Source organism: Amphibalanus amphitrite, unplaced genomic scaffold (genome assembly GCF_019059575.1).
Source record: "Amphibalanus amphitrite isolate SeventyFive unplaced genomic scaffold, NRLGWU_Aamphi_draft 000623F_arrow, whole genome shotgun sequence".
Lineage (NCBI taxonomy): Eukaryota > Metazoa > Arthropoda > Thecostraca > Balanomorpha > Balanidae > Amphibalanus > Amphibalanus amphitrite.
The window spans coordinates 269,767-405,880 of record NW_024882117.1 but is presented as its reverse complement, the minus strand read 5'-3'; the positions used below and the strand labels follow the sequence as shown (position 1 = coordinate 405,880).

At 50.6% G+C, this 136,114-nt stretch overlaps 4 protein-coding genes and 1 long non-coding RNA gene across 6 annotated transcripts; 4 read left to right on the top strand and 1 right to left on the bottom strand.

Annotated features, from left to right (window-relative positions):
- Positions 1–322: 322 nt before the first annotated feature.
- LOC122363491 lies at positions 323–6,531 on the top strand (the record flags this gene model as incomplete). Its single annotated transcript, XM_043332798.1, has 4 exons — positions 323–572; positions 3,520–3,679; positions 3,943–4,153; positions 6,487–6,531. Coding segments are annotated over 4 exons (666 nt in total), but the record flags the coding sequence as incomplete, so codon positions are not given.
- A 443-nt stretch (positions 6,532–6,974) lies between these two features.
- Positions 6,975–10,661, top strand: LOC122363485. The gene is made up of 4 exons (XM_043332792.1): positions 6,975–7,165; positions 8,890–9,155; positions 9,471–9,910; positions 10,424–10,661. Exons 2-4 carry the CDS (start codon positions 9,076–9,078, stop codon positions 10,450–10,452), a joined length of 549 nt encoding a protein of 182 aa, XP_043188727.1. The 5' UTR covers positions 6,975–7,165; positions 8,890–9,075; the 3' UTR covers positions 10,453–10,661.
- Positions 10,662–11,534: 873 nt separating this feature from the next.
- Positions 11,535–18,575, top strand: LOC122363478 (polyadenylate-binding protein 1-like). Its single transcript, XM_043332771.1, has 4 exons — positions 11,535–11,893; positions 15,351–15,854; positions 16,113–17,176; positions 17,445–18,575. The coding sequence occupies exons 1-4, from the start codon at positions 11,701–11,703 to the stop codon at positions 17,658–17,660; spliced, it is 1,977 nt and encodes a 658-aa protein (XP_043188706.1). The 5' UTR covers positions 11,535–11,700; the 3' UTR covers positions 17,661–18,575.
- A 52,004-nt stretch (positions 18,576–70,579) lies between these two features.
- On the bottom strand, positions 70,580–72,027 carry LOC122363477. The gene is made up of 2 exons (XR_006253369.1): positions 71,975–72,027; positions 70,580–71,198 (listed from the first exon to the last, which is right to left on the bottom strand). It is a non-coding gene; the product is annotated as an uncharacterized LOC122363477 (long non-coding RNA).
- Positions 72,028–96,081: 24,054 nt separating this feature from the next.
- On the top strand, positions 96,082–134,927 carry LOC122363476 (nuclear hormone receptor FTZ-F1-like). Of its 2 annotated transcripts, none has more exons than XM_043332769.1 (7): positions 96,082–96,207; positions 106,468–107,247; positions 120,150–120,691; positions 131,090–131,348; positions 131,772–131,872; positions 132,190–132,325; positions 132,583–134,927. In XM_043332769.1, the coding sequence occupies exons 1-7, from the start codon at positions 96,132–96,134 to the stop codon at positions 132,606–132,608; spliced, it is 1,920 nt and encodes a 639-aa protein (XP_043188704.1). In that variant the 5' UTR covers positions 96,082–96,131; the 3' UTR covers positions 132,609–134,927. The 2 variants fall into 2 exon arrangements, with proteins under 2 accessions (XP_043188704.1, XP_043188703.1); XM_043332768.1 differs by having other exon boundaries at positions 132,580–134,927.
- The last annotated feature ends 1,187 nt before the right edge of the window (positions 134,928–136,114 follow it).

Here is a 136,114-nt window from a genome sequence, read left to right as displayed (position 1 = left end):
CGAGCGGACCATTTTTTAGTGTGCCATGCATTAGCCCATAACTCACAGCTGGGTTATTACTCACAGCGGCCCATAACTCACGGGTCATGCTAGGTTACACGGCAGCGGGCAGGAACCGCAGAGCTGTGATGGATGACATGGTACAGTTGTAGTTACCGCTGATAAGAAGGTGGTGGAAGTTGTGGGGTGATGTTTAATTACACTGGAGCTGGACAGAATATTCTAGTAATGTTTCCTGTTTTTAACATGCCGTTTTATTTGAATTGATCGTTGTTTTATTACCTTCTAGCGGACATGTCGCTGTGTTATATGTTCATATAAGAGTCTTAACCGACCTGACCGGGCCCCTCTGCTGACCTGTGACCGGCTGCGTCAGCGCGCCGTGCTGGTGCTGAGCTGCGGCGCTGAGGTGCCGACGCGCTGGCCGCTGTCCCGCTGCGCGCTGCTCGTGCCGCTGCTGCCTCCCGCTGCCGCTGGTCCACTGGTACAGCGGTGCCGTGCCTCCTCAGTGGCTGTCCGCTGTCTGCCCGTGAGGCCCGACTGGGAGGCGCTGAGACACCCGGAGAGACACGGTGAGACACTGAGGATACAGCAGGGAGGGGGAGGACTGAGACACCCGGCAGAGAAAATCGGCGAGGAGGCCGAGGGACACAGGCACCCGGTGAAACACTGGAACGAGACACGCGAATGAGACGCTCGGTGTCTCGGACAGGGACAGACGCACGGCGTAGGGCACGCGGCGAGAAGGAGCCGTTGTGCAGCTACAATGTTTTGTCCTTATCGCCTCAAGCGTGGTTAGCTATCGTCAATGTTAACATTATTCAAATTCCTCATACGAGATCGGCCTTCAAAGCAGAGCTTCACCTACTCGTATACGTGGTGCAGCAGCGTTGTGTTCAGCAGTGGTCCGATTGGTACGAATTTCGGTTTTTAATTGTGACTGATTGTGCGTTTGCATTGGTTAAGTTTTTTTTTCTCATCACGACGCCCTCTCATCATTTGATCGTTTGACTCTGACTCTTTAGTAGTCACCTTATTGCGGAAAGAGCCAAACCCGCCAAAACAAATTAATGCATGAAAATCGACGGTTTAAAAGCGGCATTCGGTATGCCACTGTACAGAAACGGCACCCGTTATGCTTTGACATTCCAGGAGGCAGGAAACCATAGGTGACAACGCTATTGCCGATTCCAAGACAAACTTGCAGGTTCTTTCGGTCGTGGAAACGTTCAGCAGGAGCTGGGGCGTAGCAATAGGCGCTTCTAGCCTGGTCGCTGATGCTGTGTAAAATGACGAAAAGGAGTGCAGTTAGCAACCATTATTTGCCTATCTGCGTGTCTTTGCCGCTTTTTTCGAAGCCTACGGGCTACGAGTGACGTATATCTGTCTGTTGTCCGAATGACCTAGTTAGATTCAAACAAGTTACGCTGTACTACTTGCTATGCTTTATAAAAAGTCCTGTCAAAGTGAGATGAACCCATTTTTTTGTGATTTGACCTGCGAATACATGCTTCCACTTCGTAACCATTGGTAATGGTATATCATTCGAGCAAGCACAGGCCATTGTGAATAGAAATTCTTTGACCCTATTCTGCCATCGTAGCTATAGTTTTCATGACGAATGAACCGATAAGGGACAAGGGACATTCCCATTTCCTTTCAAATCGTCAGTTTCCAATAGCTCGTCCTTTTTGTCGGCCCCCTCATCGTCGCCACATTATGACTGATACGCTGCCTGGTGATGTGCTATTCGTGACCAAGGTATGATATCAATGGATAGGTCTGGCGTTCCGGTACCATGTGACGCAACTAAAACAAGGTGATACAACGAATGCTATAGCTCTATATGAGCGGAATGTATGGGGAACCGGTGACAATCTATCCAGCAATTCACACCATTGGTCGGCTGAAGAAAGGAACAAAAGCCGCACTGGACTATTTTGGTCATTTTCCGACATAGCGGGTCGTATCACAAATAAGTCCGCGCTCGTTGTATCGCTTATACTTGGGCACACCCTCCCACGCAACGCGTTTGCGATCGACAAATGTATGGCGAGCTTTACCATTTATTTTGCTCGTGTCGCCATATAGGGCCTTGTCGTTGCCATGTTCCACAGGATCCGTGAGGACCCCGATTAATCAGCCACGGGTGCTGGTCGTCGACAGTCGCAGTCTATGCGCATTCTATTCATGTACAGCCCTCAGCAGACTGCGTGGTAGGTATTCTTTTTTTTTCGACAAAACCGGAAATAACTCAGACTGTGTTTTCAGTCGGTCGGAACTCACTGCAAATAAAGGCTCCACTCCTTCGATTGGGTATTTCACTAAACAAAGTATATGCCTTGTGTGCAGCAAAATGCAAAAGTTTTTTTCGGGGCGAATATGAACTTTAGGGTGTTGTTGCCAAACTGGATGGAATGAATACGATATGGTAATGCCAATCCAAGGTGCGGAGTCTCACGCGTCTTGCTGTTACGATTTCCGGGTGACCGATAGCATAGTTTCCGCGTTATTCTCGGTTTTGTCGAAAAAGAATACCCACCACACCACGCAGTTGGCAGAGGGCTTTACAATTCATTCTAAGGTGGCCTACCGGCGTCATTTCTAAACTAGCGTTAGTCACGTTTAGCTCTGTCCTGTCACTTCCACCTCGCTTTATAGCGTCCTACCATACCCTCTTTGCGTTGGCCACACGTGCGGCCGGCACCTACCGTGCCTGCGACGTTCACTGGGCGCCCCGTCACGGAAACGATTCCAGTCCACACGCATCTATTATGCATGACTGTGTCTATTATTTATGACTGTTTGGTAAAATGGTCGGTAAGCCGAACTTGAAGTTTTTGTAGCGCAGTTAACAAAATATTAGTAATTTTGTGATAGCAGTGCTGTTAAGCGCGATCTTATATGGTTTACTGTTGGTAATTCACCGTGAGAAATAACTATTTGTCTGGCCGATTGTGATGGCATCTATGCTAATTTCCTGATGCCGGTACTGACCATATTTTGTTTGTCCGTTGATAGTTGGATGTCTTTGCGTTATGTATGCATGGATCACTGCATAACGCCAACGCCACAAGTCATCAGTTAGCTGAAGTAGACTAGACTGTGTCGCTTATCATGCAGTTCAGCGCCTCAATTCAATATACCTTGGTTAAGCCGTGCTGTGGTGACCTTGGAGGCACAGAGACTAGAGTGTCTCATTTGACCTGCGTGATAAATTGCACACTGAACAGTGCGCACTGCACAACCTCTAAGGGCGGCACGTCCTTCTGTAGTCATCCACTTATACATACATTTTTTACGCATTAATGACGCGGCGGCAATAGTGCTCAAGGATCATGACTTACGAGTAGGCACACACCTATATAGGCTATAGCTGTACATACATATATACTTACATCGCGCAAAGAAACCTTAAACCACCGCTGTTGTATGAAATTCAACCATTGGCTTCTTTCCATACTCACTGTCCTGCGCTTCCTCTACTACCCCGTCTCACGACTGTCTCCCCTTCCTCAGTGCTCGTCTCCCCTCCCCCTGCACCGCCGCCGCCCGGACCCCCGCCGGCCGGCCAGCCGGTCTCGGTGGTGGCCTGTGCTTCTGCTGCCGAACGCTGGGGTCTGCGGCGTCTGGAGGAGCTCTCCGGTCACACTGTCACCGCCCACGTCAGAGATTACAGGTGGGTAGGGGAGGGATCTAGAGACTACAGGATATGGAAGGAATCCATGGATTACAGGTAGAAAGGAGAGGGATTCAGAGACTATAGTAGAGCAGGCAAGGGATCCAGGGATTCCAGGTGGAAAGGGAGGTACCCAGACACTACAGGTGGTGGAAGGGAAGGCCCCATATCCAGAGATGTAATCGGGTGGCGCAGCACTATGCCCCTCATCTGACCCGGTCCGAGTCGACATCAGCTCTGACCCGGGGGATGCTGCGTCCCAGCCGGCTGGTCGGGCTCTCTGCCGGCCCGTTCCCCGATCTGGTGCTGGCCGCCGACTCCTGTCTGCTGGTGCGCTCCCTGGCCGACCTGGCGTCCCCCTCGGACGGCCAGCGGCTGGCGGCGGAGGTGCGCGCTCTGCAGCAACAGGCGGCGCTCTGCTGGCTGGGGTGGTGGGCCGCCGCCGCGCCGCCGCCGCCGCCGATACCGACACCAGTCAGTGACATTGGCACTGACACTAGGTCAGTGATATATTTGTCATTGTCATCGGTTTGAGACGCCGACTCCGGGTTAGATGTCAGTGACAAGCACAGCACGGTTGTCAGACTTCACGCACTCAGCTGGCCCAGTTAATCCTCACTCTCCCTTTGGGGACGTTGCCTAGCGTATATTTTTCTTAGTTTTGACTGACTGACTCGTGCGATCCGCTAATATCGCCGTTTGGTCTCTGATGGCCCGCTAAAACTGAGTCTGACGTGAACTGACCTTAAATCGATCGTCTGACCTCGTGTTAACCCGCTACTATCGACCATCTATCTAACCCGCGTTGACCGCTAATATCGACCGGCTGACCCGCTGCTACCGCTCGTGCGACCTCTGTTGACCCGTGGTTGACCCGCTACTATTGACCGCCCTGACCCGTGTTGACCGCCCGCGAGACACGGGCCGGCCGGCCGACCGCGTGCCCCGGGGCATTTGTCGGCGGTGCACCCGCTGCGTGAATGTCGGTGATTAACCGGTGCCGGTAAGTCGTGTGTGCCCCACGACAGCCGCGGCGCCGTGGCTTTCAGTGCGGACCGCTGCCAGGCAGCGTTACCGGTGGGTTAATTACCGGTGGAATGGGCGCAGCCGTGCGGCCTGACCCGCCCTGCCCCGCCGCCACGGTCGTTACCGCGCATGGTATCAAATATTCAGTTAACCATCACTGCATGGCGACTCGATGCACTGCGTGCACTAAATATGAACTTCTGGAAATGAGGGCATGCTTCAATGCGGCGATTAAATGGTAATCGTAAGCATTTTTTTTCGGATGCAGTCACTTTTTACCGCGGAAAATGATAAAGGCATAGAAGCCGTGAGTACAGCCTTATGAGTTGAAATGTATTTTTTTTAGGGAGCCGGACTTGAGCCGTGGCAGTGGGCCGGATTTGAGCCGGACTTGGCAGTCCGAAACCATCCAACTCCGAAGCGCCAGGGCAAAGACTGGCAACCGAATGAAGCCATCATATCGACCCAAATCCCCTGTTCCGACGGCGCTCCGTTTACACCGGCGCAAATGGCATATTGGGTTGCGGGGCAAAAAAGACTTCAGGCAAACCAATTGGCTGGCTTCTTGACATTCTTCTACAAGTGAAACATGCTTGCACAAGGCAATCTTTTCGGAACGAGAATGGAATATCTACTTAAGGTGATCGTTGGGCCGTAAAAGCTCCCGATTTGTGCTAGTCTCAGCTCAAGCTACATAACTGCTATTCCAGTTCAAGCCCCATGTTAAAAGTGGCATATTTTCGTTAAGTGCGTGCAACGGTGCCTCGGCTTAACTTTTTAAGCGAAACGCTTTGTGCAAACTCTTTCATATGTGTCCTCGATTTGAGAGTCGCATGAGCCTAATAAACAGCTGCGAATGTTGATGGTGTTTATGGTGATCACCTACCAGCGTTCGTTGTAATTCACTCACGGCTTGCCTGATCATGGTGGCACGACAGCGCATTGTGGCCAGACTGTGGCCCGTGTTCACCGGCCCCGGCTCCTTATCAGCTGCATCGTGACGCAGTTCTGATATAGCCTTCAGTGAAGCGAAACGCGCTGGATAGTACATGTATACATATGGCACAGGCAGGGTTATTCTTGACCGAACATCGCCATTTTGCAGATTGGAACTACGTTGTCTGGTTAAAAGGGAGCTTCGACTAGCATAACTAGTTACATTTTGACGTTTTTCATTGCAGTAGACATGCCAATGCTCATGTCAAATAAATGAACTACATTGCAATATTCCGGGGTCCTCTAATCGCCTTTTTGCTCGCAATGCCAACTGCCCACCACTCAACTAACCTCCACAGCGCGCACCATACACTTAGGTACGAGATCCAGAAGATGGCTGAGAGTCCTGTTCTGACTTCGATTCCGGACTAAGCGCTGGTCATGCCGCCTCTGTCCGTCCTGTTTCTGTCTGCGTCTGACTCAGAGACTCGCCGGTTCTCTTCGTCTGTGCTCGTACCGCCTCTGTCCGTCCTGTTTCTGTCTGCGTCTGACTCAGAGACTCACCACTAACCGTCAGTGTCTCCCTGCCGTCTATGGTTTTCTCTGATGTCTCCGCAGGCTTCTCTATTTGTCTCTAGGTCTATGTCTCCATGTCGCGAAGTCTTTATGTCTCTAAGTCTCTGTGTCTCTAAGTCTCTGTGTCTCTAAGTATCTGTGTCTCTAAGTCTCTGTGTGTCTAAGTCTCTAAGTCTTTATGTCTCTAAGTCTCTGTGTCTCTAAGTCTCTGTGTCTCTAAGTCTTTATGTCTCTAAGTCTCTGTGTCTCTAAGTCTCTGTGTCTCTAAGTCTCTGGTCTCTAAGTCTCTTGTCTCTAAGTCTCTGTGTCTCTAAGTCTCTGTGTCTCTAAGTCTCTGTGTCTCTAAGTCTCTGTGTCTAAGTCTCTGAGTCTCTAAGTCTCTGTGTCTCTAAGTCTTTATGTCTCTAAGTCTCTGTGTCTCTAAGTCTTTATGTCTCTAAGTCTCTGTGTCTCTAAGTCTCTGTGTCTCTAAGTCTCTGTGTATCGAAGTCTCTGTGTCTCTAAGTCTCTGCTTTGTGTCTCTAAGTCTCTGTGTCTCTAAGTCTCTGTGTCTCTAAGTCTCTGTGTATCGAAGTCTCTGTGTCTCTAAGTCTCTGTGTCTCCAAGTCTCTGTGTCTCTAAGTCTCTGTGTCTCTAAGTCTCTGTGTCTCTAAGTCTCTGTGTCTCTAAGTCTCTGTCTCTAAGTCTCTGTGTCTCTAAGTCTCTGTGTCTCTAAGTCTCTGTGTCTCTAAGTGTCTGTGTCTCTAAGTCTCTGTGTCTCTAAGTCTCTGTGTCTCTAAGTCTCTATGCCTCTATCTCGGCAGGCGGGAGGAGGCGGTGGTGGGTCGGCTGCGGGCCCTGCTGGCCTCCGCCGCTCACCTTCCCGAGTATACGCTGCGCCTGGTGCGTGCCGATCAGGACAGCGTGGTGCACATCGTCCTGGATATCGTGCAGCAGACCAGCGAGACGGTGAGACGGGCGGGGAGGGAGAGAGGCAAGGATGGGAGGGAGAGAGGAGGGGAACACGAGAGGGTTTTCTGGGAGGCAGGAGGTTTAGGACTTTGAGCAGAGGCGTTTTACTTTTTCGAGGCAGTATGCTGAGGCTGAAGAGGGAGAATATGGTGAAGAAAGAGAGAGGGTACTGTGTGGTCTGCGAGTCGACATTGTGATAAGTGATTGTGCGTAGTTCCACTATTATTATGGCACACTCAGCCTGGACCTATGCACCCTATCAATTTCGTTGATGAATGGGACTATGCCACAAGCTTACTGTGTAGTTTAATCGTTTGTTCAGTTCTGTTTGTTGTCGATAAATGCAAACACGGGCCGCCACATTATGTACTGTTCATGTGTTTGTTTGTGACAGTTATCGGATGGGCGGCGACATTCTGGCGCGGGTTCTTTATTAGCGTGACAATAACTTTTAATAAAGCATAGTTGCTCTGAGTACGAGCTCTGAGTACTGAGTACATGGAATGTCACTACATGCTTAACCTTTTGTACTTTATTTCAGGCTCAAATGGCATGCTATTCATATTTCATATACGGCAATAAAAACTGAGCCATTTCAGTTCTGGTATGTCAATCACTGTGAGTGGGGCCCGCGATGACGAACATTTACCGTTGCTCACAACCCTGAATTGGCTGTTGAACCGTCGCAACCATTCGTAGCTATCCCATCCCCAACACAAAGATCCATGCATTTTCAAAAAAATTTCTTTGTATTCCATTAGCGCAACCTATCACGAAGAAGTCTTTTGATTAGCCACTTTTAATTGCGCTGTATCAATTCGCGAGTGCTAATACGCCGTTGTTGTTGCTGTCGGTCGATCGACCGTAGCTGGCATTCGTGTTTCTTTCGGATTCCTTATGAATGTTTATGATAAGGACAAAACCGATAAACGACCTTTTTGCCCAGCCAGATAGTCCCACTCGATCCCACCCGGGATTTCTGCACACAGTGCACACATCCCACCCGGGATTTCTGCACACAGTGCAACCCTCGATTGAGATTGGGGCGGTATCTGGAAATGTGACACTGTACGGGCGTAAGGCGTCCCGAATATCCCATCCTTCCCCGCGCTGCCGGTAGGGACATCCCGAGGGCAACCGGAGCGTCCTGACATTTCTCTTCTTAGATGGGATTTGTGTGGGATATCCCAACAAGTATCTCTGTGGGTCAAGGAGAGACTTCAGAAATGCGCCTCTTATAGTTAGGTAAAAATAGAATAGTTATATAAAATGACAGTTGGCTAGCCAGGAACGAAATCGTTTTAGATATGCCGAGTATACCTGCCCCGGTAAATCGGAATTTTTGGAGATTATCGTGACATTCCCCAACAATATATCGACCAAATTGCTGCCTATGTAGTATGCACATGTAAAATGTCGTGGATTGTGGAAAGGAAGGTTCCATTTCATGGCTGCAGACTGCAGTCTGCAGAGGAATGTATTTATTCTGCTTTTCATCGACAGTCATAGCTTTAACGAGCAAGTAGAAATCGCAAATGGAGAACGAATCCGTGTAATAATTTCCAAAGTAATATCAACTGTGAACTGACTTATGTACATCATGTGTTGTGCTGAAGCCCTTTTGTTGTAACCACCCGCGGGCTGAGTTATGAGCACGTCGTGTCCCCCTCCGTTATCAATATGAAAGTACCTACATCCAGCCGCCCTTATCTGTCCGCCAGGCGGGATCGGCGGGTGACGGACGGTCAGACGACTTCCAGCCCTCCGCCGACGCCCAGTGCACAGAGGACGAGTGGCTTCTGCTGCAGCTGCCGGCGTGTAACGCCGTCTCTGCGGGCCTCCTGCTCCGGCGGGCCGGAGGGCTGCAGCAGCTGCGCGCTGCTCCGCTCGGACGGCTCGTTCAGATCATGCCAGAGCTGCCGGTCAGGGTCCTGGCAGCCCTGCAGCGCCACCTACAACAGCCGAAACAGACGACAGCGACACCGGGGTGGGTAGCAGCCGGACGGCCTGCGTGGTGTCCGTCAGCACTGAGAACGGTGACAGACGGTCACGTTTCCTGATAAGTCTGTCAGTAGCTTTACATCAGATTATGAACTGAACTCACCGTATGTGGGCTGTTGTTTTTCTGTCTATTTGTTCTCTGGATTATCTGAATAAATATTCCTATGTTTGGGTTAACATTGGTTGTTTACGATTTTACATTGCCGCTAAATTGTGCGAATATTTATATTCATTCAGCAATCAGCATTTCTCAGTGACTTTAGCATCAAATCTTATCAATCCTGTACCCTTTCCTCGACAGTGACTTCTGCGTAGATGGTATGGCACCTATGAACAACCAAGACCTAACCGGCCCGGGCTTCCTGTCGTTGCCTCGGCCGCCTTCGCCGCCCACAGCGGCCTTCCCTTCCGACGTCCTCCGACGAGAGCCCACCGTTCCCTGTAGCCGTCATCGGCGGCCCGGGCTCCATCCCGACGTTCCCCCGTTTGGCACAGAGTGCCACACACGGCCACCGTACGATGACGAGTCAGACGGGGACTATGGATCGCGTCATCACCCGGTCTACGGCGGGCGGTTCGACCGACAGCACGGCTCGGAGCACGGCCTGGAGCACGGCGGCTCTGCGGCCGACGGGACAGACGACTGGCTGACCGCCCCGAACGCGGTGGACCTGCTGGCTGCCGAGGCCTGTTCCGACGAGTGCAACCCTCACTGGCTGGATGAAGACAATGTGTATGACGGTAGGTAAACGGAAGGGATGGCTGGGGAGGGGTGGGGATGGGAGAGGTGGCGGGTTTGTGTGTAGGTAGGTGGACGCCGGATGAAATGAAAAAAAAAATCGTAGCCTGTAGGCTGTAGGGACCATGGATGTTAGTGGCAGATGAAAGGTCGTCGTACGCCCCCCCCCCCCCTCCTTACCAGGGGTGGAGATCTGTCAAAATGTCAGGGGGGTCCAGGCCGGGCAGATTGAGGCGGGCTGGATGCAGTACCATTGACTTACTTAGCAGTAATTCGTTTTCAGGGGGAATCCTGACCCCCCCCCGATCCCCGACCCCCCCCCCCCCCGATATCTCCACCTCTGCTCCTTACCACCCCGCCCGGTCGCGGGATGGCCGGCCATCCCCTTGGCCACCCCAGCCCGGCAAGGCCCTTCTCCGGAGAGAAGCGGGCCTGCCGGGCTGGCCGGGTTCCGAAGGTTTTAAAGCGCCACCTGAACTGTGTGTGACCTTCACCTTTTCTCGCTGCCTTTTCAGACTCACCGCCAATGGAAACGAGTCAGTGACGTCATGGCTTTCCTGGTGACGTCATCTGGAGAGTCCGGCTGAGCCGAGTGCGGTGGCGGTGGATAAGGCTTGGATACTGCTTGCACAGCACGCAAAGAGCTAGCTTTCGTACCCATGACCGGACGATTGATCTCGTAATTTGGCGGCTAGTGATTGAAATGCCCATTTGTTCCGTGGAGTGAGGAAATAAACGTGTTCAGTTGTCGAATAACTGCGTAATTCTTTATTGTTCCGCCTGATCGGGAGAGACAGCAGTATGACGCAACCCGGGATCGCCGGTACGACCTGTGCGACCAGTGTCGCTTTTCGGATTGGATGGGAAGGGCGCCAGGAGTTCGTCGCCTCGCCTTGGGACCGTGGACTGAAATCCCCATGTCACACGAGTAGTGTGACTTGTGAGTCATCGGTTATAACTGTGTCCGAATGGGTCACGGGTGCTCATCCCTCCCCCAAATGCCCCTTGCCGGTCCTGCATTGCGCCCGACAGACTTCGCCGGGGACCCCCTTGAACTCGCCCTTTGACGTATGAGTCCGACCCGCGGGTCACAATCTACGCGCCACATACGGCCTTGCGCGCCACATGCCGCCGGAGCCCGGAGCACCACGTGTCGGAAGAGGGAGGAGGCCCTTCAGGGGGGCGATAGCGCACCACTGAAAAGGCCAAGGGTGCGCCAAGCCTGATGAACAGGAGACGGTGTCTGATTATAATCACTTTCATTAGCATAATTTTGTGCAATCAAGCTTCGTTGAAATATTTAAACATTGTCATTGCTCTAAGATACCATTACAATCAATTAAAACCTTGAAACTAGGCTAAAGTTAGACCTCGAAGTTTTATAGTGTCAAACCCGCTTTCCGTTGAAAAATACTAATTGACAAAAAGTGTTCTGCCATTTTATTCACAAAATAGATCCAAATCTAAGAAATTTCAAACAATGAGAAATAACAAATGCAAAATGTTGGGAACTTAATCAAAAGTTGCATTTCTAAAATATAAAAGCATGGTGAAAACCGCCAAGGTCTTAGGCCAAATGCTACCAGATTACACCGCTGCTGGATATGGAAGCCCTAAGTCCGAGCTCTCTCCTTCATTTTGTTCCTCTGTGTGTCGAAGGCGTCTGTGGCGCGGGACGTGTGTTCTCGCGCACTTCGCCTACCCATATTGTGCTAAAAAATACAAAAAAAATCAGAAAATATAAAACCCTTAAACATAATTGTGGTGTAGCTCCGAACCAAGTCATCAAACCATGAATTCGGCCGGCCCAAACTATCCCATGGCGTCCCTGTACGTCGGGGATCTCCATCCGGACGTAACTGAAGCCATGCTCTTTGAGAAGTTCTCGACTGCTGGCCCTGTCCTGTCCATCCGAGTTTGCAGGGACATGATCACCCGTCGTTCCCTCGGCTACGCCTACGTGAACTTCCAGCAGTCGGCTGACGGTAAGTCAAACTGTTCTTTTTATGGATTTGGAATAATGCTGCTTATTGTGGCTTATGCGGATACTGCTCTGCATTGCTATTATGTGGCTATATCAATAAGCACATTTGTCACAATGTGTCATAAAACTGTCACTTTACCATGCTGAATTTAGGCTGAAACAATGGCTGTCTGTTTGTTTCAGTGCTGTTTAAATTGTTGGCTTAATTTGTAGGGCTGCTTGTAATGATGTTTTGTGAGGAGGCAAGAGTGCAGGTGAAAAATTACCTACTATTTTCAATGGTTTTTCCAGGAGCAACCTAAAAATTGGGCTTTGGTGCTTAATTAAATAACAAGTTGAGGAGGCCCTAAGCAGCAATACAATTGATATAATTCAATGCCAAATGCTGCTGGCTTCCATTAGTTATTGCTTCATCCTTTGCCAAAAATTTCTTTTGTGAGTAATGTGCTGCCTTGTTATTTATCAACAACCTTATCTTCAAAAAAAAAATCCCTTCTTTGCTGTCATGGCAATAAAGAAGAATATGCCTATTTGTTTTTGCACTTAAAAGCTGAAGGAGCATCACAAATTCTGTATTTGCATGAAATAAAGCAAATAATTTTGCAGAAATCTAAGTGCTTTAGGCTCAAGTGGTATTCCAAATTCAAAATAGGCATTGCATTGTAAGGCATATTTGCAAAAGAATAGGTAGGCATGATGGGTAGGTATATTGATAATGATTGGGTCCAGAGCTGTGAAATGTTTCTATATGTGGCTATGGACTTGGCAATGTGGTAATCAATCAATTCAAGACTCACTTAACACTTCACAGCTCACTTAGTACCCAAATGTTTACATATAAACACGTGTGAATGCAATATTGCTATTTACTGCAGTAAGTCTGGTTGAGATTGTTAGGCAGATCCATTCCACTGAGGAGTTTGGTAACCTGGTAGAGGATAAGTCACAATTGTATGCTTCCTGGCTGGTTCTCAATGATGTTCCCTGCTCTTATTGTTCACTCCATTACTGCCCACTCAACAAAAGTATGCCTTCTTGGCCTAAGGCTCCCAATGGAGCCAAATACTTTCAAAGGAAAATGAAATGTATCTCTCCCTGAATTTTTCAGCTCCCCCTCATTATGTTCTTGCTGGTTCTTGCTTGAGTTGCTTTTTTATATCAGGTCATTACTCATGCACATTAATCCTAAAAACAGCTGCTGCAGTGGTGAGTGTTTCCAAAACATGTGATTGCTGGCAGAATATTATGGCACATTGGCATACTAGCTTGATGCTGGCCTGGCACATCACAATGCTGCAGAGGTAGCACTCAGCACTTACCTAGTTTATATGATTCTAAGCCTTGAAAAGTGAATGGATGAACATTTTCTAAAAAAAATCACTTCACCCTTCATTTGCTGCAAGCAGGTCACCAGAGGGACAGATTTGTGATCATTTAGCATTAATACATAGGAAGGTGTGCAATGTTCTGATTAATGATAGTTCCATATAGGGTTTCTCTTAGAGGCGTATGTGTGTTAAAAGATTATCAATGGGGCATACCTCTAGAATTAAATTTAAAAAAATGTTAAGAAGGAATTAAGAAATATATGGCTGACTAACACTGAGTTTTCCTAAAATCTATTAATTTCAGTGTAATGAACTTCCGGTATGTCAGGTTTTTATTTAGCTAAAGGTCTGCCAAGCTGTGGTTTGTGCACGCGGTCTATCTAACGTTTCGTCGCGCTCCAATTTCGTCACCGGTCGACCCGCTGGGAGAGAACGTGGCCCGCAGCTTGCACCACCTTCGTGGCACTGCCTGGTAACGTCTTGCATAATCCTACCATGGATGGAGTGTTCAGCATTTCACCACAATACCTGGGCCCCCGAGCGTCGGAGCCAGTGATAATGCTCGGGTGTTTTGCTTAGTGTGACGAAGTTCAGTTCATATGGCTGCTGGCATGTGCAGCTTTTTGATTCAAGAGTCGAATATTGGCCTTTTGGAAGGGATAGAATATCAAGTTAGCGCAAAAAGTTGCGTTCATAGTTTACGCACAAATTTATTATCGTTCTTGTCCAGGTGCATAAACAGACGGACAGCTGTCCCGTTCAGCTCGATCGCCTGCCTCTGGCCACTGCCCTGCCGTCCCGGCCGTGACGGCTGCGGCGCAGTTGGCCGGCCGGCCGCCGGGCGATCTGGCCGGGCCCGCGGCCCGTGACGGCGGCCCGTTCACAGGCCACAGCGCTTTCTCCGACCGGGCCGGGCCGGTTCCACCGCGACTTTCTAACCGGGCTGACCGGTGCCACCGAGTTCCCGGCGCACGGCGCGGCGAGAGGCCCGGTGCGGCCACAGCTGGGGCCCCGCGTGGGGACAGCCGCCGGCACCTGTGATGGAGTGGGGTTGGGGTGGGGAGGGGTGATCGGCGTGACTTACGCTTAGAATGAGTCACGTTTGGGCCCTGGTCATTAGACGCGGTATATTAAGTTAGACGCCTTATAATGGGAAAGTCATGCACATACGTGAAGTACGGCGCCACAATATGAAAGGTTTCTACCATAGATCATAATGGGCCAAATGCAATCCGAAGGGATTGCATTTGGGAAGGGAATGCTATGACACCGGCGTCTGGTACGATTTATCGAAATTAACTGAATTTTCGAGTGGTGACTCTAACGTCTTGCGCGTTTGCTCTGAAAGTAATGTGAAGCGGATTTGGTACTAAATCTTCAGCACGCTGCAAGATTTACCACGCTGTTCGTCGCGTCTGATATGGAGCATGGACAATGCACATTGTGCCATGCACATGACTGACTTGAGTCAATAGTGAGCATCCGCTCGGCAAAATTTGCCTGAAAGGGTTTCGCTTCATTGATGAATGCAGCTTGTTATAAATCATTAATGACTCGTGTTCTTGGTGTTAGCACAAAATCTTTTCCAGGCCTAAAAACAAAACCGAAAGATGTGTTTTTTATGTACCAGTGCTAAGCACAGGACGTACCTATATAAATCTGGGACGTGCAACTAACATTTTACCGTGCAACTACACATGTGACTTCACTGTTGCGGACAAAACGAACTACGAACTAGTTCATGTTTATATCAGGCTTCATTTTTCATCATGCAATGGGCGGCTGTTTATGTGATGAGAATTTGGAGCCTGCTCTTCTGGCGTTGAGCTCAATTACTCAGGTCGGTCGGACCAGGTCGGACCCTTGGTCGTGCTAACAGAGCCTGATAGATCGGGATGGCTGGACGTTTTTTTTTTAGATTTGAACCGGCTTCTGGCGTGGTTTTATTGTTCCTACAGCTTACACTCGTACCTACCAATATCAGACTAGATTGGATATCAAACTCTTGGTGCAGATGGTTTCCTTGAATTGAGATTATTTTTTATCATCCATCGCGCTATGTTCTATACCGGCATCAATCGACTTTGTTGACTTTGTCTGACGAGCTTGCCTGTTTTCTTCTGTTCTCAGCTGAGCGCGCCCTGGACACGATGAATTTCGACGTGGTGAAGGGTCGTCCGATCCGCATCATGTGGTCCCAGCGCGACCCGTCGCTGCGCCGCTCCGGCGTCGGCAACATCTTCATCAAGTCGCTGGACAAGTCGATCGACAACAAGGCCATGTACGACACGTTCTCGGCCTTCGGCAACATCATGAGCTGCCGCGTGGCCACCGACGAGAACGGCGTCTCCAAGGGCTACGGCTTCGTCCATTTCGAGACCGAGAAGGCGGCCAACGACGCCATCGAGAAGGTGAACGGCATGCTGCTCAACGACAAGAAGGTGTTCGTCGGCAAGTTCGTGCCGCGCAAGGAGCGTGAGAAGGAGCTGGGCGAGAAGGCCAAGCGCTTCACCAACGTCTACGTCAAGAACTTCGGCGAGGACCTGGACGACACCAAGCTGCTGGAAATGTTCGAGCCGTTCGGCACCATCTCCAGCCACAAGGTGGCCTCTGGCGAGGACGGCAAGGCCAAGGGTGAGTAGAGCACGCTGACATTGTTAGTCGCTCTTGCGTTTGTATTTATTAGTGTAGCTTTCACAGATCTGTTGATACAGCTGTTGCACAAAGGCATAACTGTCGCGGAGGGCGCTATACGCTTGCTTCTGGACGTCTATGTGCAAAGACCTCGCAAATAATTGAGCGTATATGTTACCTCGCATTTCGCAATGCATGTTTACCTTACAATGAACTGAGATCAGGCAGTAACCAATGGCATGTTTTCTCGTTCCATAGGCTTCGGCTTCGTCAGCTTCGAGGACCCGGAGGCGGCCGAGAAGGCCGTCAACGAAATGAACGGCAAGGAGATCAACGGCAAGACCATCTACGTCGGCCGCGCCCAGAAGAAGGCCGAGCGCCAGCACGAGCTCAAGCGCAAGTTCGAGCAGATCAAGCTGGAGCGCATGAACCGCTACCAGGGCGTCAACCTGTACGTCAAGAACCTGGACGACGGCATTGACGACGAGCGTCTGCGCCGCGAGTTCGCCCAGTTTGGTACCATCACCAGCGCGCGCGTCATGATGGAGGACGGACGCAGCCGCGGCTTCGGCTTCGTGTGCTTCTCGTCGCCCGAGGAGGCCACCAAGGCCGTCACTGAGATGAACGGCCGCATCGTGTCCTCCAAGCCGCTGTACGTGGCGCTCGCCCAGCGCAAGGAGGACCGCAAGGCCCACCTAGCCAGCCAGTACATGCAGCGCATGACGTCGATGCGGATGCCGGGCGTGAACCCGATGTTCCAGGCGGGCGCCGGCGGCTACTTCGTGCCGACGATGCCGCAGGCGGCGCAGCGGTTCTACCCGCCGGCGCAGATGGCGCACCAGATGCGGCCCGGGCCGCGCTGGCAGCAGCCGGCCGGCGGACAGATGCGACTCGGCGGACAGGCGGCCGGAGGCATGCCGGCGCCGTTCCGCGGCCAGGCGCAGCGCGCCGCCGGCGGCCAGGCGCCGGCCGGCGGCATGCGCGGCATGCAGGCGGGCCAGACGCGGCCGATGGCGCAGCAGGCGCTGCTGCCAGCCGGCATGCAGCCGCGCCCGATGGCGCCGCAGCCGGGCGCCGCCGGCCAGCAGCCGCGGCCCGCCTACAAGTACACGGCCAACATGCGCAACCTGCAGCAGCTGTCTGCGGCCGGTGTGAGCGGCCAGGCGCCGCTGATGCCGGGCGCCGCGCAGGCGCTGGCCATGCAGCAGCAGCCGGCCGTGCGCGTCCAGGGCCAGGAGCCGCTGACGGCCAGTATGCTGGCCGCCGCCCCGGAGCAGGAGCAGAAACAGATGCTCGGAGAGCGTCTCTTCCCCATGATCCAGGTGCGTATAGGGCTGTCTGTATTGCGTAGCAAGGATCTCCTGACCAGTCTGGGCTGTAGCACTGCATAGGTTGTTTTTACTTTGCTCGAAATCACGACTGTTTGGTGTTAGGGAGCATCGATTAGCAGCAGTCATCAAGTTTTGAGCGTTTGGTTGACGGTTGCTGACATTACCAGCAGCAGCTAAGCTGGATTCGTTAGGTAGCGTGTTTCAGCCGTCAGTCGCGCTGCCCGTCCTCCCTGTGACACTGCTTTGTCCCTGTTCGCAGCACATGTACCCGGAGCTGGCCGGTAAGATCACCGGTATGCTGCTGGAGATCGACAACTCTGAGCTGGTGCACATGCTGGAGCACCACGAGTCGCTCAAGGGCAAGGTGGACGAGGCTGTGGCCGTGCTGCAGGCCCACCAGGCCAAGGCTACCCCGGCCGCGGCCGCCAGCGGCGCCGCCGCCGCGCCGGCCGCTGCCCCCGCCAAGAAGGAGTAGGCGGCGGCCGGCCGGCCGGCGGAGACGTGTTCGGAGCTACACTGCGATACCATGGGCGCGACGCCAGCGCTCCGACCTCCTCCGCCACAGAACTTCGACACACGGACACACACACAGAGGAACACACACACACACAACCACAGTAGTGGTAGACACATAAAAGTGACACAAAGAAAGCCAACAAAAAAAGCGTAAAACAGAAAGTTGTACCGGAGCGCGCGGCGGGACGCCGGCGGCGGCCGGTCGGTGGCCGCCGGTGCCGCCGCCGCGCCGCGGTGCGGTTTTATTTGTATACGATCGGGCGGGCTGCCGGGCACCCCCGGCGGTCCGCCCCGCCACGCCTCCATCTGTGGCCGGGTCCGGCGAGGGTCAGACGACTCCGCCGGACGGCGCGCGGGCCGCGATCGCACCGACCGGCCGCGCGCCAACCAGGTGAAAACAAAAAACTTTTATACAAAAATGTATACATCTCTCTACTGCAGAGACAAAAAGCCTACAATAAAAGTTGATCAAAAATGCCGACAATAAAAAAATAAACCCGAAACAAAAACGAAACGGGGAGAAAAAGATACGACTTGTTGGTAAACTACCAACAGGATTGAGTTATGTTTTGTTCCAGATCATATTCCAATGATGGCTATTCCCGATGTGTTGCGATTTATAAAGTTTGTTCTTTGGTTTATCGCTTGTACAGCCGTAGATATAGATGGTGGCTAGGCCGCTCGCGGCGGGGTCCGACGGGCTATCCAGGCCAAGTCTACCAGGCCGTCCCAATCCGCACGTGCGCAGATGCCAGTGCGGACGCCCCAGGACTCCGCGGGACTGGTGGTTGGGGGCTGGGTTCCCGAGGTATCTTCAACTTTTGTCTTATGTCATGTTTTATGCTTCCCGTTTCGAAAATAAACTACTCTATCAGCTGTGTGATTTGGTGATGAACGTGGAAAGGACCGTCGTGTGACGTGGCTTGCTGAAGGCTGAACGATGCAATGGGCAGTGCAATCTGAGACTATATAGTCGGGCACTGAGTCAGGCCATATTGTCTAATGAGCTTCAGCTCGAAACCTGATTGCTGGGAAAGCCCACGGGCACTGAGCCGACAGCTCATGGCTTCAATTAGTTGAGTACGTTTCAGTGTTCTGGTTGAAAATGAGCCCACGTCACCATCGGATTAGGGGAGAGCGGGGCCAGTTGAAACACGGGGTCAGATGAAACATGGCTTTATTTTCAACAATATGCAACATATGGCGTTGCCGACACCAGTGCGCATCCGCGCTCAACCACTTCCTTTGTCAACGGCGTTTGGGCGGCAAACGGACGGTAATTTTGATTTGACACTTGTTTTTGTGTTTTTGAGGGGCGTTTGGGAGCAATCGTTCTTATGAATATTTTGTGATATCTCATATACCTTTGTTTGCTGAAAGAAGAACTCTGGCTCCGGAATAACACCTTATTTGGCCCTTCATTCAGCATGATGCCGTCCCTCCAGCTCGTTTGACATGTGCTTTACGGCGCGTGCGAGATGGCGGGAGCGGATGGGGTCAATTGAAACGCTTCTCTGAGGGTCAGTTGAAACAGGGCCACAGGCCGTTTCAATGGACCCCGGTGACCTTTGCAATGGTTATTGTTCAGGAGCTGTAAACATTAAAGGAAATAGTCCACCTTTGAAATGAGCTTTTAACCCTATTCCTGGCGGGGGGGGGCCTCAGGAGCCCCCCCCTGAGGTTTTTTGGTTATATCTCCCAAACGCGTTGAGCTAGGAAGCTCAAATTTTCTGACTTTTCCTAAATGGCTTCTACGCAACATGTCTGAAAATTTTGAGTTGATCTGACCTCAGGTCAGGTCACCAGAGGCGGTTTGGTGACGCTACCTCAGAAAAGTTTGCAATCACGCCAGAGCTAGAGTTTTTGACCGATCAATTTCTTCTCTTCAGGGTTTAGTTAGGGTACCAGTATGTGCAATTTGTATATCTCGGAATTTTGATATCGGTGACCTAAGGTCAGGTCAATTTCGCGACCTCCCCATTATAAGTCAATGGGGGAAAAATCAACTCCCTGTTTTTACCACTAAAACGGGTCGGAATGGCCCCATATACCATACATGACTTCATATACGATCAACCTTCACTACCTTGAGGTCTGTTTTGCTGTTGGGCAGCTGTGAGGTCATGTGACGTCATCAAAGGTCACCAAAGGTTTTTGGCCAATAACTCCGTACAGGAACAAGATACAGACGCGTGGATGGTCTCATTGTGTTCAGCTCGTCAAGACGCATCGAATGATATACATGATGACCTCGAGGTCACGTGACCTGAGGTCAACCTTTGACCTTGACCTTTCGAGGTCAACATATATATCATTCGATGCGGATTGACGAGAGGATCACGATGATGCCCTTAGTTTGTTCCTATCTTGACTAATTCGAAAGTTATTCGAGAAAAACTCTCTCCATATCTAGTGCCGCCATTTTGACTTTTTCGACTCCTGTGACGTCATCTTTGACCTGACCTGAAAATGACCTTAGTAAAAATTGTAGATCTTGGCCGTGCGTATCCGATGCCGTTTACCGCTTGTCGCTATCTTGCTTCGTTCTCGAGATCTCAGGGGGGGGCCGAATCGGCCCCCCCCCGCCAGTTTCTTGTCCCGGCGGAGCCCGCCAGGAATAGGGTTAAACTGAAAAAGTAGTTTAATAGAGCTCAATTTTTGACCCCTTTTTCTCCAGCCTTTTGCTTGAAAGCACACTATAGCCTGAGATATTTCTCATTTTTCTCATCCGCCCATTTTACCATAGTCTATGTACTTTATGTCACCTATTATGAGGAACTTTACACTTTTAGCTTGCCAACGACCTATTGAATGTAGCATTTGGAAAAGTAAACCGGACAAAATATCTCCTTAAGAAAGTGGCCTTAAAGAGGAAAACATCCCATTGTTAAGGATAGGTGCAATTGACCCCATGGGCTGGTTCCAGGGATGCGGAGCCGTGGAAATTTCAAACGGCTCCGGCTCCGGCTCCGGCTCCGGAGAAAAAAATCGGCTCCGGCTCCGGCTCCGGCTCCGGGTGAAATGTTATGGCGGCTCCGGCTCCGGCTCCGGCTCCGAGTAAAATGGTCCGGCTCTGGCGGCTCCGGCTCCGGCGGCTCCGGCTCCGACTTAGTACATCCCCTATGCAATCAATTAAATACCTACGGGTGGAAGAAAAATTGGATTGGTTATACGCTTTACCTACTCTTGCCATGACCGGCTCACCGCGTCCCCGCGCAAACGCACCTCGGAGAGAACTGGCAGAACAAAGGACTAGGAAGCGATGGCATTGGAAACGCAGTCGCCGCGAATCGGAGTTCACTGAACCATCGTAAGCTGACACCCATCTCGGCTGCATTGGGGGGTGGGGGTGTGGGGGGGGGGGGGGAGAGACGGTGCTGGGAGTCGCAGTCCACTGCACTGGCTTCAAAACAATGGCCGTCACCTGATGACCGGTCCTCATGTTCTGGGGATGCAGTAGACGTGAGGGGGGGGGGGGGGGGGGGAGGAGCAGACAGGAAGTTGATTGCGTACTGTGGGATACTGGGGATATTCGGCTTTTTCATTCACTTGATGGCCCATGACGTACTATTGGTCTCAAGATAAGGGCCCAGGCGACCTGTAGTTTTGATGCGGTGAATACCCTTACCCTCGTCACAACTCGGGCCGAGTGCACCCCTCCTCCCAGCCAGCGCCACCCCCACTCGCATTGTGGCGAGGGTGAGGGTATTCACCGCATCAAAACTACAGGTCGCCTGGGCACTTATATTGAGACCAATAGTACGATATGTTTTACTGCCTTGTACTGTCAAACCGAACTATGTCAATTATTTTTTTCCTCTTCAAAAAATAAAAAGGAGCCGGAGTCGCCCCCTTTTTTGGCGGCTCCGGCTCCGGCTCCGGCTCCGGGCTATATTGTTTCACGGCTCCGGCTCCGGCTCCGGCTCCGGGCAAAATATGCCGGCTCCGGCGGCTCCGGCTCCGACTCCGGCTCCGGCTCCGCATCCCTGGAGCCTGGTTCAATTGACCCTCGCATCGGGGTCATTTGAAACGGGCGTAGAGCTGTTTTATAAGCATGCGTTTAGTGGCAAAATATGTTTGAAACATAATTTTACATATCTCAAAATAAAGTCAAAAGAGCATATTTTTTCATGGCATTGTGCATTTTTCGATATGACAACTAGATCTCGCTGTGCATGTCAATATATAAAAAGTGGTTCAACTGGCCCCGCTCTCCCCTATTGCGCTCCCACTCTCCCGATCCAACGAAGCTGCGGTGTTTGTGCAGGTGGATCATTGCCATGGCATGGTCCATGCGCCGCCACCTGGGCCGTGTTTCAGCGCATTACGCTATCAGGTATTAGCGCTCGTTTTTTATGGAAACCCTAAGAAAAATGGATGTTTCTGCTCCTCTGATTCTGCTTATATTTCAATAGAAACTGAGCGCTAATGCCTGTTTGCGTCAGGCAGCGGCGTGTCGTGAGACAGCCTTCAGCAGTCGGCCCTGATGCCAATCAGTTTGCGCTCAGGCCCTCGTCTATCCGCTAGGTGGCAGCAGTGGATGGGTTGCTGTCCGTCGTCATTTTACAGGTGGCGCCATCAGTTGTAATTTGAGTCGCTATGAAGTCGCAGAAGGGGAACGGTGATTTCCGCCGCAAGCGTATCGGGTGTAGGAAGGTAAGTGGAGTGTCGTTGCTTTTAGAATATATCGCTGTCAATCTTGTTTCGTTACATTCTAGTTGTTTCGTAGAAAAGTCAAACTCGCTTTTTCGTGTTCAACCATCGAACATTGACACTTTACCTCGTTCGTTCGTTTTTCGTCCGCTAAGCGTTGACCTTTGTCTCCTCTTCGCTCATTCGAATCTTCGTTTTTTTGGGGGGTTTGTAGCAATGCTTCAATCAGCTGGGGATGTAAAGTAACATTCATAGAAAAGATTGGGATTTGTCATTAGTAAGCAATCAAATTAACGCTATCTCAATCTGCAACGGATTCAACTTGTAACTGAGAGAGGCCATTTTACGTCCTTCGACGGCTCAAGGGGGGGGGGTTGGTACGACCCCCCCCTCGCGTTTGGCCCCTGATCGAGCTAGAGCTTCGCGGAAAAAACGAGCGTGTGGCCCGTCACGAGAGGAAGCCGATGATACCCAATTTTAAGGTCCTAGGTCATCGGGTGACCTTCCAGGTCAGGTCAATGACCCGAAAACCGGGAAAATCGGGACCTGTTAGAAAGTCGTAAAGTGTGGCTGTTGTGTGGTTTTCCGGGGTGCTGATCACGAATATCGTGTTAGTTTTGATCAGAGATGATGTCTTGAAGCATTTAGACCAGGTCGGGTCAGGTCAGGTCAGGTCAACCGGTAGAGGTTGTGACGGGTATTCGTAATACGTGTCAACCGCTTCTGACAGCTTCGTAACATGTTACGAAGGCACCAAAACTACTTAGTAAACGTTCAAATGGTTGCTAAATTCGAATTCAGCTCCAAAAACTAGCCTAGAAACATGTAAAACTCGAAAAAGTGAACCGAGGTCACCCGAGGTCACCAAAGGTCAATGACCTGACCTGACCTCTAGGTGACCTTGACACCCACCCTAATGTATGGAAGCAACATCAAATCACATGTTTGAACGTTTGAAACCACGAAAAGCTTGTAAACGCGCGGCTAATGCGAGCCGACATACGCCGAATCGCGATTCCGGCCAAACATGGTCTCGGAAAAGAGGTCACAGGTCAAAGGTCCTTTGGGTCAGGGTCATGAAATTTTCAGGGTAGGTGTAAAATTGATCAACTCGAGGGTACTGAAAGTTTCGTCGCGATCGGCCGCTTTTTACGCGAGTTATTCGCGAAAAACCTTAGGGGGGGATGCATCAACCCCCCCCCCCTGTGCCGGCGAGGGTTAAAGCTGTGAAGGTCAGGATACTGCGTAACGGTTAGTGATACAGTCAATCTTCCAGGGCCCAACGCAAGTTGTCATGTCATGTAGTTGTATATTCATCAAGTTAGGTCGCCGGTTGGGATAAGGGAACCGCACTCACGTTGTTTGACACTCGCTAGCGGCTGTAAGATCGCACTGTTTATTTATAATAATATATGCATGGACGGGAGGGTGCCTTGGCGGCCCTGTGGCGCTGCCTCACTGTGCGCTTTCCTCCACACCTGTACAGAGCCTGGCTACCCGACGCCACCTGGAGCGCCGAGGCGGCGGTGGGCGTCCTCTGTCGGAGTGGTCGTCTGCCACCAGTGAAGGGCTGGGGAGATCAGCTGCAGTCTCTGGGAGGAATTGACTGGCGACAGGACAACAGCAGGTAGGTTCACTTTGGTTTATTATCAGAGAAAAAAAAAACTGATAAAACCAGAGATGTTCAGTGCGTGGGACTTTCGGTTCATCTCTGATTCATTTACTTACCTAATAAACAGTGAACACAAACGCCACACAAAAAAATCGCCCTTACCTGACTTAGCAGAAACTCTTGTCTCGTTCTCAGTTTTCTTCGAGCTCTGTCAGATGTCACTCGTCCTGTCCGTGCTTCTATCCTCAGGATACTGAAATCCTTCTCCTCCACGCCACTACCCCCTTCCGGGCTGGGCAGGCAACTTTATCTCATGCGGGCTGCTCCCTTGGAGCGGCACCGCTGCTCCCGAGGGAGCGCACCCCGTAGCCGGGTGCAGTGAGTGCCTTGGGGCTGGGTGGCCTGTCCTCTGAACGGGCTCAGCCCCGGCGACTCACTAGGGTGCCTGCCCAGACCAATGTCTCCCCCTAATTCCTATCATCCTTCCGGCTCTGCAATGGTCCTGTCAGACCGAAAGGGCCTAACCCAACAAAACAAACAAAACAAACAAAGATGTCACTGCCCGTGCATCGGCTATCGGATAAAAAGTTTTAGCCCTCCAAATATCGGAGATCGTATACTCCAACTATCGGTTTCTCAGGCCATCTGTACAGTTGGGATAGACCGCCCTCGCTGGTTACCTCCAACGAAGGACGTTATCGAACCATCGCACCTCGACTGGCTGTTGTTTGAAGGCTGAACGGAAAATGGGACGCTGTTTTGGTAGGCATTCAGTCTTTTGGCATCCATCGTCAAAATAGTGTGCGCATCCGAAACTGGCGTTGTCATGCCGAAAGGCCCCACTTTGAGCTTGCTTGAAAAACACATACCTAGTCCTCCGTAACAGCGACCTTATTGTGGATTGTGGAATGATACGGTAACACCGCCCGCGCCGTCCTCAGCGGTTCGGCCTGAAATTGATTTAAACCAGTGGTCGGCAGGTCATTCGGGGTCTGCCCCCTTTTTGGGCGCCAGGCAGGGCCATTACCCCCACCTACCAGACCCCATTGCTGACACAACCAGGTTTATTAAAATTCCATACCGTCCTGGAACTCTTTGGGTATTTGTGCATGCATCAAGTTTAAAACATGACACTTCCTCCACAAAACATTTAATGCCTATATCCCAGTAGCGGCGGAACACCTTCAATTAAGGGGGGGGGGGGGCACTGCTGACTTTTGGTCCCATTCTTTCCATGCAACGCCCATAGGGCTAATGTTAAAATGCAAAAATCAAAGGGTGCACGGTGCCCCGGTGCCCTCCCCGTTCCGCCGCCTATGCTATATCCCATTTAACCCTTGTACAGGGTGTCTCATAAGTTCGTTCTCACATTATATTTGCATGTGAAACAGAGTACATTGCGTCTTGATATATTTGTGACCCCTCAATGTGCTCCCCATTTAATAGGCAAACACATGAACACATGCTGCGGCATGCCAACCGGCATGTTTGGCTGCATAGCAGGCTTAAAGTTAATCCAGACTGACATGACATGCGTCGTGAGCTCCTCGAGGCTGGAACAGCGCTACGCTTCGACGAGCCTAATTTTCAGCATAACCAACAAATTTTTATGAAATTTTGATCCGATGAGGTGCCTGGCATGTGGTCTTGCCACAAACGCCTGTCACAGTCTCCTTGCACCGCTTTTAAGCTTTGCTTGACCTGTGCACTGATGCACTGTCTTGCCTGAAGATGGGCCTACGACCTCTCGGATGCCATTTTCTCCTCTATAAATGTATTCATACTCGCGGTTCGAGTTCAGCTTGAGGGTTGAAACTCCTCCCAGATGTTTTTAGAAAAGCATTATGCTTCCCAAAGCTGTTTCTGGGACACCAATCGCAACCTGGTCAGCGTCTGGACGCCTATAACCGGCCCCCAATACCGTGACCTTGGCCTTTCGCATAGGAACATAAGGGGACGAAACGGAGGCCTCCTCCTTCGCCCTTATGGGGTTGTTTTCGGGTTTGGACGGGTGTTTCATCTCGAACGTGGACTAGTTAGTCCAGATGACCTGGTTGATGTCCTCAGCCCTTTAGTTTTTTTAGCCTCAGGAATAACGAAACTCATGTTTGGCCATTTTAAGACGTTTTTGACTGTTTTGAGCCCTCCGGTAAGCAAAGCTTAAGTCACCTTGAGTTATGTACCCCGAAAGAACACTCTTAGACAGCTGGTAATCCATCCTGAAAAGTCTGCTTACCAACTTTCTAACCCTTTGACCTTTTTGATGGCCACTTTGGCGCCACACAGTTTTGGCCACATGGCTCACTCCTGAGAGCAGACAAAAAAGAGGATAAACTTGCAATGATTAACTCCCGACAAATCATCGGTGTCACTTGCTGACTGTGCGTCCAGCTAGCGATGGACATTGTCTACAGACTGGTAGGCCTCAATCACCCTTAATCGTCGCGAATGGTCACGTGCTGACTAAATACCGAGACGTACCCGTATTGGAGACCTCTATGTTGAGGCATTAGCCGTCTGTGTAGGAAACGGGCTCTCTAGCAAAAACTATTTTGTCTACATAAATTAGTTACTGTGGAGCATATTTCTACCAGCCATGGCAACCACGTAAGCCCAGTAACGAACCAATTTCAGCGTGCTGTTAAGCAAGAGAGCCTAAAAACGTAAAATTTAGGTGAGAACGAACTTATGGGACACCCTGTACGTATAGGGGCGGCGGGTGGTTTTTCGTTAAAAGCTCACGTAAAAGGCATTGGATCACGACCAAATTGTACCCTCGAGCGCATCATATTTTTTTTTACCAGCCCGGAAAATATCATGACCTGAGACCAGTTTTACCAACAGAAAAATAACCGCCTGCCGGAATTTTTGCCTCAAGCCCGCTTCACATACGGAGCGTAAACGCGATGGGTTCGCAAGCGGATAGGGCTGTACCGTTTACGCTCCATATGTGAAACGATCTTTAGGCAAAAATTTCGGCAGGCGACTATTTTTCTGTTGGTAAAACTGGCCTCTGAACCCATAATGACCGTTGGCTTATGAGCTTTTTCTGGAGATCATCTTGAGCCATAAACTCTCACTTCAAGGAGTTATAGCGGGTCCCGATTTTCTCGACACTTGTCATTGCCCTCTTGAATGAGACGGAATGACCAAGGACCTTAAAAATGGGCAGCAGCGGCTTCCTATTGTCATGGGTAGCACGCTCGTCTTTTTTATGCACAGCTCCATATCAGAGTCCGAGAGGCCGCGGGGGTCCGATCGACTCCTCCCCCTTACGTTAGCGGCTGTTGAAACGCCAACAGACGGGCGACGGTCAAAAGTTGCAGCTGCTTTTGTACGACTGTACGGAGGGGTAAGATGGTGAGGCGAGCAGGTACGCGTGAAAATTGGTATCTAATCAATGTGTGCTGACTGCTGTGCCTTTGGCCTGGGCTAATCTTTGAACCCTGGGATGCAACAGTCACGATGGCTCCGTCACTGGAGCTACAAACTCTAAAAAGCTAGGCTTTCTCAGAATCCCTCATTACCCCCACCGAAAGGGCTCCATTACCCCCAAAGGGGGCATGCCCCACCATTTGCCGACCCCTGATTTAAACCTTTTGTGTAAAAGTGATGTTTGAAGTCAAATATGTGTCTTATTCGAAACAATAATCCCACACTGTTTTATCGAAACGCCTGTAGTTTGTGATTTGACTACGCTCCGCCGTCCTCCGATAGTCCTCTGTCGTCAAGTACCTATATCATCAAACAGTTGAGCGACCATCCGTCCTCCTCCCCCGCCCCATCTTTCCCGGTACGGTAGGGTTATGCCGTTTTAGGCTTAGCCAGCCGTTTTAGGCTTAGCCGGCCGTTGCATGCTTAGCCGGCCTCCGTAGGCCTAGGCACTTAGGCAGCCGCTGTAGACTGAAGCCGGGCCACTGTATACTTAGAAGACCGTTATTGGAAGGCTGAGGGGCCGCTATAGGCTGAGGCGGCCATTGCAGGCTGAGCCGAGGCCGTTTTATGTAGGTAGGCTGAGGACTTGAAGAGGCCGTATTAGGTAGGCCGAGGCGACCACTGTAGGCCGAGGAGGCCGTATTAGGTAGGCCGAGGCGGCCACTGTAGGCCGAGGCGACCACTCTGTAGGCTGAGGCGGCCGTATTAGGTAGGCCGAGGCGGCCACTGTAGGCCGAGGAGGCCGTATTAGGTAGGCCAAGGCGACCACTGTAGGCTGAGGACTACTGTGGACGTCAAACCGCGTGGGACGCGACTTTTTCGCAATAACTTTTGAATACGTTGCCTGTCAAGAACGAAACTTCGGCAATGGACGTTTCAGACCCCGGCCTAATTTTTATTACTGAGGTTTTTCAATGTCCGATCAATATTTAGGGCACTTCCCGTTCACTCGTAATGCTAAGTGAAATATCAGCCCGGATGGCGGCTATCGTCAGGCTGCTCGCGAAGCCCCGCCTACTAACTACGAATTCCCTGCCATCTACCGTTCAGACACGACTGCCATCTGTCGGTCGATCCTCACTCAGAACCGGTTCTGCATGCTGTGTGCGTCGGGTCTCAGATGGGCGGACATCTCGAAACCGAGATTGTTCAATGTTCAGTATGGCCTTTTACCAGGTTTTTTAATCCGAGAAAAAACCGAGATTGTTCAGTACGGCCCTTTACCAAATTAACTATACGAATTATTGACTTAGCAGCAGGGATGCAGAGCCTTGAACATTTGAGTCAGCTCCAGCTCCGGCTCCGGCTCCGAGTAAAGTGGCAATACGGCTCCGGCTCCGGCTCCCACTCAGGGCAAAATATGACGGCTCCGGCGGAGCCGGCTCCCCTCCGGCTATGCGTACCGGTGCATTACGGAAACATTTAAGTTGGGGCATATTGGGGCTCGGCAGGATAACACGAAGTGTACTAACGTTCCTGGCGGTTTGATATCTACAAGAACCTAAAATTAAAATTTTAATTAAAAAAGATTAACTTGACTGTGTAAATATATTATATTATTATGTATCTCATTTACGTAATGACGTTGACAAACTTATTAAATAATCATTTAATTATTTTCTGTTATTCTTAAATCATCGTAATATTTGGCGTACGCGTGTAGTCTTCCTATCTGGGTGACATTCTTAGCGAGTCGAAGAAAATATTTCATTGATAGAAGTGCGAACAGTCAACACTCGCCACCCAGCTCGCCATGCGGCTGGGTGTGTTGGCAGGAAGCACCGCGTACCAACCCCTGCGGACCGCGACTGACCGGTCTCGGGTCAGGTAGCGCCTCAGGCAACGGCCAGCCGAGGCGGAGCTTAGCTCCAACGTCACACTATGGCTCCGCCCCTTGTGGAGTAGCCTCTGCTCACCGAGAGAGTTTCAGGAGCAAAATTTAACATTACGAGTGAACGGGAAGTGCCCTAAATATTGATCGGACATTGAAAAACCTTAGTAATAAAAATTAGGCCGGGGTCTGAAACGTCCACTGCCAAAGTTTCGTTCTTGAGAGGCAACGCATTCAAAAGTTATTGCGAAAAAGTCGCGTCCCACGCGGTTTGACGTCCACAGTAGGAGGCCGTATTAGGTAGGCCGAGGCGGCCACTGTAGGCTGAGGAGTCTGCTGTAGGCTGATGCGTCTGCTGTAGGCTGAGGAAGGCCACTGTAGGTAGACCATGGACGGCCGCTCCAGCCGGGGCAGGGGCCGCGTGGGCCGCCACGCACTGCGGGGTGTTTCGTCAGAGCGGGCCGCTTGTCCGTGGGATCTCGGAGCGGCAGTTTCGACACAGCTCCCTCCCCAGTGGACGGGGCCGTGGTCGGGTGGACTGTCGTCCCGCGCCGACCAGTGTGACCACTCTGCTACATTCAATATAGTTGGGGCATTCCACGATAGATCGTACCAGGCCCGTCACCCTCATCTCTCAGATTTGAATGAAAATTGGTACAAGGGGTAATCATAGGCTCCAAAAACACCTGCCAAAATATCAGACTTCTCAGATGAAAACTTTTTGAGTTACATTGCATAATATTTTCTAAACTTCAGATTGTAAGGGTGAGTTTGATGAGCTATAACTCAAAAACGAGCTAAGCAAGCAACAAACGGTAAACAGCTTTGAACTAACGATGAATCAAAGATTAATACGGTATTTTTAAAATTGGAAAGAAAAGCTTTACATATTTAAAAAATGCGTAGTATTTTTTGAAATTGTCTATAATGGCCCTTGGGACCAAAATGTTTGCCATTTTTATTTCTTCAAAATAAACCTCAGGTCCTTTAAAATCGACATGCAAAAAATTAGAAAGGTGTTCTTTCTATAAGATCTTCATTTAAATGTATACAAAATGGGTTTCCGGGGGTTCGGTACGACCCCAGCTCGCCGTTTCGCCTCTAATGGAGCTGGAACCTTGCGGAAAAAACGAGCGTGTGCGCCGTTACAAGATGCATCGAATGATACCACATTTTAAGGTCTCGGGTTCATTGGTGAGCCCTGAGGTCATTTCAAGTGACCCAAATTACGGGTCCGGTTTTTGATAGATAACTTCGCAACAAATGGTCGTAGAGCCGCGATTTTAGCATCTTTGTGTTTACCTAGCTCCGGCGCGTCGAATGGTATACTGTTTGTTCTGGTGAAGTCAGCTTAAGTCGCTGACCTCGGGTCAGCACACTGCCGTGTATTTGGCTCCGCTCCCTGACCGGGCGGCCCAGCCGGCAGCCAGCCCCCGGGCATCACGTGACCGCCCGAGTCCGCGGCAAAGCCAACCAGCGCGGCGCTGGACAAACAACGCCGCTACAGAGATGGTTAACAGTCGGTTCAGGCCACGAAGCTGGGTGAATGAGATCATATTGCACATCATTCGATTCGCAAGGTCTTCCCGAGTTCATTGGTAGCTTTCCCGTCTCTCTAGCTCAATTTGATCGAGAGTTATTGACAAAAAACTCTTATGACCCTAGTGACGTACGAATGACGTCACGCAAGGTCAACAATGCAAAAGTGAGGCAAAAATGACTTCAATTGAACTTTCAGTAACCAGTGATGTCACTAGGCAGCTTTACCACACCATTTGTAGGCTCTCTTCCGAAATCGCAATTCGAGACCATTACGGTGACGCAAAATAAGTGCATTTATAGTAAGAACACCTTCCTAAATTTTTGCATACTACTTAAAAATGATCCAAAAATGTTTTTAAGCAAATAAAAATTCAAAAAAATTTGGTCCCAAAGGAATAAAAATGCAAATGAAAGGAAACTCAAGGTGTTATAAATCAAAAATAGTATATATTTCAAAATTTTAAAAATGCATATTATTCTTTGTTTCAATGCAAGTTCAATGCCGTATAGCATTTGGCATTTGGATTATCCGTCTTAGAGTTACAGCCCGCCAAACTTGGGGCTGCAACGCAAGATCCAAAACATGTTATACACTATAACTCAAAAACCACTCATCTGATAAGCCTGAAATTGTTACAGGAGGATTCAGAGCCCCTGATTACCCCTTAGACCAATTATTGTTAAAATCCGAGAGATGAGGGTGTCAAATTGGAAAAAAGTGGTACGATTTTACAAACTCTGAAGCAGACTTTCAGAGATATAAGACTAGTAGAAACAAGTTGAGATCTTTCACGAGGAAGCTAAGAAGCAGTTTTGAGAAGAAACTGACAGGTGAACTTAAGTCTGATCCAAAGTCGTTTTGGCGATACTGCAAGTCTAAAGCAAAGACACAAACCAAGATAGATAAGTTCATCAGAGAAGATGGCACAGAGGCAAAAATACCAAAAGAGAAGGTACTTGAGTTGAACAGATTCTTTTGTTCTGTGTTCACCAAGGAAGACATGGCGACCCTACCAGCAGTTACACCAGTGGAGGGGAATCGGATACTAGACGATATAACCATTACAAGAGAGAAGATTGCAAACAAGTTGGTCAAGTTGAACAAATCCAAGGCCCCAGGTCCAGACGGGGTTCACCCCAGCATTCTAAAGGAGACAGCAGAAGAGGTTAGCTTACCACTGTCAATTCTGTTTCGGAAGTCAATGAACGAAGGTAAACTGCCAAGTGATTGGAAGATAGCAAATATTAGCCCAATTTATAAATCAAAGGGACGCAAAGATAAAGTAGAAAACTATAGGCCGATTAGCCTAACTTCACAGGTCTGCAAAATATTTGAATCTTTGATTCGGGATGAATTAATTGATTTCTTCATGGACAGTGAAGTGCTCTCTGATGCCCAGCATGGATTTGTCCCTGGCAGGTCCTGTATATCTCAGATGATTCTTGTCATGGAGGAGTGGTCAAGGAACCTGGATGATGGTACCCCAGTGGATACAATTTATCTTGACTTCAAGAAGGCGTTTGATGCTGTGGCCCATGAGAGGCTAGTCATTACCCTAAGAGGACTTGGCATCAGTGGCAACCTACTGAACTGGATAAGAGACTTCCTGTTTGGGCGCAAGCAGAGGGTGGTACTCGACGGGACAAGTTCTGAATGGGAGGATGTCACCAGTGGAGTCCCACAAGGAAGTGTCCTGGGCCCCACACTCTTTGTAGCTGCAATCCAATCTCTGCCAAAGGACATAACAAGTGCCATAATGATCTACGCTGACGACACGAAGGTGTATCGGCCTGTATTAAGAGAAGAGGATGCAAGACAGCTCCAGAGTGACCTTGATACACTGCTTGCGTGGTCCAACAAATGGCAATTACCCTTTAACACCAGCAAATGTAAGGTCATGCACCTTGGAGCCACAAATATAAAGTACAAGTACACTGTTGGAGACAGGGAGCTGGAAGTCTCATCAGAAGAGAGAGACCTTGGGATCCTGGTTGATGACTCCCTAACATTTCATGCACAGGCAGCTTCAGCAGTGGGAAAGGCCTTCCGCACTTTGGGTCTGATACGACGCACTTTCCTGACCCTAGACGAAATCACACTGCCACTACTTTTCAAGGCGATGGTTAGACCAATACTGGAATATGGAAACTGTGTGTGGGGTCCTGTCTACTGCGGTGACCAAGACAGGGTTGAGAGAGTTCAGAGGCGGGCCACAAAAATGGTAGCATCAGTCAGGCATCTAGCATACAAGGAGCGGCTGGAGAAACTGAAGCTACCAAGCATGCACTACAGAAGAGAAAGAGGGAACATGATCATGGTGTATCAGATTCTAACAGGAGGAATTAGGATCGACCACACCCGGATCTTTCAGAGGGCTCCACCAGACGCCACCACAAGAGGACACTCACTTAAGCTGATTAAACCATCGGCAAATCGCGCGCAGAGGCAGAACGCGTTCTCGCACAGAGTTGTGAACAAGTGGAACAGTCTCCCTGAAGAAGTAGTGAATGCCAGGACAGTCAACAGATTCAAAAATGCTCTAGACAAACACTGGAAGAACTTGCTGTACCAAACCAGAACCGACTAAACTACAAGCCAATGAGCAGGAAATCCACAGGCTTCCTTTTCCTAGCCTATCACCCTTCCTGTAATTCAGTAAGTAAGTAAGTAAGTAAATCTATCGTGGAATGCCCCAGTTGTGATCGTCAAATGAGCAGAGGGGATACGGTGACTTGTCTTGTGTGGAGTTGTAGGTAAACTTTCTGGGGCAAATTAATCCACGCTGCCTTGGTAAGGAAATGGACTGCGGCAGATTTGTTTTGGGAGTGGCAGCTACGCTTAGGTACTCTTCAGAGTTCAGAAAACATGAAATCGTTTTAAACAAGCAGACTTATGGATTTTTTTTAATGCTCGGTCAATTTGAGGCCATGTCACAAGATGAGGTCAACGCTAACTCGCATAAAACTCGTTGTCCATCTGTATTCCCCACAGCTTCCGACGACGACGGATTCAAACGATAAGCAAGTGGGTTGTAGTGTCCAAAGGTTAGAACGAACGGTCTCTCGGCTTTGGTTTATGCTTCTTACCGGGCTGGCCACCATTCTCGCCCATCGCCATCGCCCCGGTACCTTTTTGATGGTCATCTCTAATCAATTTACCTGAATTAGGTATTACTCAACATAGCAGCAGACTGATATAGGGTGGGAGGGAGTGGGACGGTGTGTGCGGTCGGCTGCCCCTGTCGCAGCTGGGCTGGGGACCAAATCGCGGCACCGGCCCGGTTTCGACACGGCCCCATTGTGCGGGACGGTGCTGGTAGGACGGCCGCGCCGGACCCCAGTTCCGCTCAGTGGACAGGGCCGGGCCGGGCCGACCCTCGACGGACAGGGCGACACAGAGACCGAGACCCTCTGACGGGCCGCCGAAGTACAGCTGACGCACAGGCAATACAGTAATTAAATCATTTGGATCAAGTGCTCCCTGCCCGTATAATGGATCACCGTTACGTCAGACATCCCGCGCGCTGTTGCGTCATCACATGGGGGACTGGGCCTAACGCTGTGAACCTTTCTCGGCCATCAGCAATAGGGGAAACATTTTGGATAACATGTTTGAGATGCATGCCCTTAGTTCTGAATAAGAAATATGGATCCCGCCTTTCAATTTTCTCCCGTTGCAATGGGAGAAAACTGAAAGGCGGGATCCATATTTCTTTCGAAGTCAACGCGTTGACTTATAATGGAGAGGTCGCAAAATTGACCTGACCTTAGGCCACCGATATCGAAATTTCGAGACTTGCATTTTGTACACTGTTGCTCTTATCAATCGCTTAACCCGCGCGGGGCTGGGGTCTCCAGCCGAACGCGCGGGGCTGGGGGGGGGGGTAAATTTTACCCCCCCCCCCCCCCTGTTATCTCCCGAACTAATGGTCCGATTTGGAAAATTCAAACGCCAATCGAAAGCTCTCATCACGAACTACTAAAAACATGTACTTAATTTAAAGTTTGAGGTCAAGGTCAAGGTCAGGTCAAGGGTACAAATTGCAAGTTTCTACAGTATCGGCCTTGCACCGTAGTTACCGAAGAATGGAGTCATGGACTGAGACTGATCGCCCAAAACGTGTTCTTAGGCTACCAAGACAATATTCGTTGCATACAATATCATTCAGAGGTCAAGGTCAAGGTCAGGTCAGGTCAGGTCACCAAAAAACAAAATATAGAAAAGGGCATGTGCGACACATGTTTTATGGGTCATTTTACTCATAGAATTCAATAGGCACACTCAATAAGTGATATGGACCACCTCTGGATGAATTTCAGGTCGAGGTCAGGTCAAGGTCAGGTCAAGTGAGGTCAAATTTTGAAGTTGGTTGTTAAGGCCTAAAAAGGTGTCTATCTGATGCAGTTTTTCACGGCGAATCGAATGGTGCTATTTTTGTTTCCATACGAGGTCTAGAACTTCTAAAAAAGTCATTTTTCAAAAATTTTGTGTGTCGTGACGTCATAAAATTTTGAATTACTCCCACATTTTTGAACCGATTCTTCTAAAATTTGGTATGTAGGTGCACATAGACCACTTCTATGACATATATTCCGGTTTTTTCGATAGACTCAAAATTTTGGATTTTATAATGATTTTCCCAAAAAAGTTAGTTTTTTGAAGAAAAAAAAATTTAGGCCAAAATCCAAAATTTTCAAAAAACCGAGATAGCTATTTGATAGACAAAGTAAAATTACGTATAACCTTTTTGTTACGTCTTGATTCATTTAAAAATGAAGATGTTAGCGGCGTTTGAACTTTTGCCGTTTTTGAGGCGAAAATGGCGAACATGACGTCACTAAAACGTCAATTTCTCAAATATTTTCAGACGGATTTCGCTCAAATTTTCAGGGAACGTGTCAAATTAATGTAAGAAAAGGTACTGAAAGTTTGGCGGCGCTGCGCGCCGCCGTTTTTGAGATATCGCAAAAATTCGCGAGGGGGGTAAAATTTACCCCCCCCCCAGCCCCGCGCGGGTTAAGTTTCAAAGCGATGGGTCACTCGTTGTAGCTATGACAGGTATCGGACTTTTTATGAGGTTAGGTCACTTGATGTGACCATATGACCTGACCTTGAGAGTTGAGTGGCCTACGGTCTGAAATTTTAGCAACATGGGTGGAAAAGATGTATGATAAGGTCACGGTGTAGGGGAAGGTGGAGTAAGACGGACCAGCTAAGGTTTGAGGCCGTGTATCTTTCTACACTGCTCTCGTAACTCATATTGTTTATAGTCTTCTGAATGCTCAATCCTTCCTCAAGGCCGTATAGGCCTATCGCCGTGCGGCCGCGGGGAGACGCGTCGGTCCGTCCGAGCGCCGCATGTGCAAAGACTGAATTTCAAAATAAAGACATCTACACCTTTTTACGGCCAAATATAGAAATAGTGCACACAGTTCAGAAATAGTGCAACCATTTCGACAGTTCGGCATAGTGCACTGCTTCTTAGGCCGAGTGCATGAAATTCAGTAATAGTGCACACGGCTCCGAAACAGTGCAAGCAATTTAAAAGAGAATGCATTCATTTTAAGTATTTGCGATTTCAGTTTCGCCAGAGTGCATTGCTTCGTCATATGCATTGGTATTCGGCGTACCGCAAAGCAATTTAGTTAACCTTCAAGCGAATTCGGTGCCCCATCTAGAAAATATTTTTGACAACGCTCTTGCTGTTCATCAAGTGTAGCGTGGTGCCGTTCAAACAAGCTGCTAATGAAATTTTAGTAAATTATTGAAATTTTACTGCTAATAAAAATTAACGAGATTTTAATGAATGTAATGAAAAGGCCCAATTTAGGCGGCAGTGCACACATTTCAAAAATAGTGCAGGCGATTTCGACAGCACGGCATAGTGCATTGATATATTGAATCGCGGCACGATATTCGCCATATTGCAGCCATTTCGTCATAGTGCAGGTTTAAAGTGACCCAGGTTCAGGCATATTAGACATATCGCACATTATTCGTCAGATCGTTTCAATTTCGGGGTCCCGCATGTAATTTAGGCACTGTTCAGTAACACGGCATTGAATAAATAGGTAATAACAATTTTTATTTGACATTTCACGCTACCTGAGCCTCCAATGACACTCGTAGTCAGTCAGCAACGCAAAAAAGTCAAGTAGCCAGCTGCACTGCTCTGGATGCAAAAGGTAGAGGATATTTAATGTTTCATCTGGGTGCCTTAGCTTCAATCATATCAGACATAGTGCACATAATTCGTCGGGTGCTTATATATTCGGCATGAGCAATATTTTTTCGGCTTTGTTCAATCAAATTCGCCATGATGCTGAAAGGCGATAACAAGAATCCATAGCATTTCTGATCTTTTTGAACCAGCAACGAAGTTATGCACCCGATTCAGAAGCCCTGAATGCCACGTGACCGCCACTCGACCGTGTCACCGAGTTCTTAGAGCGAGACTAATGATAAGTTAATTCCTGAGAGCTGAAACTGCATTTGAGCAGGTTTTTGACCAAGATTCACGCTACTCTTGACAGGCAGATAGGGGCTTTCAAAAATATTTTCCCAATCCAGCAGCGAATTCACTTGAACATCGCCTAAATCGCTTTGCTGGACGCCGACTATCAGGCCACATGACGAAACCGTGCACTATGACGAAATTGAACCTACGGCTCATTGAATTTGAACGCACCATCTTCTAAATTGATTGCTCTTCATTTGAAACGTGTGCACTATTACCGAATATCATGCACTTGGCCGAACTAGAGGTGCACTATGACGAACTGTCGAAATCGGTTGCACTATTATACTGAATTGTGTGCACTTTTTCTATATTTGGCCGTAAAAAGGTGTAGCGCATTTCACGTTCACGTGACATCCCACATTCTTCATTAGCTCCAGAGCTTTGCTGAGGGCTTAAGTTGCGTAGGAAGGTGAGATTTGTTTACATAATCGCTTATTTATACCGTGCTGGATTTATTTGAACGTTGCCGTAAGCACATGCCGTATGTCGAAATTGAATTAACCTGACGAATTATTATTTGCACTAAGTCCAATATGTCTGAACCTGGGCCACTTTTAACTGCACTATGACGGAGTGGGGTGCACAATGACGAATATCGTGCCGCAATTCAATATATGAAGGCACTATGCCGAACCATCGAAATCACCTGCACTATTAATGAAATGTGTGCACTTCCGCCTAAATTGGGCGTAAAAAGGTGTAGGTGGTGGATGTGGAGGGGGACATGTCGAAAACTCAGACAAGAAAAAACGCGGGGTAAGACGGACCACCCAGCAGTGCCTGCTATCCATTCATGCTTGGTACAGTTCTAATCTGTACTCGAGTAAGTATAGAGTGGTAAAATAACAAAATGAACCTTTATTCTATACTCATATGTTATGGAAATGCAACTAAAAGCTGGGAACATGTGTGTTGATTGTCGTTTGGCATGAATGCATGCTAGCTGAGCATTTGCAATGGTCCATGTGCAACAAAGATTCCTTCCTGAAGAATTGGCTTACTTAAACTTGTGTCAATGCTTTAGAAAAGAATTTTCCATATGATGGGTACAATGGACCACCGCAGGGTAAGATGGACCACAGTGGTCCGTCTTGCCCCAAATCTAAATTCTGTCATTATCATGACGTGTATGTCAAATAGCCCAACATTGCGAAACCTTGCCTGTTCTAAAGTGTGACTATAAGTATAACCAAGTTTATAACTTTGTTCTTCACCGTAAAGTGCAAAATAGAAACTAACCCGGCAGTTGCTGGGGTATTTCGCCACCCATCGTTTGCTGGGGGGGGGGGGGGCGTTAAACGCCCCCAGCCGATAACTCGAGAACCAATAGGCGCAGCGAAACGCACGAGGCGGCAAACGAAAGAACGCGACGAGACGCTTCAGATGAGTACTTTTAAGTTGAATTTTGAGGTCACAGGTCGGGTTAAGGTCAGGTCAAACACCTGAAATCGGGCTTTCAGTAGCATGGACTTCAGGGCTTCGCAATGGGCGCCTCTCGTCATAAACTCTGTCAAAACGGTGCACAATCCATCATGTAAGGCCTACAAGAGTGTCAGTTCCATGTAGGGGTCAGTCAAGCATAGGTCAGGGTCAAGGTCAGGTCAACCGGGTAGGCACATATCCCCGAAAATCAAAACTGATATTCGCAGCCTGTGACACATGTTTTATGGGTAATTTGGAGCGTAGAACACGATGGTGACATTCATTTTATCATATGTGTACGTGGTTGGCTCAAAAAGTTCAATTTAAGAAATTCATTTATCATGGTCGTGAAGTAGTCACGAGAAATTGCCAAGATTCAGTTCAAGATTTTGGAAAATGCGGAACGATAATCAATAATCGGAGATAGCAATTTGAGTGTTCATGGTATTGGCAGTCTAATGGCGTTTACGGCATGTCTTTATGTCTATTCTGTGATTTTATATGATTTTTTGAACATATGCCGTTTTTGGTCGAAAACTCAGAAATCATGACGTCACTAAAACCTCGATATCTCAAAAATTTTCCGACCGATTTTTTTGAAACTTTGTCACAATAAACTTCAATCAATTCCCTACAGTTACCCAAAATTTTATGGCCCGGCGAAAAAAGTGGGCCGGCGTTTAACGCCCCCCCCCCCCCCCAGCAACTCGCGGGCTAATCATGCAACAAAGGCGCCGAAATTGAATCACCCGTAGACCTCTTATATTAGATCGGTTTGACGAAAAACAACACTTTTCTCAATAACTCAAAAGCTATGCATCCTAGCCTCATGAGCTCAAGGTGGCCATTGTTACGAAGGGAAACAAAGGTAGTGAGTGCATAAAGCAGTAGATAACAGCAGCGGTTCAGCCGGGAGGGCTGGTGGTCCGTCTTGCCCCGCTGGGCCGTCTTACCCCATCTTCCCCTACCGTAAACGGTGGCCCTCCGCGTCGCCGTTTTTGAGATATTCGCGAAAAACTGCAAGGGGTGTTCAAACGCCCCCTCCTCTCCCCAGCAGGGCACGGGTTAACCCTCGCATGTGTAGGGGGGGGGGGGGGGTCGGATGGACCCCCCATGGTTTTTCGCGAATAACTCGCGTAAAAAGCGGCCGATCGCGACGAAACTTTCAGTACCCTCTCATTGTTCAATTTTACACCTACCCTGAACATTTCATGACCCAAATGACCTTTGACCTGTGACCTCTTTTCCGTGACCATGTTTGGCGGAAATCGCGATTCGGCGTATGTCGGCTCGCATTAGCCGAGCGTTTGCAAGCTTTTCGTGGTTTCAAACGTTCAAACATGTGATTTGATGTTGCTCCCATACATAAGGGTGGGTGTCAAGGTCACCTGAAGGTCAGGTCAGGTCATTGACCTTTGGTGACCTCGGGTGACGTCGGTTCACTTTTTCGAGTTTTACATGTTTCTAGGCTAGTTTTTGGAGCTGAATTCGAATTTAGCAACCATTTGAACATTTACGAAGTAGTTTTGGTGACTTCGTAACATGTTACGAAGCTGTCAGAGGCGGTTGACACGTACTACGGATACCCGTCACGACGCCTACTGGCTGACCTGACCTGACCTGACCCGACCTGGTCTAAATGCTTAAAGACATCATCTGTGATCAAAACTAACACGATATTCGTGATCAGCACCCCGAAAAACCTCTTAGCAGCCACACTTTCGACTTTCTAACAGGTCCCGATTTGTGTGTTATCCATGACAGATATATATAAAAAACGACAATGTATTCAAATACACAATTAAAAAACAGAGCTTTCGGTAACAAATACCTTGATCACTGTGTGTATGCTAAAATGAAGGAATATTTTCAAATATTTCAAAAGGCAAATTGACTTCATCGCACGGGATACAGTTCAGGGACTACCTATTACTAGATGAACAGCACCAGACGCTAAAGGAATGAACCCACTCCTAGTATTAAATGTTTCGCGTGAGATGATATGAGCGGCTTCGATGATTTTGCGTTTTCGTTTTGTCATGTTCTTTCCTAAGATATGCGTCCCATCCCAGTCAGGCAGATGGTTACACTTTTCAATGTGAAGTACGATCGCATTCGATGTGCGATGGAACCTGACGTCATTCTTGTGCTCCTTTACCCTTACATCTACCCCCCTCCCCGTTTCCCCCACGTAACTTTGTCCACACCCCTTACATGGAATTTCATACACAACACTTTTCGCATTCGCTTCGGAACCATGTTTCATTTTACGTCGTTCGATCAGTTCGCCTATCTTCTTTCCAGAACTGATCGCCACGTTCACACCTCCCTTCTGTAGAGTTCGTGATATTTCGTTGGCTTCTTTCGAGTTCGGAATCGTTATCCATCTTTTCGACTTTGGCCTCGCTTCCCTCTGAGACCTGTTTCTTATCTTCTTGGCCGTTTCTTTTTGTTTGATCAAAAATCCTTTTGGGTACTTGAGCCCAGACTTGTAAACGACTCAAATTTTTTTTGAGTCGATTCTTTGTTTGAGTCTGGAAATTTGAATCGATTCATCAAACGACTCATGATGTTAAATTTAATTGATTCGAATCAACTCATGACTCATCAAGTTCCTCGATAAAATGATTCGAATCAACTCATGACTCGAGCAACTAGCCAACGGAATGATTCGAATCAACTCATGACTCACACATTTTGATGAATCGATTCAAATCAACTCATGACTCACACGACATTTTTATTGAACTTATTTCATTCAACCCATGACTCACTATAGGCATTTGTTGATTATTTGACTCAAAGCTATGATAAAATGAATATGCCGCATACCACAATTGTATTAAGCAGCATAGTCATAGTAGCCTTGACCAAAGATTCAAGCAGCTACCTAGTAGGACTAGGTACATAGGTCTATCTTCAACACTCAACAGTAAACAGTGCAATGTTAGATAAATTTGTAAGTAACTCTGAGAGACAATTATAATATAAGTAAGGACTAAGGAGTAGCATAGTAACCTATCTCTTATTATTACCTAGAAAGTCTTATTTGAAAATTCAAAAGCACAAGTTCCAAGAGGCATTCATGTTTTCTTTTAATCAAACTTTTTCTACATGATAATGAGACAAATGTTACTACTTCTTACTTATCAGATAAAATTATTCAAACAGTACAACCTCAAAAATATGATTAATCCCACCTGTGAAACATTCAGCATCAACAGGGCTCCATGGGCCACGAGGAGTCCATGACCTTGCATGAGTGGCTCAGGCCTCAGAATCAGATATGATCTTGAGCAATTTTAGATTAAAAAAATGACGTCATTGAATATTAATCGATATCAGGAGCACCGGAGCACTGACCAAGTGGCTCTTTTGGTAAAAATAAATTGTGATTATTTCGGGCAACGTCATCCGGCCAATTTTTCACGAGATTCAGACGTGAAAGTTATCAACTGCGCCATTAATGTAGTTTTCTTAAAACTACTATGACTTTCACATTCTATTCTCGAATTCATGACGTCACTCATAGTACATATTTTAGGCCAATGGAGATCGCTGATAAAATATTTCAAAGCCGCTTCTTTACATTATTCTGAAGATTCTATGATGTCATAAAACAAGTTTCTTTTTAAACTTCTATTTCATGGGAAAATGTGCATTTTGTAGTTTATTGGCAGTTGAGCATCGCAATTTTTTGGTTTACAGGTGAGGTTATTTATATTATGGAATAGCCTATAGGTAGTTTATAGGCTATAGGTAGTTTGGGCGTATTTGACTCAATAGACGCCCAAACTCTTATGCTGTTGATTGATTATTGGGACCAAATTGGGACTGGGATAAGGGGAGGCAGCCGCAGGTGTCAATTCTGACTTCTGACATGTAAAATGTAGGTACCTAGGTAGTGTAGCAGGCACTTGGTTTGGTAAGACTAAGTACCTACCAACTGCCAAATGCTTTTGGCTCATTAGGCGCCTGTGCCTGAGCCTCTGAGGCTCTTGTAAGTCTGAAATATGGAGTTAAGTGATGGCTAAAGGTGAGGGGGTGATCTAGCATTGATTATTAGGGTGTTGATGGTGACTTGTAAACGACTCAAATTTTTTTTTGAGTCGATTCTTTGTTTGAGTCTGAAAATTTGAATCGATTCATCAATTGACTCATGATGTTAAATTTAATTGATTCGAATCAACTCATGACTCATCAAGTTCCTCGATGAAGTGATTCGAATCAACTCATGACTCATCGAAAAACGGTTTGATTCTGAGTCGATTCACGAATCAACTCAGAGTCGTTTACAAGTCTGCTTGAGCCTCATAAACGAAGAGTAGATATGCTCGATCTCATCTTGTAAATATTCGTCGTCGCATACACGAAAAGCACGCAAAAAGAACCCAATCACTATTCCACTTTTTACTTTCTCACTGTGACCTGAGTAGAAGTGGACATAGTCTTCTTTGCTGGTTGGTTTCCGGAACACTTTGAATTTGAAACGGCTCTCGCTTTTGATGATGCATGTATCGAGGAAATGCAGTTCATCGTTTTCCTCCCAGGGTTGTATACCAATCAAGTCGATTGAATTGATTGATTTGATTCAACGCGTATTTTGAGTTGATTGGATTGAGTCGATTGACTTTTCGAGATGACTGGTTGACTGACTCGTTTGACTTTAGCGACTGGTTGACTGATTTGATTCCCGAAAATTAGAGTGACTCGTATGATTGAGTCGATTGAATGGAAAGTTGAAATAAGTTTTAGTTGACGAAAAATAATGACACCAATTGATGACATCAAAGATCACAAAACTACACTGAAAACTGCTTGTCATCACAACTGCAATATGGGGTAGATGGCCAAATAAAGAACAGGGCCTAAACATGAACAGCCAACTTTGACTTTCAACTGCAATAACTGCTCCAATCCTGTGATAGAACCTGGCGATGCACCTACCTACCTGTCTGCACTCAGCAGGAAACTTTTTTTTTAATCCAGATGATAAAGTGCAAGGCCTATATACTAATAAAGTGTGATTAATTACTAATTCACATCTCCACAGTCCACATCTCCTCAGAAATGCTCAGAAACAACCCACTGAACTCTATAAATATCTGAAACCCCTACAAAAATAACTGAAACAAAAGCGCCGTTTTCGTCTCGCTAATAACGTTTACATTAGGGCTGTTCACGACGTCGGTTTATCCCGTTTAATAACGTACCGGGACGGCTGGGACCACTTCTGCGCCTGCCATCTATCGGGCAGTGTTTGGAACTACAGCGGGCGCAGGCCGGCTGGGCCGCGCGGCGCCGTTACGGGGCTATGGAGGCGAATGAAGTGGTGTAAAACCAGACGAATTTTACGCTTGTAAAGCAAAAAACGAAAAATGTACACTCACCACAGTGTTCAGGAAAGTACTGGGAACAATATGGACATAATTTAAAGCTAGTACGATGCGAACTGTTGGTTCCCTAGAGCAGTATTTACATGCGTGTAGGAGATAGGACTTTAACATTACGGGAGCTTCTAAACTGCGCTCGCAAAGTACTTGATTGTAAATATTTTCATTTAGAGGCAAAAATCTAAAAATGTACAGTCAGAGCGTTGTTCCCAATGCTTCTAGGTACATAATGAGCATAAATTTAGCTCGAAATGGCATCACACATTGGTTCCCAGTCCAGTTTAAAACGACACTTTGTGCCGCAGAGCCTATCTCTTCCAATGGATGGCGGCTGGGTGGTGGTTGTAGTGGTGGACAAGACAATTCTTAAATGAAATGAAATCATTTGCTTTCAAAGAAGAATTTCGAAGAATTTGTAAAAATTGACAAATGATCGTTAATTACAGTGTATAGTTTCAAGTTCATGGCAAATGAAAATATTTTAATCAATGCTAGTGAACCCCAGTACCGCCGCGCGAGAAAGCAAGTACTCGACGCACGGTCTGCCCGCCACTTCTGAAAATGGTCCGCGGCCGGCCGGCCGCGACCCGACACGAAACCGTAAACATGTTTATTTTTTGAAGGACCAATCAGCGTCGACCTGATCCTGACGTCACATCTCATCAATGACGTCAGACCTCCGCCGTAAACTGTTTATGCGGTTGATGCCTCAGAGCATCAACATGGCGCGTAAACGCGTTTATATGACAATGATGGCGATGTGCGGCAAACTCGTGAGGCGAGTTGTGAGTTAGGAAATTTGAATTCGGACAGTTCAGGGGCTGGTAGGTGAATAAATGAGTTTGAAAATAACCCTGCACGGGTTGCAGAGGACTGGAATGGTAGGTTTTATTATTTTTTTGTAATTAAGACCTATTTTGAGAATCGTTCTCTGCTAACCAGCGTCTAGCGTCGTGGGTATTTTGTGGTGAAAACTGTCCTTATTCTTGCAATATGTCATGATATGGGACATATTCCATCAGACTATCTTTTCTTTGCACCTTTTACAGCATCGTCTCAATTGCTTATTAGTTGTCACTGTTTAAGTAAACACTTGTGTTTCGTAAACGTAAACGCCGTGTGACGTCACAGCCGGGAACGTGCCCCGAGGGCAGTTTATGTAAACCACATAAACCGACGTCGTGAACAGCCCTATTAATAGCTAATTTGCTGCATTGTTTAATTTGCAGCAGAACGTTTGTTGATCCTTTTCTCCTGAGAGCCTAGGCATAACATATTTAATATATTTTATTTTCCTTAAAATATTTTACCGAATATTATTAAGTGGTTTTATTTCAAATGAAATAATAATTAAAAAGAAATTGGTGTTGTACAACCGATTTATTTTATGATGATCTACCATACTACATGATAATCAATGACGTCATCTTACCAAAAAATCAAAAGATGTAGAATAAGGATTTATAAAAGCTTAGCACACTTCTTGGCAAAACGTTTTCTTTGTTTTTTCGCAGTCGCACCAACGGCATTTAATTTTCCTTGTTCTTCTTCCTTTGTCCTTAACTTATCCTGTGGTTCCAGAGTCCCTGTCCTTTCCATTTCCTTTTAAATATATTTTCCGCTTCCCCTTCGAGCTGCCAGCAAACATAGAGACAATTAGCTATGCTATGCGTTACCAATCTCAGCGCAAACCTCCCAACCAAGTCCCTCCAGGAAAACACTGTAGCTGTACAAAAAGGGGCTATTGGTATATTCAGCCCAAATGAACACGACACAAACATACTAGCAAGTATACATGTCTCAACCGAGACTGCCCTGCCAACGGGCCGCCACCCCTCCCCCCGCGCGGCGCAATGGTGTCCCCACCCAAACTAGAAACCCTGTCGTGTGTGTCCTCCCCCGGAAAAAGTCCTAACTAGAAAAAAAACCGGGGGACCTAGTTGGGGAAAAAACCACATTTTGTGGAAAAACCCATCTTTATTTAAGAGTGTGGTGCGTGTAAAAAAAAAAAAACCCAAAAATAGTGGTGGGTGGGTGGGAAACGCAACATTACAGAGCGAGAACACTGCTGACTTGCGTCAGACCGGGCGGCTTAGAACAGAGTGACCGCGCAAATGCACTCAAACCCCGCGCCGTCACCGTCACGTGACACGAGTCGCTCCGCCAATCAGAGGAGGCCGCCGCCTTAGCGGCCTTGCCGCCCGGGGGCGCAGGCGGCCGCCCGCCTGCCGCCGAACGCTGCTCGCAGATGCCGGCCCGGCTCCGGGGCCGACCCAGAGAAGACGCTCGTAGTGTCGCGGAAAAACCGGTTATATCTTGTCATATATAACCGGGCGTATTTTCCGCTTCCCCTTCGAGCTGCCAGCAAACATAGAGACAATTAGCTATGCTATGCGTTACCAATCTCAGCGCAAACCTCCCAACCAAGTCCCTCCAGGAAAACACTGTAGCTGTACAAAAAGGGGCTATTGGTATATTCAGCCCAAATGAACACGACACAAACATACTAGCAAGTATACATGTCTCAACCGAGACTGCCCTGCCAACGGGCCGCCACCCCTCCCCCCGCGCGGCGCAATGGTGTCCCCACCCATTCAATACATCCACCCAGACACCAATGCGCCAAAATAAAACACCCCCTTCCCGAGACCAGCAGACCGAATGGGGGATACAAATTAACACAAAAGACCTGTAGTCGCCGCCAGTGTCGAGACCAGCGGCGGAACCCACTCAAATACGTAATTGGTTGAAGGTAGGTAATTATTTCCTCAACCTGGCCCGAAGCTTACCAGAAACGCCACGATCCCTAAAACCTGCCAACATGAATGTGAGCGACACAGCGGTCACCACTGAAGAACAATATTACGGCATTTATACCGAAGCCCTTTCAGCAGGACTAACAACCAGTAGCATTAGCCACTACCGCGATGATAGCCTCCATCAACTAAAGGCCCTCGATATACCCGCCGAAAAAACAACCATCCATGAGTTCTGAGGCATCTGACAACAGAAGCCGTATTTTCCTTTACCTTGAACCCTATGCACCACATGCCTATCAGCGCGACCATTAATTTTCCCAGAACTTTGGAAGGGGTTAGAACAGTATCAACGAAGGTCGTTGACAGCCGCCCAGCAAAAAAGGGGAGGGCTCTCGGCCCGCTCCAGGAATCAGCGCTCTAAGCCGCCGTAAGGTTACCCGCGCTACCGGGCGTCCTAGCGGCAGCCACCTCCAAGCAGACAAGCAAGCCGCCCCGAAGCCGTTGTAGAAAAGTACATCCTCGGCAGACTAGACAGCTGCCCCGAGGCCGTTGTAGAATGGGACATCCCCGGGTAGACTAGCGAGCTGCCCCGAGGCCGCTGTAGAAGGAGACACCCCGGGCAGACTAGCGGGCTGTCCCGAGGCCGTTGCAGGAGAGGATACCCCCGGGCAGACTAGCGAGCTGCCCCGCGGGGTCGTTGTGGAAGGGGACACTCTGGGGCAGACTAGCGAGCTGCCCCGAGGCCGTTGTAGGCGAGGACCCCCCGGGCAGACTAGCGAGCTGCCTCGGGGTCGTTGTAGAAGGGGATACCCCCGGGGCAGACTAGCGAGCTGCCCCGAGGTCGTTGTAGAAGGGGACACCCCGGGGCAGACTAGCGAGCTGCCCCGGGGTCGTTGTAGAAGGGGACACCCCCCCCCCCGGGCAGACTAGCGAGCTGCCCCGGGGTCGTTGTAGAAGGGGACATCCCCGGGCAGACTAGCGAGCTAGCTGCCCCGGGGTCGTTGTAGAAGGGGACACCCCCGAGCAGACTAGTGAGCTGCCCCGGGGTCGTTGTAGAAGGGGACATCCCCTGGGCAGACTAGCGAGCTGCCACGGGGTCGTTGTAGAGGGGGACACCCCCGGGCAGACTAGCGAGCTTCACCCGGGACTTGCAGAATTGGGCATCCCAAGATTCTCCGAATGTTCAAGGCAATTACCCGACCTGAATACCAAAAATACCCGTTTTTGAAATCTGATAGTATCCGCATCACCCGCCACGGGCAACAAGCTTGCCTTTCCGCGAAGCTCCGGATTGATCAGGGACCAAATGACCGGCATACAGACAGCCCCTACGCTGTAAACAGGCCAATATGGGTTTAAAGGTTGCCGTTGCTTCCTAGCTAGACACGTTTTGGAGGTGTTTACTGCCTCCAAACGCCGAGCTGGCTCAATGTCACCCATAGAAGGTACAGTAACTCACCCACCAACCAACCAGGCAGGTCCTGAGTGACGTGAACCCTGATGCTGGCGAGGGGTACCCCGTGCCAGTGCTCCAAAGTTTGTTGATTCAGGTGGGAAACGACATCCAAATGAAAATCACTTTTCACTCGCCTCCATTATTTAAGCCCATTTTCCACTCCCAATTTTGCCAAGAAAAAGCATTTGCATGGACCGATAGCCATTTTACTTCCCACATACCAGCCTTGTATTAAATTTTGCTGTACATTCTTTTTCCACTCTTTAGGCCTTATCTGACCATCAATTTTCCACCCTTTTCCCTTATTTGGTGAGTAATTTTCATAGACCCGGGAAACAGGGGGGGGGGGCAGCGGGGGCGCTTGCCCCCCCCCCCCCCCAACCTGAGAGCCGAGGGGGCGGCGCCCCCTCAACATTGAGGCAGCGAGAAAGGATCTTCCCTCCCTTTTCCGGACTTCGTTTCCTTTATGTATCTAAACATAAACACACGGCCTTTTCCTTGCCATCTGAATGGTTTCTGCTGTTACAGTGTCGATTTGACATCTGCTGTTGTCATCCCGCTCTTGTTTGGGCCTGGCCTTGGCCATAAGTTTGGCAGGCCAGCTTTTACATTGGACCATTTTGAGTCAACCTTGAGAAATACCTAACGTACAACTGTGGTAAAATCGTTGCTATAGGTATAACAGTTTACCCGCTCCGGGTGTAAGGGAGGGGTGTGGGGCAATGAGTGCACTGACGTGGTGCCCTTGGAAGGCCGGTATGGGATTAAAAGCTCAGCGACACTAAGCGCTTGTATGGTGCCTTCGGATATCGTTAGCATCCTCAGAATCACCGGCGTAGGGCCCTCAGAGCCGCCGGTAAGGGGCCTTTAGAGGCACTGGTGTGGGAATGTCATGCAGGTGCCGGTGTGGGCGCTCAGAGGTGCTAGTGTGATTCTCTCAGAGGCGCCGGTGAGGGTCCTTACAGGCGTTGCTGTGGGCCCTCATAGACGCTGGTGTGGAGCCGTTACAGACGGGTGTGGGGCCTGAGCTGCGGACGCGAACCCTCTACAAGCCGGCAGGGGGTTCTCAGTGACCGGCAAGAGGCCCTTAGGCCAGCAGAAGAAGTTCTGCGGGGTCCTTAGAGACCGGCATGGTACTATCAGACGCCGGTGGGGCCCTGAGAGTCACCGGACCGGTGTGGGGCCCTCAGAAGTCACCAGTGGGTGGCCTTTAGATGCGCCGGTGTTGGGTAGGGATTCGGGTCCCCACTCAGAGTCGCCGATATAGGGCATTAATAGGCACTAGTGTAGGCACTCAGAATTGGGGGTGTGAAACCTTCAGAGACACCGGTGTGGGCCCCCATAGGCGCCGACGAGGGCCCCCACAGTTGCCGTTATAGGGCTCTCAGAAAAATAATTGTGGGACCATCACAGGCGGGAAATGCCCCTAGAACTGGGCCCTCATAGGCCGGTAAGAACTTTCAGAGGCCAGTAAGGGGCCTGTGGAGACCACTGAAGGGCCCTTAAAAGGCACAAGAGGCCCTCAGAATCCGGCGTGGGGCCCTTAAAGAGATCTTAGTGTGGCAATTTAGGGTCCATGAGGTGCTCTAATGAGCCCCATGGGGCCCTTCGATATGGCCATTGTTAACCACCAGTGGTCAAATGGCGCCGCAGGGCCCCTCGGACCCGAGGCTCCCTTTGAACCCGATGGGGAGTTGGGGTACGTGTCCCCTTAGACCCCTAGCTACGCTAGGGGTCTAAGCGGCCCGTTGGCAGGGCAGTCTTGGTTGAGACATGTATACTTGCTAGTATGTTTGTGTCGTGTTCATTTGGGCTGAATATACCAATAGCCCCTTTTTGTACAGCTACAGTGTTTTCCTGGAGGGACTTGGTTGTGAGGTTTGCGCTGAGATTGGTAACGAATAGCATAGCTAATTGTTTCTATGTTTGCTGGCAGCTCGAAGGGGAAGCGGAAAATACGCCCGGTTATATATGACAAGATATAACCGGTTTTTCCGCGACACTACGAGCGTCTTCTCTGGGGCGGCCCCGGAGCCGGGCCGGCCTCGGCGAGCAGCGTTCGGCGGCAGGCGGGCGGCCGCCTGCGCCCCCGGGCGGCAAGGCCGCTAAGGCGGCGGCCTCCTCTGATTGGTGGAGCGACTCGTGTCACGTGACGGTGACGGCGCGGGGTTTGAGTGCATTTGCGCGGTCACTCTGTTCTAAGCCGCCCGGTCTGACGCAAGTCAGCAGTGTTCTCGCTCTGAAATGTTTTTGCGTCCACTCTGTTCTAAGCCGCCCGGTCTGACGCAAGTCAGCAGTGTTCTCGCTCTGAAATGTTTTTGCGTTTACTGCGGTCGTGTTCAGTGGAAACTGGAAGACATCAAGGGGAGTATAAGTTCGGTTTTATATCGTTGTTATATTGATTGACGAGGATGTTTTTCCTTTCGGGTTTTTTATGTTTATTTTTACTGGTTTGTTGTTTGTTAGTTGTTTGTTTTTATTTTCGGCATGAGGTTTGGTTATTTTTGTGCTTATGTTGTGCTATCGAGGTAAGAAAGGGGTCGATGAGCAATGGGTCGGCAAATGCCTGGTATTATAGGTTCTTTGAAGGTTGGATAAAAGAATGAAACATGGACTGCTAATTTGCTTGGTGGTGTTTTTCAGATTTTGGGAGATTGGGTGTAGGTTCTTGCTATGTGTAACATAGCTGAAACTGTTTTTTTTTTCTTCTTCCCTGGAACGGAACGCCGGACTTTACCATCCTACACTCAGTGTGAGTGAAATCAGCTCATGCTTCTCGGTGTAGCAGCTCAGAGTGCACGGCCTGGCCGGCGTGGGGTTTTTGGTGGCCACGTGGTGTTGGCCGGTGGTTGGAGTTGGCAGAATTGCCGTTTTGTGGTGCCTGGTGTTGGTTGAACTGTGGTTCCCATACAGGTGAACGGTTACTGGCGTAAGGTGTGCCAGGTGGGTGTACCCCGTGGAGGTACGCCCAGGTGGGCCAGGTGGGCCTGGCCGGCGTAGGGTTTGGTGGCCACGTGGTGTTGGCCGGTGGTTGTGCAGAGAGTTGGTAGAATTGCCGTTTGGTGGTGCCTGGTATTGGTTGAACTGTGGTTCCCATACAGGTGAACGGTTACTGGCGTAAGGTGTGCCAGGTGGGCGTACCCCGTGGAGAATGAGCTGCTGGTGATGTTGGCTCTGTCCGAGCGTGTCCGAGCGGGGTTTTCATTAGTGGGTTAGGGATTGTTGATAAGGGTACCAACTACCAGGTGAGACTTGAGAGGGTAAATGGAGTTCATGCTAATGATACCCAATGCAATGGTATTGGTCTAAAATGGTATTGTTACCTGGTTAGGTTGGAGTGAAAGGTTAAGTGGGTGATATAGGTACGGAGGTGCAGAGGTGATAGTGGAAACCACTTGTGTGGTAAGTCTCGGGAGTCGGGACTAGGATATTTTAGATTAGATGGGAAATTATGTTAGGTAGTTTGGATGCACTGGCGATAATATAGTAAGTTACAGGATAGTACCCAAAGGAAGTTTTCACCCTCATATTTAAAGACTGCATTAGGTATGCCATTTTCTATAACGATGCAGTTTTATGGTAGCCCGTGATTGTTTTGCTCTCACTCTACATTGAGGTGCGAGTTAACTGTTTTCAGTTTTTTTTTATGGTAGTGGCGTTTGTGAATCGTTTTTTTTTTGCCAGAGTAAGGTGCCTTTTTGTCGTGGTCAATAAATAGAGCATTGCCTAGGCATGCATAAGCGACATCAATCATCATGGTAATGTTGGTATGCAATATGCATATCCTGCCGATGTGTCATCGCGCGCATTGTCAGATAAATGGCTCCAGTATGTATAATCCCTCCCGATACCCTCCTTTGATACGAGCTTTCGGCTAAAAATGGTTATGTGACACAATCCGTTTTTTTCTTCCATGGCTTGGTGGGTGGTTGGCATCCGACTCTGAACGGCGACGGATCGGCACACTCGGCGGGGCCGGCCCGCTGGGCCAGAGTCTTCTTTGGCCGCTGGAGGATTTCTTCACAGCTCCCGCGTCAGCTGAGGGAGTTCCGACCCCTCCCAGCTCATCTAGCTCCAGTGGTGCTGCCCGTGCTGCCTAGCAGGTCTTACGGGACATCGTCAGGTATAGGCCAAGGTGGCCGGGGTTTTGAAAGGTACGTTGTTCCATGTATGCCGGGCCCGGTACATATCTGTTAATGGAGGTTCTAGGGGGACCCGATAGGGTAGATAGTGAACGCTTGGGCATGGGCGATATCGGCATTTTTGTGGGGATATTTGGTTCCACCAATAGGAACATGAGGGGCAATGCTGGTGGAAAGTAAGATAGTAATAAAATTCTGATAAAATCGTTACGAGGCCTGAAGGTATTAAAAAAAAAATGAAATCTAGTCAACTCTAAGTTCAACGTGTTTTCAACCTTGGTTTGCTGCTGCTGCTGAGGCTTGTTAAATCGTCTATAACTATATTCAAAGCAGTCTGTTTCTTTGATTTTTTTTTTCTACTTGTCGCTATAGGATATGGGATGACCTTTCTCCTGCAATCAGCAAATGAACAATACAGGTCAGGTGCTATCAATAATAGGTAAAAAGGATTTAGTCAGTATACGTTGTTAGGACTGGGGTACCCCTCGGTGTCCCTAAATTGTATTTTGGCTGGGGTGTCTGAGGAAAATTCCTGGGGGCCCGGGAACGATTTTCAAGTGGGGGGGGGGGGGGGGAGGCGAGCCTAAAATACCTGACTTGATGCATATGAAACAGTGGCGTAGCTAGGGGTCTAAGGGAACACGCACTCCCCCCCCCCCAATCGGGTTCACAGGGACCCTCGGGTCCGGGGGGCCCTGCGGCACCATTTGATCTGAGGCTTAACGATGGCCATATTTCGACTCGGGAGGGCCCCATTCGGCTCGTTAGAGCACCGCATGGGCCCTAAATTGCCACACTAAGATCTCCTTAAGGCCCCACTCCGGCCTCTGAGTCATGGTCCCACAATTATTTTTCTGAGGGCCCAATAACGGCAACTGTGGGGGCCCTCATCGGCGCTTATGAGGACCCACACCGGTGTCTCTGAGGGTTTCACGCCTCCAACTCTGAGTGCCTACACCAGTGCCTATTAAAGCCCTATATCGGCGGCTCTGAGAGTGAGGACTCGAATCCCTACCAAACACCTGCGCAGTGCGCATCTAGGGACCACCCACTAGTGACTTCTGAGGGCCCCACACCGGTGACAGGGGCCTCTTGCCGGTCACTGAGAACCCCCTGCCGGCTTGTAGAGGGTTCGCGTCAGCAGCTCAGGTCCCACACCAGTCTGTAACTGCTCCACACCAGCGTCTATGAGGGCCCACAGCAACGCCTGTAGGACCCTCACCGGCGCCTCTGAGAGAGTCACACTGGTGCCTCTCAGCGCCCGCACCGGCACCTGCATGACAGTCCCACACCGGTGCCTCTACGGGCCCCTTACCGGCGGCTCTAAGGGCCCTACGCCGGTGATTCTGAGGATGCTACCGATAACCGGAGGCGCCATACAGGCCCAAGGTGTCGCTGAGCTTTAATCCCTACCGGCCTTCCGTGGGCGCCACGTCAGTGCACTCATTGCCCCACACCCCTCCCTCACACCCGGAGCGGGTAAACTGTGTTATACCTATAGCAACGATTTTACCACCGTTGTACGTTATGTATTTCTCAGGGTTGGCTCAAAATGGTCCAGTATATGTATGTAAAAGCTGACCTGCCAAACTACCAATCAATCAGGCCCAAACCAGTGGGATGACAATAGCAGATATCAAATCGATACTGTATCGGCAGAAACCATTCAGATGGCAAGGAAAGGCCGTGTCCTGATAAGATATATAAAGGAAACAAGAAGGAAAGAAGTCCGGAAAAGGGAGGAAAGGTCCTTTCTCTCTGCCTCAATGTTGAGGGGGCGACGCCCCCACGGCTCAAGTTGGGGGGGGGGGCAAGCACCCCCGCTGCCCCCCCTGTTCCCGGGTCTATGAAAATTTCTCACCAAAAAGGAATAGTGTGGGGTGGAAAATTGATGGTCAAATAAGGCCTAAAAAGAGTGAAAAAGGATGCGCGGCAAAATTTCATAAAAGGCTGGTATAATGTGGGAAGTAAAATGGCTATCCATCCATGCGAACGCTTTTTCTGGGTAAAAATGGGAGTGGAAAATGGGCTATTAAAAATTGGAGGCGAGTGAACAGTGATTTTCATTTGGGTGACGTTTCCCATGCCTTAATCAACAAATTTTTGGGCACTGGTACCCCTCGCCAGCATCAGGGTTGACGTCACTCACTCAGTACTGACTGAGTGTTGAGCTGTCCAGATGGTCGCAGCTCGGTTGTGGCCGCCTTGGCCGTGTTTTTTTGGCGATCTAGTGCAACCGTCGCAGAGCAAAGGGAGTATGAAATTCAGTTTTTTTTTTTGTGGGTTCTTTCGCTAAGAAGTATTTTTCAATAATTAATGTGTGTTCTGTATGCAATATTGCTTTTGCAAGGACGTTGATTGTTTTTTATACTTTGATGGCTGATAAAGTTCGTATGCAATTTGTTAATAATGGAGGGGTTGGTGGGATGCCTAACTGGTCCGGGTGTATGGTTAGTAAGAGGTGGAAAGTGGGCTAGTTGCGGAGTTATTTGGAGTGGTTTATGGCTGGGTATGGTTTATTTCCAGTTAAAATATTAATTTGTTCTGGGAGGGGTAGGTTAAAAAAAAAAACTCATCGGTTACAACTCATCATTTACAAACTAGGGGTCTTATTGTTTTCTTCTCTTAGATCGCTGGACTTAGCCGTTCCACACTCTGTATGGGTGAATTCAGCTCATTTTTTCACGGGATAGCGGCTCCAAGTGCAGAACCTGGCCGGGTTACGTGTTGGGTGGCCACTGATGTGGGCCAGTGCGGTTCACCAATGATGTGGTGATGGTGTTGTGAGCGGTGGTTGAATTTGTAGAGTTGTCCGGTTATGCCTGGCTATGGTTGAACCTTGGTTCCCATGCAGGTAAACGGCTACTGGCATAAGGTTTGCCATGGTGAGCGCACCCCGTGAATGGCGGGCTCAGCTATAGTGGCGTGGTGCTGTCGGAGCGATGAGTTTTAATAGTAGTTTATGGCGCTTCACTGGTCAACGTCAATTGCGCTTAGGTTATTTGGGTAAATGGGGGTTAGGTATAAAAAATGTAGGTATATGAAATAAAAAAAAAACTAAAAGAATTGTATAGTAAAAATAAAAACAAACAAACAATATAAAAAACAATTTATTGATGGCGCTTCACTGGTCAACACCAAATGTTGCCCAGGATATTTAAGTAACTGGGGGGTTTACGTATTGCTCCGGTAGGTAGGTACTTGATCACTTTAGATGGAATTTGTTATACCTTTTTGCTTTTGCTTAGAACGCTGGACATTGGCATTCTACACTCCGTTTGAGTGGATTCAGCTCATTCTTCCAAGGGGTAGCAGCTCCAAGCGCGCGACCTGGCCGGCTTAGGTGTTGAGTGGCCACTGAGGTGGGCCGGTGTTAACCGGTGGTGTTGGTGTTGAGGGTTGGGAGTTGAGTTTGTAGAGTTGTCGTTGGTTATGCCTGGCTATGGTTGAAACGTGGTTCCCATACAGGACAACTGATACTGGCGTAGGGGTTGGCGTAGTGAGCGTACCCTTTGGGAGGTGAGCTGTTTTTGTGATGTATGGCCTTTTTCCAAGCGTTATATATTTTTTATTAATTTATTCGGAGGCGCGCTGTCAGGGGTCGCGCGCGGTCGCTGCTCGCGTTGTCGGCGTCACCGGGGGTCATTGAGTGGTTGGAATTTTAATTTTACCATACGATGTTACGAGTAATTTCTAACATTTTTATGATAGCAACCTGGTGTGTGTACTCAGGTTATGTACTCTTGTCACTCAGGACCTGCCTATGATTGGTTGGTGGGTGAGTTACTGTACCTTCTATGGGTGACATTGAGGCAGCTCGGCGTTTGGAGGCAGTAAACACCTCCAAAACGTGTCGAGCTGGGAAGCTACGGCAATTTTTACCCATATTGGCCTGTTTACAGCGTAGGGGCTGTCTGTATGCCGGTCTTTTGGTCCCTGATCAATCCGGAGCTTAGCGGGAAGGCAAGCTTGTTGCCCGTGGCGGGGGGATGCGGATACTATCAGATTTCAACAGCGTGTATTTTGGTATTCAGGTCGGGTAATTGCCCTAAACATTTGGAGAATCTTGGGATGCCCAATTCTACAAGTCCCGGATGAAGCTCGCTAGTCTGCCCGGGGGTATCCCCTTCTACAACGACCCCGAGGCAGCTCGCTAGTTTGCCCGGGGATATCCTCTCCTACAACGGCCTCGGGGCAGCTCGTTAGTCTGCCCGGGGGTGCCCCTTCTACAACGGCCTCGGGGCAGCTCGCTAGTCTGCCCGGGGGTGTCCCCTTCTACAACGACCCCGGGGCAGCTCGCTAGTCTGCCCGGGGGGGGGGGTGTCCCCTTCTACAACGGCCTCGGGGCAGCTCGCTAGTCTGCCCGGGGGTGTCCCCTTCTACGAACCCGGGACAGCTCGCTAGTCTGCCCGGGGGTGTCCCTTTCACAACGGCCTCGGGGCAGCTCGCTAGTCTGCCCGGGGGTGTCCCCTTCTACAAAGGCATCGGAGCAGCTCGCTAGTCTGCCCGGGGGTGTCCCCTTCTACAACGACCCCGGGGCAGCTCGCTAGTCTGCCACTCTGTTCTAAGCCGCCCGGTCTGACGCAAGTCAGCAGTGTTCTCGCTCTGTAATGTTTTTGCGTTTACTGCGGTCGTGTTCAGTGGAAACTGGAAGACATCAAGGGGAGTATAGGTTCAGTTTTTATATAAATGCTATATTGATTGACGAGGATGTTTTTTTTCCTTTCGGGGTTTTTGTTTATTTTTTACTGGTTTGTTGTTTCTGTCTGATTTTTTTTTTCATTTTCGGTATGAGGTTTGGTTATTTTGTGCTAATGTTATGCTATCACGGTAAGAAAAGGGTCGATGAGCAATGGGTCGGCAAATGCCCGGTATTATAGTTTCTTTGAAGGTTAGATAAAGCAACGAAACTTGGACTGCTGGTAGGAATAGGCTTGGTGTGTTTTTTTTCAGATTTTGGGAGATTGAGTGTAGGTATTTGCTAGGTGAAACATAGCTGTAACCGTTTTTTTTCTTCCCTGGAACGGAACGCCCGGACTTTGCCATTCTACACTCCGTGTGAGTGAAATCAGCTCATGCTTTCTCGGTGTAGCAGCTCAGAGTGCACGGCCTGGCCGGCGTAGGGTTTGGTGGCCACGTGGTGTTGGCCGGTGGTTGTGCAGAGAGTTGGTAGAATTGCCGTTTTGTGGTGCCTGGTGTTGGTTGAACTGTGGTTCCCATACAGGTGAACGGTTACTGGCGTAAGGTGTGCCAGGTGGGCGTACCCCGTGGAGAATGAGCTGCTGGTGATGTTGGCTCTGTCCGAGCGTGTCCGAGCGGGGTTTTCATTAGTGGGTTAGGGATTGTTGATAACAAGGGTACCAACTGCCGGGTGAGACTTGAGAGGGTAAATGGAGTTCATTGTAAGGATAACCAATGCAATGGTATTGGTCTAAGATGGCATTGTTATCTGGTGTTAGGTTGGGATGAAAGGTTTAGTGGGTGATACAGAGGTACAGAGGTGATGATACAGTGGAACCCAGTTTGGGTGTGATAAGTCTCGGCGGACTAAGATATTATGGATTAGATGGGGATTTATGTAAGGTGGTTTTGGGATGCATTAGCGATAGCCTAGTAAGTTACAGGCTATTACCCAGAGGAAGTTTTCACACCCATGTTTAAAGGCTGCAGTAGGTATGCCATTTTCTAGGATGCAGGTTTAGGATAGCCCGTGATTGTGTGGCTCTCAATCTGCATTGAGGTACGAGTTAACTGTGTTTCGTTTTTTATGGTAGTGGCGTTTGTAAATCGTTTTTTTTTTTTTTGCCAGAGTGAGGTGCCTTCCTTGTCGTTGGTCAATAGGGCATTGCCAAGGCATGCATAAGAGACATAGATGTCTCTATATGCATCTGCAATATGCATATCCTGCCGATATGTCATCACACGCATTGTCAGATAAATGGCGCCAGTATACTCGTATATAGCCCCTTTTTGATACGAGATTTCGGCTAAAAATGGTTGTGACACAATCTGTTTTTTTTTCTTCTTCCATGGCTTGGTGGTTGGCATCAGACTCTGAACGGCGACGGATCGGCACACTCGGCGGGGCTGGCCCGCTTTGCCAGAGTCTTCTTCGGCCGCTGGAGGATTCCTTCACAGCTCCCACGTCAGCTGAGGGAGTCCGACCCCTCCCAGCTCATCTTGCTCCAGTGGTGCTGCCTAGCAGGTCTTACGGGACATCGTCAGGTATAGGCCAAGGTGGCCGGGGTTTTGAAAGGTACGTTATTCCATGTACGGGGCCCGGAACATATCTGTTAATGGAGATTCTAGGGGACCCGATAGGGTGGATAGTGAACGCTTGGGCATGGCGATATCGGCATTTTTGAGGGGATATCTGGTTCCACCAATAGGGACATGAGGGCAATGCTGGTGGAAAGTAAGATGCTAAGATAGTAATAACATTGTGATAAAATCGTTAGGCGAAGCCCGAAGAGAAAAAATGAAATCTAGTCAACTCTAACGTTAGACGTGTTTTCAACATTGGTTTGCTGCTGCTGCTGCTGCTGCTGCTGAGGGTTTTTAAATCGTCTGTAACTATCTTCAAAGCGGTCTATTTCTTAGCAAATTATTTCTACTTGTCGCTATAGAATATGATATGACCTTTCTCCTGCAAAACAGCGAATGAACATTGAACATACAGGTCAGTTACTATCATTAATAGCTAAAATGAAGTAAGTCAGTATGCGTTGTTAGGACTGGGAGTTCCCCTCAGTGTCCCAAAATTGTATTTTGGCTTGGGTTTCAAAGGAAAATTCCTAGGGGCCCGGGAACGATTTTCAAGGGAGGCGAGCATATAAAATACCTGACATGATGCATATGAAACGGTGGCGTAGCTAGGGGTCTAAGGGGACACGTACCCCACCTCCCCATCGGGTTCAAAGGGAGCCTCGGGTCCGAGGGGCCCTGCGGCGCCATTTGACCACTGGTGGTTAACAATGGCCATATCGAAGGGCCCCATGGGGCTCATTAGAGCACCTCATGGACCCTAAATTGCCACACTAAGATCTCTTTAAGGGCCCCACGCCGGATTCTGAGGGCCTCTTGTGCCTTTAAAGGGCCCTTCAGTGGTCTCCACAGGCCCCTTACTGGCCTCTGAAAGTTCTTCCCGGCCTATGAGGGCCCAGTTCTAGGGGCATTTCCCGCCTGTGATGGTCCCACAATTATTTTTCTGAGAGCCCTATAACGGCAACTGTGGGGGCCCTCGTCGGCGCCTATGAGGGCCCACACCGGTGTCTCTGAAGGTTTCACACCCCCAATTCTGAGTGCCTACACTAGTGCCTATTAATGCCCTATATCGGCGACTCTGAGTGAGGACCCGAATCCCTACCCAACACCTGCGCATCTAAAGGCCACCCACTGGTGACTTCTGAGGGCCCCACACCGGTCCGGTGACTCTCAGGGCCCCACCGGCGTCTGATAGTACCATGCCGGTCTCTAAGGACCCCGCAGAACTTCTTCTGCTGGCCTAAGGGCCTCTTGCCGGTCACTGAGAACCCCCTGCCGGCTTGTAGAGGGTTCGCGTTCGCAGCTCAGGCCCCACACCCGTCTGTAACGGCTCCACACCAGCGTCCATGAGGGCCCACAGCAACGCCTGTAAGGACACTCACCGGCGCCTCTGAGAGAATCACACTAGCACCTCTGAGCGCCCACACCGGCACCTGCATGACATTCCCACACCAGTGCCTCTAAAGGCCCCTTACCGGCGGCTCTGAGGGCCCTACGCCGGTGATTCTGAGGATGCTAACGATATCCGAAGGCACCATACAAGCGCTTAGTGTCGCTGAGCTTTTAATCCCATACCGGCCTTCCAAGGGCACCACGTCAGTGCACTCAGTGCACTCAAACGCAAAAACATTTCAGAGCGAGAACACTGCTGACTTGCGTCAGACCGGGCGGCCTAGAACAGAGTGACCGCGCATATACACTCAAACCCCGCGCCGCCACCGTCACGTGACACGAGTCGCTCCACCAATCAGAGGAGGCCGCCGCCTCAGCAGCCTTGCCGCCCGGGGCGCGGGCGGCCGCCCGCCTGCCGCCGAACGCTGCTCGCCGAGGCCGGCCCGGCTCCGGGGCCGCCCCAGAGAAGACGCTCGTAGTGTCGCGGAAAAACCGGTTATATCTTGTTATATATAACCGGGCGTATTTTCCGCTTCCCCTTCGAGCTGCCAGCAAACAGACAATTAGCTATGCTATGCGTAACCAACCTCAGTGCAAACCTCACAACCAAGTCCGTCCAGGAAAAACACTGTAGCTGTACAAAAAGGGGCTATTGGTATATTCAGCCCAATGAACACGACACAGACATACTAGCAAGTATACATGTCTCAACCGAGACTGCCCTGCCAACGGGCCGCCACCCCTCCCCCCGCGCGGCGCAATGGTGTCACCACCCATTCAATACATCCACCCAGACACCAATGCGCCATAACAAAACACCCCTTTCCCGAGACCAGCAGACCGAATGGGGGATACAAATAAACAACAAAAGACTTTAAGTCGCCGCCAGTGTCGAGACCAGTGGCAGAGCCCACCCAAATACGTGCTTGGTAGTTGGTTGAAGGTAAGTAATTATTTCCTCAACCTGGCCCGGAGCTTACCAGAAACGCCACGATCCCTAAAACCTGCCAACATGAATGTGAACGATACAGCGGTCACCAATGAAGAACAATATTACATTTATACCAAAACCCTTACAGCAAGACTAACAAGTAACAACCATTAGCATTAGCCACTACTGCGATGATAGCCTCCACCAACTAAAGACCCTCGATATACCCGACGAAAAACAACCATCCATGAGTTCTGTGGCAGTTAACAAAAGCTGTATTTTCCTTTACCTTGAACCCTATACACATACCTATCAGCGCGACCATGCATTTTCCCAAAACTTTGGAAGGGGTTAGAACAGTATCAACGAAGGTCGTTGATAGCCGCCCAGCAAAAAATGGGAGCGCTCTCAGCCCGCTCCAGGAATCAGCGCTCCAAGCCGCCGTAATGACGCCCGCGCTATACCGGGCGTCCTAGCGGCAGCCACCTACGGGTAGACTAGCGAGCCGCCCCGCGGCCGTTGTAGAAGGTGGAAGAAGGGAGCATCCCGAGCAGCACCAGGGGCCGTGAGAAACGGCTTCCCCGGGCAGACTAGCGAGCTGCTTTTTTATTATTGCTAATGTTAATTATTATTGTTATTATTGTTATTATTGTTATTATTATTGTTATTATTATTGTCATTATTATTGTCATTATTATTGTCATTATTATTGTTATTATTTTAGCGCCGTCCCCCCAAAAAAAACATGGTAACCCAATGGTTGTTAGGCAACTAACAACAGAGGCCACAGCTACTGTTACGTGTACCTTAATCCCTGTGATATGCGTGGCAATGATAACGACCATGAATGTTACCTAAAGCTTTGCAAAGGTTAAAACAGTGACCACGAAACTATAGGTAATCAGGTCATAGATAGCCGACCAGCAAAAGGGGAGAGCTCTCAGCGCCCGCCGGCATCCACATTCAAAGCCGCCGGAATGACGCCTGCGCTACCGGCGTCCTGGCGGCAGCCACCAACGAGCAGACGAGCAAGCCGCCCCGAGGCCGTTGTAGAAAAGCACATCCCCGGCAAACTAGAAAGCTGCCCAGAGGCCGTTGAAGAAGGGGACTACCACGGGCAGACTTGCGACTAGCGAGCTACACCCGAGGCTGTTGTGGGAGGGGACGCCCGCGGGCAGACTATCGAGCCGCCCCGAGGCCGTTGTAGAAGGGGACACCCCCGGGTAGACTAGCGAGCTGCCCCGGGGTCGTTGTAGAAGGGGACACCCCCGGGCAGACTAGCGAGCTGCCCCGGGGTCGTTGTAGAAGGGGACACCCCCCGAAGGGGACACCCCCCCCCCCCCGGGCAGACTAGCGAGCTGCCCCGGGGTCGTTGTAGAAGGGGACACCCCCCGGGCAGACTAGCGAGCTGCCCCGGGGTCGTTGTGGAAGGGGACACCCCCGGGCAGACTAGCGAGCTGCCCCGATGCCTTTGTAGAAGGGGACACCCCCGGGCAGACTAGCGAGCTGCCCCGATGCCTTTGTAGAAGGGGACACCCCCGGGCAGACTAGCGAGCTGCCCCGAGGCCGTTGTGAAGGGGACACCCCCGGGCAGACTAGCGAGCTGTCCCGGGTTCGTAGAAGGGGACACCCCCGGGCAGACTAACGAGCTGCACCGAGGCCGTTGTAGGAGAGGATATCCCCGGGCAGACTAGCGAGCTGCCTCGGGGTCGTTGTAGAAGGGGATACCCCCGGGCAGACTAGCGAGCTTCACCCGGGACTTGTAGAATTGGGCATCCCAAGATTCTCCAAATGTTTAGGGCAATTACCCGACCTGAATACCAAAATACCCGCTGTTGAAATCTGATAGTATCCGCATCCCCCCGCCACGGGCAACAAGCTTGCCTTCCCGCTAAGCTCCGGATTGATCAGGGACCAAAAGACCGGCATACAGACAGCCCCTACGCTGTAAACAGGCCAATATGGGTAAAAATTGCCGTAGCTTCCTAGCTCGACACGTTTTGGAAGTGTTTACTGCCTCCAAACGCCGAGCTGCCTCAATGTCACCCATAGAAGGTACAGTAACTCACCCACCAACCAATCATAGGCAGGTCCTGAGTGACAAAAGTACACAACCTGAGTACACACAACCAGGTTGCTATCATAAAAATGTTAGAAATTACTCGGAACATCGTATGGTAAAATTAAAATTCCAACCACTCAATGACCCCCGGTGACGCCGACAGCGCACGCAGCAACCGCGCGCGACCCCTGACAGCGCGCCCCCGAATAAATTAATAAAAAATATATAACGCTTGGAAAAAGGCCATACATCACAAAAAACAGCTCACCTCCCAAGGGGTACGCTCACTACGCCAAACCTTACGCCAGTATCAGTTGTCCTGTATGGGAACCACGTGTCAACCATAGCCAGGCATAACCAACGACAACTCTACAAACTCAACTCCCAACCCTCAACACCAACACCACCGGTTAACACCGGCCCACCTCAGTGGCCACTCAACACCTAAGCCGGCCAGGTCGCGCGCTTGGAGCTGCTACCCCTTGGAAGAATGAGCTGAATCCATTTAAACGGAGTGTAGAATGCCAATATCCAGCGTTCTAAGCAAAAGCAAAGGTATAACAAATTCCATCTAAAGTGATCAAGTACCTACCTACCGGAGCGATACGTAAACCCCCCAGTTACTTGAATATCCTGGGCAACATTTGGTGTTGACCAGTGAAGCGCCATCAATAAATTGTTTTTTATATTGTTTGTTTATTTTTATTTTTACTTTATAATTCTTTTAGTTTTTTTTTATTTCATATACCTACATTTTTTATACCTAACCCCCATTTACCCAAAATAACCTAAGCGCAATTGGCGTTGATCAGTGAAGCGCCATAAACTACTAATAAAACTCATCGCTCCGACAGCGCCACGCCACTATAGCTGAGCCCGCCATTCACGGGGTGCGCTCACCATGGCAAACCTTATGCCAGTAGCCGTTTACCTGCATGGGAACCAAGGTTCAACCATAGCCAGGCATAACCGGACAACTCACCAAATTCAACCACCGCTCACAACACCATCACCACCTCATTGGTGAACCGCACTGGCCCACATCAGTGGCCAGTGCCACCCAACACGTAACCCGGCCAGGTTCTGCACTTGGAGCCGCTATCCCGTGAAAAAAAAAAATGAGCTGAATTCACCCATACAGAGTGTGGAACGGCTAAGTCCAGCGATCTAAGAGAAGAAAATGGCATACGTGTCCCCTTAGACCCCTAGCTACGCCACCGTTTCATATGCATCATGTCAGGTATTTTATATGCTCGCCCCCCTTGAAAATCGTTCCCGGGCCCCTAGGAATTTTCCTTTGACACCCAAGCCAAAATACAATTTTGGGACACTGAGGGGAACTCCCAGTCCTAACAACGCATACTGACTTACTTCATTTTAGCTATTAATGATAGTAACTGACCTGTATGTTCAATGCTCATTCGCTGTTTTGCAGGAGAAAGGTCATATCATATTCTATAGCGACAAGTAGAAATAATTTGCTAAGAAATAGACCGCTTTGAAGATAGTTACAGACGATTTAAAAACCCTCAGCAGCAGCAACAGCAGCAGCAAACCAATGTTGAAAACACGTCTAACGTTAGAGTTGACTAGATTTCATTTTTTCTCTTCGGGCTTCGCCTAACGATTCTATCACAATGTTATTACTATCTTAGCATCTTACTTTCCACCAGCATTGCCCTCATGTCCCTATTGGTGGAACCAGAAATCCCCTCAAAAATGCCGATATCGCCATGCCCAAGCGTTCACTATCCACCCTATCGGGTCCCCTAGAACCTCCATTAACAGATATGTTCCGGGCCCCGTACATGGAATAACGTACCTTTCAAAACCCCGGCCACCTTGGCCTATACCTGACGATGTCCCGTAAGACCTGCTAGGCAGCACCACTGGAGCAAGATGAGCTGGAGGGGTCGGACTCCCTCAGCTGACGTGGGAACTGTGAAGGAATCCTCCAGCGGCCGAAGAAGACTCTGGCAAAGCGGGCCGGCCCCGCCGAGTGTGCCGATCCGTCGCCGTTCAGAGTCGGATGCCAACCATCAGCCATGGAAGAAAAAAAAACAGATTGTGTCACATAACCATTTTTAGCCGAAATCTCGTATCAAAAAGGGGCTATATACGAGTATACTGGCGCCATTTATCTGACAAAGCGTGTGATGACATATCGGCAGGATATGCATATTGCAGATGTCGCTTATGCATGCCTTGGCAATGCCCTATTGACCAACGACAAGGAAGGCGCCTCACTCGAGCAAAAAAAAAAAACGATTTACAAACGCCACTACCGTAAAAAACGAAACACAGTTAACTCGTACCTCAATGCAGATTGAGAGCCACACAATCACGGGCTATCCTAAACCTGCATCCTAGAAAATGGCATACCTACTGCAGCCTTTAAACATGGGTGTGAAAACTTCCTCTGGGTAATAGCCTGTAACTTACTAGGCTATCGCTAATGCATCCCAAAACCACCTTACATAATTCCCCATCTAATCCATAATATCTTAGTCCGCCGAGACTTATCACACCCAAACTGGGTTCCACTGTATCATCACCTCTATACCTCTGTATCACCCACTAAACCTTTCATCCCAACCTAACACCAGATAACAATGCCATCTTAGACCAATACCATTGCATTGGTTATCCTTACAATGAACTCCATTTACCCTCTCAAGTCTCACCCGGCAGTTGGTACCCTTGTTATCAACAATCCCTAACCCACTAATGAAAACCCCGCTCGGACACGCTCGGACAGAGCCAACATCACCAGCAGCTCATTCTCCACGGGGTACGCCCACCTGGCACACCTTACGCCAGTAACCGTTCACCTGTATGGGAACCACAGTTCAACCAACACCAGGCACCACAAAACGGCAATTCTACCAACTCTCTGCACAACCACCGGCCAACACCACGTGGCCACCAAACCCTACGCCGGCCAGGCCGTGCACTCTGAGCTGCTACACCGAGAAAGCATGAGCTGATTTCACTCACACGGAGTGTAGAATGGCAAAGTCCGGGCGTTCCGTTCCAGGGAAGAAAAAAAAAACAGTTACAGCTATGTTTCACCTAGCAGATACCTACACTCAATCTCCCAAAATCTGAAAAACACACCAAGCCTATTCCTACCAGCAGTCCAAGTTTCGTTGTTTTATCTAACCTTCAAAGAACCTATAATACCGGGCATTTGCCGACCCATTGCTCATCGACCCTTTTCTTACCGTGATAGCATAACATTAGCACAAAATAACCAAACCTCATGCCGAAAATGAAAAAAAAAATCAGACAGAAACAACAAACCAGTAAAAAATAAACAAAAACCCCGAAAGGAAAAAAAAACATCCTCGTCAATCAATATAGCATTTATATAAAAACTGAACCTATACTCCCCTTGATGTCTTCCAGTTTCCACTGAACACGACCGCAGTAAACGCAAAAACATTACAGAGCGAGAACACTGCTGACTTGCGTCAGACCGGGCGGCTTAGAACAGAGCCGCCACCCCTCCCCCCGCGCGGCGCAATGGTGTCCCCACCCAAACTAGAAACCCTGTCGTGTGTGTCCTCCCCCGGAAAAAGTCCTAACTAGAAAAAAACCGGGGGACCTAGTTGGGGAAAAACCACATTTTGTGGAAAAAACCCATCTTTATTTAAGAGTGTGGTGCGTGTAAAAAAAAAGCCCCAAAAATAGTGGTGGGTGGGTGGGAAACGCAAAAACATTACAGAGCGAGAACACTGCTGACTTGCGTCAGACCGGGCGGCTTAGAACAGAGTGACCGCGCAAATGCACTCAAACCCCGCGCCGTCACCGTCACGTGACACGAGTCGCTCCGCCAATCAGAGGAGGCCGCCGCCTTAGCGGCCTTGCCGCCCGGGGGCGCAGGCGGCCGCCCGCCTGCCGCCGAACGCTGCTCGCAGAGGCCGGCCCGGCTCCGGGGCCGACCCAGAGAAGACGCTCGTAGTGTCGCGGAAAAAACGGTTATATCTTGTCATATATAACCGGGCGTATTTTCCGCTTCCCCTTAGAGCTGCCAGCAAACATAGAGACAATTAGCTATGCTATGCGTTACCAATCTCAGCGCAAACCTCACAACCAAGTCCCTCCAGGAAAACACTGTAGCTGTACAAAAAGGGGCTATTGGTATATTCAGCCCAAATGAACACGACACAAACATACTAGCAAGTATACATGTCTCAACCGAGACTGCCCTGCCAACGGGCCGCCACCCCTCCCCCCGCGCGGCGCAATGGTGTCCCCACCCATTCAATACATCCACCCAGACACCAATGCGCCAAAATAAAACACCCCCTTCCCGAGACCAGCAGACCGAATGGGGGATACAAATTAACACAAAAGACCTATAGTCGCCGCCAGTGTCGAGACCAGCGGCGGAACCCACTCAAATACGTACTTGGTTGAAGGTAGGTAATTATTTCCTCAACCTGGCCCGAAGCTTACCAGAAACGCCACGATCCCTAAAACCTGCCAACATGAATGTGAGCGACACAGCGGTCACCACTGAAGAACAATATTACGGCATTTATACCGAAGCCCTTTCAGCAGGACTAACAACCAGTAGCATTAGCCACTACCGCGATGATAGCCTCCATCAACTAAAGGCCCTCGATATACCCGCCGAAAAAACAACCATCCATGAGTTCTGAGGCATCTGACAACAGAAGCCGTATTTTCCTTTACCTTGAACCCTATGCACCACATGCCTATCAGCGCGACCATTAATTTTCCCAGAACTTTGGAAGGGGTTAGAACAGTATCAACGAAGGTCGTTGACAGCCGCCCAGCAAAAAAGGGGAGGGCTCTCGGCCCGCTCCAGGAATCAGCGCTCTAAGCCGCCGTAAGGTTACCCGCGCTACCGGGCGTCCTAGCGGCAGCCACCTCCAAGCAGACAAGCAAGCCGCCCCGAAGCCGTTGTAGAAAAGTACATTCTCGGCAGACTAGACAGCTGCCCCGAGGCCGTTGTAGAATGGGACATCCCCGGGTAGACTAGCGAGCTGCCCCGAGGCCGCTGTAGAAGGAGACACCCCGGGCAGACTAGCGAGCTGCCCCGGGGTCGTTGTAGAAGGGGACATCCCCGGGCAGACTAGCGAGCTGCCCCGGGGTCGTTGTAGAAAGGGGCACCCCAGGCAGACTAGCGAGCTGCCCCGAGGCCGTTGTAGGCGAGGACACCCCCGGGCAGACTAGCGAGCTGCCTCGGGGTCGTTGTAGAAGGGGATACCCCCGGGGCAGACTAGCGAGCTGCCCCGAGGTCGTTGTAGAAGGGGACACCCCCGGGCAGACTAGCGAGCTTCACCCGGGACTTGCAGAATTTGGCATCCCAAGATTCTCCGAATGTTCAAGGCAATTACCCGACCTGAATACCAAAAATACCCGTTTTTGAAATATGATAGTATCCGCATCACCCGCCACGGGCAACAAGCTTGCCTTTCCGCGAAGCTCCGGATTGATCAGGGACCAAATGACCGGCATACAGACAGCCCCTACGCTGTAAACAGGCCAATATGGGTATAAAGGTTGCCGTTGCTTCCTAGCTCGACACGTTTTGGAGGTGTTTACTGCCTCCAAACGCCGAGCTGGCTCAATGTCACCCATAGAAGGTACAGTAACTCACCCACCAACCAACCATAGGCAGGTCCTGAGTGACGTGAACCCTGATTCTGGCGAGGGGTACCCCGTACCAGTGCTCCAAAGTTTGTTGATTTAGGTGGGAAACGACATCCAAATGAAAATCACTTTTCACTCGCCTCCATTATTTAAGCCCATTTTCCACTCCCAATTTTGCCAAGAAAAAGCATTTGCATGGACCGATAGCCATTTTACTTCCCACATACCAGCCTTGTATTAAATTTTGCTGTACATTATTTTTCCACTCTTTAGGCCTTATCTGACCCATCAATTTTCCACCCTTTTCCCTTATTTGGTGAGTAATTTTCATAGACCCGGGAAACAGGGGGGGCAGCGGGGGCGCTTGCCCCCCCCCCCAACCTGAGAGCCGAGGGGGCGGCGCCCCCTCAACATTGAGGCAGCGAGAAAGGATCTTCCCTCCCTTTTCCGGACTTCTTTTCCTTTATATATCTAAACATAAACACACGGCCTTTTCCTTGCCATCTGAATGGTTTCTGCTGTTACAGTGTCGATTTGACATCTGCTGTTGTCATCCCGCTTTTGTTTGGGCCTGGCCTTGGCCATAAGTTTGGCAGGCCAGCTTTTACATTGGACCATTTTGAGTCAACCTTGAGAAATACCTAACGTACAACTGTGGTAAAATCGTTGCTATAGGTATAACAGTTTACCCGCTCCGGGTGTAAGGGAGGGGTGTGGGGCAATGAGTGCACTGACGTGGTGCCCTTGGAAGGCCGGTATGGGATTAAAAGCTCAGCGACACTAAGCGCTTGTATGGTGCCTTCGGATATCGTTAGCATCCTCAGAATCACCGGCGTAGGGCCCTCAGAGCCGCCGGTAAGGGGCCTTTAGAGGCACTGGTGTGGGAATGTCATGCAGGTGCCGGTGTGGGCGCTCAGAGGTGCTAGTGTGATTCTCTCAGAGGCGCCGGTGAGGGTCCTTACAGGCGTTGCTCTGGGCCCTCATAGACGCTGGTGTGGAGCCGTTACAGACGGGTGTGGGGCCTGAGCTGCGGACGCGAACCCTCTACAAGCCGGCAGGGGGTTCTCAGTGACCGGCAAGAGGCCCTTAGGCCAGCAGAAGAAGTTCTGCGGGGTCCTTAGAGACCGGCATGGTACTATCAGACGCCGGTGGGGCCCTGAGAGTCACCGGACCGGTGTGGGGCCCTCAGAAGTCACCAGTGGGTGGCCTTTAGATGCGCCGGTGTTGGGTAGGGATTCGGGTCCTCACTCAGAGTCGCCGATATAGGGCATTAATAGGCACTAGTGTAGGCACTCAGAATTGGGGGTGTGAAACCTTCAGAGACACCGGTGTGGGCCCCCATAGGCGCCGACGAGGGCCCCCACAGTTGCCGTTATAGGGCTCTCAAAAAATAATTGTGGGACCATCACAGGCGGGAAATGCCCCTAGAACTGGGCCCTCATAGGCCGGTAAGAACTTTCAGAGGCCAGTAAGGGGCCTGTGGAGACCATTGAAGGGCCCTTAAAGCACAAGCACAAGAGGCCCTCAGAATCCGGCGTGGGGCCCTTAAAAAGATCTTAGTGTGGCAATTTAGGGTCCATGAGGTGCTCTAATGAGCCCCATGGGGCCCTTCGATATGGCATACGGTGGCGATGAACGCCACCGTTTCATATGCATCATGTCAGGTATTTTATATGCTCGCCCCCCTTGAAAATCGTTCCCGGGCCCCTAGGAATTTTCCTTTGACACCCAAGCCAAAATACAATTTTGGGACACTGAGGGGAACTCCCAGTCCTAACAACGCATACTGACTTACTTCATTTTAGCTATTAATGATAGTAACTGACCTGTATGTTCGATGTTCATTCGCTGTTTTGCAGGAGAAAGGTCATATCATATTCTATAGCGACAAGTAGAAATAATTTGCTAAGAAATAGACCGCTTTGAAGATAGTTACAGACGATTTAAAAACCCTCAGCAGCAGCAGCAGCAGCAGCAGCAGCAAACCAATGTTGAAAACACGTCTAACGTTAGAGTTGACAAGATTTCATTTTTTCTCTTCGGGCTTCGCCTAACGATTTTATCACAATGTTATTACTATCTTAGCATCTTACTTTCCACCAGCATTGCCCTCATGTCCCTATTGGTGGAACCAGATATCCCCTCAAAAATGCCGATATCGCCATGCCCAAGCGTTCACTATCCACCCTATCGGGTCCCCTAGAACCTCCATTAACAGATATGTTCCGGGCCCCGTACATGGAATAACGTACCTTTCAAAACCCCGGCCACCTTGGCCTATACCTGACGATGTCCCGTAAGACCTGCTAGGCAGCACCACTGGAGCAAGATGAGCTGGGAGGGGTCGGACTCCCTCAGCTGACGTGGGAGCTGTGAAGGAATCCTCCAGCGGCCGAAGAAGACTCTGGCAAAGCGGGCCGGCCCCGCCGAGTGTGCCGATCCGTCGCCGTTCAGAGTCTGATGCCAACCATCAAGCCATGGAAGAAAAAAAAATAGATTGTGTCACATAACCATTTTTAGCCGAAATCTCGTATCAAAAAGGGGCTATATACGAGTATACTGGCGCCATTTATCTGACAATGCGTGTGATGACATATCGGCAGGATATGCATATTGCAGATGTCGCTTATGCATGCCTTGGCAATGCCCTATTGACCAACGACAAGGAAGGCACCTCACTCTGACAAAAAAAAAAAACTATTTACAAACGCCACTACCATAAAAAACGAAACACAGTTAACTCGTACCTCAATGCAGATTGAGAGCCACACAATCACGGGCTATCCTAAACCTGCATCCTAGAAAATGGCATACCTACTGCAGCCTTTAAACATGGGTGTGAAAACTTCCTCTGGGTAATAGCCTGTAACTTACTAGGCTATCGCTAATGCATCCCAAAACCACCTTACATAATTCCCCATCTAATCCATAATATCTTAGTCCGCCGAGACTTATCACACCCAAACTGGGTTCCACTGTATCATCACCTCTGTACCTCTGTATCACCCACTAAACCTTTCATCCCAACCTAACACCAGATAACAATGCCATCTTAGACCAATACCATTGCATTGGTTATCCTTACAATGAACTCCATTTACCCTCTCAAGTCTCACCCGGCAGTTGGTACCCTTGTTATCAACAATCCCTAACCCACTAATGAAAACCCCGCTCGGACACGCTCGGACAGAGCCAACATCACCAGCAGCTCATTCTCCACGGGGTACGCCCACCTGGCACACCTTACGCCAGTAACCGTTCACCTGTATGGGAACCACAGTTCAACCAACACCAGGCACCACAAAACGGCAATTCTACCAACTCTCTGCACAACCACCGGCCAACACCACGTGGCCACCAAACCCTACGCCGGCCAGGCCGTGCACTCTGAGCTGCTACACCGAGAAAGCATGAGCTGATTTCACTCACACGGAGTGTAGAATGGCAAAGTCCGGGCGTTCCGTTCCAGGGAAGAAAAAAAAACAGTTACAGCTATGTTTCACCTAGCAAATACCTACACTCAATCTCCCAAAATCTGAAAAAAAAACACACCAAGACTATTCCTACCAGCAGTCCAAGTTTCGTTGTTTTATCTAACCTTCAAAGAACCTATAATACCGGGCATTTGCCGACCCATTGCTCATCGACCCTTTTCTTACCGTGATAGCATAACATTAGCACAAAATAACCAAACCTCATGCCGAAAATGAAAAAAAAAAATCAGATAGAAACAACAAACCAGTAAAAAATAAACAAAAACCCCGAAAGAAAAAAAACATCCTCGTCAATCAATATAGCATTTATATAAAAACTGAACCTATACTCCCCTTGATGTCTTCCAGTTTCCACTGAACACGACCGCAGTAAACGCAAAAACATTACAGAGCGAGAACACTGCTGACTTGCGTCAGACCGGGCGGCTTAGAACAGAGTGACCGCGCAAATGCACTCAAACCCCGCGCCGTCACCGTCACGTGACACGAGTCGCTCCGCCAATCAGAGGAGGCCGCCGCCTTAGCGGCCTTGCCGCCCGGGGGCGCAGGCGGCCGCCCGCCTGCCGCCGAACGCTGCTCGCAGATGCCGGCCCGGCTCCGGGGCCGACCCAGAGAAGACGCTCGTAGTGTCGCGGAAAAACCGGTTATATCTTGTCATATATAACCGGGCGTATTTTTAATGCTCATCCCTATCCCCCAGTCCTAACAGTTTCAAATTGTATTGCAATAAAATGTTTTGAATTCTTCACATATAACCTATCTACCTTGACCTTCGTTGGTACTGTTGGTAGCCAGTGACGCCAGTGACACATCTAGGCAGGTAAGTAGGTACCTACCTGCTTTCCTGCTGTCTTCATAAAGCATACCTAATGAAGTTGTCAAATTTATAGCACATTTTCAACACTTTCTATGGTGTTAGTGTGGCATGTAGCCTAGCTAGGTTCATTATGTTCAGGGTTCAATTCAGAAGAGCTCCGCATAACTCACATAAGAGACAGACGGGGGCTTTACATGGGGTAGATGGCCTGATGACTTAGCTGGAATATGGCCAAAATTAAATTGACAACTTTTAGGTGAAAGGTGGTGATTTGGGTTAAGGGGCGTTTGTTGAAGTCAACTACTGGGTTATTTTGCACCCATTAAATGAAACTTCTGCTCCAATTCTACCCATTGAACCTCAATATCATGATCCACCTGTCCATCACCTTCCTTATTACATAGAAACTTTGAATGGCATGGCAATTTATAATTTTAAATGACAATATTTTTGTTTCTTCTGTAGGTAGGTAGGTAGGTAGGTAGGTACACCAGACTGCTATGGACACTTTTCCAAGTTGGTGGGGCAAAAAACCTAATGTATATCTTGGTTTGAGTCGTTTGATTGAGTTGATTGATTCCTTTCATTGTCGCGTTTGAGTCGATTGAATCAATTCCCGAAAACTGCTCTGACTTGATTGATTTGATTGGTTTCCCAAATTTGTCGTGATTGAATTGATTGCTATTGGTTGAGTCGTATACAACCCTGTAATTCCTCCTTCTCTATAGTAAATTGTATCTTTTCGTGGACCTCATTCAAATTTCATGTTCTTCGGTACTACTACGAGGACGTCATCAACATAACGTATCCAGTCCAGGTCGAGTCACTTCCGATAATGTTGCTATATTTTGACTTTTCTAACTTTTCCATAAATAGACAGGCAGCCACCGGACTGAGAGGTGACCCCATCGCTAGTCCACTCTTTTGAAGGTATTCGATACCATCAAATGTAAATGATCCGAAGTGCATACACATGGACACCAGCTTTAGATAATCGCTTTTTGGTAGCGGCAGAGCGTTTTCATCCATTTCATCGACGACTTCTTTTATTGCTTCTAGTGCTTCATCGACCGGAACATTTGTGAAAAGTGACCGAACATCGAAACTTGCTAGCTTTTTGTCGTCAACTTGTCGTACTTCTTTTAACGTTTCCATCATTTCCGCAGTGTTTTTGATGTGCGCTCCACTGATAGACCCCAAAGCATTGGTATTATTTACTTTGCCAATATTTTTGCTAGCTTGTGTGGAGCGCTTCCTATCCCGGATGTGATTGGGCGCATAGGAGTACCACTTTTGTGTACCTTAGGAAGACCCCTCATTTTTGGAGCGGTGGGTGCTTCCTCTAAGACATGCTGTAACTTCTTTCCCCGTTCGGACCGTTTCAGGATTTTTCTTGCTTCTTTGTTGAACACTTTGTTTTCTTTGTCATTGAAACCAGACCCTTTCTTTTCGTACGGGTAAATCTATGTAAATATATGTAAATATGTAAATGTAAATTTCTATGTAAGGGTAAAGGAGCACAAGAATGACGTCAGGTTCCATCGCACATCGAATGCGATCGTACTTCACATTGAAAAGTGTAACCATCTGCCTGACTGGGATGGGACGCATATCTTAGGAAAGAACATGACAAAACGAAAAAAATCATCGAAGCCGCTCATATCATCTCACGCGAAACATTTAATACTAGGAGTGGGTTCATTCCTTTAGCGTCTGGTGCTGTTCGTCTAGTAATAGGTAGTCCCTGAACTGTATCCCGTGCGATGAAGTCAATTTGCCTTTTGAAATATTTGAAAATATTCCTTCATTTTAGCATACACACAGTGATCAAGGTATTTGTTACCGAAAGCTCTGTTTTTTAATTGTGTATTTGAATACATTGTCGTTTTTTTATAAGGTCCCGATTTTCCCGACTTTGGGTCATTGACCTGACCTGGAAGGTCACTCGATGACCCAGGACCTTAAAATTGGGTATCATCGGCTTCCTCTCGTCACGGGCAACACGCTCGTTTTTTCCGCGAAGCTCTAGCTCGATCAGGGGCCAAACGGCAAGGGGGGTCCAACCCCCCCCCCCTACACATTAGAAGCTGGGGCATTCCACGATAGATCGTACCAGGCCCGTCACCCTCATCTCTCAGATTTGAATGAAAATTGGTACAAGGGGTAATCATAGGCTCCAAAAACACCTGCCAAAATATCAGACTTCTCAGATGAAAACTTTTTGAGTTACATTGCATAATATTTTCTAAACTTCAGATTGTAAGGGTGAGTTTGATGAGCTATAACTCAAAAACGAGCTAAGCAAGCAACAAACGGTAAACAGCTTTGAACTAACGATGAATCAAAGATTAATACGGTATTTTTAAAATTGGAAAGAAAAGCTTTACATATTTAAAAAATGCGTAGTATTTTTTGAAATTGTCTATAATGGCCCTTGGGACCAAAATGTTTGCCATTTTTATTTCTTCAAAATAAACCTCAGGTCCTTTAAAATCGACATGCAAAAAATTAGAAAGGTGTTCTTTCTATAAGATCTTCATTTAAATGTATACAAAATGGGTTTCCGGGGGTTCGGTACGACCCCAGCTCGCCGTTTCGCCTCTAATGGAGCTAGAACCTTGCGGAAAAAACGAGCGTGTGCGCCGTTACAAGATGCATCGAATGATACCACATTTTAAGGTCTCGGGTTCATTGGTGAGCCCTGAGGTCATTTCAAGTGACCCAAATTACGGGTCCGGTTTTTGATAGATAACTTCGCAACAAATGGTCGTAGAGCCGCGATTTTAGCATCTTTGTGTTTACCTAGCTCCGGCGCGTCGAATGGTATACTGTTTGTTCTGGTGAAGTCAGCTTAAGTCGCTGACCTCGGGTCAGCACACTGCCGTGTATTTGGCTCCGCTCCCTGACCGGGCGGCCCAGCCGGCAGCCAGCCCCCGGGCATCACGTGACCGCCCGAGTCCGCGGCAAAGCCAACCAGCGCGGCGCTGGACAAACAACGCCGCTACAGAGATGGTTAACAGTCGGTTCAGGCCACGAAGCTGGGTGAATGAGATCATATTGCACATCATTCGATTCGCAAGGTCTTCCCGAGTTCATTGGTAGCTTTCCCGTCTCTCTAGCTCAATTTGATCGAGAGTTATTGACAAAAAACTCTTATGACCCTAGTGACGTACGAATGACGTCACGCAAGGTCAACAATGCAAAAGTGAGGCAAAAATGACTTCAATTGAACTTTCAGTAACCAGTGATGTCACTAGGCAGCTTTACCACACCATTTGTAGGCTCTCTTCCGAAATCGCAATTCGAGACCATTACGGTGACGCAAAATAAGTGCATTTATAGTAAGAACACCTTCCTAAATTTTTGCATACTACTTAAAAATGATCCAAAAATGTTTTTAAGCAAATAAAAATTCAAAAAAATTTGGTCCCAAAGGAATAAAAATGCAAATGAAAGGAAACTCAAGGTGTTATAAATCAAAAATAGTATATATTTCAAAATTTTAAAAATGCATATTATTCTTTGTTTCAATGCAAGTTCAATGCCGTATAGCATTTGGCATTTGGATTATCCGTCTTAGAGTTACAGCCCGCCAAACTTGGGGCTGCAACGCAAGATCCAAAACATGTTATACACTATAACTCAAAAACCACTCATCTGATAAGCCTGAAATTGTTACAGGAGGATTCAGAGCCCCTGATTACCCCTTAGACCAATTATTGTTAAAATCCGAGAGATGAGGGTGTCAAATTGGAAAAAAGTGGTACGATCTATCGTGGAATGCCCCAGCTGGCAAACGCCGCACACATGCGAATTGCGAGGGTTAATCCGCTCTCCGGGGGTGTATCTGTGACCTGTCACCTGGGAATCAGATTTGTGACCTCACCATTATAAACGAATGAGGAAACTAGCCCACTATACTTGTTTAGCCAATTCAACAAAAGGCCGTTAAGTATTTTCACTTTTCAGAATCATAACATGTCTGACCATATAGACATTAGGCAGAGTGCAGCTGATAACCAGTCGTCACTCAAATGATCGTGTTAGGTCGCAAAAGTTCACCATAAGTTTTTCGACAATATATGATGAAAACATATTAGAACAATGTAAGCACCTAAAATGTACCTATTATTTCCCTTATCAATACGGATCGATTGACATGCAACATATACCTTTTTCCGGTCATGACCAGAAAGTGAACGATGCACTTAATGACTTTAACCCTCGCCGGCCGAGGTGGGGGGGGGGGCGGGTGCCGCCCCCCATAGGGTTTTTTCGCGATAGCTCCGAACACGCTGGCGATAGAGAGCTGAAACTTGGCATACGTGACCTTTGATCCAAGCCGGATCTTTTGACACCAACCGCATTTTTGTGTCAGGTCAGGTCACTAACCTATGACGTCATAAGTGAACCTCTGCACGGTCTTCAGATGTCGCAACTTCGCAACGCCCTCACTGCCAGAGGAGATGTCACAGGGAAATGAAACTTGCAGGATCTAGTATCCATTATGAGTCCCACAACTTGTATATCTCGGATTTTTCCTAAAGTTCATATGAGGTCAGGTCATTTTCGTGACCTCACCATTATAAGTCAATGGGGAAAAATGAAAACTGCTATTCTGGCGCCGGGAACGATCTCCAACTATCTCAAGCACACAGAATCGTGATTTGATGCAGTCCTTGCAAGGTTAGATGCGTCACTTTTGCAATGTTGACCTTGCGTGACGTCATTTATGACGTCATCAAGGTCATATTAGTTTTTCGTCAATAACTCTTGATCAAATTAATCTAGCGAGTCGGGAAAGCCACCAATGGACTCAGGAAGACCTGCCGAATCGAATGATATGCGACATGACCTCTTTCGACCAACTTCGTGACCTGGGGGTGCTGACCTGACCTTGACCTTAACAATCAACATGAAAATTTGATCACAGGTTAACCCTCGCCGGACCTATTGGTTTTCTACATACGCGCCGGTCGAGGGGGGGCGGGTACGACCCCCCCTCGCCGTTTCGCCCCTGGTGGAGCTAGCGCGTCGCGGAAAAAACGAGCGTGTGCGCCGTTACGAGACGCAGAGATTGGTACCCGATTTTAAGGTCCTAGGTCAACCGGTGACCTCTGAGGTCAGGTCAAGTGCCCCAAGGTACGGTTCAGTTTTTGGTGAATAACTTCGCAAAAAACGGCCGCAGAGCGCCGATTTTGGCAGCATCGTGTTCGTCTCACTCAGGCGCGTCGAATGATATACTTTTTGTCCGGGTCAGGTCAACTTGGGTCGTACCCGCCCCCCCCCCCTCGACCGGCGCGTATGTAGAAAACCAATAGGTCCGGCGAGGGTTAACCTGTGATCAAATTTTCATGTTGATTGTTAAGGTCATACAATAGTTTATTCGACACTTAGAATCAGAGATTCCGAGGCCACCGGCTGATCTGAGACATTAAAATTGGATACCAGTCGCTGCGTCCCGCAACGGCACAGACATTCGCTGCATCCATGAAACTCTACTTCAATTATGGGCGAAGCGATGTTTGTGTAGAACCGAACGTGCCGCGTGGGGGATGGGTCGCATCCAGTTCCACCCTCTTCCTCTACTTGCTGATGTACATACCTAAACACGTAGTTAACTGTTATGTCCGAGTTACTTCTTTGATTTCATGATTTTTGTAAACGTTGTAGACAAAAAGAAAAATCGTAAAACTGTCGAACGCTTCTCGACAGAGGTGTTCCCTCCGTGGTTACGCAAGATACCGTGATTCTTTTAGCGTCATTTCAGTCCTCCGGTCCCAAACCTAGCCCAATGAGCCTCCCTATATCCCGTGTTTGGTGGCCCGAAAACGTCCCATTAGCCGGCCGCTCCAATAGCGGTCCAAGGCCGCCCCCCCCCCCCGCTCCGCCGAGGGGGCCGGGGCCCGCCAGGTATTCAGTCGCGCCGCGTGTCTACAGTGACGTCAGCGCGCGCGGCAATTGTGGCTGCTGCGCCGCGGCTGGCCGCGCCGTGTGACCCACTAACCCGCGGCGCGCGCTCGGCGCGGCCTTGACACACTGCACTTGGTGTTGGTTTTTGAGCCCGCGCGCTCTCGCGGCGGCCGACTGAGAAAACGTGGTGAAAGTGACGGTTCGGGCGGCCGTCCGGCCCCGGCAGCGCGCCGCGGCCGTTCGTTTTGTAATTCCACTTTCGTTTTCGACGGCCTAGCAACTCGCGCCGCGCGCGGGACCGGGGCTGAAAGGGCGGCACCATATGGTCGACGGGACCAGCGGCCTGCTGCCCCGGCGTGTCGACGGGGCATGGTGGAACCCATGTGGGCTGTCACTCGGCCATCCGATAGGGCACCCACGTGGGGACACTATTCAGGTTAAATAAATACCGGCGGGGACATTTAACTAAAAGGCTACTAGCAGATGGAACATGACAAAACTGAGGAGTTTTTTGTTCGCATGGCACATTTCACAGCAACAAGCTGAGGCAAAGCTAGGTAAGCTGGCGCCGTAGAAAATTTCGGACAATTTTCGAACAGCTTCTTCAGAATGTTTCAGGCTTCATATCGGATAACATTTCACAAAAGAACTTGAATTGAAACCACGTCATTCGTGCAATCGTTGGTTGAACATCTGGAGTTGGAAAACCGAAGGATACCTTGAATTGCGTAATGAAATAAGTTGATATTGCCTACTACGTGTACCTATGTAGCTGGTTTTTGAAGTATTCCTATCAAGATTCCACGTCAAACTTCTAGTGTCATTGAGTATGCATATTGCATAAGCTGTTAATCAATGCATTCATCCTACATAAAATACATATGTAAAATACATATGTATGTCTAACGTTGCTTGCAGTATTTAGAAATACGATGATAATGACGGGAAATATCTCATATTGATAAATGAGAGAGCAACGTATCTCAAAAGTGACAATGGACAAGCTTCTCAGTTCTTGGGATTGATATCGACGCCATTGCCGATGACCAGTGTGGTCAAGCCTATTTGCTGGCGGCTGTGGAATTATTGCTGCTCTGGCGGTTCTGCAGTGGCCGCCGTGATCTCCGCACAGCTCCGGTGCCGATCAGTTCGGTTCGGGCGCCATTCAGCCGTGATGTAACTCGCTCGTCGGGGCGCCCGGGCCGATGGAGACGGTGGCGGGCAGATCGGAGCGGCTTTCTCTGCACGTCGGCAGCTCTGACACCGAGCCTGCAGACCAGGGTCGGACTGCAGATAGGCGCCATCGCTGGGGCATCAGCTCACGATGTGGCAACTGCTGGGCGGACTGCACTGCGGACCGCTCCTCCCCTGAAGACCGGTACCTTGAGCAACTCTTTCACACCTCATGCTTATGAATGGTGCACGAGTTAGACATTGAGAGGACGTTTTGCGTTTCCAAAGCTGACAATGAAGTGTGATCGTCTCTGGGCTGAGTGCTGATACATATTTACGGGCTATTGTCGCTGTTATATGTAGTTACAGTGGAAGTGGCAATGATGCTATTTTAGTCAATGATCGATGAACACGCTAAGTACAATTTATCTAAGTAATGTCTGGTGCACTGCAATCACTATTTTTTAATGACCTGTACTTCCAATAACTTGGGAATACAGGCACGTGCCTAATCGAATGGTTATGCCTAACAACACATTTTATTGCGCAATTCAATGTATCCTTTGGTTTTCCAACTCCCGATGGTTAACCAACGATTGCACGCAGTGGCGGATCCAGGGGGGGGGGGGGCAAAATGGGCATTTGCCCCCCCCAAACGGCATGATTTTAACATTACGCCTATGGACGATGCATGGAAAGAATCGATAAATTGTTATGGTTTGACCCCCCCCCCAAAAAAAAAAAAACTCTGAGCTGGATCCGCCTCTGATTGCACGAACCATGCGGTTTCAATTGCAGTTCTTTTTTCATGAATAAGTGACCAGGAGTTCCCCCACCCTCAGCCCAGCCCCCTTTTTGTGAAATTTTATCAGATGAAGCCTAAAACATTTTTAAGAAGCTGTTCGAATATTGTCTGAAATTTCTACCACCAGCCAACCGTTGACTACTTTTTCTCAACTTTGTTGCTGTGGAATGTTCCAATGTCAACAAATGTTCGCAGACTAACTGCGCGGTGAGATTGAAACAGATGAGCTCCAACCAGTGATGCCTCCATGAGTAATGTAAGCAGTCAAAACAGAAAGACAAGTAGCAAAAAAGTCATTAAAAACAGCAAATGTCATAATGGTACCCTTGAAGCGTGAGAAGCGTTTAATTTTCGGCGATGAAATGTTGCCCAATGGCCATACAACCATCACGGTAATGGAGATAAAGAAAAAGGAAAGATAACACCGATCGGAGGAGCAGTGAAGCAATAAAAAAAACAATGCTACAATAATGCGAAGAGTTTCCGGAAGTTAACTACGGATCACGGATGTTTATTATGTGGGGCCACTGATGAGCGCAGTTGAGTAGAACATAAACCTATACCACTGGCCACTGCTATGTTGTTTCAGTTTGCTTCTTTTGAAGTAACGAGCGTTTAACCGTTAGGTTCGGGATCCGCCCAAAACTTTTCGGCTGTGACCTCGCTGAACAGCCTCCCCCCGCGGCAGCGCGCCTCTGCAGGGGGTGTATACTGTATACCGAGCCGTGACGGCCGGGAAGGGGGCGGTACAGCGTGACCACCGGCTGGCCACAGCCGTAATTACGGACATGTTTGGAGGCAATCGTGAACCGAGGGACCTTGCCGGAGACGGCGTGCATCGCTTCCGCGTCCGGACTGCGCGAGACGCCCGGTCGCCTCCCCCGCCGCCGCTGAACTATATGCATACAAAATACATACAAATAGGAGAGTTTATGTCCGGGGTGGGATGCTGTTTCCCCCCGTCTCTTGCCGTCTTCCGGTAACTTATGCTAGTCCATACCCTCAGTATCAAACATATGAGGAAAGTAAATGTGGAGCAAGCTCATTGCAATAGGGATCACAAACGAACTTATACCGAAAACCTTTTCATAAAAGCGTTGATATGTTTGCTTACCTACTTGTTTAACTTCTGGAGTGAACATCAGCTGTCGCATTACGGTCTTAATTGTTTGTTCATTGCTCATTGACAATGTATCAAACAATTTTCCATGCTTGAATAAATCTATAAAGCGTATTCACCCACATCCCCTTGAATTACGTACGAGTTGCGGCTGGAACAAAAGGACTTATCTTACTCCGTTTTCTTGCGCAGGTATCACCCGTTTCCCCTTATTTTAATGTCGTGATCGTGCAACACTGCGGTTGGAAAATAGCGATGCAGTCATGGAACGCCCAGTCTCTCCAGTCTCCCACATCCTGATTTCTCATGTGGCCTTTTTTGCCATCGAAGGATTATCAGGTTATGTAGCAAAGTGTGTGGTCGCGCTAAGCGGCGAGCACTCTCTTCAGGTTGTGAAAACTGGGCCGTCTCCCGTGGACGGGGAAGGACACCGCGGTCCCGTGACCTGACCGGCACACCCTTCAGACACGGTGCGGCTCGCGGCGCACGACCATAGTTGCAACAGCCTCCGCGGCGCCTCGGATTAGCGAGACATCTGTGTTCGCCGGGTAAAAACGAACCACAGAGCCCGCCGACAGCGCAGATATACGGGTCAGTTTGAGACGACTCAATCGTCAGAGCCATCGCGGTGGTAGTCCGTTTCTTAACCCTCGCCCGCACATGGGGGGGGGGGGTGGTTGCCACCCCCCCCCCCAGGTAGTCTTTCTGCTCTGCACTCGACATTTTTAAAGCTAGAAGGCTGATTTTTCGTATAGCTGCTCCTCTATCCTTTCTTGATGTCCCCTGAAAATTTCAAGTTTCTGTGATTTTTGGTTTCGGAGATATGACCTTGTTTTTCAGGTCATGTCATGACCCAAATGGCCAATTCTCAACATCTGGCGTTTGCTATGGGCCTTGTGAGCTTTTGACTCCTTGATTTCGGCCTTTTTTGCCAGTCTTACCTCCCACCTGTCATGGAACATGTTGTTCGACGATGTACAGGTGTCAAGGTCAGGGTCAAGGTCAACCTAGGTCATCTAAGATAATTGCGTTTTAGGCAAGCTGAATTTACTTTTTGTGAAGTTTTTTGACTGCATGTTTGGCAAAAGCTTCTCAGATCATGATTTCATGTAATATGGACACATAAACAATCGGTGCACACATCAGTATACACACAGACACACACAGACATACAAACACATATAATTGACCTTGACCTAGCTTGACCTGAAATGACCTCAGCAGCAAAAATCTGGTCGGGTAGTGTGACAAAGCGGTTCTAGCTGGCTTGGCACCAGAAAACGGCATCGTCATCGGTATATGATAAGCAGCGCACTTGATATCCAACGGTGACCCAAAACAGCAACATTTTTTAGTTTGACCTGACCTGGAAGGTCAATGACTGACCTGAGAAGGTAAAACTGGGTATCATTGGATTCGTCTCTTCCCAAAGAATCTTTTTGGTCTTTACCGCTAAGCTCTATCTCCAACGGGAACGAAATGGCGCGGGGGGTGGCACCCCCCCCCCCCCCATGTGCGTTCTAGGATGGGAAAATGGCATGTGCGGGCGAGGGTTAAAGGAACGATGTTCTGAAGCGGGCAGCCCTGTCGCTTCGCCCCTAATTGAGCTAGATCTTGCCTTTTCCTGCATTGTTCTATCTAAGCTAGTTAAAAAACGGGAGCACGTTTCTAATGAAGACCTTTTTCACGGAGGGGGACCAGTCTGGACGTTGACCCCTCCCATTCATTTTTGCGCCTTTTTTGTGCGCCTGCTTGTATCGGGCAGCTTGCCCCCTGATGGCTGATGAGCTGGCATTTACCTATACCTATAACCTACAGACAACAGTACCTACACGCTACATACGTGTCGCTACGACAAATGAATGAGATATTATTGCATAGGTACATTGCTGGTATTGTTAGCGCCGAAGCTAAGTACAGACTAAGTTTCTTAAAAAGTAGGTATTAAGTTCCATGCATGTTGCGCAAATTTTACACTTCACATCGCCTTCACATTATAACTGAAGCTAGATAATGTAATAATGTCACAATCGCTTAAGGCTATTCGTCGGTGAAAGATTAACCTACATTTTCCCATATCGCTGATTTTATAGGGTTGTGAAAGCCATTAATAATACCAGAGTCATTTGTCTGCTGTAGTGGATAATAACCCGATTGCCTTGATCTGATACTCAGGTGCCGTTAGGGTGCAAACGGTGTCGGTCTTTTCATGAACTTCGCCTTTAACCCTCGCCGGCACAGGCCATTTTGAGTCCTTCGACGGCACAAGGGGGGGGGGGGGTACGACCCCCCCCCTCGCGTTTGGCTCCTGATCGAGCTAGAGCTTCGCGGAAAAAACGAGCGTGCTGCCCGTCACGAGAGGAAGCCGATGATACCCAATTTTAAGGTCCTAGGTCATCGGGTGACCTTCCAGGTCAGGTCAATGACCCGAAAACCGGGAAAATCGGGACCTGTTAGAAAGCCGTAAAGTGTGGCTGCTATGTGGTTTTCCGGGGTGCTGATCACGAATATCGTGTTAGTTTTGATCAGAGATGATGTCTTTAAGCATTTAGACCAGGTCGGGTCAGGTCAGGTCAGGTCAATCGGTAGGGGATGTGACGGGTATTCGTAATACGTGTCAACCGCCTCGGACAGCTTCGTAACATGTTACGAAGACGCCAAAACTACTTCGTAAATGTTCAAATGGTTGCTAAATTCGAATTCAGCTCCAAAAACTAGCCTAGAAACATGTAAAACTCGAAAAAGTGAACCGAGGTCACCCGAGGTCACCAAAGGTCAATGACCTGACCTGACCTTCAGGTGACCTTGACACCCACCCTAATGCATGGGAGCAACATCAAATCACATGTCTGAACGTTTGAAACCACGAAAAGCTTGCAAACGCGCGGTTAATGCGAGCCGACATGCGCCTAACCGCGATTTCGGCCAAACATGGTCACAGAAAAGAGGTCACAGGTCAAAGATCATTCGGGTCAGGGTCATGAAATTTTCAGGGTAGGTGTAAAATTGATCAATGCGAGGGTACTGAAAGTTTCGTCGCGATCGGCCGCTTTTTACGCGAGTTATTCGCCAAAAACCTTAGGGGGGTTGCATCAACCCCCCCCCCCTGTGCCGGCGAGGGTTAAGAGTGTCCGACATTATCCAAACGGAATGACGTTATTTCTTTTAAATTGGTCCTTGTCCTCATCAATCAGAGCAAATGGGCTCTGTAAATACCAATATGTTTCTGGTCTGTTTACCTATTTAACTAAAATTGTATCGTCATCAGCACGGCGGAGGCGAACTCGGAAGTTCCTTTGTCGCTTCTGTTGCTCTATTGCAGAAATCAATGAATTGTACCCAAGTAGAGACAAGAAAACAGTAGGTACCTATAATAGTAGATAAACACCGAACGCGAGACCTTTGAACATGTTTCGATAGTTCATAGCATTCGTCAGGATTTAAACAGGATGTTTTTATGGGTGTTAGGCAATAGGCATTGACAACATATGTTACTTAATCGTGCCGCCAGTGAATTTGTTTTTTATGATTTGCTGTCTGGATAAAAGTAATTTAGTTTAGAACCTTCGAGCTCGATTCTATGATTAGCCATACATGTGGCTTGCCTTGAATTGCCCTACAATAAAAAAAATGTCAGGTTTGACCCAACTTATTGGAATACCTACAGGGTGAGCCATAAAGATTTACCCATCGAAAATTTACCTTTGTTTCAAGGCGCGCTGACATAATATGTCATCTTTTACATACATATAACAACGTCATCTCCTAACTAATAAATATAGTCTGTTTTCTGTATGCTTGCATTCTTAATTATGCCTTACGCGCCCGAGACGCAAGGCACGCGGCCGCCGCACCGTCTTTTCACTTATTTTCCTCGATCACCCATGCTATAACAATGCTGCGCCGTATGTCATTTGCGGTGTTTCAGGGACTCGGTAGAGTCGGGTTTTCAGGATATTTCAGTTTGCGAAGCCCGTGGGGCTGAAGTCGGAGATAAATTGTGCCCAGCATTCTTTAGACCAAGGAGTGTTCAGCAGCCAACACCCAGTGGTGATTCCTGAATTTCAGGAGCGGCGGATGTGCGTTAAGACGACCTCGCATTTCAGGAGCGTAGCAGAGACAGTGGACGAGCATATACAAAATGAGCTACACTGTCAGGATTGGAGACAAATTTGCGACATATATGCAAAAGATGGCATACCTACGCCAACCCGTTTGGAAATAAAGTGAATTTATCGATGGGTAAATCTTTATGGCTCACCCTGTATATGTGAAAGAGTTTATGCAATTGATGCTAATTCGATGACCAGCCTATTCCCGTCCCGCTATTTCCAGCCAACCGTTGATGTTACCCCGTCCCCCTGCCCGCGGCCCTGCCCCCCGGCCCCCCGGTCGGCCGTCTGTGTGTCAGTGTGTCAGCGCGCGGGCCCCAGTGACAGCGGTGACCCAGTGCCCCACTGGCGGCGGCCGGGTGTGTGCCGCGCGAGACCGGCCGACCCCCCCCCCCCCCTATCGACCGCCCCCGATGCCGCCGCGGGCGCCCCGACCGGTCACCGCCATGTAGGACAAATCGATGTCTGGCGTGGTCCAGTAGCCCAGATCCGCCGCTGAGCCGCTGGAGACCGAGCTGTCCTCGCAATGAGACCTGGATGATCGACCCCCCCCCCCCCTCCGCAGCACTGTCACCTGCCATCTGAATCCTCCATAGAGAAAGGACTCCGATAGAATGGGTGCACTTTCTCGTCCATACCAAGAAGTGTCTTGCACTCTTACGTCCACTCTTCCGTCCGGCGGTCCGCGCCTTTTCCCGCCCCGCCCCGCACTCGCTCTCTCGAGTGGCCGCTTGCAGGAGCGGACGCGGAAGCTCCGTGCTCTGTCGGGTCGGCACGGAGACCGGTGTCGAGCCGTGCTCGCGTCGTGCACGTACATCGGTGCAGCGGCGTGGGTGGACGTTGCTGGGCGGACCTGGTGACCCGGCACCACCCGCGCCGCGTTGAAACGGTGCCGGGATGGGCTGACGCGGTGGCCGCGCTGACGCAACACAACTATGCGGGGATGACAGGAAAGGGAGGGCGGTGATTCAGGTGACCGTGGCCCCGTTACGGCGGCGTTACATCATTTCATCGGCTGGCAGGTCTGCTGCACACCGGCACACTGGGGACGGGAGCGGAACAGGTGCAGAGAAGCATCCAGAGGACTCCCCTCCCCGGGAGTCCGACACCGTTAGGTATTGTGGTGCGTGTTGTCGACAACAGATGATTAGCTCCGGGGGGCCCAAAAACTGCCCGGCTCCAGATGTGCAGCGCAATCCATCTCCGCTGATGAGACGTCGCGGGTGGCGGGTCGCGGCACGCTTCACTGACTTGCACATTGTTGGTATGGTGTGAGTAAGACGCGCTGCAGTTGTGTAGAGTCTTCTTTTCTGGTGCACATGGTTCTGAATGATCTATTTTGGTCGTTTTATGGAGATAATTTGTTATTATTGGTTGTTGCTACCTTGCTACCGGACAACTTTACCCATGCCCTTTTATCTCAACATATCATTATTGCGATCTCTTGCAGTCATTTTATGGTCACATCAGAATGACCTAAGATGACCCAGGGTGACCTTTGGCTCAGGATGTCATAAGCGACTCGGATAAAAGTGGCTTACAAATACAGAGGAATTATTGGCCAATTGATTTTAAATTTATCTTGGAGAAGATGTGTTTTCAATCTTTTTTGCCTTAGAGGTCAACATTTAGTTCTTAGGTATGTACTCCTAATATCATAACCACCTACTGCCGACACATATTTTTTTTTTCTTCTTTTTAGCGAGGCTTGATATCCGCATTCTGAAAGACGTGAAGATGTTCACTTCGTGATTGTGCTACATAAATTGTTTTCTCTGTCTTGGTTTAATGCTGCATTTATTAGACCTTAAAACCGTCTGATAATACGCCCATCTACCCACTGACCCGGTCCTTGTGGTTGTGTTTGCTGCTCATCTGTAGCTTAAACTTTTTTATTTTCATACGTTGTTTGAAAAAACATCTTGGATTCCAAATTGCTTATATAGCAGTGGCGTGCCTACCTTGCATTTTGTGGTCGTTTGGTAGCTTTGTAAAGACCATGTTTGGTAGACGTGACTAGCTACTTGCGTGCAAGTGTTCCCGTTTGCGACCGAACAGGTTCGGAGTGGGCAGCACTGGCACACGTGGTCCCGCTCTGTATAGCCATGTGGCCCCTGTCCTGGTTCCCATGTCCTCGCGCTGTCTGTAGGGGGCTGGGACTGCCGACGGGACGGAGCCAGACGCTGACCTAGCTCCGCCACGTCAGGGAGCCACTAGTCTGTCCTGACGACCGCGCCATGTGTGCGACGGGGCGATCGATTGGTGGATCACTCTATATTTCTATGCATAGCATGTTAAATGTGACATCTCTGTCAGCTTACGAAAATGAACCGACTACATGATACGCAGAGGACAAATTTTAAACTTAGATCGAAGCTCGCTTATAAGACGAGTGAGTAGGTACGGCTCTCGCGAGATTAAGCGGTGGGTTTTGCACTTTTACGTTTCCGGTTATATCTCAGAAACTAATGGATCTACGATGAAGCCATTTTACACGATCATGGTCGGCTTGTGAACCAACAAGTCGATCGCATCTTAAACACTTAGGCTGGGGGGATCCATGTGATCGCAAGGCACCTCGCAGTTGCGATCAAACGTAAGTTGAATCGGAACAGATATTGGAGGGATCCATCACATCGTAGGCTAAGTAGATACGCAAGTTGTATCGCAAATGGTGAAGATACGAAATAACTTTACGAATCTTCTCGGTCGATCGGAAGGCCGATCGTAGCGAAGCTTTACCTCTTTCTCAAGAGAAAAATATAAGAAATTTTCAAAATTTTCACAAAACCGAAATATATGTTAAACAAATATGGTTGATGAACACTTGTGCAAAATTTGAAGTCGATTTCTTCAAAAATGGCTGCGCTAGAGCGTTTTAAATTTACACGTTGAAAACGGTCACTTTCACGTCATTTTTGTATTTTTTTTCAATTTTGAAAATTAAAAAGTGTTTTGGGCAATTTTTCGCGTTAATTGCGAAAATCTGACCAAAACATGTATCGCACCATCAATGATCCGATACGCCATCAGAGGCCGCGCCGCGGACAGGTGGGCGCGGCGATACCTAGGCCGCGTGAGGGTTAGGTACACTGGTGTTCGGGAAGGGCTATGTCAACGCGAGGCAGGCCGCGGGGGAGCCGGTTGCGGCGCCGCACACTGGTCGGAAACGCCCTCACGAGAGGCCACGGGCGATTCCGGAGTTTCGGATTATTTTTTATATAGATCGATTTGAAATTGATCAAATTATTATAATTAGGCCAAAAAAACTAATCCGGGTGACCAAAAATAATTGTAATCAGCCCCCGAAGATGGGGTATCCCAGAACTCGGAAACTGACGCGGAGCAAGAGGTTTCTTGAGCCGGATATTCAGAGTCTTATTGCTGATAGACACCAAATTGAAATCTCACATATTATGCATCAAAATGTTCGTTATGAAGTTGCCGACTGGTCAGTGAAAAATTTTTGGTATACATTTTCCCTAACTAAGATTTACTGTAGCTTTTTATGAAGGCTCTCCTACAGTGATTCTGGAATATAACTGCAAAGTTTAGGTAAGGAAACAACAGGTAGTCCCATCTAGTTCCACTCTGATTTTTTGTGACATGAAGCAGGATTTAAATTTACACCAGGGCAACATAAAAGCTAACTGCGCATATTTGCGCAAAATTTGCAGGAGCCGCTATTCCTACCCAACTACCGCCCGCCCCGCCCCAGTTTCGGCGGCTCGGCCGCCGCGCCCGGCTTACGCTGACCTGTGTGGCCTGCACGCATCCATGCGTAGTTGACTGGTCATTAAAAACAGATGCGCTTGAGTTTATGAATTTTGTGGAAAGCGCATACAATATGGTTTATGTATGCATTTATGTATGTATTGACGTCAAAAGCCTTCCACATATTGCGTGGCGAGTACGGCTTGCATTTAAGGCTGAAACAGACTCTTTCCGCGTTCAGGAAATCGCATGCGAGAGCCTATTCAAATACATTATAATTCTTCCCGCATCAATCGCATCCGGGAGGTGCGTGCGATTGATGCGAGCGTGCTTCCATGTATTTGAATAGGCTCTCGCATGCGATTTCCTGACTGCGGAAAGAGTCTGTTTCAGCCTTTCAGGCATTAGAGAGCCTTGCTATTGGTAACCATTACTCGGATGAAGAAAGTGGAAATTGAAACCTTCGTGAATATAAGACGCTGCAAATATAGAATATAAGACGCTGCGACACCTGTCACTGGCGTCAGGTTACCTTGGGCCGTCTTTTTACATTAGATCACAATTCCGGTATTTAACCTTGGCCGGACCGATTGGTTTTCTATATTGACCGGGGAGGGTTGGTACATACAACTCCCTAACCGTTTCGCCTCTAATTGAGCTAGAGCCTCGCGGAAAAAACGAGCTTGTGTGCCGATATAAGACGCAACAAGTACTACCCGATTTTAAGGTCTTGAGTCAGCCAGTGACCTCTTAGGTCAGGTAAGTGCCACAAGGCACGGGCTCGGTTTTTGGTTAATTACTTTGCCAAAAATGATCGGACTGCTGCAATTTTGGCATCATCGTGTTTGTCTAGCTCAGGAGCGTCGAATGCTATACTTGGTGTTCGGGTGAAGTCAACTTAAGGTGTTAACCTCGGGTCAAGGTCAGGTCGGAGCCCCTCAGGTCACGAAAATGATTGAAGGAGGTCATATCACATATCATTCGATTCGGCAGGTCTTCCCGAGTCCAATGGTGGCTTTCCTGACTCTCTAGCTCCATCTGATCAGGAGTTATTAACGAAAAACTTATATGGCCTTAGTGACGTCATAAATGACGTCACGCAAAGTCAACAATGCTTAAGTGAAGCACCGGACCTTGCAAGGAGTGCATGAAACCATTCCCGGTGCCCGAATAGCAGCTTCCAATTTCCCTTGTTCACCTAAAGTGGTGCTAGATCCTGTATTATACTCAATTATGACGTCATAACTTAACAGATTCACGTCATATATTTAGTGCTTGACAGGCAAATGATAGCTTACATATGACAGAGAAGGTATGCAAAGTTTTATGAAGTTTGCTTCACTAGTTTTTGAATAACAAGCAAAAAACGTTTGCGGAAAGGCCGCTGGCCTCTCGCTGGAGCGTTTCCGACCAGTGTGCGCCGGTCCGTATTTGTCGGCGCCTAACAGTGCAGCGGTGCGTTTATGGCGGAGGGAGGGGAAGCGGTGTAGTGTCGGCAAGGCCGCACACAGGAGAGGGCACACGGGCCTCCCCCCCATTCGAGTTGGGGCCCCTAATCTTAAGACCGCCGAAGACCATGTAAAATGAACTGAAATAATGATTGAAAAGACCGGGAGGGCCCATCTCGTTCCCCAGCAGGCCCATACGAGTCCATAAATGCCCAGTAGCGCAGCCAGGCAGGCGCGGATACAAGGGGGGGGGGCCATGGGGGCCATGGCCCCCCCCCCTTGGCCGATTTTTTCAAAAATAAAATAAAAAGTTAAAAAGTTAAAAAGCTGAAAAGGGGGCCTCCTGAAAATAAAGTGGCCGAAATCCGATGAGTTTTTTTAACCTACCCACTTAGTTATTTCTTAGAAGACTAGCTGAGAAGACTTCTTTGTTAGAAGATTGGTAAAGCTTTTCATAACTTGGAGGTCTCTTATACTCACAGAGATGACCACTTTTACAGGGCCTCCTAACCTGCACAGAGGGCCTCCAAGCCTGCACAGATGTTGAGATGTTGCCTGAACAGCTAGATAAGCTCAATAGACGCAGTTTTTTTTTGGGGGGGGGGCCAACAAGTGGGAAGATGGGGCCTCCAACAGGTGGGATTATGGGGGGGGCCTCCTGGTTTCTAATGGCCCCTCCCTTGGAGATTTTCTGGATCCGCCCCTGCAGCCAGGGGTATTGTGGTGAAATTTCAATGGCCCTCAAAAGACCTCAAAGGGCCCACAGATGGGGTCACCGGGTCCTCAGATGGTCTCGAAGGGCCCTCGGTTAGCGTCAAATAACCCTCATCTGGTGTCAAAGGGCCCTCAGATGGCCAAATGAAGGGCCACAAGATGGCCCTTTGAGGGCCTCAAAGGGCCCTCAGATGGGTTCAAAGGGCTCTCAGCCAACGTTAAACCTACCTCAGAAGACCTTGGCTTAAAGGGCGTCAAAGGGCCCTAAACCTGCGCCAGAGGGCCCTGAGCTCGCGTCAAACGACCCTCCGAAGGCCTTAAAGAGTCCTTAGCTTGTGTCAGAGGGCCCCCAGCTGGTGTCAGTGAGCCCTCCTCAGCTGGCGCCAAAAGTCCATCTGAAGGCCTCAAACGGTCGTCAGCTGGAGTACAACGGTCCTCAGATGCCGTCACGCGGCCCTCAAAAGCCTCAAGGAGCCCTTATAAGGTCTCAAAGGGCCCTCATTTGGCCTCAAAAGGCCCTCCGCTAGCGTTAACCGGACTTCAGAAGGCCTTAAAGGGCCCTTATCTGGTGTCAGAGGGCCCCCGGCTAGTGTCAGAGGGCCCTCAGTTGGCGCAAAATGGCCATCAGAAGGCCTCAAACGGTCCGTAACTCGAGTCCAACCTCAACGGTCCTCAGGTGGCGTCAAGCGGCCCTTAAAAATCCTCAAAGGTCATATGCCGCCAGCATATGACCCCAAAGGGTCCTCTGCTGGCGTCAAACGGACCTCAGAAGGTCTCAAAGGGCGTCAAAGGGTCCTGAGCTCGTGTCAAATATAAAAGCGCCCTTAGCTGGTGTCAGGAGGCCTCCAGTTGGTGTCAGCGTGCCCTCAGCTGGTGTCAGAGAGCCCTCAGTTGGCATCTACTGGCCATCAGAAGGCCCCAAACGGTCCTCAGATGGCGTCCAACGGTCCTCAGCTGACGTTAAGAGGCCCTCAAAAAGGCCTCAAAGACCCCTCGGCTGCTGAAGAGGCCCTTAGCCTCAAAGGAAACTCAAGAGACGTTAAACGGCCCTAAAAAGGCTTGAAAGGGCCCTCTGCTGGTGGCAAAGGGCTCGCATATGACGTCAATAACAGCTTTGTCAAAAACGGACCTGAGGGACCTTGCCGGTCCCTGGTTATAAGGGACTCCTGTCTCTTGCAGTAACCTGAGTGGCCCACGTTTACTGAGGGGCCCCTGGTTATTGAAGGAGTCCCTGGTAACTGGAAGGGCCCCTGGTTATCAGAGGGTTCCCTGGTCACCTGGTGGGTCCCTGATCAATTGAAACCTCCCGATCATCTGAGCGCCCCCTGATTGCCTTGGTCTTGGCGTTGGCGTACAGTTTAAAGTCGTCGGCACACTGCGGCCTCCTCTTTCTCAAGTCCCTCTATTTCTTCTGCAGCGAGGGCGATTTCGTCAAAATACTCCTCCATCGCGAAGCCTCGTGCGCAGACGCAGTCTTCGGGGCGCTCGCTGCGCCAGCTCTTGACGCCAACTGACGGGCTCCAAATGGAACAGATGGACTCCGAAACGAACGTGGGAATGCCGACACATCATCCCTCCAAATTTACAGAGGAGGAGATGTCCCTGACAGCCCATTTGCAATAGGGGTCACTTTTACACTATAGACGTATGGGGAATTCGACCTTATCGACATGGTACTACGAGGTCAGCTGATCTGCTTGGCATTTAAATCGTAGTAAAACTGGCATTTAAACGCTGCGAAACAACTTACGTACAACGTAGCTCCGATGGGCCGCTCTTTCTTTTTCATCCCTCCGATTTTCTTCCGATCAAGAGAAGTTTCGTACCGAGAGAAGTTTCGCAGCCACGTCCGATATAACTTACGATAGGACGGATCCCCCCAGCCTTAAAAGCTTAAGACGACGAAGATATAGCCTGAAGTACACTAAATTTTCTAGGTGCAAAACCTTCCGCTAAAACCCACGAGACCGTACCTACATCTTGTATATTATGTTCACCGTTGCGATTATTTCCTATTATCGAGCTTGGGGCTTTGCTTTGACAAGTTTTGTTATTATTACCTGGTGTTTGGAGGAACATTGAATAATGGAATCTGAACAATGCACATTATGCATTGTTTACCATCTCTCCTTTATGCCTACATTACATTAGGCGGATAATAAATAGACTTGCCCATGGAACCCCTGACCAAAAGGCCCGTCCCCGGTCCCGCGCCGGCCCCATCCGCCGCTGAGTCCGACTCCGCACTGTGCACGGATGACGCAAGGAACCCCAATCTGTCACAGCCGTCCGGTCGTGATCGGTTGTCGGGCCGTCACCGAATGGCATTTACGGTAGCCGTGGGTGTCGCCCGTCGAACGGACCTGGCTGGGCACTGTGCACGGCTCGCCCGCCCGTCGGTCCTCACCGTCAGCCACCGCACGACCGGCGCGGCGTACCAACGTGCTTATTTGTCAGTGATAGAGGTGCTATGTCCTTCCTTGATTCGCAGTCGTTTTGCCGCCTATGTGTAGCTGTAGCGCTGCTTTCAAACAAAAGATCGTTCGTTCACATTCGTTTAGAATTTAGATGCACTCTTTTGCCCCGTCAACTCAGCCAGTGATATATGCTACTCTACTCGTACTGCTGCTTACGAGTGTTTTCGGCGGCCGACAGCAGCATGAATAGAGACGAAGCCAAGGGGTGGGTCACGGGGGAGTATGGTCCCCTTCCTGAGGGTGGCTCTCCATACAAAAAGTCGTTTGATTTTAGAATGCAAGTCTCAACATTACCCTATATCATATATGTCTTCGCTTGTATTACCAAATAACCGTTTGCATTTCCTGAACTTGCATTCTTGGTATGTGTATTTCTGCATCTAAATTTTACTCTGAAGTAAATTGAAAACAGCTGCATGACTAAATATAGCGTGTGGCTCCTCAGAATGAAATAGCCCCCCTTTGGGCAAATCCTTGGCTATGTGCGAGTGCCTGAGCACTGATCGCAGTACATATGCGATATGCGGCGACAGTGCGATATCACTGGTAACTCCATTTTGTCAATACTCCCTTCGCCAAGACGATTCTGCAATAGACGCAGCATTTTAGGGGCTGCGGGCAGCAGAGCAGCAGGACGTATTTACCTGCCGAACATCAGCTTTCGCAGATAATGCTAGAGTCTCTTTCCTCTCTTGTAACTCATTTTCGAGTGTCAGAGAGTCACTTCTTCCACTAACTTTTGAACAACTTAATTCATTCATGGTTGGGGTTAAAAGAGCTGCGATTTCTTACGCATTGAATTTTAATAAAGTGATTGGATTTTTTATGTAGTCATCTCAGTGAAAACCAAATACGTCACAAAGCGTGCCAAGAGTCATGCAGCCCACGTCTTCTCAAAGGAATGTCGTCTGACCAGATCATCCGTGTGAGCTGCGAGCTGCGGGAAGCTCCAGCTTCATGAGCTCCTCTTCTCGCAAGTGGGGACTCTCCGGAGAATCGCCGGCGCACCCGCACCAAGGCCCAGGAAATTCACCACCCAGTTCCGGGACACGCCGGCCGCATGGAGCGTTCCGCGAACTGCAGTTCGCACAGGTGGGTACTGGCGAACGCTAATAGCTTCCGATGACCACCGAAGCGGTAGGTGAGAAGGATGGCAAAGCAGAGACACGGCGGCGGTAAATGCTTCCGGTGACCGGGGCTTGCGCGACTGGTTCCACTCAGACCTGTTGATGACGACCCGGACAGACCGGCGGCGTTTGCACTGCCGCGGCGCAGTATGACGCGGCGTGCTGACTCGACCGTGACCGCTGCCGGCGCCGCGCCGCCACGGTCAGGGTCAGCAACCGCCGCCCCCGCCGCCGCCCGGTGACGCACCTGAAGTGCGCCTCGCTCGGCGGAGCGCCGGCGGCGGGAATTTCCGGCAGGGCGGACGGCACCGGCGGCGGCTGCCGCAGCCCGTCCGCGCGGCAAACTCAGTGCGCCGGAGCTGCGCCGCGACACCACCGGCACGGGCGGCTGTGGAGAGTGCCTCAGTGTCAGTGTCACGGCCGCGCAGTGTCAGTCCGCCGGTGCAGAGTCTGGGTCGTGTCAGAGCGCCGTGAACATGTCGGTGGCCGTTTCGTCGTCGCGCCCGGAGCGCGAGGTGTTTACGACGCCGTCGGCAGACGGCCGGTCGCCAGGTAACCGTGATTCGACGCTGACCCTGGCCTGGGGCCCCCTGGGGGAGGGGGGAGCTGATAGCGGCGGGGGGGGGGCTGACGGCGCAGTTCAAGGCTACCTCAACTTCCCAGTGAACGGCGTTGGCGTTGAAAATTACATGAGAGATGATAGCGGCTGTTTGGTATGCAGGATTCAACCTGCTGGCCCATTTTGATTTGTGGGTGACAGGGTTGGCATTTTTGCCGGCAAAAACTAGTTTTTGCCATTTGCCGGTTTAAACCGGTTTTAACCGGCATAAAGTGGCAAAAACTGGCAAAAACTAAAACAGTCAAAACGCTATGCCTCTACATGCGTTTGAGCAGGACACGTTTTAAGTAGGATTCAGTCAATACAATATGCATTCAAACAAGTGGTATCTTGACCATTTTAGTGTTAAATAGTTCCGTGAGTCCTCTATAATTAACCAATAAGGCACCTTTTTGGTGAGACAAATGAGAAAGTGCGCCGGCGGGCGGCGAGTATTGAAGAAGTGGGAAAGGGCATCTGCCACTGACTTGTGCACCGGACCCTACGAACCGGTTCCTAACAGTGTCAGTGCCAAATTTGTGCTTAGTCGACGTAGCCGTTCTCCCAATCTGGAAGCGTCACCCCGCACGTGCGCACGTGCAAAATGGACCCCGACCGACTATGCACGACACCCTACTAATCAGTCCCTAACGGTGTCCCAATTTGAGCGCAATCGACCCAGCCATTCTCGAGGTCTGGTCGGAAACGACTCCTGCATATGCTCATGTGCAGAAGCACACCAACAGCGATGCATGAAAGTGCACTTCCTGGTGGACATCTATTGACTACCGACAGACATTTCAAGCAGCGGTAAACTAGCGAGACAATGCTTACTGGGTCCCAATGACAGACATGACTTTGTACATTTCAACCGATTGCTTTTTAGGCAAGCAACGCAGTTTTGGCCACTTGAGTTTTTGCCAGTTTCTGCCAGTTTTTGCCACCATGGTTTCTGCCAGCCGGTTTAAACCGGTTAAAACCACTGGCAAAAACCAGTTTTTGCCACCCTCTGCCAACCCTGGTGGGTGATGATAAGCGGTTGTTTGCTTTTACACCCAGTAGGTCTAGTGACTGCATCACGGTCATCTATGTTCATTGCTTATTGCCCAAGAAGTGTCAACTCGTCCTTCCTTTACTCCAGATAAAAAAGCTTCATTTCCGCGTTTGGTATCGTTATAGTAGGATAGGCACTGGCAGGACAATTAGCAAGGTCTTGGAGGCGTGTGCGCATAGAATAGATCATCATCAGGACTTAAACAAGGTGATATGAAGTGCAACTGTCCTCACTGTCATGGATCCCAGGAAATGGACCTGAAATCTGATCCCATGGACCTCGATCTCAGATCTGATGGATCACAGATCCAGCCCTGCCATTTGTCGAGAGATCCGACGAGACCAGACCAAAACCCTGTCTTTTTCTAGAGAAAGAGATCCAGTGAGATCATGGATCCTTGCTTATTTGTTGACACATTATTCTTAAAGAAACACTCGTTGCATTTTACAGCACCTCTGTTTAAGCGATCTTATGTTTTCACGCATCACAATAGGTATTGTGGCTCTTATTGACATGGATCCACCTGAAAACATGGTTTTACTGGTTAGGTGTGGTGGGATCCACTCGGATCATAGATCCATGTGCTTGGTTTGCTGTCAGATCCTATGAGATAACAGATCTCCTGGATATATTTTCAAAGTGGGATCAAATGGCATCATATATCACCAGTATAACGCCTTTTGGGGCGACTAACGGAGCGAGCGAGAGGGTGGGCCTTGCACGTGCGAAATTGCGAGGGGGTACCTCCAACTGACTTGTGCACGGCACCCTACTAACTGGTCTCTAGCGATGTGCCAAATTTGGGCACAATCGGCCCAGCCGTTCTCGAGATCTGGAAGCGGCACCCTGCACGTGCGCACGTGCAAAATGGGTCCCAACTGACTTGTGCACGGCACCCTACTAACCGGTCCCTAACCGTGTACCAAATTTGAGCGCAATCGGTCCAGCCGTTCCCGAGATCTGGAAACGACCCCTGCACGTGCGCACGTGCAGCAGCACCCCAACTCTGGCACATGTATATGCAGTGCCTAGTGGGTGCCTACCTACATGCCAACTTTCAGCGCAATCGGCCAAGTAGTTACCGAGATATTGCAACAATTACAAAACTGACACCTCTTCGTTTTGCACGTGGCACGTGCATAAGGGGTCACCCACATGCATCGGGAATAGTCCAATACTTGGTAGAAGGAATGAAGCTACCCTACAAAAATTACCGCGTGTAAATCGGTCAAGTGGTTGCTGAGATATAAGCCTCGCAAAAGTGTGACCACGGCCGGCCGGCCGGCCGGCCGCTCATACTCAGAAATTTCCGTTAATCTAAGGAAAGACTACGCTCGCTTCGCTCGCTCCGTAATAACTTTTCACTCGGCTTCGAGATCCTCTGAGATCATAGAAGCATCACTCGGATCCATGCACATGCCTGACGTAATGCAAAGTCGACGGTCTTTTTTACAAGATGAGATGATGGTAGGCATGTATATAGTTATCGCTGTTTTTCAGTCCTATTTACAGCCACGTTTTGCTTTTCATGCCTACTTGTAAAAATTACATTGTAGCCCAGTAAACGTTTCGATATACGTGTAATTGCATCTCCCCTGTTCATTGCTGATACAGGATCTGTGCTAAATAAAAACCTGTCTGATAATTAACATACACAGGTCGGTGCTATGATCGTTAAGAATTTTGTAGAATTGGCTTTTTAGCTGAAGTGTCCCAGGTCTTACGCACTTTGCTGAAGAATTGTGGGTGGACTCGTTTAGATGGGCTTCTATGCGTTCTTTCCTTTTTACTGATGACAAAATGAATGCCTACTTAAAGTGACCAGCCCACCTTAACATTAGTTCTGAGTTGAAAAAGCTAAAATGGGGTCCCTGGCTTGCACTTACCGGTTTGAGCACTCACAAGATCGAGAAATTGCCTCATATCGAAAATATCTCATTTCAAAGTTGCAGCACTTGGATTCAGAGGGGCTAATACATTTGAATGCCCCTCTGAATGTGTGACGTCAGCGCAGATCCAACGATTTTTGAATATTTTACTAAAACGTTTGGTAGCACGCGGTGGTATATGCTAGAGGTGGCAAAAGATGAAAATTTTGAGAACCAGACTCGAACCAGACCCGGCTGGACATTTCTGGCACCAGTCGGACCCGGTCTTAGTTGGAATCGGAACCAGTTGGACCCGTTCCAAAAAGTCAATTAATACAAACTACTTGTAGGTATCATTAGTTGCATCATGTAAAACAGCCTATTTCTCACTGGGAATACTCATGAGCTACTTCGTGCAAAGAAACATTCACTTCATTCACTTCATTCACTTCATATTTTGCTATGTGTAGTGTGCAAGATGTATAGTTTATGGTAGGACCCGGTTGGACCCGTCAGAAAATTTCCAGGAACCGGTCTGGACCCATATGGGTCCAGACTGGTTCTTTGGACCGGGTCCCCGGGTCCACATTTTGCCACCTCTAGTATATGCTGCTTTGCGTGCAACAAGTGCCGCACTTTAAATTAAAGTCGCTAGGAACAGCGGAGATCCCAATAAGGAAATAAAAGTAAACGTCTAATATCTTGAAAACCGGTGAATATTTTCGATGAAATTTGGTAGATATTCGTTTTCGCTCTTTCTGAACCGCGCGACATCACTTTCATGCCAATTCATTAACTTTTTTGAAGGTGGGAGGGTCCTTAAGTAAAAATCGTTCGATCCCACAAGCGGTATTACTCTCTCGTGAAAACGTAATAAGCGCGCCATTCCGATTCGAAATTCGGCATACGAGCGACATCGCTCGCCGCCCTGGGCTGACGAGTGATGATTGCTGCGCAGTGCGCGGCATCACATCCGCTCCTCCTGGGTCACCTGTCCAGAACGTTCTCCGGCTGACACATACCGCGGGTCTGGAGCCGGTTCTGCGAACAGCCCGCGCTCCGCTCCACGTCATCGCTAGGTCGCACCGGGCGTAATGAGCCCCGCGGCGGCGGCGGCGGCGGCCGCGGCGTCGGTGCGGAGGTTAGCGAAACGCCGGTGACGGGGGTGGTGTTGGAGGAGGTGGCGGCACGGGCGGCAGCGGCGCTGCTGATGGTTTCGCTGTCATCAGCGTTGGTTATAGAGCTTCTAAATCTAGATAAGGCGGCTGCTGTAGCGGAGACGACGGCGGCAGCAGTGATGACTGTGTGCCTCCCGGAACCAGTTCTGGTGCCCCGCGGCGCCGCCTCTGCGAGGAGGTTCCGCTCCGCCTCTTGCGCTCCGCCCTCGCAGACGCTAATTTTCAATGTGACGCTGCACGTGAATTAGTTCGGAGAATCCAGCTGCGCACTATCCTGTAAGGAAACCAGTTGCAGGCCGAACGACCCACATATATCAGAGGCGCATTCAGTAGCGCATCCGTTAAAAAGATACATGCATAGAAAAATGTTTTATGACAACAGCTTAGTTGCTACCAGGGCTACGGAGTCCATGTATTTTCGGTGACTCTGACTCCGATTCCAGTAGAATTTTCGGCTTCGACCGACTCCGACTCCGACTCCTCAGCCCTGGCAAGTGGCAAGTCTGCGGATTCGATGGATTTTCGGTGACTCCGACTCTGGCTTCGGCGTTCAAAATCGACTCCGACTCCGACTCCGGCCAGAACTGTCGACTCCCACCGACTCCTTCTCCGCAGCCCTGGTTTTTATGGTAGATGTACTCGAGAAACTTATGTAGCATAGGCTACTTGTTAGATTTCATGTCTTATAATCTGTTTCTTTTTACATTTCGTTCTGTTCGGCACATCGCGCACTTCGTGAATTTGTTTAAATGCCTGCACATTACACGGACATACTCGTATGAGCTGCGCCAAAGAGTTCCTCAGTACCTTAAATGTAAACGAATGGTCCGTTCTCATTTGCATACATACATGCTAACCAGGGGCGGATCCAGAAAATCTCCAAGGGAGGGGCCATTAGAAACCAGGAGGCCCCCCCCCCATAATCCCACCTGTTGGAGGCCCCATCTTCCCACTTGTTGGGCCCCCCCCCCCCCCAAAAAAAAACTGCGTCTATTGAGCTTATCTAGCTGTTCAGGCAACATCTCAACATCTGTGCAGGCTTGGAGGCCCTCTGTGCAGGTTAGGAGGCCCTGTAAAAGTGGTCATCTCTGTGAGTATAAGAGACCTCCAAGTTATGAAAAGCTTTACCAATCTTCTAACAAAGAAGTCTTCTCAGCTAGTCTTCTAAGAAATAACTAAGTGGGTAGGTTAAAAAAAAAACTCATCGGATTTCGGCCACTTTATTTTCAGGAGGCCCCCTTTTCAGCTTTTTAACTTTTTAACTTTTTATTTTATTTTTGAAAAAAATCGGCCAAGGGGGGGGGGCATGGCCCCCATGGCCCCCCCCCCTTGTATCCGCGCCTGATGCTAACTGCAGTAACTATGCGGGTTACTGAGCACTCGTTTTGCCATTGACCTTGACATTCGGGGTGCACTGTTAACCGCGCAGTTCGTGCCTGGCGGTTGTCGGGCTTCCGCAAACGTGTCTGACATTGAGCGCTCTTCCGCGCACCCGCCGGCTGCGAGTCCGACCGGAGCTGTCCCACGAGTCTGACCGGAGCTGCGCGGGTGCTGCGCTGAAAACAAAGAATCGGGAAGCTGTCCTGAGGGCCTTCTGGCGCTGGACTGCGCCGAGAACCTGCTGTCCCCTCACTGCGACCTTACAGTTGCAGCCACGTGGGCGCGCAGCGTTCCTTTGCGCACACATCGCCGAGAGCTGACAGCAATAACAGCTGATGCCTCGGCCAGTGTCGCGCTCTCTAGTCACCCCTCCTTCTCCTCTCATATCAGCTGATGCCCCGGCCAGTGCCGCGCTCTCTGATCACCCTCCCTTCTCCTCTCGCCGGTCACTGACCGGACTCCCATGGCACCCTGTTTGCGTACCGTACCTGCGCGCCGGCACCGGCTCCCACTGCCCTCGGGCCGGGTCATTCACACGGGGCACGGAGAAAGGCACACTGCCGCTGACCGGCCGACTTTCCTATTTATTTCGGGACTGCGCCGGCGGCTGGTGTTGACCGGCGCCGCCACGCTGTTGTGGTCCTGAGAGCGCCGCCGGGACGGGGAAGGACCGCTGTGACGGCGTGCCGGGGGTGTGTCGACCGGAGGAGAGCGGCGGCGCCCCTTTCACCACGACCGGCATACTTCCCCGCGCGCGAGCTGATGGTTCCCGCGCGGCTCGGCCGGCCACGCACCGTATCTCCTGTTACGCACAGAGCTATACGCATGGTGCCCGCACCGCGACTTTCCTGGGTGAAACTCAAATCACACGAGGGAAATGCATGATGGAATTTCGGGTCTGACTTCTAAAGGTGGTAACAGTGTATCCGTCTTCTCTGAGATGCGTGCAATCATGTTTGGGTGCTGCTTTAGGGAATATATTAAACTGTGCTTGATAAATAGTGCAACGTTAAGTGACTTTGTGAAAAACACAACTTCGTAATTTCCAATTGTTTCATTTTTATGAAATCTGACGATGCTGTCAGCCATACTTTTCGGTCGAGCCCTTGCGTCAGTTGGAATGCCATTTTGATTTAATGATGACCTCTTTCGCTTAGGAAAGGAGCAATTTTTTTGGCGGACTATTTCTTCTTTCTTCTTCAAAATGCTGCATCGCATACCTTGGTAGATTTCAAATTTTCGTTTAAAAGTTCGTGTTTAAAAGTGTCCCTTTTGTCATTGCTATTTGAAGTGAACAGGGTCAAGTAGAGCGCCAAGGACCATTGTTCGATAGGGGCAAGTGGTTTCGATGTCGTAATGAATGATGGTGCTGATGCATTGAACAAGAATGTATGGGCAAATGCGCTCATTAACGGTTTTCATAGAGTTCTCCCTAATCCATTGCACGCTATTTTCAGGCATGAATGCAGCCTCCCTGTATGTATTTCGGCGGAACTGACTGACTAGCTCGTCCGCGCGGTGTGCGCCGCTGCGCCCGGGTCGTGCGCGGCTCGATGGCGCTGGTCCCACGGCGGTATACGGCTGGCCGGCTGTTGTCACCTTGGACGGTGCCGCACGGTGTCAACCGTGGACGGCTCGTGACAGAGCCACGCGCTGTGACGGCTGACCCTGACGATAACTGATTGGACCCGACCAGCACGCCCGCTCGTGATCGTTACCGACGATGACAGACAACTGCGCTATTGGATAATGACTTCTGCCCCTGTATTCAAACGATGGAGCTTAGTTTGTCGTTAATGGTTATTCAAGAGAGCCACCGCTGGCAAGACCGCTGGCTAAAGAGACGGTTCTTCTGATTCGATTCATGAGAGGTGCAATGACCAAAGCCTAAGACCTCTTGAACAGAATTTATATTGGTGAACGAACACCTTTGAAGTTCCCGAAGCCTGCGCCGATTTGCCGTCAATACTTCAGTCACAGTAGTCACACAATCCCCAAGCTGAAGAAGTACAGCTAGTAAACAATTACTAAGTTAATGTATTCGTCTTCTTCTCATGGATACCTAAGTTTTACTGGAACGATAATTCTAGATATCCCCAAGACCCAATTACATACTGCCAATGACTTCCTAATATTAGTACCTAATTGAATGCAAATTTAGTAACTCTAAGTTTAAAAACTTAGTTTAAACTTATAAGTTTCCACTGCGGTTTTGCTGAGCATTACCTTACCGACCCTTCCCTGCCCCCCCCCCTCTCTCTCTCTCTCTCTCTCTCTCTCTCTCTCTCTCTCTCCTTTCATACTCATTGTACCTTTCCATCATCCAGTTCCACGGCTTCAGTACCCGGACTACCTGTGCGGCCGATGTGCCGTGGTCTGCACGCCGCCGCTAGGAAGTCGTTCTCGGGCGGCTGCTGTGTTCCAGGTCGCGCAGCTGCTGTTCTCTAGGTCGGACAGCTACTGTTCTCCAGGTCACGCAGCTGCTGTTCTCCAGGTCGGGCGGCTGCTGTTCTTCAGGTCGGGCGGCTCTTTTGTTCGAGATTGGATGGCTGGAGGGCTCCATTCCAAGCCGGGTGACTGAAGGAGTTTGGCTGGGCAGAACTCCAAGCCGGGTCGTGCTGCAGGCTCTACAGCCGTCCTGCTGCGGCGATGGAGCGCGACCCGTGTTGTGTAATAGCGGATGACACGGCGGTGCGTGTCTGCACCTGTCGCCGGCCCGGCCCGCAGCAGCAGCGGCAGCGGCAGCGGCAGCGGCGGCAGCGCAGCAGAAAATGAAAGTGATGTCGCCCGAATGGCCGTATCGTATGGTTGGACAGCTGGCCAGTCGGGTGGTTGGAATAATGCACGGTTGGATAGTTTGCCGCCCTGGGATGAAGTGGCTGAATGGTTGGGTACGCTAAACTGGCCGTTTGCTGGTGGTTGAGTAGCCAAAAAGCCGCTGGGCTGTCGGGCGTTACTGGTTTCTCAGTTTTGGGCCAAGGTCTCGTTTCTCGGTTTTAGGATCGGATGGAGTCAAGAGGTGGGTTCTGTTCTGGAGGTTTCGATTGGCATTTGGCTCTATGTAATTCGTGCTGACAATGCACGAAATCTTATTGGTGTGTTGACATTTATATTCGAGCACAAGTAACGGGCTTGTTAATTTTCAAGCAAGCGTAATGAACAACAGTGTCTTGTAAGAGATGCATCTAGGTAGCTAATCAATCATTAGATTGACAGAGAGTTTTATTTTAACATTGCAGAAAACACCATAGGCCCCAGAGCGCCTCTGTGCGGCCGAAGCCTGCGCGCCTGTATCTGTGCTATGCGGTACAGTATAACTCCAGGCGCTCGAACTGAGCCAGGCGGTACAGTATAACTTCAGGCGCTCGAACTGAGCCAGGCGGCACAGCATAACTTCAGGCGTTCGATGGTGCTGCCATCTATGGAGAGTTTGTCGCTGCTAATACAGCCATTAACTATGGACACCTCAGATGCATCTGAAGGTTTTGCCATTTTGTAATGATAGTTTTGGGCGCCTGCTGCACCGTTATCGAACGCAGTGGTGAATTTATATAGCATGTCGTGCCGGATATACCGCGTCATCCTAAACATTTGTGTAGCTGTAACCTACTTTTTTAACATTTCGTTAATCAGGCCAAGTCACATGCGGACGATGCAGCCAAATGGAACTATAATAGAATTCATAATTTCTTTGAGGTGTATTGATAAAATGTTGGTCTATAGAGCTACGGGTGTATTTGCTACAATGAATCGTCTAAAACATGGTAATGAATTGTACCGCTAGCTAGCATTAATAAGGGCGTTTCACGATGTAGAGTGGCATTTTATTGCGAATATTTCGTGAAAAAAGCGATAATTAAAAATGATGTGTCTAAATTGGTCCATGTTGTAGCATCTACCGCTAGCGTTTTTTCTTCGCTCAAAACGTGAAAATAAAGGTGCATTCCGATAAGGACAGTTACCTATTTTTACACCTTAATAAGCTCCAGGAAAATAAGGTGACGTGACGGGCAAAACAAAGAAAAGAAACGAAGATTTTATGCGGTTTAACTGTCATAAGAAAGGAAAACTATCGTGTATGAGATTTTGGCTCCAGCGTTGCTATGCATGATCACAGGTTTTAATTGTATTAACGTCTTATTCGCTCACGTCGCTTACCCCTAAGCACAATGAGGGTCATGAGATTAGACTTCCCGACTTTTTTTACATAAGACATGGTATGAACTAAACTTGCTTTACGCTTGGCCTGGTAACTGAGCCGTTTAGCAGGGCTTGGTCATTTCAATGCTCAATTGTAAAATGCCGTTGGAATTGCTAAGCACTGTGCGCATAGCCGAGCTAGCGGCTTGAGTTCACTTTCTTTTGCACCGGTTCGGAACCAGGCGGGAGGAGCAAGGTCACGATCTGGCCCTGCCGTCTGCGGGCTGTACTAACTGGGCCACAGAATGAATTAGCAGCCGGCCGCGTCGGAACAGAACGACACGCGCTACCCCCGCCGGCCGCCGCGGACGCAGCCGCCGGCGCTCCCTGTGCCGTTCTTGCCCGCTGTCGGTCGGGGGGCCGACGGGCAACAAGGGCCCCCGTGACCGGTGCCGGCGGCGCTCGGCGGGCCCTTGCTGCTCGCGGCTGTGAAGTAGGTCACTGGGCTAGCCGCTATCAGACTTGGATGGGCCCTAAAGAAACCGAATTGGGTCAGCGCCGAATCACTTTCACTAGCCGCCGTACGGGTGTCAGTACGCGCCCAGCCGACGTGGGGTGCGGAGCGCGCCGAGAGCGCAGCGCAGCGAGCCACGCACGTGCACAGCGCCAGTGGTGACCGAGCGGCCGAGCTGGAGTCGGCCGACGCCGCGCTGGAGCTCGAACTGGACCGGCCGCTCAGCCAGAGTGCTGTCGGCGCGCCGGAGTCGCCCACCGACCACCTCAGCACCATGATCTCCGACATGGAGCTGCCGATGGCGCACGTGCCGCCCAGCTACAGCCCGCTGCCGGTGCACGGCGCGCCGCCGCACCAGCAGGGCGGCCACCAGGGCCACGCCGTGCACCAGGTGCCCGGCTACGGCTCCATGTCCACCTCCGCCAGCGGCCTGCCGGGTCTGACCAGCGTCAACCCGCCCGTCTACACGCCCGTGCAGGTCTCCAACGCCAGCCTGCTCGGCTCGCCGCTGCTGGACGAGCAGTGTCTGTTCTCGGCGGCGGGCGGCGGCGGCGGAGGCGGCGGCGGCGGCCTGGCAGGGCTGGGCGGCGAGCATGGCCAGTACAGCCTGCATCCGGAGCTGCCCGACACCAAGGAGGGTATCGAGGAACTGTGTCCCGTCTGCGGCGATAAAGTCTCCGGGTATCACTACGGACTGCTAACGTGCGAGTCCTGTAAGGGATTCTTCAAGCGGACTGTGCAGAACAAAAAGGCGTACACGTGTGTGGCCGATAAGAGTTGTCAGATTGATAAGATGCAGCGCAAACGGTGCCCCTACTGCCGGTATCAGAAGTGCATTTCCGTCGGGATGAAACTAGAAGGTGAGTTCCCCCGCTGGTTGGCCAGCGTGTGGAGAGGGGCGAGGGACGGGGCCCTTCACTCTTCTACCTGAGCGGTCAGCATGCTATCCATCGTGTTCTGGCTTTGTGGTATGTGCTGTCCTCGCGTCACTCGGCTGCCATGGTTACCGGCAGGCTCTGGAAGGAAGCCTACCGAGTGGACGGTTTGTCAGGTCACTGTGCTCTTGCTTGCTTCTGATGTCTCTTGGGACCAGAACGGTGCCTAAACAAATTTCAGCATAAGCGTTATCAATTCACTTTTTGGCGCAATGATTTCAGTTGCAGCTTTGTTAATGTTTCATGCTATTTCAACGATTTTGCACGCTTTTATTCATGCTATTATTTTCGTCAACTCCACCCAAAGAACCTGCATTCACACAGCACTCGATCTATAGTGATACACCGATCTATAGCAACGACACCGTTTATTAGATGGGTCCTGTCCACATTTGGGTCTTTTCTCTGTATTCTGTTCTGTTGGTGACTCACTATTGTGCCCGACCCGTGTGTCGTAATTTGACCCACTTGTCCCCCGTCATGTCGCTACTGTGTTCATGGCGCGTGTGTGTACTGTGTCTTCATTGTCACCAGTCAGCCGGCTCGAAATTCAAGGTCGCTGAAGGGAATATGATGGATGAAGGTGCTGGCCTTCATGGCCAGGCGCTAGCTCTTTACCAATCTGTCCAGAGATTGACTTAATTCTGTGATGGTTGTTTGGAATAGTTGTCTCGACCTTTCCCCTCTGCCTATGAGATTTGTGGTTGCCCAGCATGTAGAAGCCGTTTTGCATCATGCATCTCGAACTCGCGTATGTGCTGCCCACCGGAATTCTTAATCATGGAGAGATACCTTTTCGTTAAGACCGACAACCGTCACTGCTAACTTTATGTCGTTGGGGCTGATAGAGCACCCATATATAGCTGTTTGCGACCGCTTCATAACTCCGCCATGTTCCGCTGAGTTACCAACGAACGCCAGCCATTTCGAGGTTACACCGCTTCAATTTCGGTCTCTGCTCCACTGCCGTTGCTTTCAGTTCTTTAAATGGCTCATGTTCGGTCTCCCATTTTCTCTTCCACCTCGTTCCTTGGACCTATTCATTTATATTTTATCTTTCGTCTCTCCCATTTTCTCCCCCCATCTCATCTTTCCGTCCTTTCCCGCTGACCCACTTCCCATTTACAATACGGTCCGTCTCCGTCTCCGTCTCCGTCTCCCGTTACCCGTCTCTCAGCGTCCTCTGCCGCACTTTCTCCGGAATCGGCGGCATTTGTGGTGACAATATCGGGTGCCCGGCCGGTGAGGGACGGCCTGATCCCCCGCCGACCCCCGCTGGGCGTCACGGGGACCTGCTCTCACCAGACACATTGTCCGGTTAGCTGTGTCCTTCGCTGAGACAAATCGCTGGACCGTAGCGAAATTCCAGCACATGTGAAATGCGGCTCCGTTCATCGGTGCTCAGTGGGCCTTACCTTTATCGGGCATTTGGTTACACGGTCAGGTCTTTAAGTGCTTATAAATTGTGGATGATAACACATTACCTATCAAAGTGTTGTTCTTTTATGTGGGATCCTCTTAGGCTCGCCTGTTCGTTAGCTGTTTCGTCACGTACACATAACTCCACTTTGGTGCCTCGTTTGTGGCGTTTTATGCCCGTCCAATGAGGCAATTCGAGAATGAAATTACCCCTGCCGTCACCAGCGGTCGGTACGTTGTTACCGGGCGGAGGTGACCTGAGGCACGCGTCGCGCACTCGTCCAACCAGAAACCCGATGACAGGGAAGCCTCAGGCCGACGGTCGGTGAACACTGGATCCCATTAGACGTGACCTGACCGAGTGCGCCGCGCACCGGCCGGCACCGGTGACCTGCCCCGACCTCGTGAGGTTAGACTCCCGCCTCTGAGACCACCCGTGCTTCATGGCGATCCATGACGACACTTTCGGAGCGTAATGAGCGAGCAGTGCGGATGTCCGGCTATATGGCCCAGCTGCCGCACGGTATTCTCTGAGGAAGTCATCCCGCCCTACCATGCACACTGTGGCAGCCCATCCTGGCATGCCGCGGCCTGGCGTGCCGTGCCCGGTCGGTCGATCGGGCGGGGGCGGTGTGAAAGCGGTGCTCTCTGCCGGCGTCTCTCGCCTTCCCGGCCTGAGTTACTGCCGGCCAGCCATTACCGGAGAATGGCAGGGGCGTGTCTGCCGGCCGCCCCTGCCGCGAGGGGCTGTAACGCCGCCCCCGCCCCCGCCACCGCCCCCGCCCGGTTAGCAAGTAGCCGGCACCGCGCTACGAGGGCAGCCGAGAGCACCGCTACCTCTAATGCACCCTCTCGTGGTGCGGCCTACCACTTTGCCGGGTCTACTCCAGTTATTAATATTCGAAATGATTACGTGAGGCATTGGTCGTTGTTGAATTATCGACAGGCTGCGGGCTAGAGTTATATGCATTAAGGCTTTACCACTTTCACATGTAACACATGTAACAATGAGTTAATCGTTCATTGCTGAAACGTGAAAGTGAATTATCTGATTTGTTTTCATGCACGACACACGTGTCCCGCATTGGCCGGCGCCTCGCTGTTGGCCCGAGATCGAACTGGAGCGCTGCGGTGCTGACGGGACGATGGAGTTGGATGGCACATCGATCTATGTAACACGATGGTGTTAAATATTGCTCCAGTCGTGCGTACCTACTGCTGGCAGCAGTCTGCAAGAAACGGCAACGAATGTGTGCTTTTCTTTCGCGACCCACATCGGGTGTGCTGCAATAACACAGATGGCGTAATAAATTTATGCCGACCATATCCACCGCACACGGCAACTGGGCAATCGAGCTAAATCGCGCCTTCCAAATCTGTGGCGTGTGAAAGGGCGTGAGACTCCGCCAAGTAACGGACCTTGCAGCCGGTTTATCCTCGCCTCCTACCACTCTATTCCTGCAGCGGTATCGCGCACCCTCCTAGCAGCAACGTTTTTCGCAAACTTTTGCAAACGGCGCGGCATGCGCTGCGGCTTTCTCAACTGACCGCTTCGGCCCATGGATTCGCGCCGACACAATAGCGGATGGCGTGTTGCGCAATGAGCGCCCGTGTCGCCCCAGCCTCGGGTCGCGCGTCCCTCCTCCACTTGCGTCACGGCCAAGACGCTCGGCAAATACCCGTGTCGACCCCGTGGGCGCGCGCAGGTCGTCACGGCCTGGGCCTGGAGCCTCGGGGCTACGAGGGAATAACAGTGAAGGCGTGATGCCGGAGCCCAACGTAAACTGTGACGGACCGGATGATTGTGTTATCCATGTGCGTGCGCGTGTTTCCGCTGAACTAGCTAACGTCCGAAATTGTCCGTAAAGAACAGGGACGACCGAAACGAACCGTGAACCCACGCTGTCACTACGCAATCCTTGGACGGAGACAGCTGGCCGGACCATTGTGTAATGCTCCACTGTGGAATCGGCGCTGATGGTGCGACACCTTTTCATGGGAATCGTGTGGATTAGAAGGAGAGAGGATGGCGCTTTCGGTCGAGATTGTGCACCTCGCCCGACGACCGGTGTCCTGTCGCCTGTGGCCAGCCGGGGGGTGAGCTAAGAGCCGTCAGACGGGTTCGTCCGGGTGTCGCAGTCTAGATCTTCATGTTCTCGGCTCGAGAGCCGCTTGTGCTGAGATCTGGAGAGGCGCTATTGATGTCACGGAGCCGCGCTACACGGCTAAGCCGTTGTTCGCTTGATAAGTAACATCTGTATCACATTGGGATGGCGAAGGGAGTCTCCTGCCGGCGTCTTGCCTTGCCGTGACCCAGTATGGACGATGCAATATTACCAGCTCTGCTATCCTCAGCTCGGTCCACGGATACTGTCATACCCATGTCTACATTTCCACTTTCCAGTCCCCCTCTCTTCCTTTCCTCTGTGCTGCGCCGGCGACTCGGGCCGGCCGTCCCCGCGGCACGTTGTGTAACCGGGTCGGGCCAGACGCGTCGCTGCGCCCGGCCCGCCCGCCCCAGGCTGCCGCACGGCCAGATGGCGCCCCAGGGCACGCATGCGACCGACCCCCCCCCCCCTCCGCCCCCGGCGCAGCTCGAACTGGGTCAGCGGGTCCCCCGCCCCCGCCCCCGCCCCCGCCCCCGCCCGGCGACCACGTCACAGGACGTGCGTGAGTGCCGAGCCCTGGCGGCAGCGGCAGCGCCAGCGGCACGGGCCAGGGACGCGGGCTGGGGCAGGTGCAGCAGGTAAATGGGTGCGTTGCTAGGTCAGAATGTGCCTGGACTGGTCTGGGTCTGCCTCAGCTCCCAGGCTACCTAGTGGGCCGCACAAACTGATCGTTGAGTCAATTTGGGGAAAATTGTCATGTTCAATGCTCATGCTCGGTGGCTGGCTCTGCTGTACTGTATGATCATGAAAATATGTTCGCATGTCGCCGTGCCCACTCGCCATACCAGCTTCACCCATTTCCGTTCTCGTTGTCGACACACTTGTCCTGTGGAGCGGCGGCTCTGACCTGCGGTATGGCAGCAGTCCGCGCCCTCCGAACTGACGAACGAAACCGATCGACGCGGTCGCCGCCGCACTTTCCGCGATCGATTTACCGGGTCGGTCGGACCCGGCTCAGCGTGCTGTGAGCTCAGCGAGGGCGACAGCGGGGGCTCGAGCACAGCACACGTGCGACCCGTGTGCGGGCCGACGCGCCCTGTCGTCGATATAGGTCACCGGGCGACACCTGACCCGCAGCTCGTCGGCTGTCGCCCAGCTTCCCCCGATGTAGGGCCGGTGCGTTTCCGCCACATCTGCCCGCCGTCCCTTCTGCGCGCCGCCGGGGCTGATCGTCACGTCACGCGTCGTCGTCACGAGTCATGTCATGCGCGCGTCATGCGTGTGACCCTGGCCTGGACTCGCCGCGACGCTCCGTGGGTTTTTGTCTCGCGCCGCGGCGTGTGTGCCGCACGCGGCCCTCGATTGTGGTGGCTCTTACGTCAGCGCCGACGGCGATGCGGCGTTGTGCGCGCCGCGCTAGAGTGCTCGCCGAGTACCTTCACTTTCGGCGGCGCGGCGGCGGACGGCGGACAGCGGCGGCACGGTGACCTAAATCTGTCGTGTCGCTTGGGCGTCGTGTTCAAGTCAGCTGATCGGCCGTTGGGCCGGCTCAGCTCACAGAAATACAGCGGCAGTCAGTCGGCATGGCTAGGCTCACGGCGCTAGGACTTAAAGGGACCCTCCCACCTTCAAAAAAGTTAATGAATTTGCATGAAAGTGATGTCGCTCGGTTCAGAAAGAGCAAAAACGAATATCTACCAAATTTCATCGAAAAATATTCACCGGTTTTCAAGATATTAGACTTTTACTTTTGTTTACTTTTTGGGATCTCCGCTATTCCTAGCGACTTTATTTGAAAGTGCGGCATTTGTTGCGCGCAAAGCAGCATATACCACCGCGTGCTACAAAACGTTTTAGTCAAACATTTAACGGACGTTCGAAAGCCTGATGACGTCATCAGATTCCCGTAATGGTTAAGAGATAGGGACCAAGCTGGTCCCACCCTGCAAGTAAAGGGAAGAAATTTCTTGAACACCATAAAGCTGCGGGGGTTGCGACCAGGATAAATGGTGGTTTCTGAGCCTGGCCGCAAACTTGGCTATCTCAACTCAAAACTAATGTTAAGGTGGGAGGGTCCCTTTAAGACTTTGATGAGAATGAGCGTGCAGGAAAGATGGAATAGGAAAGGTGTGCGAATGGGGCCACAGAAACGGCCTTGTCCTGTCGCACGCCAGAATGGTCGTGGGTAGATTTAGAAGCACGAACCGGCTAACTACTGACTAAGCTGTTCATAAGTCGTAAAATATTGGTGCTTATCGTGCAGAGGTCATAGTCACCGACAGTTGAACTGCTGTGGACATAAAGCATGCCGGTGATTTGAAACTTGGTACGCTACTGCGTGAACTTTTATAAATTTACATTCTCTTAGATATTCTGGTGAGACACTTTTTTCCAATAAACGTTCGCTTACCATATTATGCACAGTTTACAGTAATAGCTTGAAACTTAGGTTGGCTGTTATTTGCTCTCATTTGGTCCTGTTGTCTTGGTCATGCTATAGACGGTTCCACGGACACCACTGGAGGTCGGGCTGCATTTCCATTTAGGATACCTACGGTGTTTTAGGCACCACCGCTGCCCCATCGCGGAGCAGCTACCTCCCTATGTATTCGTAGCCCCTTCCAGCCATGTTTGCGCGGAAACTATACCATTACGCCGCCGTTTCTCCGACCCAGTTAATTCAAACTGGTCCGCCAAACCCCGCCGATGTACCGCAGCCGTGTGCGGGCACGGTTCACCACTGGTTCCCCCAGGACGGCGGGGTGAAGTGTCAGACCATCAGACCTCAGACACCGCGCCATCCGATCCCCGGAGATCCATTACCGGGCTGGAGGCTATTCAGACGGCCGAGACGCTCGAATTCTGTCCACCGCACCATGGAACGTTTCTCACTGCGGGAGGTGCGAGGTGGATTCTTGGGCTTCCTCTTCCCACAGCCAGGAATGCTGTGGTCAGTTCCAGAGAAAGTGGTAATGACTTGCCGCCGACAGCGCTGCTGCCTTAGTCCTCAGTTTGAATTTTTGTGTGAATTTGATTCCACTGTCTCATTCAGGTAGAGTTGTAAAAGGGAGGTACGGGTTCTCTTGCGCGGCGACTTCAAGGCGTTTGTCCATAGCCACCAATTGTCGGCACGTATGGTTACCGTTTCACAATGGGAGAGCCAGCTGCGGCCTGCGCGGCGTGGGACGCTGGGCTCCGGGTCGGTCGGCCGGCCGACCCACATGCGGAACTTTATATACTGTGGGGGGTGTAGCTACAACCCCAACTTTTAAAAGTACAACCCCAATGGCAAAACTACAACCCCAACATTGGAAAATTAAGAATCAGCCTAAAACACATGAAAATGAACAAAATAGCCGTTTTCACGACGGAACTATCGCAGAGGAACTTATTTGATACCTGAAAAGTACCTACTCTTTGAGGCCTTAACATCCCTCAAACTGAAATATTTTATGTTCAAAATAATTTTAGAAGTTTAAATCCGGGCATTCTTTGCCCTCAAATCACTTATTTATTTACAAACACAGCAATTTTTGGTTCTAGTAGCCCACCTTTCGACTATGAGGTATTAAATCAATATGTATCATACAGAAGCAGATCATTGAGATATATCAAGAAAGTGAAGATATCAATAAATTAGGACATCTTTTTGAATTCCAGATGCTAAAAACATTGAAAGTGCTCTGTTAAGAACATATTATTCTGCTGAGACTGAGACAGTGAGCATGATATGAAAGTTAATCACTTCACACTTCTTAAGCATACTAAGTGAATCATATTGAAAGTGTTCCAAAAAATCTTAACATGTAACATGAAAATGTGAAGCAAACAAATCATAACATTCATCATACTTTTGCAGTGGCGGATCCAGCTCAGTTTTTTTTTTGGGGGGGGGGGAACCATAACAATTTATCGATTCTTTCCATGCCTCGTCCATAGGCATAATGTTTAAATTATGCCGTTTGGGAGGGGCAAATGCCCATTTTTGCCCCCCCCCCTGCATCCGCCACTGTACTTTTGGGTTTTCTCACTAAACATTTCATACCTGTGGGCTGTGCTTATCAAATAGATAAGCGTATATGAAAAGTTTGACAGACAACAGTAAGCTTCAGAAATAAATTAACCTAACCTAAGCTTTCACCCTATGTAGCATTCTATCACCATAATCTGACCATAGTATTGCGTGTCAACGACCACAGAACCACAGAACTAAAGTGAAATATCACTCTGTTCGCAATTTTGTCAGTTGGCACAATACCACCAATCAGCACGAATATTTGGCTAAAATGACGACACTTAAAACCAACGTCGACGACCATAACAACCAATCCTGTGCGATAATTAGTGCTGATAATCTTACTGACAGGTTTGCGAACAGAATGCAAACTAAGTCACATGTAAGCCAACATGACGCATCTGATACAAATGCAAGGTTTTGGCGACGTCTGTCAATTCAGCAGCAACGAATATCAGCCTCACAGCAGCATATTTCGGTGTCTTTCGATTTGGCTGAAAATCGGTATCCAGGGCCTCCTCGATGCGCTGATTCCGAAAATATGCCTCTTTGGGGTGGTATTTTGCACCGTTAACGAGTTAACGACTAATTAACATTTTAACGGGAAACGGCGGGTTCTTTCGATTTAGCTGAAAATTGGTATACAGGGCCTGTTTGATGCGCTGATTCCGAAAATGTACTTCTTTGAGGTGGTATTTTGCACCGTTAACGAGTTAACGACCAAACATGTGTCACAGGCTGCGAATATCAGTTTTGATTTTCGGGGATATGTGCCTACTCGGTTGACCTGACCTTGACCCTGACCTATGCTTGACTGACCCCTACATGGAGCTGACACTCTTGTAGGCCTTATAAGATGGATTGTGCACCGTTGTGACAGAGTTTATGGCGAGAGGCGCCCATTGCGAAGTCCTGAAGTCCATGCTACTGAAAGCCCGATTTCAGGTGTTTGACCTGACCTTGACCCGACCTGTGACCTCAAAATTCAACTTTAAAGTACTCATCTGAAGCGTCTCGTCGCGCTCTTTCGTTTGCCGCCTCGTGCGTTTCGCTGCGCCTATTGGTTCTCGAGTTATCGGCTGGGGGCGTTTAACGCCCCCCCCCAGCAAACGGTGGGTGGCGAAATACCCCAGCAACTGCCGGGTTAACATTTTAACGGGAAACGGCGGGGTCTTTCGATTTGGCTGAAAATCGGTATTCAGGGCATCCTCGATGCGCTGATTCCGAAAATGTGCCTCTTTGGGGTGGTATTTTGCACCGTTAACGAGTTAACGACCAATTAACATTTTAACGGGAAACGGCGGCGTCTTTCGATTTGGCTGAAAATCTGTATACAGGGCCTCCTCGATGCGCTGATTCCGAAAATGTAAATACCTTTTTGGGGTGGTATTTTGCACCGTTACCGGTTTTAATGGGAAACGGCGGGGTCTTTCGATTTAGCCGAAAATCGGTATACAGGGCCTCCTCGATGCGCTGATTCCGAAAATTATACCTCTTTGGGGTGGTATTTTGCACCGTTAACGAGTAAACGGCCAATCAACATTTTAACGGGAAACGACGGGTCTTTCGATTTGGCTGAAAATCGGTGTACAGGGCCTCCTCGATGCGCTTATTCCAAAAATGTACCTCTTTGGGGTGGTATTTTGCAACGTTAACGAATTAACGGCCAATTTACATTTTAACGGTAAACGGTGGGGTCTTTCGATTAAGCTGAAAATCGGTGTGCGTTCAGTGTCTCAGGGGCAGACAGACAAGCCGTGATGTGTTCCTAGCCATCGTGGCTGTGAAGAGTATGAGTTTTGTTTATGATTCGCCAAACAATGCATAATACCTACATTTGCTCGTTGAAAAAGATCATCTGAAGTATTCGGTGATATGAAAAGGCTCTGGCATTTATTATTTAATTTTGTTCAGATTGAGATTATTTAGATCCAGTGTTAGGTTCCTTTGCGGCATTGTGTTCGGTATGTTGTCCTCGTTTGCAAAATATCTCATGTCTGATCAGTCACTATTCCGGTTTCTACTACCCGTTTCCGTAATAGACGTATTCCAGACGACCGTGGCATTAATATACAAAGATGGACTCGTTTTAAGTTTTTTAGTCTAAAAATAACGTATTCCTGTTTAGGTCTTCTTTGTCAATTGCCACGAGTGGCTCAAATTGTTACTCGTAGGGAAAGGGCCTTGCTCCAATACTGAGTAATGTTTGTGTCAAATGTGGAAAGAAACAAGTATTCATAGGGACTGTGATTTTGGGCGTTTACCTACCGTTTCCGAATCGCCACGACCAGTGGCGGCGGAACACCCTCAATTAAAGGGGGCACTGCCGACTTTTGGTCCCATTCTTTCCATGCAACGCCCATAGGTAGGGCTAATGTTAAAATGCCAAAATCAAAGGGGGCGAGGTGCCCCGGTGCCCTCCCCGTTCCACCGCCTATGGCCACGACCATGGTGGCGATACCCGAGTACCTACAACCAGGCACATAGCCAATGGAGGGACGACAGGGTCAGCCGTCTCTCCCTGAAGATGGACCACTTTTTTTGTAAATGAAAATGTGGGCCCCTCCCGAAAAATAGTGGGCCGAATCCGGGGACTTTTCGGGTTTTGGTGGGGGTATACCCTGGGCTCCGGCAAACTACAACCCCAATGAAAAACAAAAAGTTCCACCTCTGGGCCGACCCCGTTCCCTGCCCTCCGCCACACAGAGTCCCGTGGCACCACGTGTCGCCGCGTGGTCGGCGCGGCGGCCGCCTTTCACCCGCGGTACCCGTCCCCCTCTCCGCGGCCCGGCGCGCTCCCCAGCGGGCCACCTGTACCTGTGTACTGGCCGGGGACCGTTCACTCGGCTCCCCTGGTTTGTGCGGCCCCGGCCCGACCGTTCCACCCCTCACCCCGAGAGAGCGGGCCACTATCCACCTGTTGTTCCACCGGGGAGGGACCCCGTTTGCGGTACGGGGCCAACGCTCCGCGATGCCGAAAACACGAGGGGAATGGAAAACAGGCCGCTCTAGTTTGCCCGGTGTTTTGCTCGCCCCACAAACGGTGCAAATATTGCGGGACGGACCCTCTGCATGGGACCCATCAAAACGTGCGGCAATGCCGGCCGATAAGTGTCGCTTTGTCACGACTTAACCAGAACTAGGTGTTTGAAGGCTGGATCGACCCGCTCACCGCTGCTTTTTTTCTGCCACTGTTCACGTATTTGTGAGTCAACTGAACTGGGCTGGAAACGTTCGACAGGTGAACGGCATTATTCCAGCGTATGTTTTACGGGCACGTTTACTCTCATGTAGCCTCAGTTACTTTTTATCCATCCGCACCGATACCACTCTCATCATAAATCCGATCATAAACCCCATCATAAATGCGCTCCATCCTTTCCTTTTGGGTCGGGGGTGGCCCTGATCATCGGGACGGCATGCCTGTGGGTGCGGGGGAGGGGTGGGGAAAGGACGGCCAGGCGGCGGAGGTGCCACAGTGGTCTGCTGTGTGGTCCTGCGGACCGGACCACCAGGTGAAAGGGGCCGGCGGCGACGGTCCTGGCCGGCTCCGTCGTCTCTCACTCGGGTGGAGATATTAGGGCGGCGGCGGGACGGTTTATGGGAGATTGGTGGGCTAGATGATGTCTCATAGGACTGGTAGGTGGTAGACGTCGACGAACCGCTGACATTGCCGCCTCTGACATGACAGTAGAAGCAAGAAATTAGAAAATAAATCCATTTCATTTTATTGTTTTCATATTCAGACTGTGCACGAACGGCAATAATGAGGGCCGGCCCACCGTATGCATAGCACATGCTACATTTCTGGGTAGCTAACTGCGCAACTCTCTGTCAAGTTCCGTGCCGACACCCACCGCGCCGTCCGAAATTCGACAGTTCCAATGGATCGGCCCGTTTGGTCGATGTGGGACCGCCTCATAAAATGTGGATCCACAAACGTGCTCACGTAATGAGAATGCTACGTTGATATTGAACGGAAGCTCGTTGAAGGGTTATTTTAATAATGTTATAATGAAATTGAAATGCCCGGCCGAGATAAACTTAATGTATGTGGAACGATTAGGAAGCAGATTCTTTGCAGGTATCCATAGGGAAAATCGTAGGAGGGAAGCTTCTGCAGATGCCTCTGCTCATGTTTTCTGTAGCTGTCTCTTTATGAGACTGTCCCCGTACGTTGTTTACAGAGCTGATTAGGTGTTTCGTGGCGTCAGGTCACGAGCATGCCTGCAGGACCCAACTCAGCAATCAACCCACTCCAACCACGCATTGGCGAGCATTCACTGCTCGCCGTCGCGTGCAATATCGGCGGGATGTCCGCTGTTACACAGGAGGTTTGCGGGCTCATTCGGTCACGCAGGGCGTTTTGACGAGCCCGAGTAGCGTGTCGCCCAGTATCTGGCCGATAAGATGTCCAGATTGTCGCCCAGACATCTTATCGCCGGCTTATCGTAGTGCGTTTACGTACACGTTTGTTCGACCGTCCTGTTTATCGATAGCACCCCAAATATGGGTCACTGGGTCAAGACATATGGGCCTTTGCGAGTAGGTATTTGTAGGCTGCGCGTCTCTAGAGTGGGGCGGGGCGCATGAAAGAGGCGTCGGAAATGTCGTTTTCCGTCCTATAAAACCCGTGACCCTGATCCCAGTCCTCTATTCATGGAAGTGTTTTACCTATTGGTGTCCCTATGGGCTATGTTTGTATGATGCATGAATGTATGTATGTATATTGCATATGGATGAACGGATGGATGTATGGATGGACGGTTTCGTCGGTATATTTGCACTCTAGGTAGAGGAAGTCCAACTGGCACCGGTTCAAAGACGTGTCACGGCTCGGCTGAGGTGGACTCTGCGCTCTCAGGTCGTCCGTGTGTGTATGCGTCTGCTCATGGAACTGTTTGTCTTTGCTCTGTCGAGCCATCGAATGTTACAACTGTGCCTATGTAGATCGCTGAATTGCTGTGTTTCAATGCTCGTATCCGTTGGTGTGCCGTCTACCGGTCAATGATAATATCCAAGTGGCCACTTGACGTTTGAACGCCCGCCCATCTCTTATCCAACTGCCGTATCGTGAAGACCGTTCCCTGTCGCATTCGTGGTATGTACCGTGTGTGCTGTCCCTGTACTTATTTATCTGGTTCTCACTGTTCATCGCTCGTCGAAACGATGAGAGTTATCCTCAGCAACTCTCCTGGGGGTCCAGTCCTCTTTTCTCGCGACTGACGCTCGCTCTGCAGCTCTCCCCTACCTCACGACTGACTATCGCTCTGTCTCCTTTACAGCGGTGCGCCAGGACCGGATGCGAGGCGGTCGCAACAAGTTCGGCCCCATGTACAAACGGGACCGGGCGCGCAAGATGCAGCAGATCCGGCAGATGCAGCTGATGTCGCCGCAGCGGGTGAGCCTGCCGACAGTGGGTACCGAGGCGGTCACCATCAGCTACGCCACGCCGACCACCTCGCTGCCGGTGTCGTACGGCGGCGGCGCCGGCGCCGGCATCTCCATCAAACAGGAGATCCAGTACCCGGTGCTCAGCTCCACGTCCGCCTCGTCCCCCGACTCGTCGTGCTCGCCACTGCTCGGCGGCGCCGGCGGCGAGGCGTGGGCGGCCGGACGCGCTGGCGATGTACCGCCCATCGTGCGCGAGCTGGTCGCCTCGCTGGACGACCGCGACTGGCAACAGCAGCTGTTCAGCCTGCTGCAGACCCAGACGTATAACCAGTGCGAGGTGGACCTGTTCGAGCTGCTCTGCAAGGTGCTGGACACCAACCTGTTCAGACAGGTGGACTGGGCGCGCAACTCCATCTTCTTCAAGGACCTCCGGGTGAGTACAGAGCGCCGAGTGGTGGAGGCCCCGAGGCGGCGAGCAACTGATGGACGATCTCACTTTAAAAGTATCGACACGTTTACTTTTGTCTGGTTATGTAAGGGTAGGTATCTTGGATGCTGAGAACCAGGAGGCATGAGCATTGAGCATTAAATTCAGAGATTTATGGAGCATCAACCTAACGGCGATGTGTTTTAGAGGCCATGAAGCGTAGAGGGCAGTTGCGATGGTATATTGCCTGTCAGCGCGAGCTTGACCTGCGACGTACTCTGGGGAAGTCATTCTGACGTATCACCGGATGTCGCAGAATGAACGTAAGCAAACACATCCGGAGATCCGTCTGCGGCGGCGGACAGATGGACCGTGCTCTGGGACAGTCGCCGGGCAGGCTGCCAGCTCATTCTCCTCCCCGTCCCGTCCCGGGCTGCCGGAGACAGAGCGCCGATCGTACACAGCCTCATCAGGGCGTCAGTGGCTCGGGCCGGCGGTCCCAGCGCGGTGTATCAGCCGCGGACGGGTTGGAGCGACAGGAAGTGGCCCGCTCCAAACCCGCCGGAACGAACATGACCCTGTACGGCGGCGGCGGCTGGGCGGGCTGGCCGGCCGCGCACCGGGTCACCTTGACCCAACTGCAGCGCGCCGCCAGCGCCGCCCGCCGGCCGACAGCGAAAGTGACGCGCCAGCGGCGGCGGCGGCGCGGCGCGGCCGCCTGGTATCTGGGTCAGGGTCGCCGCGGTGCCGCGCTGACCTACTGCACTCGGCTGACCCAGTATTGGACCCAGCTATTCCCAGCCAGCAGCGCCACTCACAGGTGGCCGCCGATGACTGTGCCGCGGGGGGGGGGCATAGGGGGGGGGGGGGCTGGCGACGAGCCGATAGTGTCGGGCGCCCGACAAGAAGCGTTCCCAGTGTCGGCCAATTAGACGCCTAGTTTGTAATGGACCGGTCCTCGTCAGCACACAGAGGAGTCGTTTCGACAGGTGCCTCGCTCCGTGCCTGCAGGCTGACAGGGAGCGAGGTCCACTGCAGTGCACATGCGGGGTGGAAAAAAAACACAGCTTCAATGTGGCGGTGAATGAAGGCCACAGGATCCTACTGGTAGGCCCGGCGCTATAGAACGGTCGAGGGACGAGCAGAGAGATGTGCGTTTGGCACGATGCATCACAACTGACAGCGGCACCGGGCTATGCTGTATATCGGCGTCAGTAGGTACTACAGTGCTCTCAATGATAATTGATACCGATTTGATAGCACACGGGATTCAAACGTTACTATAGTCGTCAAAGTGGTTTGCGCGCTGGTTATCGCCGGACGAGCGTGCATCACGGCTGTGTGTAATGCGGGCTCTGATTCACTGCCCGTATGAGGCAGATGACTCATGTGAGCCGATTTGGAGCGGGATACAGGCCGGTGGCAGCGGGCTGTCGTGCCATCCATGCAGCCGCCCAGTGCCGCACACATCAAAGCATGCCAGCACTGCCGCTGGTCCATTGAGTGGTCCATGTATTGAGGCTGACCCGCACCACCATATGCGTTAACAAATTTTGACGCTATCATACCCCTCCCCGGTAACAAAGGACGAGTGCCCTTCTGCTCAAGTTAGCAAACAGACGGGCGCGTAGTCTCCGTTCGTAATGACCCCAGGGCACATATTTTTGGGTACGCGTGACGTCACTAAGTGGCCTGGACCAGCTGACGGGCCTTGTGACGTCACAGAGCCGGTGACGTCACGGTCTGGCGCGGTTCCGCGTTGTTGCGGCGCTTGTTGTTTATCTCTGGCGGTGGTAAACAGGCACCGAAATGGGACAAGGTGAGGCCGCGCTGCCAGCCGCGTGCCGCCGTATAGAACGCCCGCCTGCCATCTAGCGGCTAGGCCGGAAACTACTGAGCGGGAGCTGCGGCGGCCTCAGTCCGTCGTCTAAACACAGGAAAAGCTTATGAGCCTAGCGGCAATGGTCCGTCAGAGTGCAGGAGTTCCGTGTTTTAATGAATGGAATGAGCGCGACGTGTGGCAGCTCTGGATCTGGGCAGTGAGTTAGTGCATCTGGGGGAGGGGGGAGGATCAGCCGAGACTGGGATAGTCGGAGACGCTCGAGCCGCGCCCCCAGTTGCAGTGAGAGCGGACAGTCGGCCGAGCCAGGAGGCGGGCAGAGTGCCGAGGTCGCCGCTGCCGGCGCTGACCGCAGAAGGTCACTGTTGACTGTGTGTCTGCCGAAGGAGAGCTGAGGGGCGCCGGTACTTCCGGGGCTGACGGAGCGCTCGCTGAAGGCCAAGCCTGGCCCGGGGCGGCGCCGGCCGAGCTGGCCGTGACCGGGCCGCCGAGCGTCCGCCGCGGCTGACATGGCCGTCACGTCCGTCACGTCCGACACTTCGAGCCAGAATGTGGCGGGATAATGACGGTGTGTGTGACGGACAGCCTGAACAGGGGGACGAGGGCAAGGAACACTGGGAAAAGATTGATGCGTGGTGTGCCCAGTACCTATACTCGCTTGCAATGGGTGCTCGCATCAGGGGTGGGAGTAGGTTTGGATAATAACTCTCTGCCTAATAACTCGCTCGTTCATGCTGCATTTGTATGAAGTCTTACATCAGGTGCACGCTTACCCTCTGCACTCCCTCCTTTCTCCGTCTGCACCAATACAGGCCTGTCGTACCCTGCAACCTCGCTGCTCTGTCATCTGCTGCACCTCTGCAGGCCTGTCATCTGCCTTCCCTCTGCAGCTCGTCGCTAGCTCAGTTATGCCAGTCAGGGCACGCACCTGCGTGTTTCCCCACCAAACACGTAATGGTGGAGTCACGCACACAGCCATGTGGGTCACGGACCACCGCTGCTGCTGCTGCCGCCACAGCATTGACCAACGGCGGGCGGGCGCGCTTTGGCAACTCTTCCAACTGGGTCACCATCATCAGCGGGGAGGGGGAGGGGTGCGAGAGGGGCAGCGGAGGGGCTGTGAGGTAAGTGACGATGGATGCTGGCTCGTCGACTACCGAGCAGCCTTTCGCTTGCATCGAGCTTACGCAGCATGGACATAAAGGGGAGAAGCGCAGAGGTTATGGACTGTAAGAGTGTACGGACTCCGTACAGACTGTACGGAGTACGGAGGGCAACAAGCAAACAAGAGTACGGAGGGTGGTGAGGGGGTGTATGTACGGACTGAAGAAATGAAAGGCAGGGACGATTAACTTCAGCTGAAGCCCGCTCAGCCGTGCGTATCCTATGTAGTTAGATACTCACCATTCGGGCAGGTGCTCCGATTCTAATCGCTTTCGATGGGCGTTTGTTTGTTCGGTCATCATGGGACGGTGATTCGCTTCGGTGTGCATAGTAGTGATTTCCAATTTCGTCCTGAATTTGGAGCTTTGATTACCGACAGTTTCTGTCAGGCTCGTCAACTGCTCTTGCGACAAGGCGAAACATCGAGAGAATAATTTCATGTGTTTGGCAACTTCCTATGTACATTCTGTTAATGCAGCCACAATGGTCATACCTTGCTGAGTGGTGACTAACAGCGTGTCTATCCAACTGGCGATTCTCGGGAGCAGGTGGTGTGAGGCAGAGCGTGTAATGACAGTCCGCCGGTCCCCCAGATCTCTGGCCTTTCTCGGTCCCTCACCCGCCGTCTCAATGACAAAGGTGTTGCGATATATCCTTATCTCTTATATACATAGGTATATAGATAAAATGCGCGAGATGCGTATACTTTGTGTGTCCACAAAAAAGAAAACTGAGGTAGATCGAATTTGTGGCCTATATATTATTATATAGGTTTAGGTATGCAGCCTGCAGGTTACTGAACATTAGGTATACTGATCTTGTGGCATACCGGATATAGATAACGTGAACGGTTCTCACAGTAGAACCCTGCGGCGTGGCTGTTCTGACCTCTGTGAGAGGTGTGAGAATTGCGCTAACGGGTGAGAACGGTGTGAGACAGTCCTCAGAGGACAGACCCCAGCGCGCGGACCGGCGCACTGCTCACCGGGTGAAAGTGGCCACAGGATGTTACCAACGGTACGGAGACTATATTGGGAAACGGTCACCTGCGCCGGGCTGTCTTGACATATGCAGATAATGCCACCGTTCACGGGGCTATGGTGGCAGAGTGTCGACATGATTAAATAAAACCACTTGCCACCAAGGTGGCACAGTCAGGCAGTCGCCGTTGCCAAAACACTGCAACACTGCAACAGGCAACACGTTCAAATAAGCCCTGGTATGATGACAAATGTTGTGTCGGCCCAGAACTGGTTTTGGCGCATTAGGATACAGGTGCTGTCGGGCGCGGCGTTGGCGAGACACGGAGGGCGGCGAAACATGCAATCCGTGCTGTGGTAGCGTTCTCAAGGAGCAGGTATACGGTGTAATTAATGCACGGAATCTGTCAGCACCTTTTGTGTAGCGCAGTGTTTTAAGTTTTTCTTACCACGAGCCATGGCAGTTGTGGCATGGCTAGCGGTTGTCGCAACGTTACCGCACGGCGTAGCCGCCGTTTGTTACTGATGGCTTTTGAATGTTATACACCACTTGCAAGTTGCAGATCACATCTTCATGTATCAGCACGTTTGTGAATTTGGTGACGGGCCACTTCTTAGATTCCAGCTTCTTAGATTCCGAACACCGCTCGACGACTTACTATATTCCTCCATTATTTGTCAACCGTTTTATATTATATCTCCATTGACTAGAGTCTGTCCGTTCTTTTTCGTCTTAATTTGTGTCTGTGTCTCCGCGTCTTTCTTTCCCTCTCCGTCTGTCCGTCTCCGTCTATCCGTCTCCGTGTCCGTCTGTCTGTTTGTCTTTGTCTGCCTTATTCTCTTCGTCTCCGTCTATCCGCCTGCCCATCTGTTTCCATCTCCGTGTGTCCGCCTGTTTCCCTCTCCGTCTACCCTTCTCCGTCTGTCCGTCTCCGTCTGGACGTCTGCCCGCCTCCGTCCACCGGCCGTTCCCGCCGTGGTCCGAGAGGCCTGCCGGCCGTCTCTGCAGCCGAATCCCCGGCCGCGGCCCGGGCGGCGGCGCCTCGGCCTTGGAGCCAGTGAAAGTGGCGGAATAAATGGCTGTGATGGCCGGCCACGCACTGCCGCCCGTCGGCCCAGCCAGCCGAGGCTGCTTGATGGGCGCGGGAACGGGGGACGGACAGGGGTGGCGGTCCCCCGGCCAGGGAGGGCTCCGGCAGCTCACGGAGCCGCTGTCTGTTACCGCCGCCGCGCCGCCGGAAAACGGCCGTCCGGCCGCGCTGAGTCCGTCTGACTCATGAGCCGCCGCCGGCCGAGCTGGAGCGCTGGGAGCGCGGCGGTCCTCCAAGACGCCACTTTCCGGCGTACGGGCTCTACTCCGACCGCCGGCACTGGAGGATGCTTCCTGCTGCTCGGCGGCGGACAGGCACCACGATCTGACCAGGTCCGAGCCGGGTTTTTGTCGCCGGCGGCCGACCGGTGACTTTGAGCAGTGGTAGAGGAAGGTCAGGCTCCAGACCGCCGTGCAAATAACGCCCGGTGGGCGGCTGCTTCCTCCAGGCTCATATTGTTATTGAATGCAGGTATTACCTGCGGGGAGCGGTAAAAGCGTCCGAACGATAAGGAAAACGGTTTCCCTTCTCATAGCCGATTTTGTTTCGATACCCTCTGCTGGTGTTGAAACTGCAGCTCATAGGCGTAGGAACGTTTTCGAAAGTGGGGGGGCCAAGGTCCCAGAGGTGCAAAACCTAAACTACCCCCAAAATCCGATTTCTCCTCGGATTTCGGCCACTTTGTTTTCGCAAACATGATCAGAGATTAAAAAAAAATCGAGACAAAAAGAAAAACAAAATTGGTTAAAATTTCAGGGAGACTCCCGTCCATAAACTCAAACTGATGGACGCGTTCCCCTGTCCTCCGCAGCCGTTGGCACCCATGCCAATTCCAGAGGCATCCAGCAACTTTTTCATTACGAGCAAGCGTGAAACGTGCAAAGCGAGTCTTTTCAAATTTCAATATACCTATAAAAATCAGCACGAACGGCCCAGCTAGGCTCAGCCAGACCTACAACGTTTTTAAGAGGTTTTATATCAGCGACCACTGCAACTGGGCTGATTGACTATCAGAGGCCGGTGTGGGACTTTTAGAGGTCGGTCTGGGCCATCAGAGGCCAGTTTAACCCTCGCCGGACCGGACCTATAGGTTTTCTACATACGCGCCGGCCGAGGGGGCGGGGGGCGGTTACGACCACCCTCACCGTTGCGCCCCAGGTTGAGCTAGCGCGTCGCGGAAAAACGAGAGTGTGCGCCGTTACAAGACGCAGAGATCGATACCCGATTTTAAGGTTCTAGGTCAACCGGTGACCTCTGAGGTCAGGTCAAGTGCCTCAAGGCACGGTTCCGTTTTTGGTGAATAACTTCGCAAAAAAACGGCCGCAGAGCCGCGATTTTGCCAGCATCGCGTTCGCCTCTCTCAGGCGAGTCGAATGATGTACTTTTTGTTTGGGTGAGGTAAACTGAGGGTGTTGACCACGGGTCACGGTCAGGTCAGGTCAGCGCCCCCAGGTCACGAAATTGGTCGAAGGAGGTCATGTCGCATATCATTCGATTCGGCAGGTCTTCCTGAGTCCATTGATGGCTTCCGAGACTCGCTAGCTCAATTTGATCGGTAGTTATTGACGACAAACTTATATGACCCTTATAACTTCATAAATGACGTCGCGCAAGGTCAACATTGCAAAAGTGACGCATCGAACCTTGCAAGGAGTGCATGAAAGATTCAGTGTGCTTGAGATAGTTGAAGATCGTTTACGGCGCCAGAAAAAGTTTTCAGTTTATCCCCATTGACTTAAACCTAATGGTGAGGTCACGAAAATGACCTTAGGAAAAATCCGAGATGTACAAGTTGTGAGACTCCTAATGGATACTAGGTCCTCCAAGGTTCATTTCCCTGTGAAATCTCCTCTGGCAGTGAGGGCGTTGCGAAGTTGCGACATCTGAAGACCGTGCAGAGGTTCACTTATGACCTCATGGGTCAGTGACCTGATCTGACCCGAAAATGCGGTTGGTGTCAAAAGATCCGGCTTGATTCAAAGGTCAGGTAGCTTCAGCTCTCTATCACCGGCGTGTTCGGAGCTATCGCGAAAAAAAAAACTATGGAGGGGCGGCACCCGCCCTCCCCCCCCCCCCCATCGGCCGGTGAGGGTTGAGGCCCCCAGAGACCAGTACAGGGCCTGCAAAGGGCAGGATGAGACATTTAGATGCCGACTTGGGCCATCAGAGGCTAATGTGGGCCCTTACAGGCCAGCATGGGCCCTCAGAGGTCAGTGTGGGACCCTAAAATGCCGGCATGGGCCGGTGTTGGACCCCAGAGGCCAGCAGAAGGCCCTCAAAAACCAAGATGGGCCTCAGAGGCCAGCATCGGGTCTTCAGAATCCAGTGCAAGGCCCTCAGAGGCTAATGCGGGTCCTTACAGGCCAGCATGGGCCCTTCGAGGTCAGTGTGGGGCCGTAACAGACCGGCATGGGCGGGACCTGGAACCTAGAGACCAGCGGAAGGCCCTCATAGGCCAAGGTGGGCCCTCAGAGGCCGATGCGGACCCTTAGAGACCGGCATAGGATCTTCAGAATCCAGTGCGGGGCCCTTAGAGGTCAATGTGGGACCCTAAAATACCAGCATGGGCCAGTGTTGGACCCCAGAGACCAGCAGAAGACCCTCAAAAACAAAGATGGGCCTCAGAGGCCGACATCAGGTCTTCAGAATCCCGTACAATGCCCTCATAGGCTAATGACGGGTCCTTACAGGCCAGCATGGGCCCTTAGAGGTCAGTGTGGGGCCCTAAAAGACCGGCATGGGCCAGCGTTGGACCTCTAAGGCCAAGATGGACCCTCAGAGGCCGATGCGGACCTTAGAGGCCGGCATCGGGTCTTCAGATATCAGAATTCAGTGCAGGACCCTCAGAGGCACCTAAAGGTTAGTCTTGGGACCCCAGAGACAGAAATCAGGCCACCAGAGCCCGGTGTGAGGCCCTCAGACGCCGACTGGGCCCTTGAGGCCGGTTTAGAGGCCCTCAAATGAGGTCAATGTGGGTTCTCAGCGGTCAATGTTGGCACTTGACCGCCACTGAAGTGCCCTCCAAGATCAGTGTAGGACCCTCAAAGACTGGCTTGGGAGCTGTTAATAGCTAGCGTGGGATTCTTGAGCCTCGTGACAATCGAATAAGGGCCAGAGCCCCATACGCCCATGGGGGCCCATTGGTTGTTTGGGGGGGGGGGGGCAAATGATATGATGGCCCCCTGATTAGCCTTTGGAGGGGGGGGGAAGGGCATGGCCCTGATCCCCCCTCTGCGACCGCCACTGCACTGAAAGTGGAAGGGAAGGGGCAGATACAGACATTGCTGGCCCTCAGCCTGTTTGAGCCGAGGCGGGTCACCCTGGCCCCCAGCTAGTACGCCTTTGACGAACTATGCCGACCCCAAGCAGATCCGGTCAAGCGTTGGTCGTTTGTATACGCATTCTCCTGCACCGTGCTAGTATTGTCTTATACCTTTTCAGTGCTCGCTGTCCCGTGCCTCGTATTCAACAAAATGCTGTCACCAGGACCCACAGTCTTGTCTCTGATATGGTTTCCGGTTTCCTTCATTGAGTGAAGGAAATTGCGGTCAATAACGCTGTAGAAACAAAAGGGAATCTTCATTAAAGGGCAAGCTGAATTGTTGTCAAGTTACCGGGTGGTAGCACTGGTACCTAGGTACAGACAGACACTTAAGTCAGCAAAAAGTGGGGGGGCCAGTTAACATTGCTGGCCCCCCCACCTCCGAAAGTGGGGGGGCCATGGCCCCCCTGGCCCCCCCCTGTTCCTACGCCTATGCTGCAGCTCAGCGAGGTGCCCAGTGAGTGGTGCAACTGCGACTCAGGACACTGTATTGAAAGTGACTGGCAATTTACATACCGATCTGTCTGAGCAACTGCTAACATATTCTCCAGACCGATTTTATTACACCTACACATTGACCAGTACGTGGCTAATGCTGTCGTTCACAAAACGGTGCTGCCATTGCTGATAAGTAAAAATAAGTCATATATGGTCCATTTCGCAGCTCTCAGGCCGTATCCCAAACGCAAGTCCTAAGGGATTCTTCCCGCAGCTTCCGTCGCCGTCATTACTGACGCAGATGGAATTAATCGCCGCTCTTCTGGCCGCACCTGGCTCCGTCGTTTCCGGGACCGGCGGTGGGCCGTTTTTACACCCCTGGCCTGTCGGTGCCGTCACAACAGTTCGTCTGTGTGTGCGTGACCGACGTCCCGTTACTCGCAGCGGGTGACCCACCCGCTGCGGCCGGCGCCGGACCGGCTGTTGAGCAGGGCTGGGCTCCGAGAATATCCCAGATATGTTGTAACTAGTGACGCCTTCGGAGATGAGCCGAGCTATTTCAGATCCCAGAGAACCTACACAGTGTATGTAGATCACAGATGCCGATGAGCCGACCCAGTGTGGATCTCGGAGATCCCAAGCCCCGAGGAGCCGATAGAGCTCGTTACCCGCAGAGCCGAGGGGGCTGGCGTGCATCCTGCACAGTGCACAGGCCATATAGTCGGCGGCCGGTGGTCTGGAAGGACCACATCAGTAGGGATTTAGGGAAGGTCGTCCAGCGAAGGTCGCTGGAGCCAGCCGCCGCAGTGTGATCACTAAACCGGACGACTCAGGCCTCGTTGCGTGACGACCAGTCATACGAGATATGGTCGGATTGGCGCGGAATCAGAACCTAACACAAAGACATTCTGGGCTCGGCCACAAAAATCGGCTCTAGCAACCTACCGTTTTACCGTGTTCGGCAGAAAGTCCGGACACACCTGCGGTCACCATTGCATAAGCGTGCAACATGAGTCCATGTCAGCTCATCGTGCGGCTTCAACGGTGGGGAAGATCGGGTAAATCTGGTGCTGCACTTTTCGCATTCCAACAAAGGACATCGCACGGCAAGGACGGACTGGTTAACGGTGGGGCCGCCAAGCCGACACGCCAGCTCGTTTCAGAACAGTTTTTGTTGTGTTTGACGAGCCGTTGACGGGCAACCTTGGGCCTCGGCTTTCATCAGCGCAAGGCTTCGTGTCTGTTCCTTCCGCGTCGTTTTCTGCCGCTCTGTGCACGGTCGGCAGAGTAGCAGTGTCTGGTGCTGGGCGGGCTCAAGGATCCAAAGTGAACGCGTTTACCTACTGCTTCTTTCACGGAACGGAATAAACGTTTTAACATCGAACAAACTAGATAAAAGCAACGAAGCGAAGATCACGTCGAGCACGGGGATGAGTTAGATCATACCCAGGTATAAGCATATAAAAGACACACAGAATGTAACTCTAAAAGGAAATCAGAGAAGCTGACTGGTTCTACGCCGTTTCTGTAAACTGACCGTGACGTTCTCTCTCTCTCTCTGTTCGGCAGGTTGAGGACCAGATGAAGCTGCTGCAGTCCACGTGGTCAGTGATGCTCATCCTGGACCACATCCACCAGCGGCTGCACAACAACCTGCCCGACAGCACGGTCCTGCCCAACGGCCAGAAGTTCGACCTGCTCACCCTCAGCCTGTTCGGCATGGCCGAGCTGCTGCCGCAGCTGCACGACATCACCAGCCGGCTGCAGCAGATCGGGTTCGATGTCTCCGACTACATCTGCCTCAAGTTCATCGTAATGCTCGACCCGAGTGAGTGGTGTGAGCGGGAGGTGCAAGCAAGGGGGTGGAGGGAGGGTGCTTGTTTTGGTGGCTTTTGAGCTTTGTGTGGTGTAGGTTTAGAGTCAGGTGTTAAAAGTTATTATCGCCTTAGTGGCTGACGACGGCTCAGGGATTCAGTTGCAGAAAATGTGTCGACGCTTTCGCAACACGGGAGTCGGTGACTTTGTTAGAGATTAGTCATGGTTGTGTAACCCGTATAAATAACGAGGCTGGACAGCAAATGGGTGGGATAGTATGTCACATGAAGGCTAATGGGAATCGGTATTTAATGACACTTGACACACTGAAACTAAATTTTGCCTAATTTCATCAGCCATGCAGCCTGTAACTGTCGATATGAGGAAACCATGATCTTATCCTTGACACACTGACGTGCTGCCTCTGGTTTTGCAGATCTGCCGACTCTGAGCAACCGGCGACTGGTGCAGCAGGCACAGGATCAGATCAACCAGGCGCATATGGACTACTGCAGCGCAGCCCACCCCGACATCCAGGTGAGGACCGCTATAGGTGGCAGCACTGGTCCAATGGAGGGCAAGTGGCAGCACCGCTAGGGTGCGCAGCCAAAGACAGAGGGCTGCTCTTCATCAAGTAGGGGATATTCGATGGAAGGCCAGTATAGTGTATGGAAGTGAAATGTGCAGAACCGACGATTTCTTCAGCTCCGAATTCTCTGCAAGCTTTTTATTCGGTTACAGTGCAGGTACGCGAGATAGTACCTACGTTTTTTCCTTGAGGCATCACGCCCCCTTATGCTCGATGTAGTCGGGTATTTTCATTCAGGTCTGACGATGACGTTTGTTCTTAACAGAGTAAACACCAGCGTCTAATGGCCCTGCTGCCCGAGCTGCGGGAGCTGGCCCACAGAGGCGAGGACTACCTCTACCACAAGCACGACACCAACAGCGCCACATCGCTTCTCATCGAGATGCTGCACGCCCGCCGAGGTAGGTGCAGACAAACACTGGGACGTGGGGTTGATGGTTGTTCTTATTGATGGATAGGTCAAGCGTAGATGTAGAAAAGAAAATGGCATTACAGCGAGAATGTATCATACATTGCTGATGAAAAGCATGCCACGTTATTGAGCTGATGAACTTACGCTGCATCGGCGTTGTTGACCTGTTTCTATTGTTTATAGTCATTTACACCTGTTCTCGTGTCCTTTTTATCAGTTAACAATTTGTTATTTTCCTCACAGCAGTCCTGGGACGATCGCCCTCACACTGAACCTAGGCACGGCGAGTTGAGAATTGTCAAGTACAAACGCCGAGGCTAGCGTCGCGTGGTGGCCGTTGAGCGAACCAGCGCTTACGACGACGGCCGCCGGCGGCGCTGCTGCAGTCTCACGTGTTCATTGGACTCGGTCCTGGATTGCGGGCCGGCCGGCGGGTGGGCCGGCTCGGCGACACTGTGACACCGACACCGTGTCAAACTGACACCGGTGTCTCACTGCGGGTAGCCCATGGCGGGCGGACGGCCGGCCGCCGGGCTCCGCGCAGGCGCAGTATTGTGATGTGATGCCACGCGTGCAACTAGATATTCTTTTTTTCGTGCCGCGGAGGCAGGCGAATCAACTAAGAGCACATGTGTGATTCTCCTGCGTGCGTTTTGTATGCGTCGGGAGTGTAGGTGTAAGCGGACGGTGTTCGTCCAAGTACGCTAGTTGTTGATCATGTGTACGTAAATTCACCTCACCTACCTGAGAGTCTGGAACGCGCCGTTACGGAAATCCGTATTTTGCTACTGAAGGAACGCGAGTGACGGGAGCGCTGGACGCTACGGACTGCGGCGGCCGCCTACGGTGCTGCCATCTGTGAAAGCTCTCAGCTATGGTGCTGCCACCTGCATGGGCTCAGCCCAGAGGCGCAGATGGCCTGGGATGGAACCACGCGCACCCTTGACGGACCTCGAATGTTTCCATATTGTTACACACACAATCGCGCAGAGGGCGTGCTAGACCCCGAGAGTTTGTGAGCGAGTGCGGTAGGATGCGCGGATAATAGAGGGTTCGGGGGTGAAACTGTACCGCAGAGGTGGGCACCGGAACCCGAGGCGGGACGGGACCCCAGATGGTGTCGGTGTAGTCAGTGCTATTGCCCTGTGTTTGTATGCCTGTGTGTCAGTGTTTGTGTGAGTGTCTGCATGCACTTTGTGCTCGTGCGTAGCTTGTGTTTCTCTACCACTTTGTCGTCTACCTTTTCCCTGAGAATCGGTGACATCCGGGAACATAGGGCATTAATAGTACTGTGCGTCCGCGCCTTCTGAGCGCGAGTCCTCGGTCCTGGTGGTGGCTGGTGTCTGTGTGACTGTGGGGTCGGCGCGGCTCGCTGTAGTGGCCTGGTGGCTGCCTGCGGGTGAATGCGTGTGACTGACTGGGTGCGAATGTGAGTGTTTATTGTAATATTGCACAGTGTAGGCTGTTTGGGCACAGAAGTGAAGGGCGTAACGTATGTTTTACGTCAATATGTTTTGATCCGATTCCGAGGGGATAGCTTACCAATTTCCAAACTTCCCTTCGATAAAGATATTAAAAACACCTAAAAATATTTCTCTTCTCGTTGTTTCCCCTTCTTTGGGAAATGAACTCTGTCCTAGAAATCCGATGACCAGTTGTGACATCCGATTATGTCGTTTTGAATTTCGATTTTATTGCCAGGGAGCACGAGACTGCCTTAGTAATATAAGCTTCGCTAGGTTCTAGTGTGCCCAAACATTGCTTTGGAATGAATTATGTGAGTTTGATTGTTTGGTTTTACACCATAATACTACTTTTACTATACACCATACATACTACATAGCTTTTACTATACAGGCGTCACTGCGAGTCGCGCTAATTTTAGCCAGTACGTGCTATGTGGTCTGACTAACAATGTGTGTGGTTTAGTGCCCCTGTTCTGTGTCTTTCTCGGTCGTTTCGGTGTGACTGTGTCATGCTGTACCGCCGACTGTCTATCATCTACTGTTTCCATGTCCCCTGGGCGGCGCCCCGTGCGTTGTGTCCTACCAATCCCCCTAGACTGCTGTGTTCAATGGTAGGTTAGCTGCCCGACCTCTGCTCAGACGAGCCGTCACTGACGCCACAAGGCGCACCAGTGACGTGTTTTCGTCTGATAGCAGTGGTCGGTCGAGTAGGCTCCGCTAGTCAGTGGCTATTGGTTACTAGTCAGTCCCACACTGTGTTCGGTCTGCCCCCACCCCCTGACCCCCTGTCTCCCACCGTTTAGGGCCGTGGGCTCTCCCCCCCCCCCCATTGGGTGAGCCAGCGGCGGTAGCTGGGTCGCCCTGTTTGTATGTGTGTGTGTCCCCCCTACTGATGGGTCCCGGTGTCCACCTCTGCGCTACAGTACCCCTCCGAGGGAGGCGGAATGATTGTGTGAGCGCGCGAAAGGATGCGTCTGTCTGCTGTCTGCGGTAACTGCGCGCGGTGTCTGCGCGCGCGGCGGTGCACTAGCCTAGAGCACACATTGTCTTAGTGGTTTGTCCGCGAGCGGCAGGCGATTTACCGTGGTAGTCGTCGAAATACAGCTATATCACCGATCGTGAACACCGAGAGTTTGACCAGGAGAGAGGAGAGGAGAGGGAAGGATTGAGGAGAGAAAGAGATGTCAGAAAAGAAACTGGGAAAGTGAGGGGAATAGGCCGACGGCACCGCGCCTCCATCGATGAATGGGGCAACGCGCTTCCTGTAGGAAGACTATTTTCATCGATACGAGTAGGCTTTATTGTGGTGAGGTCACATTATGTGACCAGGCATTTATTTACCTGTGCAAGGACGGTGGCCTGATTGTAACACATTGAGCCAGGAGGGGCGTTTTGGGTCGACGTCACCCTCTAACTCTTCGCCCTGGGCCACGGCTTCTGTGATTTACGTCCGGAAGAGATGCATTTATTTTTTTTCCTTTTACTTACGGAGAGGTCGCAAAATTATCTTAGGTCGCCCGTCGCCGAGATATGAACTGAGATTTTCCTTGGGTCACCGATTTTCCTCTCGCTCGCCTATTTTGAGATTGCATAGTTGCACCCATTTACCGTCGTCAATGACGGTAGACGGACGACGGTAGACGGACGACTCGTCATGCTGAGCTGGACGCGATCTGCCGTTACCAAGAGATGGCATAAGTCCGTCGGGCTGAGTTGGGCAACGGGCACCGTCCACCATCCGCCGGTACCGCAGTTGGCAGCGCCGCTATGTTCCACCGCTCCCCGATCTCCCGCACATCACTCCGCCATCAGTGGACGCTGATGTGTGACATCACGCGCCTTTCCCGGCCAGTGAACACGTCATAACCCGGCGGGTCGTCCATGTTTCAGTCTCTGACCACCGCGAGCAGCCTGCATTCGCGAGCAGCCAACCGGCGGCCACACCGCCGATTTGCATGTCGTGAAACGGTGTTCTGGCGGACGGGGAGTGGTCCTTCGAGATCGGTCAGATGATATGGGTACCGTGAGTCGGTACTGCCGCGGTCACTCCGCAGAAATGGCACCGCAGAGGTGCGCCCGTGTGCCCGGTGTTCCAGCAATGTGGAGAGACTATTCTGAGCACGCCAGCGTTCGCGGAAAGGTTGCGTGGTCAGATGGGTGCACCTGGCGATTGGAGATTGGAGATCTACCTTTTGAGCGAGATTGCCCGAGGGCTCGCCGCTCGGGCGGCAGCGACCGGGTGATCTCATGTGGCTATGCTTGTGGGGACGGCCACATGGCTCAGAATTCCAGCTCCTCGGTGAGATGAGCAT

Excerpts from the sequence above, each read along its gene's own strand:
- LOC122363485 (XM_043332792.1), top strand. The coding sequence starts at position 9,076 with ATGCCAGAGCTGCCGGTCAGGGTCCTGGCAGCCCTGCAGCGCCACCTA. Across the intron at positions 9,156-9,470 it reads CAGACGACAGCGACACCGGG|TGACTTCTGCGTAGATGGTA; the intron begins GTGGGTAGCAGC and ends TTTCCTCGACAG. Across the intron at positions 9,911-10,423 it reads TGAAGACAATGTGTATGACG|ACTCACCGCCAATGGAAACG; the intron begins GTAGGTAAACGG and ends CTGCCTTTTCAG.
- LOC122363478 (XM_043332771.1), top strand. The coding sequence starts at position 11,701 with ATGAATTCGGCCGGCCCAAACTATCCCATGGCGTCCCTGTACGTCGGG. Across the intron at positions 11,894-15,350 it reads CTTCCAGCAGTCGGCTGACG|CTGAGCGCGCCCTGGACACG; the intron begins GTAAGTCAAACT and ends TTCTGTTCTCAG. Across the intron at positions 17,177-17,444 it reads GTCTCTTCCCCATGATCCAG|CACATGTACCCGGAGCTGGC; the intron begins GTGCGTATAGGG and ends CCCTGTTCGCAG.
- LOC122363476 (XM_043332768.1), top strand. The coding sequence starts at position 96,132 with ATGTCGGTGGCCGTTTCGTCGTCGCGCCCGGAGCGCGAGGTGTTTACG. Across the intron at positions 107,248-120,149 it reads CGTCGGGATGAAACTAGAAG|CGGTGCGCCAGGACCGGATG; the intron begins GTGAGTTCCCCC and ends TCTCCTTTACAG. Across the intron at positions 132,326-132,579 it reads GATGCTGCACGCCCGCCGAG|CAGTCCTGGGACGATCGCCC; the intron begins GTAGGTGCAGAC and ends TTTTCCTCACAG.